Raw genomic sequence first — 133,686 nt, 5'->3', positions numbered from 1 at the left:
TTTTTTTTTTTGACTTGACAACACACGTCACCAAGATGGCCGTCACTACTGTCTTGTCAACAAAACGATTGACCAACCTCACTATCACCACAATGAAACACGTCCTGAAGAATGTCATGCAAAGCTACCTGCCTGCCTTCCTTTGATTCTCTCTGAACTGCCTGGTCGTTTTAATGTTTAATGTCAACCATTTGTGCAGATAGCATGAAGTAGAGAAGATCGTCGATGCTAGCGTTAGCGTTAGCATTTTTCCCCCGGGCTTAAATTGTGTATTATAGAATGATCAGACAGTACTCTTCAAAGGGTTCACGAAATATGACTACTATTGGGTAGTTTAATGTAAAGTAATGCAGTTGTCCTGTGTATATATGTATTGCTTTTGGCTCTATGTCTTCGTCCTATGTATGTGATTTTTTTGTGTGCTGAAAATCAATAAACATATTGATAACAAAAAAGAATAACCAAAACCTCCAAGACTATGATAGATTTATTATTTACAAACAAAGCTGACTAGTTGAATAGTTCAAACCTACAACTTCCTGACTGGTCTTTCTGACCATAATCTTGTTCTTTTTGCCAGGAAACTCACAAAAAAAAGGTTCATGGCCACACCTAAAACCCCTGCCTTGGGTTCTCGCTTCATCCCCAAAAACCTGCAACAACGTTTTATGGAAGCAGTGAAAATGATTAATTGGGGGGACACTCTGTCCTCTGAAGACATTGGTGAAAACAGTAATCTGTTTATACCTAAAATGAATGATGCAATGTCTTCCTTCTCAAGGAGAGGGTCAGTTAGGGACAGGAAGGAACGTCATCTTCCCTGGCTGAATCTATAGTGCAGGAATTTGATTAAATCCAGAGACCAACTATTAAAGCAGAGCTTAAAATCCGGACTATCCACTGATAGACAGAAATTCACTCAATTTGACAACTTTATTAATAGAGCAGATGAAAATATTTGTGGAAGGATAAATTCTTCAATGGCTCTCTAGATAAAGGGCGTTTTACTTGCTTGTATCCTCAGATAGTGGTTTGTTTAAAATAACTAGTGACATTTTAATAAATATTGAAGAAAAAGGCTCCAAAAAAGGCATATAACCTGGCCGGCTTAACCAGTCTGTATTTCTTCAAGCACCAAGATTCATAGTTTATAAAGTACAATTCTGGGCCATTGATTGTGTCATTTCTCCAAACACATACAGTAAAAATGCCTGTTTTGAAGCCTTAAAATGGTGCAGGAAAAGGACTTTACATTGTATTATACTTAAAGACAGGTCTATTCAGTTAAGAGAAGAGAAAAAAAGGAAAGCAAATAGTTATAATGGGTGATGTAACATTAATGACAGACATAATATGAGGTCCTTGGCACTCAGACTCTAGAGGGGTCATTTTGTGATCATGGGGCATCACCCTTACAGCATCAGGACAATATCATATGGAGTCAGACACTGGAAGTGTGCTGGAGGCTGATGCGTTGACTGGGACTGATGGAAGGATGAGGCTGATGAGAATGAAGAATCTGCGAGGAACGAACTAGCGGCAGAGAAATAATTATATATTAAAAGACAGCAACATCATAAGAGGCCAACCAGAGTGACAGAGTGTGTCACTTTGCTGAAGGATATTTGTGACCAGCTATTAATCCAGGCCAGTCTCTAAAGACTTTCCAAGGTGTAAAAATGCTGCTGCTGGAGTACTGACTGGAAGTATTGCTGATAATATGTCCACCATATCCTCTTAAAATACTCTGTCCAATAATATCAGTCTCAGGAAGAAAGTTTTTTTAATGCTTATTAAAAATAGCAGAAAAACATGCATTCTTGTTCTCAGGAGGGGACATTGACAGAGGATTACTGGAAAAGTACATATAGTAAAAGTACTTCATAGTACTTGTGGGAGTAGTTTCACTAGTACTGAGTCCAACAGTGTCAATCTCACGAAGAACTAATGGCAAAAATCATTTTTTCCCTCATCAAACTTAACAGAAGTGGCTTGATTTTGTTCTCAGGAGGGGACATTGACAGAGGATTTTTTTTAAAACAACACACTAGAAGTACTTCATTGTATTGTGGTAGTAGGTGTAAGACTACTGAGTCCAGCAGTATCAATATCATTAAGAACTAATGGTAAAATTGTCTTTTTATCATTCATCAAAGATAGCAGAAAACATGCATTATGTACTATGGAGGGGACTCTGACAGAGGATTATTCACTAAGTACACCGTAAAAGTACTTCATTTTATTTCTGGTAGCAGTCAAACTAGTCCAACAGTGTCAGTTTTATTAAGAACTTATGATAACAAATATTTGTACAAAACAAAAAATACAGGACAAAAAATGAAGAGCAGCTGAATTGAAAAAACAAACTTGAGAGACGGCTGAGGTGACCGCAGTGCAGAATCGCTGTAGTTTAAATCTCCTAACAATGTTGTCCATTTTAGACACAGGCTTATTATATTTACAGACCTTAATAACATTCATTTTCTGGGCTCATTATATGTCTTGGCCGTTTTCGTTGTGATCGCTAAATTCACCTCGTTTCCCCTTGTTTATAATATTATCACCGTTCCAAGCACACGAGTGCTTTTGTTTTGAAATCACTTCCGTGAGTTTCACCCCGCACCTCGCTCCAATGACCATTAGACCATTTAGTAAGGTAAAAAGCAAAAACGCCTCTCAGACGCTCTTCCGTTTACTTGTTTAATAAGGAAAAACAATTGGACGGTAGATACACGGATTCAGGGTCTGTGACAGTTTGTTTTCATCTGATTTCAAATAAACAAAGTCTTGGTTTTTAGAATTTTAAACTTGTTTCGCCAAATTCAGATGATAAATACAACTTTTAAGCTTGTAAAGGCATAATTACAAGCGGTAACTTAACGTCACAGCAGGCATAACAACAGCCTGTGTTTCTTGTGAGTGTTTCCCCGGGCCGCCATTTGCCCATCCCTGGTCTAAAAATCTGTGTATCTACCGTCCAATTGTTTTTCTTTATTAAACACGTAAACGGAAGAGCGTCTGAGAGGCGTTTTTGCTTTTTGCTTTTGACCTTACTAAAACGTCAAATGGTCCTTGGAGCGAGGGGCGGGGCGAAACTCATGGAAGTGATTTCAAAACAAAAGCACTCGTTTTCTTGGAACGGTGATAATATTATAAACAAGGGGGAACTAGGTGAATTTAGCGATCACAACGAAAACGGCCAAGACACATATTGAGCCCAGAAAATGAATGTTATTACGGGTTGTAAATATAATAAGCCTGTGTCTAAAATGGACAACTTTTACGGTGTACTTTGTGAGTAATCCTCTGTCAGAGTCCCCTCCATAATGCATGTTTTCTGCTATATTTGATGAGTGATGTGATAAAAAGACAATTTTACCATTAGTTCTTAATGATATTGATACTGCTGGACTCAGTAGTCTTACACCTACTACCACAATACAATGAAGTACTTCTAGTGTGTTGTTTAAAAAATCCTCTGTCAATGTCCCCTCCTGAGAACAAAATCAAGCCACTTCTGCTAAGTTTGATGAGGGAAAAAAATATGTTTGCCATTAGTTCTTCGTGAGATTGACACTGTTGGACTCAGTACTAGTGAAACTACTCCCACAAGTACTATGAAGTACTTTTACTGTGTACTTTTTGAGTAATCCTCTGTCAATGTCCCCTCCTGAGTACAAGAATGCATGTTTCTCTGCTATTTTTAATCAGCGTTAAAACACCTTTCTTCATGAGACTTATATTGTTGGACAGAGTATTTTAAGAGGATATGACATGATATCAGCAATACTTCCAGTCAGTACTCCGGCAGCAGCATTTTTACACCTTGGAAAGTCTTTAGAGACTGGCCTGGATAGCTGGTCACAAATATCCTTCAGCAAACACCCTTGTGACTCTTGTTGGCCTCTTATGAAGCTGCTGTCTTTTATATAGGACTATTTCTCTACTCCTAGTTCATTCCTCGCAGATTCTTCCATCAGTCCCAGTCATTGCATGTCAGTCAATAGAGTTTCGAAAAATGCCTCCAATTCAACAAAATGTTTTTTTGTGAGTGAAGGCCAGAGCTAAATTATAGATTGTTTGATTGTGTAATTACAAGGTGAGAGAAAATAAATCCACATCCTCCTATGAAACGTATTTTATTTCCTTTTCCATGTTATACTTATACTTACTTGCATTAGAACATTTGCATGTTGAACTACATGCTGATATATCTTCCCCAGCCTCAAGGACAATAAAATAAATGGATTCATAATTTTAAAAAATTTATCAAAATGTATAAATTAATAATGTTGTGTGCAAACATTTCAAATTTAAATATAAAATGAAAAAAAAGTTTACTTTTGAAATTATTTCTCACAAAAACCTTTCTAAATTATAGTAAATTATTAAAAAGGTTTCGTCAATATACGTTTTTCTGCCTAAAATAGTTGAAATTAAACGTAAACTATATCAAACACCACATCCATGGCAATTAACCCATTTTTGCCCGCTATTTAAATTGACTTTGGTTAGTTAATAAAAATATTGATATTATATATATAGCATATAATTGATGCAGTCTTTCTGAACACTTTTTAAAAAAAATACTGCAAATGAAGAATATTTTAAAGGGCCCATGTCATGGCCATTTCCACTGATCATAATTACATTGTTGAGGTATACTAAAATAGATTTATACTGTGCAATTTTCCAAACTCACATTGGTTTCGCATACAGCATCTCTGTCAAGCATGTGTATTCAGCAGTATTCACTTTCTCCACTAAACGACTCGTTGGAGCTCTTGCCCCCCCCCTCCCTGTGAGCCTAGTGTGCTCCGATTGGTCAGCTCGGCCACTCGTTCTGATTAGTCAACCACCAGAGAGGCTGCGCCCATGTCTAACAGTGCTTTTCCCGGCTGCTCTCAGCGTAACATCAGTCTTATCATGGCGTCAGCACAGCCGTATATTTTATATACATATATATTTTTAACTGTTGTTATAGAAGAGTGTGACGGCCCCAGGGCCTTTGTCTTACGATGGGGTGGAGCTGAAGAGGCTAATCAGCACGATCACGGACACCTCCGGACACTACGGCCCCAGTCTCTCTCCAAAGCGGCTGCAGGAAGACTAACTCTGCGATCCTCTCAACCACCTATCTGCATTTACCACAATAAATGTGCCGTGGTTTTGTAAACTCGTGTATGTCTCCTTGTCTTTGTGGCCTACAAGCCGCTCATAACAAAGAGTAAGTTATTTTTACCCGTTATAAACTACTACTGTTTGATGAGAAATCAAATCATGGTTTGCTATATATGAATTCAGGGAAGAAAGGATAGGCCTACTAAGTATTTCCATTAAACTTTATTTTTAGAAATGTACAAAATGAACATAAATATACATATATACACGGTATATCATCCATTCCTCCTCCTTGCATCTTGCCTGCGCACAGTCGGTGCGGTGCCTTTTAGCACGACGCCTCAGTAGTAGTAGAAGTGCCTTTTAGCACGTCATGGATTGTCCGCCAGGATCTGGCTGGACGAAATCAAATGCAAATCACAAAATATTAGAGAACCTTAGTTGTTTTACATTCGTTAGTAGTAGTTGTGTAATGAACAGCTTGCCTGCTAATATGCTAACCTAGCTTTGTTTACCTTGGTAGCTAACACGATATGAACGTTAGCTTGGAGGAAAGGCAACTATAATGCAGTGTAATAAAACTACTATGAACAAAAGCTAGTGGTTCATATTAGGCTAGCAATAACGTGTTTATAATTGCAATCGTATACGGGTATTCTGCTACCATACAATGTAACTTGCATGAATACATTGTTTTGCGCTAGCATACAGCTAGCCTCGTTAGCTACATGCAGTATATGTACGGTCACAATGTACGGTAAATCACAGTACAGTATACTGTATGAGTATTCCGTGTGTGTGAATGCAGACATTCTCCTGCTATGAGATACATGTATGCAAGGCCATCTGCTGATATTAGAGTTGATATATGGAAACTCTAGCAACTTAGTTAGCACAGTTAGCACTGTGTCAATGGCTTAGCAGTCCAACACAGTTTACACATTTAAACAGTCTTGTTTGATAAATACACAAATAACAATGCAAACTTACAGGTTGTATACCCAGATCTTCCCCTGCTCCAAACGGTCCAAACAAGCTGTGCATATCCGGCCTCAAACTGGGCAATGTTTTGGAAGCTTTCGTCTGTGAAATGCCGGTTCTTCGAACCTCTGGAGGAGGAACACGCCGCTGCTGGTGTGGCCATAGCTCTTCGGGATTGGTCCATTTCGTTCCGGGTACCGCATGACATCAGGCGGTACCCGGAACTAAATGGAAGACTCAAATGGGCAGTGACGTATCTCCAACGAGGCGTTTTGGGGAGGTATTTTCTGTGTTAGAGTTTTACTCGCTACAGGGTGTACTTTGAGGGTTTTGACTCTGCACACCGTTTACATGCATAAAAACCTTCATAACACACAAGGGGACGGGTAATAACCGGAAAAGCATGACATGGGAGCTTTAAATGTTCTGCACAGATAGTGCCTTAACTTAAATTTGAAAACACGTGGCAACTTTATTAATACAGCAGTTGAAAAGATTTGTGGAAGGATAAATTCTTCATGGGCTTCAATGGCTCTCTAGTAAAGGGTGTTTTATGGTTGCTTGTATAATCCTCAGATAGTGGTTTGTTTAAATAACTAGTGACATTTTAATAAATATTGCAAAAAAGGGCCCCAAAAAAGGCATATAACCTGGCCGGCTTAGCCAGTGTGTATTTCTTCAAGCACCACAAGATTCAGAGTTTATAAAGTACAATTCTTGGCCATGTTGTGTCATTTCTCCAAACACATACAGTAAAAATGCCTGTTTTGAAGCCTTAAAATGGTGCAGGAAAAGGACTTTACATTGTATTATACTTAAAGACAGGGCTATTCAGTTAAGAGAAGAGAAAAAAGGAAAGCAAATTGTTATAATGGGTGATGTAACATTAATGACATATATAATATGAGGTCCTTGGCACTCAGACTCTAGAGGGGTCATTTTGTGATCATGGGGCATCACCCTTGTATACATCATCAGGACAATATCATATGGAGTCAGACACTGGAAGTGTGCTGGAGGCTGATGCATTGACTGCAGGGGACTGATGGAAGGATGAGGCTGATGAGACTGAAGAATCTGCAAGGAACGAACTAGCGGCTGAGAAATAATCATATATTAAAAGACAGCAGCATCATAAGAGGCCAACCAGAGTGACAGTGTGTCAGTGTGCTGAAGGATACACTGTAAAAAAAGATCGTAATTTTACAGGAAATAACTGTAAATTTTTATAGTAATTATCATGTTTTTTTAAATAACTTGCAAAATCCTGTAAAATGACAGATATTAACTATAAATTAACAACCCAAAACATTATTTTAAGTATTTTGACAATAACAACAAATAACGATTATTTCATTTTTTTTTACAGTAAATTTACTATATAATATTTACAGTATTTTTGCACTTTCAGAAAATACATGCAGATGTACGTAAAATAAAAAGTATTATCTGTAATTAAATATGTAACTCGTAATATAAAAGTGTATTACTATTATAAGACTTTAAGATATTTCTTTGTAATTTTAAGGTAAACATAAAACTGTAAAAAAAAGCGTCAAACAAAAAAAATGTAAAGTAAAACATTTTTACATAAATAATTTTCTCAATATTCGATTGAATCCACCACAAACACAAAATATCCAATGTTGAAACAAAAGTAAATAAATATGTTTTCATTAAATTCCTAACTTACTATATTGTAAACATCTACAGTTGACAATATCATTAAAAAAAATAAAAATCTTAGAAAGTGGAGAAATCTCTGCAGGGAGGACCCAGGTTTAAAACACACACTGTTATTTACTCAACAATAAGTCACAGTTATCCTTGTTTTATTTATGTGTTCTGTTGCTGTGTTTTTTTTCCCATTGGTCAATATACAGTAATAAGCCTTAGTCTTTCATGCAGTATAATGTGCATGGTTTTCGGATTCTGGCCGACAGCCAGAGCTACGGCACTTGAATTGGAATTCAGCCATAACACGGCAGACAAGTCAGGCATGTTTGGAATGAGTCCACAACACTCCTGATTGGTTAATATAAACGTCATCGAAGAAACCTGCCAATGAGAACTGCCCGCGCCTGTTGTTCACATTTGAAACATTCACGTCAGTTAGAGCGGGTCTCCTCCTGCGGACGGAGCTACAGCTGTCTGCCCCTTTCACACCGGCGCTTTTCCAGCTCCAGCTCGGAGCTGCAGGAGTTTATGGATTAATGGATTAATATCGGGATCGTTTTACATCTACACGTTAAATATGAGCATCGGGACGTCAACAAAGAACAGAAGACTTGAGATCTGGTGAGTCCTGCAACTGTAATGGAGTTAAACATGTATTTAGATAATCCTTAGTTTGTGAATGTTTTATTTTTTATTTAAGGTTACGTTTCTTCTTCTAGTTAGCTGAGTTTGCATCATTAATAGGTTGTTAAATGTTAAGAAGCCCTGAGATGCTGTTTCTTGCAAGATGTTACGCCCAAACCTGGTTTAACAAGGTGGCTGCTAACGTTAGCTTACAGCTTACAGGGTTCCCGCGGGGTCTTAAAAAGTCTTAAAAAGTCTTAAATTTGATCATCTGAATTGAAGGCCTTAAAAAGGTCTTAAATATGACCAAAAAAATAAGAAAGGTCTTAAATATGATTTAGAAGGTCTTAAAAATGATGGGATTTGAAAGGTACTTCTGTGTTGCGATCGCGTCTAAAATGTGTTTTGGGGGAAATGTCCGGGCTGCGAAGTAACGGTAATAGCCTTTCAGTTCCCCCCAACAATTTGTATTGAAATAAATCAACATGGAACCAGTAATCACTAACTTTGTTTCCCCCGGCCCCTTAACGGAGAACACCCAGCTAGTAACCTAGCAACCAAGCTTCAGCTAGCGGCAGTCAGAAACTCATGTCTCTTCGAATCTACTTACAAATAAATATGGGGAAGTGTAAGTTCAACCGTATTTGGTTGGAAAACATCGAATTTAGTGCTTGGTTGAAACCAGTGGAGGGGAACGTGTTTGAAGCCTGCTGCACCCTTTGCAAAAGAAATTAGCGTTTGTTTGGCTAATGTAGCGTTAGCTAGTGCAGCGTTAGCTAGTCCAGCAGCTCCCGCAACAACACCGTTGGACCTCCGGGCGACGTTTGGGTCTACGTCAACCCTAAAAGCGGAGGTGCTGTAGTGTATACGCTAAATACCGTAGTTAAACACCAATCATACAACAGCAACGATGAAAGATTGTAGCCAAGGCAGCAGAGCTCTGAATATAGCTCTTGTTACTCACTCTCTCTCTCACACACTCACACACACACACACACACACACACACACACACACACACACACACACACACACACACACACACACACACACACACACACACTGCTCGATTATGGCAAAAATCATAATCACGATTATTTTGGTCAATAATTGATATCACGATTATTAAATAACATTATTCATTGACTTTGAAAACATCCATTTATTGAACTTTAAAACAAATAATAATTTGAACAGTATCTTTTTAACTGTTGATTACCCTGAACGTATAATTCAACTGAAAAACCAATACAAAAATTAATTAAATAAATGATATATTTAAATAAATAATATCAAAATAATAAATACCAATAAACAAGATCAACAAATATTTTGGAGCGCACTTCCACAAGCTACTAAACATATATAAATATGATAAATAAAAATAAATTAGACTAAAATTAATTAGATCAAATATGTCGTAGTGCACTGTCACAACCTAGCAAAGCTAAATAATAGTTTTTTTCGATTATGTTGTTTTTGTAATTGTGGCAGGCCAAAATCGTAATTGCGATTAAAATACGATTAATTGCACAGCCCTAACACACACACAAGCACACACAGAGACACATACACACTTTTTGGCTAACACAGTTCTGTACTGTTATGCTGTTATGTTCAGTCATTGTTCTTATGTTGAACATGAATACATTTGATTTGTAAGTAATTATGGGACGTATTTCTTCTTTCATAGCAATTTTCCTTCATACTTTCTTGCCGTGAAATAGGTCTTAAATTCTATTCGAAGTGGTCTTAAAAAGGTCTTAAAAAGTCTTAAATTTGAGTTGGCGAAACCTGCAGGAACCCTGGCTTATTGCAGTGCTGCCGCTCGTCTCCAACACGGGAGAATTACACATAAACATGCAGCGGGGTGTCACAGTGTTGTCGCCAAGTTTAATGTAAAGTTTCACAGCTTTCTTACAGCGGAATCCAGTTTGTTAATGTGCAGTAGCCAACAGCTAGCATAGCATAAACAGCTAACCGCTAACGTTCGGCTAACTTGCTAGTTAGCTCTGCTCTATATATTACAAGCTAACATGACTAGCTAATGTCACACTGTGTGAACTAAAATACTTGTTGTATTACTACATCATACATGCTTGGTCCAAATCACTGCTAAAATTAATTATTTTTGAAAATGTATAGTAAATAAACACTCAGCCATGCATGAAATAACATAGCAAAAGAATACGGGAAGTGTAGTGATACAAACATGATTTGTATTCAAAAAGTAAGAAAGTAAAAATTAGAATCAACCAAGCATATCTTCCCCCTCGAAATCCCAGTTGTACTTCGCTAACATGGACTAGGTCATGTTAGACAAGCAATCCAGTGGTTAGTTTTAGGGTAAGCTCCATTGTTTTTTTTGTTTTTTATTCACTTTAAGAGAAAGGGATTTCAGAAACAAGTATCACAAGTTTGGCTCGAGGTAAAATTAACAAAAGCTAACTGTTGTTAGACTATGTTCCCCCCTTCTAAACTTATGAAATAATCAATGCCCTTGGGATGCTCTCAATTGTGTGTGTGTGTGTGTGTGTGTGTGTGTGTGTGTGTGTGTGTGTGTGTGTGTGTGTGTGTGTGTGTGGGGGGGGTCCATCATACAAGATTTAGGGGATCTATTGGCAGCTGCTGATAATAACATCCATCATTATGGTTTACTAATAGTTATCACTTCACTTCCTCCTCCAGCACCTGGACACAGCAGGAACCTACGCCAGGATCCTGTTTGTGGACTTCAGCTCTGCCTTCAACACCATCATCCCAGCTCTGCTGCAGGACAAGCTCTCCCAGCTGCAGGTGGATCACAGACAGGAAGCAGCACGTGAGGCTGGGGAAACACGTCTCTGACCATCAGCACCGGTACCCCTCAAGGCTGCGTTCTTTCCCCTCTGCTCTTCTCCCTGTACACCAACAGCTGCACCTCCAGTCACCAGTCTGTCAAGCTCCTGAAGTTCAGACGACACCACGCTCATCGGACTCATCTCTGGTGGGGACGAGTCTGCCTACAGGTGGGAGATGGACCATCTGGTGACCTGGTGTGGGGAAAACCACCTGGAGCTCAACGCTCTCAAGACAGTGGAGATGGTTGTGGACTTTAGGAAGAACGCAGCCCCGCCCGCCCCCATCACTCTGTGTGGCTCACCATCACTCTGTGTGACTCCCCATCACTCTGTGTGACTCCCCATCACTCTGTATGACTCCCCATCACTCTGTGTGACTCCCCAGTCACTGCTGTGGAGTCTTTCCGCTTCCTGGGCACCATCATCGCCCAGGACCTCAAATGGGAGCAGAACAGCAGCTCCCTCATCAAAAAAGCCCAGCAGAGGATGTTCTTCCTGAGGCAGCTGAAGAAATTCAACCTGCCAAAGACGATGATGGTGAACTTCTACACCTCCATCATGGAGTCCATCCTCACCTCCTCCATCACCATCTGGTACGCTGCAGCCACAGCCAAGGATAAGGGCAGGCTGCAGCGTGTCATCCGCTCTGCAGAGAAGGTGATAGGCTGCAATCTGCCATCCCTCCACGACCTGCATGCCTCCAGGACCCTGAGGCGGGCAGGAAAGATAGTGGCCGATCCCTCCCACCCTGGACACAAACTGTTCACCCCCCTCCCCTCTGGCAGGAGGCTGCGCTCCATCAGGACCGAAACCTCTCTCCATCAGGACCAAAACCTCTCTCCATCAGGACCAGAACCTCTCTCCATCAGGACCAAAACCTCTCTCCATCAGGACCAGAACCTCTCTCCATCAGGACCAGAACCTCTCTCCATCAGGACCAGAACCTCTCTCCATCAGGACCAGAACCTCTCTCCATCAGGACCAGAACCTCTCTCCATCAGGACCAAAACCTCTCTCCATCAGGACCAGAACCTCTCTCCATCAGGACCAGAACCTCTCTCCATCAGGACCAGAACCTCTCTCCATCAGGACCAAAACCTCTCGCCACCAGGACCAAAACCTCTCGCCACCTCAACAAGGCCCCCCCCACTGACACTTTACCTCATCCACAACGCAGACTCTATGCATTACATAATGGAGATCACAGGATGGTAAATAATGCAATGTTTAAATATTGCTTAGTGCACATATTTTATATTCTATAATTTATTGCATTCTATTTCGATGTATATTACTGCTTTATTTTATTGCTATCTTACTATATTTTTATTACAGTGTTCTTAATATAGTTCGCTATCTGTGTACTTTTTTTTATTTAATTTTTTTAATTTATATGTGTATGTACGACACCTAGTCAAATTCCTCATACGTGTGAAAAACCTGTTTCTGATTCTGATCTTTTTGTCCTCTAGGTTGCACTGCCACGTCTACAGTAGCGCAGAATGGACAGAGGAAACATGATTGGGCCTCAAGGTTTTTGCAGCCAATATACATTCTACAAACTTGGGATAGGAGGGTGAGTGAACAAGTTATCCATTGGTTGGAACCTACATCCCCATTGTTAGACGTACTAAATCCTGCACACTGCTCCTTCAAATTGACAATGTGAACATATGTTGCCATTTTGTAATTTCTGTTATTTTCAGTTGAGAATGTTTCAAAGTACTCTTAAAAAAATTCAACTTACTTTTTGTTTCTACTGTTTATAACTATGATGTTTAAATATGAAATGCTGTATTCATTAGTTTTCATATTTTAAGTTTTCAGAGTAATTGTTTCCGACAGAACATTTTGTGATGTCTTTTCATTGAATGTCTTTGATTGGAAAATGTTAGAAAAAAGCTGTAAAATAACAGTATTCTACCTGTAGAACTTTAGGTTCTGTATTTATTTTAGTGTTTGATCATACAAATCTAATAAAAAAAAATGTAAAAAACAGTTTTTCTCATCCGAACTTTATTTAAGGTATTTGAATGTAACATTTTAAGACAATGGATTTAGAAAAGAGAGGAAAGTTTCCTGTAAAATCGTTAAGGACAATTTCTGTATATTAATTGCTTTTGCACTTTATTTGAGTTAAAGTATTTTTACTTTAATTTTATGGTTTTTGTTTGGCAGCCGCTGCTGCCAGTCATTTGACCGTTTTTTTACGTGTTTTTTGCCCGTAGAAGTTTTAGTGCTGTACTTTTATTAAAGGTTATTGACTGTAAAAAGAGAGGATAAATCTGTAAAATTAGAGTATTTGCACGTTAAAGTATTAGTAATGTACTTTTATTAAAGGTTATTGACTGTAAAAAGAGAGGATAAATCTGTAAAATTACAGTGTTTTCCTGTAAAATATTTAAGGACAATTCCCGTAAATTAATGGCTTATTCACTTTATTTCAGTTAAAGTATTTTACTTTAATTTAAGGGTTTTTGTTTGGCAGCCGCTGCTGCCAGTACTTTGACCGTTTTTTTACGAGTTTTTTTTTTACAGTATAGACCAGCTATCCAGGCCACACTCTAAAGACTTTCCCAGGTGTAAAATGCTGCTGCCGGAGTACTGACTGTAAGTATTGCTGATATCATGTCCACCATATCCTCTTAAAATACTCTGTCCAACAATATAAGTCTCATGAAGAAAGGTTTTTTAACGCTTATTCAAAATAGCAGAGAAACATGCATTCTTGTTCTCAGAAGGGGACATTGACAGAGGAGTACTGGAAAAGTACACGTGGGGGTAGTTTCACTAGTACTGAGTCCAACAAGATCAATCTCACGAAGAACTAATGGCAACAAAAAAGAATTCCCTCATCAAACTTAGCGGCTTGATTTTGTTCTCAGCAAGGGACTTTGACAGAGTATTTCTCAAAAAATACACAGTAAAAGTACTTCAATGTATTGTTAGTAGTAGGCTAACTAATACAAAGTCAAACAGTATCAATTTCATTAAGAACTAATGGTAAAATTATATTTTTTATCATTCATCAAAGACAGCAGAAAAACATGCATTATGGAGGGGACTTTGACAGAGGATTACTCACAAAGTACACAGTAAAAGTACTTCATTTTATTTCTGGTAGAAGTCAAACTAGAACCGAGTCCAACAGTGTCAGTTTCCTTAAGAATTTGTGGTAAAAAATATTTGTATCATTCATCAAATATAGCAGGAATAATGAAGAGCAGCTGATTTGAAAAAACAAACTCGAGAGGCGGCTGAGTTGACCGCAGTGCAGAATCGCTGTATAGTTTAAATCTCCTAACAATGTTGTACATTTTAGACATAGGCTTATTATATTTACAGCCCTTAATAACATCAATTTTCTGGGCTCAATATGTGTCTTCATTTAATTTCAAACCTTTATTTATCCAGGTGTATCCCATTGAGATCATTGATCTCTTTTTCAAGGGAGACCTGCTCAAGTAGGTTCCACATGAAACATTAAAACATAAACAGAACAACAAAAAGGACATCATGCATCATCTTGGCCGTTTTCGTTGTGATCGCTAAATTCCCCTTGTTTATAATAATCACCGTTCCTTCAGCAGGATACTATTGGAGTAAAGTGTGATTTTAGCAAACGAGTGCTTTTGTTTTGAAATCACTTCCGTGAGTTTCGCCCCGCCCCTCGCTCCAAGGACCATTTGGCCATAGAGTGGCGAAGTCACGCCCATCTACTTCCGCCCCATGGGACCTTATTTCGGAAAAATAATGTATTGAAGTCAATGGAGAGAGAAAACGTATCTTTCGATCCCGTTTGAATTGTGCCATGAATTACACATATGATGTTTGTCAATCTTAAAAAATAATTTCCATGTCAAAAAAGTCACAGTTTGTCGTAAAACTGTTGAAATATAAGACTATGAAAAATACGTAACTAGAAAGACTACAAATCCCAGAGTCGCGTAAGTGATGTCACAATTGTTTTCCTCCACTAAGAGATAGCTAAGATCAGCGCCATATAGATAGAATCTATCTATATGGCGCTGGCTAAGATAAGATAACTTTAACAAGATGCCTGTGTGCTTAGTACCAGGTTGTTATCATACCAGCAATGGGTCTTGCTCGTTCTTTTGCTTCCCGTCTGATGAAAGGACCAGGAGTGGCTTGATCAAGTTAGCTACCTAGCTAGTAGCTAGCACGTTAGTTAGCATTACAGCCTTGTCATTTGTATTAGCCTTAACATGAAGTAACATTAAGTAACCCAAAATGTTAAACAGTAAGAGTAGTAGTCATATTTTGTGAACCCTTTGAATAGTACTGTCACCAGTGTGATCATTCTATAATACACCATTTAATCCCGGGGGAGAAATGCTAACGCTAACGTTAGCATCGGCGATCTTCTCTACTTCATGCTGTCTGCACAAATGGTTGACATTAAACATTAAAACGACCAGGCAGTTCAGAGAGAATCAAAGGAAGGCAGGCAGGCAGCTTTGCATGACATTCTTCAGGACGTGTTTCATTGTGGTGATAGTGAGGGTAGTCAATCGTTGTGTTGACATCATAGACTGTATATATAAATGGACGTAGGGTCCGTGACGTCACCCATAGGATTCTGCAGAGTTGCCGAGAAGCCCTTAGTAGGCGGAGTCGGCCACTAACGGCTCGACAGTGGCGTCAGAGTTCCACTCCCGCCTGCTCCAAATAAGGGCAAAGAGGCGGAGCCGAGGCGGGACCTGCTGCCTCCGAGCTGGAAGTTCCAGAGCTAGCTGAAGCTACCAAGCTAAGCTAACATGCTCACCATCTGCACACTGCCGTCGCATTTTACGTTTCTAAGGTAAGCGGACATGAGACTATTCAGGAAAACTATAAATAATAATCTAAGTTGAGTTTTTAGCATAATACTTCCCTTAACGTTTGTATGCAATGTGCTAAATTAAACACTGGAATCAAGCAAATATTAATATGTTTGCATGACATTAGTTATTTATATTTTGCCATCACTTAATTATACGTTTAATACATTTAAGTTAAGCTAAGGTACATGTGATGATAGCTAGTTAGTGCTCTTACCTGTGAGGCCTCCTCCAAACAGCATTATAACCAGACTGTATCATTAAAACTACAAGTACCAGTTCTAGATCCTTGACTTTAGACAAACAATTCAAAAGACAAAATGTATTTAAAGACCAATCTTTATTTGAAGGTGCCTGAGATATTAGTTATACAGTAATAGTATTGACAATCTAAAAAAACTGAGCAACTCAAGTCAACTTTATATTTCTTATTGTCTAAAGCAGGGCTTCTCAAACTCCGGACCAAGGTCCGGATCCGGACCGAACTGCAAATCAATCCGGACCGAACCCTGTGTCCCATTATAAAAAAAAAAAAAAAAAAATTATTAAAAAAAAAAAAAAAAAATCTGACTCTGATAAATACATAATTGTGTACGCGCGTCTTGTGTCTGACGCGTGTCTGATTGTGAGAATGAACGTGCATATATATTTACTTGTGTGCGCGAGCGTGACACGCATTGCAGACCGCAAGTTAACCGCAAGTTTACCTTGACTTTCTAATGCTTCTAATGCCTTTTTTGCCGAGGTTCAAGGCGTTGACTACAGACAAACAGTGCCAGTTCTCCCACTAGTTCAAGCCACCATACTGTATGTATGTATTGAATGTGTGTGTGTATATTACAGGGGCGCCGTTTGCCGACAGGCAAGGCAGGCAAGTGCTTGGACCAGAAGGGGGGCCCCAAAGAAAGTAGATTAAGAAGGTCCACAGCAACGACAACATGAAACACCCTTTAATTTACTGCAACGACATGTCGGGATGCATAGAGCGCCGTAAGAAACATTTTCTTAATTTCAGTGTCGTTGCTCCGCTCCGGGTGGGGGTGACTTTACTGGCATTGATCCGGACCAGTGACCTTGTATAAAGTTCACAAGTGGACCTTTAATAAAAAAGTTTGAGTACCCCTGGTCTAAAGCATTTATTATTTTCATTTTTCCCCTCTCATATTCAGTGTGGACGGATTGAGACAGCGTGGTGTCCAGAGAGCTGCAGAGACTTCAGGGAGAAACCTCCGTGTGATGGACGTCCTGTCTGTTGGTTTGGCCGGAGAGGACTGAGGGTCTTTCCTCTGTGAGGAGGACCAGGCCTGATGGAGGAGCCCATGCATAGCTGATACCACCTGATCAGGCCTAGTCTGTCACTTTATTTGACTAAATGTGTTTACTTATACATTTAATAGGTTTACACCTTCTGTCCATATGTGCTTTTTATTTAAAACATGTTTGATTAACATTTGGTTCACATTTCAATAAATTGAATTTATATTTGCACTCCTTTTGTCCATTATTCTTACTGAAAATGTTAGATTACACATTCACATCCGACTGAAGATTGGCCCCATTTATTTGCGTTGCAAACTCTGCGGTACAAGGTACATGTTGTGAAGCTCATAAAGTGAGGCAAATAGAAATAATCAGCTGATGGAGTGTAGATGTGGAAATAGGTGCATTCGATCAGCTGACTGTGTTTTCACAATAAAAATAGTTTCTTAGTGAATGTCCTGTACTGGTCTTAACATCTCATAACATCAGCTTTTAATTTTCCTATTGGATGTTTTTCTTGACCCTCGGAGAAAGAGGAGATGCTGAGTCGTGTCTTTCAGGCATGTCCTTTCCTAACAAAAATTACAGGAAACATAAAACATATTATTGCAGAACAAGTGTGTTATTTATGAAAGAGGTGTGTTTGTGTTTAGGGGCTGTAGATATAATTATTTTGTAATTGTAATGTTTTTTTTTATTTCAACAGTGAGCTACAAAGACAATCAGATTATGAATGAACAGTATGAAATTCATCAACATTGAAATGTATTTTATTATCAAAATAATATTTAACTGTTATTAAAACAAGCTTGCTCTGTTGTCTCACTGAAAGAATAACTTTTACCACGTTTTTACAGACAATATTGAGAGATAAATAGCAGTTGTCACTATGCGTTAAATATCTTTGCCTTCAATACCTTAAATTAGAAAGCTGACAGTCATATTGCTTGTTAACATCTAAATGTAACCCTTTGCATGGAAAAAACCCTCAACTTCACTGATGTGTAGGTGATCTAGTATTTAGTATTGTTTAATGGAATGTATAGCAGTGTGTTAAAGTCAATACTTCATTTATTTAAACCAATATCTTTCTTGATTCTTTGTACAGTATGAAAAAAGAGTATTTGTACCTGTGCTGAAGTTCACTGCTGTGAGGAGTCCAGTTCTGTCTCTCACTCTCTGGTCCAGCCTGTCGAATCACCTGGACACTTTAAACAAACAGATATATATGTAAAGAACCATGTGTACAAACAATATAACTTATTATCTTCTGTTGAACATGTTGGATTGTGTATTGTCCGAGTCAGGGTCCTTTTTATTTTACTGTAACTTTGGAAGTTGTGTTACCAATGCTTACTGTTTATTTTATACTAATTTGGTAATGCAATTAATAAAAACAACAAGGTTTGGGTTCGTTCTTCAGATGACTGTGATGTTAACGTGTAAGCTCAATAATGAACTCCAGCTCAACCAACCATATTGTAATATCTAAGTAATCATCTTGAAATATGACATTAATAATTGTAATATACACACATCTTATTGTGAGGTTGATTTCACATACACTACTTCGACGTTAGCTTGTCTACATACTTGAGCATAGCCAATTTAAATTAACCTTAGCGATGCATACAGTTCCTACCTACATAATAAAATATCTCTCTAAGTTACAAGGATGACCTTATTTTATCAACCTCAAACAGAAGCCTTTTGTTCTACAGTATTATCCCACTTAACGCTTAACACTTGTCTATTTCGTTTTAACCTTTATATATACAGTCTATGGTTTTAAGTTAACTTGGAGGCTAAGATTAGCATCGTTAGCACCGATGTAGCTACCACTCGCTTACACGCTAACCCAAGCCTTAACATTCATTACGTAGCTGATTGAAATCATAAACACATAAATAAAGTACTCGAATTTCACTTACCGCAAAACGGCATTCATGCACCGTCTGTTTTAACCGCAGAGCGAGTCACAATAGTCCGATATATAAGCATGAAGAACAAACAAACACGGCCGGGGTCAAGTTGTGTTCCCTGGATGAACTGAGCAGGCAAAGTCCCTGTAGCTTCACGGAGACGGAGCAGCTAGCAGAGAGACAAGAAGCTAACAGCAGCAGTCACTTGACAGAGCTGTCACTCAATGTGACCACGCCCTAATTTATGCAAAAACTTTAAGACCTAATATAAATAAAAGGGTCATGTTAGAAAACAATTCACTCACAGATTCATAATCATGAAGGTGGAATCTAACTATATACATAATAATATTTATTGCAGCCAGGGCTAGAAACGTTTTTTTTCTGCTGTGAAATTGGGCATTTTAACATGGGGGTCTATGGAAATTGCTCCTTTCTGCAGTCATCGCCTATCGGCCAATATATGAACTGCAGGTTGTGGCACTTCCGTATTGGCGTCCCGGCTCTTCCCCAGAGTTTGCCGCTTGGTTGACATAGACAGTAGTGACGGCCATCTTGGTGACGTGTGTTGTTGACCAGAGATGTAGTTCATTGAGCGTTTCACACAAACAAATGTGTTACTTCACAGGTTTACCACACATTTTTTTTTTTTGACTTGCAAAATTATCTTTTAAATTGACAAACATCATATGTGTAATTCGTGGCACAATTCAAACGGGATCGAAAGATAATCTTTCTCTCTCCATTGACTTCAATGCATAATTTTTCCGAAATAAGGTCCCATGGAGGTCCACCGGAAGGGGAGGGACTTCGCCACTCTATTTAGTAAGGTAAAAAGCAAAAAGCAAAAACGCCTCTCAGACGCTCTTCCGTTTACGTGTTTAATAAAGAAAAACAATTGGACGGTAGATACACGGATTCTAAATGAACATTGTTTAATGGATATAATATTTTGATTAAATAAAAATTATGTTTTATGTTTGTAATAAAATGCACTATTTAAACATTCTAACAAACCGATTAAAACAAATTACATGCGATCACTCCGTTATAGTGGCTTTGCTACTGAGTCCCTCACCTAAAAAAATAGACGATCTCTAAGACTGCGTGTGTGTGTGCGTGTGTGTGTGTGTGTGTGTGTGTGTGTGCGTGCGTGTGTGCGTGCGTGCGTGCGTGTGTGTGTGTGTGTGATATATCAGACGTCACTGCCTGCCGTTGGTCCAGTTCACTTCAGTTTAGATGAGCCGTTGGTTCCATAGGAGGAAAACTGGACTACACCCGGACCTAAAGGCAGTTTATCCCGGGACATCCCACCTCACTCTGTACCAGGACACTTCTTATGTTTACTTCCCCGAAATAAGGAGCAGCACACCGGGGCGGAGGGACGTGAACGTGACGTCCTGACGCCGGCTCCGCTCCGGCGCCTCACCTCCACGCTGTGTCCGGAGGTCCTCACCGGGGTAACTGAGCCATCCAGCGATCCGATTGGAGCCTGATCGTGGGGTAGAAAGTGTGTGATGATGGAGAAGAAGAGGACGGAGTGTCCTGCGCTGCCGCCTGGCTGGAGGAAAGAAGAAGTGATCAGGAAGTCCGGGCTGAGCGCCGGGAAGAGCGACGTCTACTACTACAGGTACCGTCACACTGTCACTGTCCTGCTGTTAGGGTCAGATGCTGAGGTCAGGGGTCCTCGGGGGGTACTGTGACTCCCTGTCAGGTCTGAAGGGTTCAGGCTCCGATTATAAAAAGGGCATATTTAACATAAAAACATTTATAACCACGAGAATTTACACCAAATGTAAATATGCAAAATGTACTAAAAAGGTAAGTACAATGAATATATGACACACTGCTGTATATTATATTTTAAAGTCAGGGGTGGGAAGTAACTAAGTAGATTTATTCAAGTAGGCTACTGTACTTAAGTAAAATGTTGAGATACTTATACTTTACTTAAAGGTCCCATGTCATGGCCATTTCTACTGATCATAATTCCATTGTTGAGGTCTACTAAAATACATTTATATTGTGCAATTTTCCAAACTCACACTGGTTTCTCATACAGCATCTCTGTATAGTATGTGTATTCACTCTCTGTCCTAAACGGTTTGTTGGAGCTCCTGCCCCCCCCCTCCCTGTGAGCCCAGTGGCCGTCTGCGAGACAGCGAGACACAGCGAAACCTAGCCCGAAACACACACACACACCCACAGCCTGGCTGGGAGTTTGTGTGTGTGCCCAGGCTGAGTTCCGCGGTGTCTCGCTGTCTCGCCGACCCCACACCAGTGAGCCAGCTCACAGTGTCCCGCTCCTCGCAGCAGCGAGCCTCGCAACGTCCCTCGAGTGTGTGTGTGAGGAAGTCCGCGGATTGGTCCAAACGTAACGGCTCCGCGTACGTTACGTTACGTCACTATACCCGAAATACGTCACTATACCCAAGAAGTAAACTATGGAAAAAGATAAATCCCCAACGAGGCGTTCTGGGGCAGCATAGACAGGTATTTTCTGTGTTACCCCTAGATTCCACCGGGTCCGTCTGTGGCGCGTTACGGCCGCGTTACGGCTGCGCCGCGGCGCTCACAGCGATTGCGGCCACTCTAGTCAATGTGTGCTATTTCACCACACGCGGCGCGTTACGGCTCAGAAGCGTCCCAGAAGCGTCTCGGCGCAGGGCTCCTCTAAAATTAGGATGAATCCTATTTTTGACGCGACGCAGCTGTAACGTAATGTCGGGCAGGCAGGAAGTGGAACGTTCAGAGCATATATAGCATATATATATATATATATATATATACACACACACAATCATTTTGCAGACCCTATCCCTCCGTAGTCTTTCAAGTAGGAGGACAAATGCCAGCGTTCTCCTCCGGTTTACAGGCACTGTGTAAATTATATATATAGAATAATTATGATGATGAATGCATTTTTTTAGCACTAAAATACAGCAACACATCTTTGATTCATGTCGTTTATAACTGGAATATTACAGTTATTATTAACTTTGTCTGTACAAAGTAGCCTGTCCAGGAAATATGCCCAAATCAACAAAAACTGCGAGCCGGCAGGCAAGACGCTCCGCTTCTGAAATGCTTCTGAAACGCGCCTGGTAGGGTATGACACCGTCAGTAACCTTTAATTACTTTACAGATGTGGATTAATGATGTGAAATATAATCAAGTGTTAAATCAGACTTTAGTTCCACCTGGAGTAAATGCACAAGCTACCCTGCAGTATACAAAGTCATTCAAACTAGCTGCACCTTTACCAGCTTTGAGAACACTTTCATGATCAATCATTATAAAACATATCATATATATTATTCTGAAATGGACAATCTGACAATGACTACTTTTACTTTTGGTACTTTAACTATATTTTGATGCTAATACTTTTGTACTTTTACTGGAGTAACATTTTGAATGCAGGACTTACTTGTAACAGAGTATTCCTGCTCTTTGGTACTTCTACTTTTACTTGAGTACTTCTACCACCTCTGCAGATTTTCTGACACAAATAGATTCATAGAAAGGTTCAAATATATTCAGAGAGAAGAACATGAACATGGCTCACAGTATTAAAACAAAAGTCAATATGTTTTTTACATGATGTGCATGAATATAATTCATAATGTTTGTGGGGTGGGTCAGTGTCAGAGGGGGTCCTCTCACACAACCTCTGTGCTGTCACACTGACAGCGAAAAATCCTCAGTTTATTTACAACAAACCTACAATTCCTTACATTTAAATAATAATTCAGCTATAGCTATAAGGCAGTTGAAAACATGTTTACTGTCGCAGAATGCTCCCTTCTGGGTCATAGTCAGGATTTAAACTACTGAACACTACTTTACCAAAAAGTGTTTCGATTTTACACGTTTGATTCAATAGTTCATTCAGACTGTCCGTTAATTCTATTTTCCATTATGAAGCATTAATTTCTTTATTTCCTTCAAAATTATGTGTTGTACAATGATGTGAGCTTAACTGGTTTGTCACTGGTTTCAGTGGTATCTGTTGGTTCTTCGTATGAATTTGACTCTGTCTGTGTGTGTGTGTGTGTGTCTGTCTGTCTGTCTGTCTGTCTGTCTGTCTGTGTATCTGTGTGTCTGCCTGTCCCCCCTCCCCCACAGCTGTTCCATCACATCTCTGAAACACACTTTTGGTAATGACCTCTGTTAAGTGTACTGTACTGTTTTCCCCGGGTGTTTCTGACTGTGGGTTAATGTGACTGGTATGTGTGACACCACACCTATGTCACGTCAGGTGTATTACTCAGTATGTCAGCTGTTTGTATGACTGGTTCTTGAGAAAGCAGGCAGAGCAACACATTTTTTCTTATTTTATATGATCACTATCTACTGCTGCATAAGATTGCAGAGGAAATAGTTTCAGTCGTGGTGAAGCTGTGACGCCTCAGAGCTGTCGGCTGCTCACTTCCTGTTGATCAGCGGCGGAGGTATGACTGGATCAGATTAACAGCTCAGAAACACCCGGAAACTTCAACATGAAGGAGATCAGCAGGTCCGCTTTACTTTCAGTTTACAGTAATGTGACTCATCATTACCAAGAAACCAGTCAGTAGATTTACTTAATGGAAGAGCAGTGACACCCTGCCAGGCCTCAGCGCTCCATGTTACTAACTAATGCTGTTTATCAGGAACTCTATTCAGTCCAGCACTTTAGTTTCAGTTCTGTGTGACAACTACAACACTTAAACATTACATTTAAATGTCATTTACTCAGAGTAAGTACTTTATAGCTCCAGTTAAGAGCTGGAGAAATATAAACCCACACACTTCTTCAGAGTGCTGTTTGAGGCTAAAGGCATGTTATTTTAGGGTTTGGCTAGAATTAGACCTATGTTAATACATTATGTCAATGAGGGCCCTCACAAGTATTGAGTGTGTTTGAATTGAATGTGTGTGTGTAAGTGTGGAGCAGTGAATGAGGAAGTGTTTCACAGTTCCTGCTGGTGCCAGATGTGACGTCACAGCAGACTGATTCTGTGTTCTCAAAACAGTACGGCAAGTTTTAACATGTGTTCTTGGAAGTTCAAAGTTGGCAAGTGGAGTCATTTCTGGGTAGGGGTGAACTAAAAGGAATACTTTGGCACCAAGTTAATGCCAGAATTCGGAAAACATAATGATGCTTGTTTTTTTAACTATACCCAGGTACTGTAGGTACCTTAGGTATACAGTATAGCAGTGTTGTAGTCAAGTCACCAATTCATGAGTCCAAGTCACTCTCAAGTCCCCACTTTTCGACTCCAAGTCCGAGTCACCTAGGGACAGTTGGAGTCGAGTCCAAGTCTGAGTCACCCAAGGAGAGTCCGAGTCCGAGTCATCATTACCTGTGTTCGAGTCTGAGTCCAAGTCCGAGTCACCCAAGAAGAGTCCAAGTCAAGTCTGAGTCACAAGTCTTCATGTATTAATCTTAGTGGATATATTTGTTGAAATGTAGCTGCTCCTCTACATTGCTTTTATCCTGTCATTTTATACTAATGTGTCTATTGAACTGCTGTGAAGCGAGTTTGGCTAAAATTCTTGTAATAGGTGCTATACAAATATAAAGCTTATTACTAATATTATTAGGGCCCGAGCAGGGAGCGCTAGGACCCAACGGCGTCCTAGCACGAAGTGCGAGGAACCTATTGTTTTCCTATGTATTCCTATTATTTTTTTTCTGCTGGCGTTTCCTGTTTTTGAGGCCTTTAGGACGCTTACAAAGTTGTATCATTTTGCACGGACGCCAGGACTGGTGAAAACTACAATATTCTGGAGTCAATGGGTTAAATATTCCAACCTACTCACTAGCGCCACCTATCAAAATCCCATTTCGGAATAAATTTACAAAGTCGCACCGTAAATCTGAATGACCTGAAATGTTGCACACATATCCGGGTGGACCTGCTCTACAAATAATCCTCTTGGAACCCTAAACTCCGCCTACATTTTCTTTAATTTAAATTAGCATAACGTTCAAAACAGTTAAATATTCACTTACATTTCAATTTTCAGTTTTTCAACACCAAACTTCGTATACAGCATCGGTGGAGGGTCAGACACCTTACCGTAGAAAATGAGCATGTTAGGACGATAAATATTGCCGCTGTCAATCAAAACGTACTCGCAAAAAGGCGGGGCTTAGAAAGAAATGCTCATAACTCATCAACAATGTATCCATATATCACAGATTTTGGTGGATAGGTTCAGTCTGTCTTGGGGAATAGGCACACCAAAGCATTTTCATTTTGGACTATAGGGGGCGCCAAAAACACCACCAACTTATAACTCAAGAACGGATGGACGAATTATTATAATTTTTTTTTACACATACTCTGGGGGTGACTACAAACTCAGATCTAAAGTGTGGCAACAAATTCAGAATGTGGGCGTGGCCTATAATCTTTTTTTTAATTGCGATAGCATAAAATGAGCTTCGGACGCAAAACTTGGGACACACGTCAGAGCCCACGACCTTTTCGAGAATGTAAAAAAAAAACGTAATTTTTCCAAAAAAACGCTCACTAGCGTTTGTGTGGTAGTCGCATATAGTTTCTCAGAACTTCACGAATTTTGGCACAGACATTCCTCATGGAATTGCGGACATATTTGTAAATAGAATCCATTAGCCCCGCCCCCCAGGAAGTCGGCCATTTTGAAAAATGTGCGTGCATTTTAAGCACATTTTTGCTAAATCCTCATAGGGAAATGATCGGAAAAATTCCAGTCCAGGACAAGTTCAGCCCCTATCCAATATGATACTTAATTGCGGAGCACATTTTTGAAAAATCACTCGTGGAGGTCGTAAGCTAACAGCGAATACACCATTTTTGACGATTTACATGTCGCAAATTGCTCCAAACTACTCGCATATAGTTTTTCAGATATTCACGAAACGCTGTATCCACATTGCTATTATGATTGCACACATATTTCAAATTACTTCACATTAGCCCCGCCCCCCAGAAAGTCAGCCATTTTGAAAAATGTGCGTTTTTCATGCATTTTAAGCACATTTTTGCTAATTCAGCATAATTCCTGCCCGGCACACACACACACACACACACACACACACACACACACACACACACACACACACACACACACACACACACACACACACACACACACACACACACACACACACACACACACACACACACACACACACACACACACACACACACACACACACACACACACACACACACACACACACACACACACACACACACACACACACACACACACCTACTGTTTGTCCAACAACGCCCTTTGCTGGCGGCATATTCATTACAACAGACACCTATAAACTCCATAACCCTAACCCTAACCCTACTGTTTATTTGTAGATATCTCCTAAAGCCTACAAATAAAGTGTGAAATGTAGGCCTGTTACATATCTTATTGAGCGATATATATTATACACACTGTTCTGCTTTCTGCACTGACCTCAGCAGCTGTTCTCACTGTAAACATCGCGTCACAATGAAAGCAGTTGTATTAAACAAATAAATAGCCTAACATCCAGGGGAGATGTGATTAGTGAGTAAACAAACGGTAAAGGGCAGAAAGTCTGATGCACATTTGATCATCTTAAATAACTTATAATCACAACGGGAACAGTTTGCAGAGTTGTGCTTTGTTGACATAAGTCCAGCCATGCGTCACGCCTCTTTTAAACATCACTGTTGGCTGAAATCGACTCTGGAGAATACATCAGTGTACCCTCGGTTATAGCTCCTCCAGAGCCCGCTCATCACTGCGCGCACTTCTGCGACCGCAGTTTTAATTATTATTATTATTATTATTGTAAATTACCTTTAATATGTCTAACTCTATTTAAAATGTGTTACCCTTTAGAGAAGTGATTATATTTGTATGCCAATATTTTCCTATGGTAAAGTTTTCGTTTTGCACTTTTATTTTTATGGTAATAAGATCGGGACTCTTATTTTGAAGGAACTTTTACCGGAAGTTAATGGACAACGGAGCAGTGTAAACACTTGACACACATGTATAATGAAGGATAGATGACGAATAAATTAACATATACTAAATAGTTACATTGGGTTATTAGACAGCCAAGGGCGGGGCTCACACACAGCCCATGACACAGCCAGGTCAGGACACTCCGAGTGCCGCAGTGTAGCAGCCAAATTAATAATATAGAGACAAGCAGGAGACAACGTGTGACTTACTCGAGGGGAATTTGAAGTTAAATGGAAGTGGTTGCAAAACCTAATACCACATCTCCGGTGTGGGAATATTTTGGATTTAAGCCAAATCAACGAGGCGAACCATACGGACTTGAATGAGCCGGGCGGTGTGTCGCATTTGTTTTAAAAAGGTAGCAACAAAAGCTAGCAATACGACCAACCTTAAACTGCAACTGAAACACAACCACCCCATTCCTTTTTCCCAGCTGGGAGCAAACACGGCAGCTCGAGAGCCCCCACCTTCCCGACAGTTTCCAATCAAAGATGCATTTTCCCGACAATGCAAACATGTTGGTGTTCCTTGCTCGAAATCTTTGAAATACAGATTTGGATATGGCCTGTTGAGGCATCTGGGTCTTTGTATGGACAGTGGACTGTACACTTGACTGTTCTTTTAAGGGGGGTTGTTTTGCTTGTGAGACAATGTGTGCTCATATTTATTTACTTATATATATGAGAGAGAGAGAGAGAGCTCTGTTTTCCAGCCTGAGTCTATTTAATTGATTTGTTATAATTAAATGTATTTGTTTTATTTATTATATATAATTTATATATTTGAATATTATTTCACATTTCATTTGCAATGTTGAATGTTCAATGAAAAGTTCTGTTTGAAAGGATGTACTTGAATTATTATTATATATTATCATTATGTCAGTGGTCTAAAATGGTCTTACAACGGTGCCGACAATATTATCGTTTATCGCAATATATATAATACCAGCCCTCTGGAGGGACTGTTCCTCTGCAGGGACTGTTTCTCTGCAGGGACTGTTTCTCTGCATGGACTGTTCCTGTGCTGTTAGGTTCACTGTTTCGCCTGTTGGTCTGGGTCTGCTGCTGTGTGCTACTAGCAAAGCCACTCACTCAGGCCCAATTCCAAACAGACCCCTACACCCTCCCACTCCGTCTGTAGTCACACTCACAACTGAACAAGAATCCCTTCTTTCAGGTGGGGGGTGTATACAGCAGCAAGCTTTGGGACGAGCTTTCCCCCGGCAAAAACAGGAAGTGCCATCCAACGGTTTCAAATCAGCATCTAATAATAATAATAATACATTTTATTTGGGGGGCGCCTTTCATAGCACCCAAGGACACCTTACAGGGCATAGGGGCAATATAGGGAACAATTAAAACAGTGGATTTAGTGAAATATCAGCCGGGGTAAAACAAGACAAACAACAGGAAATGGACTACAGAAGGACACAAAAGGACACAGGGTACAGTTTATAAAGAAAATGCCAGTTTGAACAGGTGGGTTTTGAGTTGGGTTTTGAATGTTGTTATGGAATCAGACTGTCGGATGTGTAGTGGCAGGGAGTTCCAGAGTCTGGGAGCCGAGCAGCTGAAAGCTCGAGCACCCATGGTGCTGAGGCGAGAGCTTGGGACGGTGAGAAGTCCTACGGACGTAGAGCGGAGGGTGCGGGAGGGGGTGTACTCCTGAAGGAGGTCAGTGATGTAGATGGGGGCAAGGTTATGGAGAGCTTTATAAGTGAGTAGAAGATTTTTGTAGTCAATACGGTAGCGTACAGGAAGCCAGTGTAGCTGAGTGAGAATGGGGGTGATGTGGTCGGATGAGTTGGTGCGGGTGATGATCCGAGCAGCAGAGTTCTGGATTATTTGCAGTCTATTGAGGAGTTTGATCGGAAGGCCAGTCAGAAGTGCATTGCAGTAATCAATCCGGGATGTGACGAATGAGTGGACCAGGATTTCAGTGCTGGGTTGGGACAGAGATGAGCGGAGTCTGGAGATGTTCCAAAGATGGTAGAAGGCAGTGCGGGTGATGTTTTTAATGTGTGGTGCCGGAGAGGGAGCCGTCCAGAATGACACAGAGGCTTTTCACTTGGGCAGCGAATGGTATGGGGAAGCCGTCGATGATGATGTTTGGTGCTGGGGTGTTTTGTGACTTGGTGAGGGTGGATTTGGAGCCGATGAGCAGGGCCTCAGTTTTGCTACTGTTAAGCTTCAGGAAATTCCTGCTCATCCAGCTCCTGATGTCCTCAAGGCAGGTGGTGAGGAAGGTGGGGGACAGGGCAGTGGTGAGTTTGGAGGAAATGTAGACCTGTGTGTCGTCGGCGTAGCAGTGAAAATTAACCTCATGGTGACGGAGGATTGTGCCCAGGGGGAGGAGATATATGATGAATAGGAGTGGACCCAGTACTGATGCCAGCCAGGTGGTCCAGGAGTAGTGGGTGAGAGATGGTATCGAATGCAGCGCTGAGGTCAAAGAGGATGAGGATGGTGAGAAGTCCGGAGTCAGCTGCAAGGAGGAGGTCGTTGGTGATTTTAACCAGGGCTGTTTCAGTACTGTGTTTTTGGCGGAAACCAGATTGAAAGGGTTCATGGAGGTTGTTTGTGTCAAGATGGGACTGAAGCTGTGCGGCAACCACCCTCTCAAGGGTCTTGGAAATTAAGGGTAGGTTGGAGATGGGCCTGTAGTGGTTTAGATCGGCTGGGTCAGTACCGGGTTTTTTGAGGATGGGGGTGATTGCAGCCAGTTTGAGGGTGGTGGGTTCAATTCCAGAGGTGAGGGAGGAGTTAATTATGTCAGTGATCATGGGTGATATGGCTGGTAGGCAGGGTGGTGGGAAGAGGATCAAGCTGACAGGTGGTGGTTTTGGCTTTAAGGATGAGCTCTGAGATGGTGTATTCCGATGCTGGGGTGAAGATGGAGAGGGAGTGGTGGACCAGTGGTAACCATCCAGGGTGGATCACTTGCATGCTGAGGCCAGCTGTAGGTAAATGGTGTTAATTTTGGAGTGAAAGAATTTCAGAAAGTCAGTACATTGGTCAATGGAGATATCTGGAGGGAGGGTTTGAGGAGGCTGAAGTAGGTGACTGACTGTGGAGAAAAGAACTCTGTTGTTACCAGTCCTGATGAGGTTGGAGTAATAAGAGGATTTGGCATTGGAAAGCGCGTTCTTGTAGAGGTGAAGGTGATCCGAGTACATTTGTGTGTGAACTGAGAGTCCGGTGCTTTTGCACAGCCGCTCCAGTCGGCGGCCAGTTGTTTTGAGCTGACGTAGCTCAGAGGTGAACCAGGGGGCGGAGTGGGTAAATGACACGTTTTCAGGGGAGCCAGGGCAGTGAGGGAAGAGGAGAGACAGTTATTATAGTGATTCACCAGGTCAGCAGGTTGGGCAGATGTTGGAGGATTGGGGTAGGAATTAATCAGAGTGGTGAGATCTGTGGGGTTAATGTGTTTAATGTTTCTGAAGGTGATGGACCGTTGTTCTTTGGCTTTGGAAAGGGGGGCATGGATATCAAAAATTACAGCTTTATGGTCAGAAATGGGGAATTGAATGACAGCAAGGTTAGTGTGCAGGAGAGTAAGTCCAGTATGTGACCTTTGTTATGTGTTGGGATGTTGACATGTTATGTGATATCGAGGCAGTCCAGGAGTGAGATGAAATAATTTGCAAAAACATTGGATGGGTCGTCAATGTGGATGTTAAAGTCGCCTAAGAGGATAACAGTAGGGGACATTGCACATAAAAATGTTAGTAGTGATGACAATTCAGTGAGAAAAACCGCAGAGGGCTTCGGTGGTCTGTAGATGGAAATAATGATGATGGGTTTGGGGCCAGTGAGTTTTACAGCAAAGCATTCAAAAGAGGAGTGATGGGGGACAGTGACAGCAATGACTTTAATGTGTTCACGGTGCAACACAGCAAGCCCCCCCCCCCACCTCCCAGTGGCACAGGGTTTACTAATAAAAGCATAACCCGGAGGGACAGCTGCATTAAGCTGGGAGAAGTCATCACTGTTGCCGGGTCTCAGTGAGGCATAAAAAATCAAGCTTTTTGTCCATAAAGAAGTCAGAAATCAGCTGGGCCTTATTGGTGAGGGATCTTATGTTAAACAGACATAGTTTCAGACAGGTAAGTTGTGCGTATGTGGATGCTTTAGACAGGGGGGATAACACGCTGTGATTAACATCACGTGTTTTGTGTACTCAAAGTTCTGTCCAGATCCACGGTGAATGTATCTTGGTCGTTTGAGGATACTAGAGTGTTGGGCAAGCAGAGCTGGAGGGGTCCTGGATAGGGATGTCCCGATCACCTTTTTTTGCTCCCGATCCGATTCCGATCATTTGATTTTGACAATCTGCCGATACCGATTTTTCCCGATCCGATCTTTATGCAATGCATTAAGAGAAAAAAAAGGAGAAAAGCATTCAAGTTGTCCCTTAAACCCCACGTTCTCCACCACAGATAACAGCTGGTCATCCAACGCGATGAATTCAGCTATCTTGGCTGTTATTTTTTTGGCCTTTTCACTGTTCTGGGGCAGTTTCTCTTTCCTTTTAAAAGTCTCTGAAAGTGTTGGTTGTTTCAGTGCCGTTACCTGAATGGCCGCTGTGTACTACTGTGTTGTGTTGTTGTTGGTGTTTGTTTCTCAGGTGGCGTATTAGATTGGTCGTGTTGAATGTAGCTCTGTTCTTTCCACCACGCGGAACCTCCGCCTTGCAAACATTGCATCTGACTGTTACACTGCCTTCGCTTTCAATTTTATAATACTTCCAAACTCCTGACATTTTCTCTGTCCCGAGTCACCAGCTGAACGTAGCCTCTCGTTAGCTTACTGCTACTATTAGACACTGCGCCCTGCCCCCTCTGTTGCCAGATTTGAGAGAAATAAGCAACCAGGTCTATGAAAACAAGCCCAAAAGAAGCAACACATACATGATGTTGTGTAATTTTAAACCAAAACTAAGGCCTCAGGATGACTTTAAGACGTGAACATGGTCATTTTTGTTTTGTAACATTAAATAAAATAAGAAAAATATTTTATTAAAAAAAAAAAAAATTGAAATAAAAAATTCCGATCCCCGATTTTTTTCTCCCGATTCCGATCTATTGAAAATCACGTGATCGGCTCCGATCCCCGATCACGTGATCGGATCGGGACATCTCTAGTCCTGGAGTAAGACCGGAACTGCTACGTGCAGCTCCTTTGCAGAGTAACGCAGCGGTAGAGACGTGCTCGTTACCGTGAGATCAACCCACTCTCTTCAGTCTGCGTACAAATGACACGACTTTACACATTGGAAATGCGTGCAATAGATACGCAGAAGTCCGATTTTGCGTGCATATGATACGCTAACCATTCCCATTGAGCCGAGTTTTGCGTGCATTTGATACGCCACGTTAACCCACTCTCTTCAGTATCTCAAATACGTTTATTTTCTACATATCTTCTAGAAACATATTTTCTCCCACGTTACGTTTGTTATGAACGTATCTTAAATACGTTTATTTTCTACATATCTTTGCCATTTATTGTCTTGCTTATAATAATGATAATAGTCATTTATAAATATCATTTTAGAGCACACATTTGAAATCGAGAATCGGGCTCGATATATGGTTAAATTAAAATCAGTAGGCGAGGCTGTAATTTCGCCAGCTGTTACTCTCATGAGCGAGGCAGAAAATAATAGTTTTATCATGCCAAAAAGCTGCTGTGTCGTTTATTGCACCTCAAACATTAAAACCAATCCAGAGTTACGTGTTTCTGTAAGAAAGGACAGTAACAGAAGAGCTCTGTGGCTTCAGGCTTGATCGCCATTCAAATTACAGCGTTGGTTTCCCCAAAAATGGGCGGGGCCGTAAAGTGACGTAGATTTTACTCTCATCTATTATTCAAAACCATTCTATTTATTCTAACGTAAATTACATGCCAGTGTTTTATCTTTTTATTTAGCGATTTGTTTTTGCATGTTTAACTGGGAATGTTTTCATGTTGAACCGGAAGTACTCACTTCACTTTGTCTTCTTCGTCCCTTTTATGTTCCAGACAATGCATGGCTCAGCGTAACAGACAGAACAGCGACCCCAGGTGTGTCCACATTCGAATTGCATCTTAATTACTGAAGGAAAATACTTTACCCAGTGTTTGTTAACTGGGTTTTTAATGCAGTTGGCTTTTCTTAATGGTTACAATATTGCTATGAGTTATATCTGAAGCAAATTATGTTTCTGAAGATGTGTAGTCAATTCCACCCTTCAATGTAGCATAAATGTGAACTCTCATTACAGGAACAATACCGGAAACAGACGATGATAGAAAAGGACTTGTAGTTTTTAAAGATATTACTGATTTTCTTTGAATATAAGAATGTAAATACTGAGTTGAGAGAATAGTCAGGGGATTTGGGTGATGGGAGACACATGTATGGAATCAAAATTTCAATAGCTTACCATTAAAGGTAGGGTAGGTAAGTTTGAGAAACCGGCTCGAGATCGCTAGAATTTGAAAATACACAACCGGAGAAAATCTGCCACTTCCTTACAGAGCCCCTCCTCCAACACACACGAACGCACACATGACCAATGAGGACACGAGATAAGTTTGTGCACAGATGGAAGGCTGACAGGCAGGTAGGCCATCCAGTTATTTTAGCCGGGCCGGCTAAAATAATTGGTCGTACTTTTTACAGTATTACGGCTTCCACAGCTTTTGTCAAAGCACTTAAGATATTCATTGCCATCGGGATGTTAAGAGCATTCCATGGAATATAACAAAAAGTGTATCTCGAGCCGGTTTCTCAAACGTACCTACCCTACCTTTAAATGACGGATATACCTTTCTGTCTGTGATGTTTTACAAATCAGATATTAATGTGCAGAAGTAAAACATGAGAAATAGAATAGCAATATCCTGTAAAATTATGTAAAAACATGAATAAAACTACACATCTTCAGATGTTATACATACATAAGTGTCCTACACTAATAATACAAAGTTATTATTAGTATGCTGTGTGTACCTTGTGTGCACCGCCTAGTGGTTAAAGCACGTTATTGAATTATTTTTGTTGAATAATGTTATTTTTGTTGAATAATGTTATTTGATGAAAAAAATATTAAGAGTACATACTTTCATAGGAGGAAAGTAGAAGGTCAATGATAGAAATATAGAATATAAAAAATCAAGAAGATACTGTAAGTGATCTCTACAATAAAACAGTTTAGTACCGGATGTACAAAGATATTAATATGAGGATGTGCAAAACAGACAAACTAATTAACCTTTATTAAGACATTAAACAATACTTTAGGTTAAGGTCTTCTTTTAAATAAGAAAAAAGCTTTGGGGGTATTTACAGATAAATATTAAGCCTGACAAAGTACTTAACGTCTAATACATTGCTTTCCTGCAATGTTAACTATGTTGAAGCACTTATTTTAACTGATATTATACACATTAATTATACTCTTATGTATTATAAGAAATGTGCAGAATTTGACAGTTTAATGGTGGAGGTATACACACATATTGATAGATGTCTTGTAATGCACTGTTGAGGAACCTGTGACCCAAATTTTTCATTTATTGCATAACTACACCGTAGTTGTGTATATGATATGTCAATACACCTTAGAAAATCTTGAAATCTTGAAAGGGATGTGCAAAATAGCCATTATATAAAGTCTTTAATTAACTATTAGTAGAGAATAACGAGTAATGAATATACTTTATAGGGATCTGCAGATAAATGTTTAGTCTTCTCAAGCACCAACTATCAAATATCTCTCCTGATTGTTGGCACTTGACAATCACCTTCCCTGAATTTTACTCAGGTGTAACTAAAGTCTGATTTAAGGGTTGTTTATATTTCACCAGGTTAACCTCTGAATTGTAGTGGAGTAGAATTACAAAGTAACAATGAGCTGTCATGTGGGTATATATTAATGCTGCGCATTATGTACACAAGCGATTTTCACCCATTTATTAATTACATGTTTTAAATTTGTACACACCAATTTGTTTCCTATCGCCTAAACCTCCAGGGGTGTACACAGTTTAATACTGTCAACTTCTAATTTTGGGGAAAACAAAAACGTCTTTTAAAACTATAATTCCCAGTAGAGACGTGCCATAGAACATGTTGCGAAACACAATAGCCAGCATGTGTAGTTCTGGGGGGGCGTTCAAGTCCAGTTTTGGTTAGTCTGCCGTGGTTTCGTTCCATTTCAAATAGCTGTTTGACGCTCGGCGTAACCTTGGCGCACTGCCACTCCAACATCCAATCCCAGAGCTTGAAGATTAATCACAGGGTTTGTCAACGGGACTGTAGTCCCAAACGATAGCTGGGGATTATGGGTAGTGTAGTGTCTTCGGCCATCCTAAACTCTGAATTTTTTTTCCGGATATCATATCGCATTAACACCATATCCCAACATGCATTGTGGCTAAAACATCCCGAGCTTCAAGCTGAGGATCTTGGGTAATCAGTTTACCGTCTACGTCTGTTTCCGGTGACTTTATTTACGGCTAAAAAGCATGCTAAAAAGCCCAAGATTATAGAATTAAACGAATAAATAAAAACAAGGATAATTGTGTGTTATTGTTGAGTAAATAACAGTGTGTTATTTAGAAAAGAATAACAAATTAGAAGGAAAAAAAGATAAAAAAAAATACAGATTTCATTATTCTGAGGCTCTGAGCCACATTTCTTTTCCTCACAGACGGCAAAAAAAGTCCGACATTATACGATTTAAAATAAAAACAATAATCGTGGCTTGGTATTGAGTAAGAACATGTTTTTATGAACCACACAGCTTCTGGTCTACCAAGAGCCGACCGGACAAAAATAAGTGGTCCAGGCATGAAACGTCATATGCACGCAAAACTCGGCCTCAGATCTCAATGGGAATAGTTAGTGTATCATATGCACGCAAAATCAGACTTCTGCGTATCTATTGCACGCATTTCCAATGTGTAAAGTCGTGTCATTTGTACGCAGACTGAAGAGAGTGGGTTGGTGAGACACAGAGCGCTCCATATGAGCAGTTTAAAAATCCACATGATGAGAGTTAAAAACAAAAACAATGTAATCCAGTGGTTTGATGATCCAAATGGTTGAAGTGAAGCGACAAACCTGCACTGCTGAGGCGGAGGACTAGTCGTGTTGGTTGTAGCTGCAGGTTTCCTCTCGAGGCGGAGAAACCAGACGTATGGCGCTGGGGACGAGTGACAGGTTAGCCGGTAGTGGCTAACCTGTGTGGGGTGGCCTTCGTGTTGGCAGCAATCCACAGGCGGAGATTTGCACCCAGGAGAGCTGGCAGAATGGCAGCGGACAGATCCGAACAGGTGTGCTTTGCAGGGCGCACCAGATCTATCCGGTGAAAGAGAGCGCAGCCCAGTGACAGCACAGTAGCACTAGCGCGTGTACAGACTGTTAAACGGCTAAATTAATCGTAACAGTCTTAGATGGGACAGACGGGTTTGTAACAGACAGACATTAAAACATTAAAAGCAGCGGCAAAAAGAAAAGTCTTTAACCTCGATTTAAAAGTAGTAAGAGTTGCAGCGAACCTGCAGGTTTCTGGGAGTTTGTTCCAGATATTTGGAGCATAATAACTGAACGCTGCTTTACCATGTTTAGTTCTGACTCTGGGGACAGAAAGCTGACCAGTCCCTGAAGACCTGAGAGATCTGGATGGTTCATAATTTAGCAGCAAGTCAGAAATGTATTTTGGGCCTAAACCATTCAGTGCTTTATAAACCAGCAGCAGTATTTTGAAATATATTCTTTGACACACAGGAAGCCAGTGTAAGGACTTCAGAACAGGAGTGATGTGATCCACTTTCTTAGTGTTAGTGAGGACTCGAGCAGCGGCGTTCTGAATTAGCTGCAGCTTTCTAATAGATTTTTTAGTGAGACCTGCAAAGACACTATTACAGTAGTCCAGTCTACTGAAGATAAAAGCATGGACAAGTTTTTCCAAATCCTGCTGTGACATTAGTCTTTTAATCCTAGATATGTTCTTTAGGTGATAGTAGACTGATTCAGTAACTGTTTTAATGTGACTGTTGAAACTCAGGTCAGAGTCCATGACTACACCTAGATTTCTGGCTTTATCTATGGAGCTAATTTCCTGCCATAACTCCATAAACAAACTAAACAGGTTTTACAAATGCCTCATGATTCACTAACAAACACAATGTGGTTTGCAAATACAAAACACCATCTACAAACTAATGCATTTAGTTTTGCAAAGAAAAAACGTATCTATCAAACAAACACATACAATTTTTCTAATAAATCATGTTTCAGAGACAAATTCAGCATATGTTTTACATAGGGCTGTCAAGTTAACGCGTTAATAACGCGTTAACGCAAAAATAAATTAACGCCACTAATTATTTTAACGCGATTAACGCATGTGTATTTTTTGTCCTCGGCCGCCGTAGTTTCAGAGCGCATCGAGTTTAAAATACCATCGACAAGCTGATGCTGACAGCCCCGCTCCTACCGCCCGCTTGTGGCAGACCACACTTCCACGCTCACTGGCAGGCCCGGACTGGCCATCGGGAGGACCGGGAGGGAGTGTGTATGTGTGGTGCGACTCGCGCGAGCGAGGCACACCTTACGTGTTGTTGTTGTTAGCATCTGGTGCTAGCTAGCTGCGCTAACGGATATAAGGAGCTGTTTCAATGACATTTCGCCGAGCACTTGACTTTATGCAGGTAGCCAGACAGTGGGACATTGTACGAAAAGTCAGCACGGATAGTGCGCGCAACATGATTGCAGCATCCAGGCAGCTCCCGTTGGAGCATATATGCCTTGAGCTGCACATATCTCCTCCAACGATCCATCACAGTGTCTCCACACACACACGCACACGCACACGCACACGCACACACACACACACACACACACACACACTTATTGTATGAGAGAGGTTCCAGGTTGAATTGAAGCGAATATTTGTAATGTTCAGAGGTTGTTGTGTTTAATATTCATGAGAATATTTGTCATTGTTCAAATGATAATAAACAAACATATAAAGCATATTTGTCCACTCATATGTTGATAAGAGTATTAAAAACTTGAAAGATATCCCTCTAAGGTACATTTAGAACAGATAAAAAATGTGCGATTAATTTGCGATTAATCGCGATTAACTATGGACAATCATGCGATTAATCGCGATTAAATATTTTAATCGACTGACAGCCCTAGTTTTACAAGTACACAACTTTTTTTTACGAGTACAACACTTTTTTTTACAAGTACACTACTTTTTTTTACAAGTACAAAACTTTAAAAAAAAAAGTAATCCTAATATCCATTAGATTCCAGCCTCTCCACCATGTGCAAGACTAAAGAGCTGTCTAAGGACCTCAGAGACAAAACTGTAGACATGCACAAGGCTTGGCTACAAGACCATCAGAAAGCAGCTTGGGAGAAGATGATGTGGTCACATGAGACCAAAATCGAGATCTTTGGCGTCAACTCGACACGCCGTGTTTGGAGGAAGAGAAATACTGACTATAACCCCAGAACACCATCCCCCCCGTCAGGCATGGAGGTGGAAACATTATGCTTTGGGGGTGTTTCTCTGCTAAGGGGACAGGACGACTTCCCTGCATCGAGGACAGGATGTACGGGGCCATGCACCGTAAAATCTTGGCCGATAGCCTCCTTCCCTCAGCCAGGACACTGAAAATGGGTCATGGATGGGTCTTCCAGCAGGACAATGACCCTGAACATATGGCCAATCAATCAATCAATCAATCAATCAATCAATCAATGTTTATTTATATAGCCCAATATCACAAATGTTACATTTGTCTCAGTGGACTTCACAGTTTGTACAGAATATCAGTATGACAATACGACACCCTCTGTCCTTAGACCCTCACATCGTACAAGGAAAAACTTCCAGAGAAAAACCCCACAGTTTAAAGGGGAACATGGGAGAAACCTCAGGGAGAGCAACAGAGGAGGGATCCCTCTCCCAGGACGGACAGACGTGCAATAGATGCCGTGTGTAAATTAGAGATGTCCCGATCCGATCACGTGATCGGGGATCGGAGCCGATCACGTGATTTTCAAAAGATCGGAATCGGGAGAAAAAAATCGGGGATCGGGAATTTTTTTTTTTTTTTTTTTTTTTATAAAATATTTTTATTATTTTATTTAATGTTACAAAACAAAAATGACCATGTTCACGTCTTAAAGTCATCCTGAGGCCTTAGTTTTGGTTTAAAATTACACAACATCATGTATGTGTTGCTTCTTTTGGGCTTGTTTTCATAGACCTGGTTGCTTATTTCTCTCAAATCTGGCAACAGAGTGGGCAGGGCGCAGTGTCTAATAGTAGCAGTAAGCTAAGAAGAGGCTACGTTCAGCTGGTGACTCGGGAGTCGGGACAGAGAAAATGTCAGGAATTTTGAAGTATTATAAAATTGAAAGCGAAGGCAGTGTAACAGCCAGATGCAATGTTTGCAAGGCGGAGGTTCCGCGTGGTGGAAAGAACAGAGCTACGTTCAACACGACCAATCTAATACGCCACCTGAGAAACAAACACCAACAACAACACAACGAGTACACAGCGGCCACTCAGGTAACGGCACTGAAACAACTGACACTTTCAGAGACTTTTAAAAGGAAAGAGAAACTGCCCCAGAACAGTGAAAAGGCCAAAAAAATAACAGCCAAGATAGCTGAATTCATCGCGTTGGATGACCAGCCGTTATCTGTGGTGGAGAACCTGGGGTTTAAGGGACAACTTGAATGCTTTTCTCCTTTTTTTTCTCTTAATGCATTGCATAAAGATCGGATCGGGAAAAATCGGTATCGGCAAATTGTCAAAATCAAATGATCGGAATCGGATCGGGAGCAAAAAAAGGTGATCGGGACATCCCTAGTGTAAATCGAAGAGAGAATACATTTTACAGCATAGGGAGACCAAATGTTTGGAAATGCATGTGTCTATAATAAGAAGATGAATCCACAAGGATGTCAACAATCCTGTGGGAGCCATCAGGAAAGTAGTATGATGAGAGTCAGGCAGGACCGCAGAGACAGGTTCAGCCACAACCCGAAGTCCAGGACTTAATCCAGAACTCAGGATAGAGGATCCAGGACACAGGACCACAGCAACAGGATCAGCCTCGACTCAGGATCCCGGCGTAGATATAGACACAAAAAAGAAATTTGGGGGAAGCTGGGTTAATCGGAACATGAGAGTACACAGGTACAGACAGACAGAAGGAAGAAGTAAGGTGTCCCCCGACAGTCCAATCCTATAGCAGCTAAACTAACGTGTCTACGTACATGCACTCCCTTAGGATAGGTTGAGGGATAAGGGGTAGCAAGTAACAAGTAACGAACAGAGGTGGAGAGGCACAACGTGTCTACGTACATGCACTCCCTTAGGATAGGTTGAGAAGAAGTAAGGAACAGAGGTGGAGAGGCACAACGTGTCTACGTACATGCACTCCCTTAGGATAGGTTGAGGGAAAAGAGTAGCAAGTAAGAAGTAAGAAACAGAGGTGGAGAGGCACACGCAGGCAGAAAGGTCCCCACTGGAACCTTAATTGGAATTGGTGAGAGGTTAGGAAGTACGCTGTGAATACGGTCTAAACACTCCCCGGCCGGAATAGGCCTCTCTGCAACCTGTTACCCTCTAATAGAACCTCGAGAGGTCAGAGAGGGGAAAGGTTTGGATAAAGAGAAAATAGAATAAATAGATTACAGGAGTAGAGAGTATGAGAAGTAGAGAGAGAATAGATTTAGAAGAATGAGAAGTAGTAATAACCTTAGTTTTACATATAAGATCTAAGTTTTTAGGATTTAAGTGAAAGAGTAAGAACTAAAATGTAGGTGAAGAGGCACAACGTGTCTACGTCAGTGCACTCTTATTCGATTATTTTATCAACTATAAGCTTTATCAAAAAGGAAGGTCTTAAGCGTACTCTTAAAAACGGATAGGCTGTCTGCCGCCCGAACACAAACTGGAAGCTGATTCCACAAATGTGGAGCTTGATAAGAAAAGGCTCTGGCTCCCATTGTACTTTTAGAGACTCTAGGAACAACAAACAACCCTGCATTCTTGGAACGCAATGCCCTAGTAGGACAGTAGGCTATAATGAGTTCTTTAAGGTAAGATGGCGCCTGCCCATTAAGGGCTTTGTAGGCGAGAAGAAGAATTTTAAATTCTATCCTGTGTTCTATAGGGAGCCAGTGTAAAGCAGCCAGAACAGGAGTAATGTGGTCCCTTTTCCTAACTCTGGTTAGTACACGTGCTGCAGCATTTTGAATCAGCTGAAGCGACTTAACTGACTTCTTGGTACACCCTGATAATAAAGAGTTACAATAATCCAGCCTAGAAGTAACAAATGCATGGACTAGTTTCTCTGCATCGTTTTGAGGCAAGATATGCCTGATTTTTGCAATGTTACGTAGATGGAAGTAGGCGGTCCTTGAAATTGATTTCATGTGGGCGTCAAAAGATAAATCCTGATCAAATATAACACCAAGATTCCTTACAGTCTCACTGGAGGCCAAATTAATGCCATCCATAGTTAGTATATCTTTAGATCATTTGTTTCGTAGGTTCTTTGGGGCAATACAATAACTTCAGTTTTGGCCGTGTTTAACATCAAAAAGTTTAAGGTCATCCACGTTTTTAAGTCCTTGAGGCAGTCTTTAATTTAATTTTTTTTACTTATTGTTCCTTATAGCTTTGTGAAGCACCTTGAGATTACGTTGTTTTTAAAGTGTGCTATATAAATCAAATGTATTATTATTATTATTATTATTATTTAGATGATTCATTTCATCAGGCTTGATGGATAAATATAGTTGAGTATCATCCGCATAACAATGGAAATTTACAGAATGATTCCTTATAATATTGCCTAACGGAAGCATATATAATGTGAACAAAATAGGTCCAAGCACTGAGCCCTGTGGCACTCCATGGCTAACTTTGGTTTGCATGGAAGATTCATCGTTGACACACACAAACAGAGAGCGTTCAGATAGATAGGACCTAAACCAGCCTAAAGCAGTTCCCTGTATGCCAACTAAGTGCTCTAGTCTTTGCAATAGGACTTCATGGTCGATAGTATCAAATGCAGCACTGAGTCCTTTGTCTGAGGCTATTAGAAGGTCATTTGTGACTTTAACCAGAGCTGTTTCTGTGCTATGATGTGTTCTAAAGCCAGACTGAAAATCTTCAAATAAATCATTGTTTTTTAAGTAATCACACAACTGTTTTGCAACTGCTTTCTCAAGAATGTTTGAGAGGAACGGAAGATTAGAAATAGGTCTATAATTGGCTAAAACCTCTGGATCGAGGTTGTGCTTTTTAAGAAGAGGTTTTATCACTGCTACTTTAAATGATTGTGGAACATAGCCTGATAATAAAGATATATTCATAATATTTAATAAAGAAGTGCTAATTAATGGAAAAACTTCCTTTAACAGTTGGAATTGGGTCTAAGATACACGTTGATGGTTTAGAAGAGAGAATCATTGAATTCAATTGTTCAAGGTTTATGGCTGAAAAGCATTCTAGTTTACTATCTAGTGTAATATTAGAACTTACGTTTCCGGGAGCTGTTGATAACACTATACTAGTCAAAGGCAAAAGGTCATTAATTTTGTTTCTAAGAGTAACAATTTTATCATAAAAAAAGCACATAAAATCATTACTACTGAGTGCTATGGGAATAGAAGGCTCAATCGAGCTGTGGCTCTCTGTCAGCCTGGCTACAGTGCTGAAAAGAAATCTTGCATTATTCTTATTCTCATCTATTAATGAAGAGTAGTAAGCTGCTCTCGCTTTACGCAGTGCTTTCTTATATTCATTGAGAGTAATATGCCAAATTAAACGAGATTCTTCAAGTTTAGTGGAACGCCATATCCTTTCAAGTTGTCTCGACTTTTGCTTTATTTTGCGGGTTTCGGCATTATGCCATGGAGCTAGTCTATGTTGTTTTATTTTCTTCTTTTTCAAAGGAGCAACAGTCTAATTTTATTCGCAGGGCATCTATAGCACTATAAACAACATGATCAATTTGGGGTGGTGTACATTTTGTATAAGTTTCCTCCCTTACATGCAGACATGCTATCGAGTTAAGTATTGATGGAATCTCTTCCTTAAATTTGGCTTTAGCACTAACAGGTTTCTGCTGCAGGAGCTTTTGACTAATGGTTTGTAGTCTAGTAACAGTACTTCAAAAGTTACTAAGAAATGGTCGGATAAAGCAGGATTATGCGGTTCGACTAATAGTTGCTCAATTTCAATACCATAAGTCAGAACAAGGTCGAGAGTGTGATTATAGCAGTGGGTTGGTTTATTTACACTCTGACGGAAACCAATAGAATCTAATATAGAGTTAAATGCAACAGTAAGGCTATTTTTATCATCGTCAACATGAATATTAAAGTCACCTACGATAATTACTTTATTTGTTTTAAGTACCAAAGTTGATAAAAACTCAGAGAATTCTGAATAAGGACCTGGTGCACGGTACACTGTAACAAATAAGATTGGCTGCAAAGTTTTCCAGGTCGGATGCGTAAGACTAAAAACAAGGCTTTCAAAGGAGGTATATTTTAATTTTGGTTTAGTATTGATAAGTAAACTTGAGTCAAAGATTGCTGCAACTCCACCTCGTCGGCCTGTGCCTCGAGCAATATGAGTATTGATATGGCTGGGTGGAGTGGCTTCATTTATACTGACATATTCTTCATGTCTCAACCAAGTTTCAGTGAGACAGCATATATCAATATTATAATCTGATATTAAATCATTTACCAATATTGCTTTAGATGCTAGAGATCTTATGTTTAAGAGACCACATTTAATCTTCCTGTTTTGTTGCACTGTAGTAGTTGTTACATTTACTTTTATTAAGTTATTATGTATGACACCTCTATTAGGTTTTACTTTAAATTGTCCTTGGGCAGACACACACACCGTTAATATTGGGTATTTTATTGGAGAGAGCGCAGAGAAGCGTGTAAAACTGCGACTCCTCCTCCTGGTCTCAACTCCAGTTTGTCATGGATTAGGTCCACAAAGCTCTGAAATGTTTGCTGAAATTAGATCTGCCCCTTCCAGAGTTGGATGAATGCCGTCTCTCTTAATCAGATCAGGTTTTCCCCAGAACGCTGTCCAATTATTTACGAAGCCCACATCGTTTGCTGGGCACCACCAAGACAACCAGCGCTGAAATTATGACATGCAGCTATACATGTCGTCATTGATCAGATTGGGGAGGGGACCAGAGAAAATGACGGTGTCCGACATTGTTTTAGCATATCTACACACCGACGCCACATTAACTTTGGTGCATTCTGATTGGCGTAAACGAACATCATTACCACCAACGTGAATAACAATCCTATTGTATTTACGTTTATTCTTAGTCAGCAGTTTAAGATGCGCCTCAACGTCGCCCGCTCTGGCCCCCGGAATGCATGCGACTGTGGAGGCTTTGGTCTCTAAATTCACATAATAGAGCTACCAATAACCAGAGTTGGCTTCTCAGCGGGTGTTTCGTTGAGTTGGGAAAATCTGTTAGATAAGTGAACGGGTTGGTGGGGACCTGCGGGTCTCGCGCTATGCCCGTTCTTAACTATCACCAAGTCTCCCTGCTGCTCGGGAGTTGCCGGGGGACGGCTAGTAAGAGCTACCTCTTGCCGGTCTGCACCGACTAATATGGGTTTTACTGTAGCTGAGTTACTTTCTAAAATGCGGAGCCGGGCTTCTATGGCTATGATTCCCGCCTCCAACCTAGCAACTGTACTACATTTAACACATGTAGGCCTATCGGTACCAGTAAAGGAGGAAGGGAAATAACCAAACATAAGACAGATAGAGCAGGAAATAGCACCCGAGGGTGGGGAAGGAGCCATGGCTAGCTATCAAGCTAAAGTAGCTACCGTTAGCAAACCCGAAAGGAGTGTAAGCAACTGTGGAGTTACAGTCGCTATGAGAAGAAGAGTTGTGAGTGCTTAAGCTCTAGAAACGTGTGATTACAACGTCAGGTAGCTGCCGTGATCAAGAATTGTAAAACGATCGATTTAGTTTAAGATAATATAAGCTATCAGCAGCAGAACAGGCACACAGGATAGCCCGGAGGTGACTGACAACAACAACCGGAAGTGACAACACGCTTACCGCAATAGTGAGGGTCCGAACAGCACGAGACAACACAGGAGTGGCTAAAGAAGAAGCACATTTAGGTGAGGGAGGCGCCTAGCCAGTCTCCGGACCTTAATCCCGTAGAAAATCTGTGGAAGGAGCTGAAGCTTCCAGATGCCAAGCATGAGCCTCAAAACCTTCAGGATTTGGAGAGGATCTTCAGAGAGGAGTGGACCAAAATCCTTCCTGAGATGTGCACACACCTGGAGACCAGCTACAAGAAGCGTCTGACCTCTGTCTGTCGAACAAGGGTTTCTCCACCAAGTACTAACACATGTTCTGCAAGGGGATCAAATACTTATTTCCCACAGTTGAATGCAAATCAATTTTTATCTTTTATATAATGTCCATTTCTGGATTTTATTTTTGATATTCTTACTCTGTGTTCAAATAAACCTACCATACAAATGATAGACTGTTCATTTATTTGTAAGTGGGCAAACTTACAAAATCTACAAAGGATCAAATACTTATTTCCTCCACTGTGTATATATATATATATATATATATATAAGTAAAGAAACTGTAACCACACTTTCCATATGTGTCTGACTCCCTCCTCCTTCCGGCAGTCCTTCAGGGAAGAAGTTCAGAAGCAAGCCTCAGTTGTCTCGTTACCTTGGAAACACAGTGGATCTTGGGTGTTTCGACTTCCGGACGGGGAAGATGATGCCTGGAAAACTGCAGAAGAACAAACAGAGACTCCGGAATGACCCGCTCAGCCTGGCCAAGGTAACACTGATGGGGAGCGGGGGCTGCATAGGTGTTCAGTGTTATCACATTATCAGATTAACACTGTGCTTCCTGCAGCAGGGCAGATGACAACCAAACACAGCAGCATAATAATAAAACTGTACACAAACAGTGCAGTAAAAAGAGCAATTAAATAACTACAAGAAACATAGACGGTCACATAATTAATGTAAAATAAATAAATAAATAAAATGTAGTAGTGAAAAAAAACATAGTGGCAGATACGTAATTGCAAGTCATTATAGAACATTATTAATGACAATAATATTGCACATGTTATATTGCAGCGAGTGTTTTGTAATGATGGTAATGGTATTTATATTGCACATAGTGTTGGTGTGGAAGTTCTCAGTACCCTTTACTAAAGGGTGTTATATAGTTTGATGGCCACTGGGAGGAAAGTCCTCCCAGTGGCGCTCCGTGGTGGTCTTCGGTGGTCTCAGTCTACAGCTGAAAGTGCTCCGGTAGGAAACCAGTGTGGCATGCAGGGGGTGAGACTCGTTGTCCAGAATGTTGAGAAGTTTCCTCAGCATTCTCCTCTCCGACACCAATGACTCCTGCTCCACTCCCAGGACAGAACCTGCTCTCCTGATGAGCTTGTTGAGTCTGTTGGCATCAGCTGTCTTCACCCCGCTGCCCCTGCACACTACAGCAAAGAAGATCACACTTGCGGCTTTCACACCAGCGCTTTTCCCTTTCTAGCTCCGAGCTAGAGCTTTTCTGGTTCAGCTCCGGTTTCCCTTTTCTGTTCCCGCTTTGTTCACACCACTCAGAGCCGGGATGGTGCTGCCGCTGCTGCGCCATGACGTCACCGTTTACATCGCTGATTTGCTCCCCAACAGCGCTCACAACAACAACAACAACGGGGGACTGCGTCGGGTCGATGATCGTGTTGCTTTTAATCATACGAAGCCAGATTAAATAAAATAACGACTTCTCCAACCTTATACTTTTCTCCAGAGTGCCGTGGTTCATTGTTTATTAATGTGTTTCAGCGGCATTTACCGACCGCTGCAGTGCTGGCTGCTCTTCCACGGGAGTCTATTCTCCCGTTAGCTCCGGGTTAGCTCACACGGCTCTAAAGTATTCACTGTCTGACTGTCACACAAGCAGCTGATACATATCCCCAGTTCCCCTTAAGTGAATGTGTGTCAGTCTGAATTGACGCTGTTTGGCATCACAACGCTGTTATGAAAGTTTCTCTGGTATAACATGGGTGATGTTAGCATAGCAACCGAAGCTAAACTGACTACTTGCTAAGCCGTTTTCTACAGGCACATTTTACCGGCGTATTTTTCATTATGATTCTACTTGTGATAGTCGGACATGACAACCTGTGCAGCCCATGTATTGATTCCATCCGATAGCTGCTATAATACAAAACAAAACCTCTGCCTGCTCTCCACAATGATCAATAACAGCGAACAGATGGTCAAAGTAAGGTACAAATAAACAGAATCACACGAAGCCTGGTTAGTGTTGCCTGACTTTATAAAGTGTGTTTTTTTTTATAAGTGTGTGGTTGCCTTCTAGTCACTTTGCTCAGCGCTACTGCTTGTAGGCAGGCATGACGAGACTCTTCAGTCGACCCATGTTCAGGGGAGGTGGGTTTAGTTTCCTGCATGCCTCAACGTAAGAGAGACGTAAGCGACGCCGCCTCTTAGCTCCGGAGTCTTGCTTCTAGACCGACAATGTTTTGGAGCTGGAAACGAACTGGATTCCGGAGCTAAGAGGCAGCGCCGCTGCAGTGTGAACAGGAAAAAACTGTACTTTTCAGGCTCTAGCTCCGAGCCGGCGCTGAAAACGCGTTGGTGTGAAAGGGGCAACTGGAGACAACAGAGTAATAAAACATCTGCAACATAGTGCTGCAGACGACCCCGGCCTTTCATGTAAAGGGTGTTTTTATTCCAGTCCAGTTTATTGTCTATGTGGACACCCAGAAATGCGTAATTGTCCACAATGTCCACCTCCATGCCCACAATGGTAATTGGGTTTGGGGCGGTACTCTGCCTCCTGAATCCCACCACTAGCTCCTTCATTTTAGTGACGTTGAGCTGCAGGTGGTTCCGACTGCACCACTCCACAAAACTGTCCAACACACTCCTGTGCTCAGCTTCCTGATCTCTGCTGATACAGCCCACAATGACAGAGTCATCTGATAATTTCTGAAGATTGCAGGACTGTGAGCAGTGTCTGAAGTCTGATGTGTAGATTTTGAACAGAAAGGGAGTAGGGATGCCAGCGATTATTCGATTTTTCGAATATTTGTTACAGTCTCCATAATCGAAAATTATTTTTAAAATTCGATTTTATTTATATATTTTTGTATTATTATTTATGTTTTTCTTTTTTTTCCTGGCTTAGTTTCAACCAAAATATAGACTAATGCTAATAATAGTAATAGTATTAATAATTGTAAATGGCCATTGGTGACACCACCAGTTTGTTTTACTGTAAACTTGGAGGAAGCCAGCAGCGCAGGCTGCGCAGAGTACAGACTGCTGCTGCCTGCTGCAGCCTGCTACACACCGACCCCCCCCCCCCCCCCCCTTCTCCGTCACACGTGCGATTGATTTATTGGCGATATACAGAACAGTGAGAACAACACAACTAAAGATGAACAAAGCGGCACGTTCAAAGAAGAGTTCCTCGTGGAACTACTTCGAACTGACAAGTGCAAATGAAGTAAAATGCAAGCTCTGCGAAAATACTTTTTGTTTTTTCTCATCCCGCGGGGGGGGGGGGGGGCGAATAATCTATTAATATTCGCCAGGGCTGTCCGATTTTCGAATTTGATCATGGTCAGTTTCTGGCATCCCTAGAAGGGAGAGAGGACCGTGCCCTGAGGAGCGCCCGTGCTGCTCAATATAGTGTCAGAGGTGTTGTTCTGCAGCCTCACGTACTGTGGCCGAGCTGTGATGTAGTTTGTTATCCAGCTCACCAGTGGAGCATTCACCTGCATGTCCTTTAACCTGTTAAGCCTGATTGACAGCTATCAGACAATATTGACAATTTTTACCTAACCGAAACGAGGGGTTACATATGGTAACCCTTGTTATATAAGCACAGGCGGAGCCCTCTACTGGACTCTATGGGTACTAGCCCTTGATCATATCATGCAAGCATTCATCCACTGAGACTTCTATAAACGTAGCCGGCCCCGGGGCGGGCCTACCTGAATGCGCGCGCATCTCACCGTATAAAAGGAGGCCTCGCCTCCTGACTGTCATCCTACACCTCTCTTCAGCGAGCGGCATAGGACAGACAGTGTCCCGAGTAGAGGGTTCTGCCTCTACCCCCCCGAGTAGAGGGCTCCGCCTGTGCTTATATAACAAGGGTAACCCCTCGTTATATCTCGTAATATCTCTCACAGAGCCCCGATGTATACACGCGCTGTCGTCAAACAACACCGTTCCATCCCACTGCCCCTGACCGGCTTTCTGGTTAGCAGCCGCTGCACCGCACCCTCCTTTACCTCGGTTGTGACCGTGGAGAAGTCTGGGCCGCGGCTGACAGAGCACACTCCGACGCGCTACCTCGAAAAGTGTGCTCGGAAAACAGTGCTGAGGGCTCTCCCCCCACGCCTATAGGCAGACGGAGAGAGTCCCCAGCCCCGTATGGGCTCACTGTGCACCACCTCTCCCGAGTCCCTAAGGAGCACGGGGAGAGCGCAAGTGCCCCATGTCCCCCACACTCAGATACTGACCCTGTGCAGAGTGTGTGTGTACTATAGTGTGGAGGGCTCTCCCCTCCTGCCCAAACGTTATCTCTGGGGCTACTTCGCTGCCAGCTGTAGCCCCCCGGGACCCGGAAGTGGCGTAGCCGAAGTACTTCAACATCAGTGTATGTGCTCGATATTGGCTGTATCGAACAAATAAACACAAACTAACTGTATCACTATAACATGATGGTGATAAAGAATGCACCTAACGTATAGCTGTTCATTATAGTAATACAAAAATGGCGCAATAACCCTCTTGAGTCTTTTTTAGATGTCTCCTTAAATCAACTTTTAAATGTACTTGTTATACATGGCACCCCGTGTGTTACATATCAAAATGTTCAGGACAGTCTCTGTTCTAGGTATAAAGTCACTCACCTTAGAGCACTGTGTGATGAGATAATTAGCTCTAAAGCTGAACTTAGGTTCACAAAAGTAGTGTAATATATGACTAACACTGTATATGCATTTGTAATTCATGTCTAAAATGTGTAAATTCCGAATTTTGAGTAAAATGTTTGTATATCAATCTACTTTCCCCACAGCAGGGACTGAGATACATCAGGACTGAATAATGACTTCATATGACATACCCAGGTTGTGTGATGTGTACAAATACAAATTCAGCATTAGAACTCTTTTTCAACCAACAATTTATTATAAATATTTTCTTTTCAACCAACTATTCTTAAACATATAAGAAACTACAAAATCGTACTATTTACAATATCAGAACTTATTCAACCAACTATTCATTATAAATGTAAAGACAGGGGAAGCAGTGGCAGGGTCTGAGTCCGTCTTCCAAGACAGTGGGACTGGCTGTGTGGGGGGTACGTGTGTTCTAAGAGACCTCCTTGCTGAGTTGATGCTGTTGGCTGTGGTGGAGGCCTTTGTGCCGTGGTGTATCTTGACCTGGTGGCAGGCACAGATGGAGGTGGAGGCAGCTGTAGGGATGCTGGTCTGCTGGTCCTTGGTAGTGATGGCAGTGGTGAAGGCCCTTGAGCCACAGTGTATCTTGACGTGGTGGCAGGCACAGATGGAGGTTCTGGCTCCTGGATATACGCCGCCTGTGGGCCGCTAGGCCCAGGCAGATGTGAAACCTCTCTGTAAAACAAATTAAAATGTAGGACAATAATTACTACTAAGTTCATTGAAATAAAGTTCAAACTTGTGGCATATTTCTTAAGCACAAATAACGATGCACAACTAAAAAGAAAGTTTGGGAGGTGGGGCACACACACACACACACACACACACACACACACACACACACACACACACACACACACACACACACACACACACACACACACACACACACACACACACACACACACTTTAGTGTATTTCCAGTTACTTTGCATTCAGTATAAAATCACACACATATAAATAAATCTATAACAAAGTCCCCTCTGTACAAAACAGTATGATAAAATACATGTCTATAGCCACTGTAAATGTCTCCGTTGTGGGACGAATAAAGGATTGTTTTTTCATCTACACATGTAACCTCACTTTTACACATCAAAATAACTTTTACACATAAAAAACTTTTACACAGTAAAAGTTGACTATTTGAGAGTCTGTTTTGTCCGAAGAAAAAGTTCAATAAACCTATTATTCATTTTCGCGGTATTCCACACAAATTGAAAGTACACTATTACTGTAATATTTACACTTACCCCCATGTCCAAATGGATCCTTGTTGTCCCTGTATTCTTCTTCTTCAGAAGAGTCGAAGCCTCCTGGTTCTGATGCTCCATTTTCACGAGTGCTAGCGAAAATAATCTCTAGCGCGTCCGTAACTGTTATGTTTTTTTTTTGCCATTTTCTCAGTCTCTCTCTTGTTTCCTCACATACGTTAACTGATGGGAGACACGTGGTTTATGTTTTTTTCTTGGTCGGTAGGTCCTTAGTGATTTCTTGAGTGTCCATTTGTCATTTCAGACCAACATAGCTGCAGCTGCCCCGTCCGAGATTTACTTGACTGACATACGATACAACCAAATCCCACACAGTGTAACGCAAAGTCAAGCTGCTTTGAGCGGCCTTATTGGCTGCTGTGAGTCGGGTAAAGTCTCACAATAGGTACCGCTGGAAAGCTAAAGTTCCAGCGATTCGGTGGTTATCTGCATGATATTTGTACTCCTTATAATCGAAAAGATCTGATTAAATACGTAGAATATGCACACTTCGACATGGCGCTGCGAGCGTCGACTCCAGAGGGAAGCCATCATGCTCTTACATTTGTCGATGGTGTTTTACATTTACAAACCACATATTGCCACACAATTATTTTTATGTTCACACAAATATTTATGAGACAAATCTAAGCCCTTACTCCTCCCACACAGCAGTGTTTTGAAGAAATTATATTTTTAACAAAACACACATACTCACCGTACAGACATATGAACACTGACACACAACCCCCAGAGGTATGAGGGAGGTTTAACCATCAGGTATAGCTTCTTTTTATAGACACTTATATGACCCCCCCTATGACCTTGTATCCTGGAGAGCCAGTAGCAAGTCCTGATAGTGACTCTTATGTTCATTACAAGCCCAATATTAAAATCTTATGTTTTAAAAATGCATTGTTTGTTGGTGCTGGTGCTAAAGGAAAGGTCCCGGGGGCGTTAACATCCGAAGGGTTCATCCTCAGGGAGCAGGACGGGGGTCAGCACTGTGTGAGCGCCTCCAGGTGGGAAATCAGTCATCAGAGGCCAAGCTTCAGAGTGATGCTTTTAGCAGGAAGCAGAATTTATGAACATGGATAAACCTTAATATGATTCCTGCTTGTGCTGAAATGTATAGCACACTTAAAAAGTTAGGGTTGGAGGCGAGTGATGAGGATGGAGTGGTAAACATCACTGTTTTAACCACAAGGCTCTGCGCCCTAACTTGGGATGAGCAAAGAGCAAATTGCGTATCATGTGCAGGAAGCTTTCAAGCAAAAACTGAGCATTAGTGTTTGGAATGATTACAACATATTTTATTGTATTAATGAAAAATTATATATATATATATAATATAGATTTTTTTATTCATTTAAAAAATGTGATGCAAATATACAGTGTTGTTTTGCAAGTAAATGTGGTCATTGAATGTATTTTGTGTGAAAGCAATGACAAGTTATTTACAGTTTGATCCCTGAGCGACTTCAGTTTGACCAATGCATGTTATCAATTTAAAACAATTTAAAGGTCCGATGTCATTTTTATTTTTCATTTAATCGTTTATTTGAAGAGGGACAATGCATATTGATGAACATTTAAGACAAATAATGCTTTAAAACGTAAACATGCTGGATTTGAGCTTTGAGCTAATTTCCATCCGTAGTCCATCACATACAACATTTATAAACATAGCAAAAATAAATACATGATATGCAGAAAGAGCATGAGCAGCATACACAAGCATTAACCACATGGCAGTACAATGTAGCAGCAACGACATATAAAGTGCAAGAGAAGATACAAGAGCTACATGGTCATTTCTACTGATCATATTTCCATTGTTGAGGTCTACTAAAATAGATTTATATTGTGCAATTTTCCAAAATCGCATTGGTTTCTCATACAGCATCTCTGTATAGTATGTGTATTCACTCTCTGTCCTAAACGGCTTGTTGGAGCTCCTGCCCCCCCTCCCTATGAGCCCAGTGGCCGTCTGCGAGACACAGCGAAACCCAGCCCGAACACACACACACCCGCAGCCTGGCTGGGAGTTTGTGTGTGTGCTCACACACCGACTGCAGCTGAGAAAAGATTGAGTGTGTGTGTGTGAGGAAGTCCACGGATTGGTAAATTTGGACCAATCCACGGACTTAACGTAACGGCTGCACGGATTGGTCCATTTGGGTATGGGCACGTCACTGTACCCAGGAAGAAAAAGTTAAATGTCCAACGAGGCGTTCTGGGGCAGCATAGACAGGTATTTTCTGTGTTAGAGTTTTACTCGCTACAGGGTGTACTTTGAGGGTTTGTGACTTTGCAGACCGTTTACATGCAGAAAAAGCTACATAACACACAAGGGGACGGGTAATAACCGGAAAAGCATGACATGGGACCTTTAAACCAAATAATGAAACTTTTGAAAAAGAAATAACAGTGTCTGTGCGTCTTTGTCACTGTTTATAACGTTCTACAGCTTTTCTTCACACATCATAACTTTAGAGTTAAGAGACACACACACACACACACACACACACACACACACACACACACACACACACACACACACACACACACACACACACACACACACACACACACACACACACTTCCTGTTGTTGTCTGAGAAACCTCAACTTGGAGTTAATCCTCAAGCTCAAATGCGACACTTATCGGTACTCACACAGAACACCATCATCACTCGCTGTGTTACATTTTGAAAGCAAAACCAGACCAGGAAGGAGAAAAGGATAAAGGGAAAGAACAATGGGGGCAAAGAGTAGGGAAATTAGGAAAGGAAAGAAGGGTGGGAGGCAGGAAACTGAAAATAATGCATTAAGTAGAGGAGAAAGGAAAGGAGACATGTGACCAACACAGACTCTGTCTCATGCAGGGAGGTAAAGTGGACCTGAACACAGCGCTGCCAATCAGACAGACAGCGCCCATCTTTAAACAGCCTGTTACCAAGGTAACAAGTCACCCCAGCAACAAGGTGAAGACAGACCTGCAGAGATCTAGTGAGCAGCCCCGACAGGTGAGACACACACACACACACACACACACACACACACACACACACACACACACACACACACACACACACACACACACACACACACACACTTTAGTGTCACCATGGTGATGCTTAAAGGCAAGTTAAAGCTGTTTCACAGGGGACGCAGGGGTCAACCAGGTTGTTATGGTGACGGGGGCCACTAGAGGGTGCTGAGGCATCATGGGAAAGGCAGCATGACAGTGTGTTTTGCAGAGGGAATGTAGGATGGTGTGATGATAGGAAATTGCAGAAAATGGGAGATGAACATTTATTAATAGACAAAAGAGGATTTTTATTTAATTATACAGTAGTAGGGATGTCACAGAAATATAGGATGGAAAACAATACGAGATAAATACCATGGTTCTTAAAAACGACATGTTCTTACACTCCTTTATTACTGTATGCATACGGTTTTCTGTTCAACAGGTCATAATTCCCTCTCTAATATCTATTTAATAAACATCTCATCAAACAACTGTGTTTATTGTTGCTACTCCAGTAAATAGGTCAAACTTTAGATAGGACTTTTCTGGGGAAATATTTATAATCCATTTAATAAAGCCCTTGTTAAGGCCCTGACACACCAAGCAGTCACCAGAGAACTCGCCGACGCCGACGCGGACTGTTGCGTCGCCGTGTTCTCCTGCGTCTTGGCCATGTGTCGCACTGGAACACACCGCAAAGACTTCAGCTTAGCACGTACGAACTGCGCATGCGTGAGTGGCAATCACTCTCCTTACCAGCAGGCGGCGGTAGTGTGTATTCGTCATTCAAAAGAGGCAACAACCGGAAGACAGGAGGAACCTTGGAGCGAGCTTTCTTGACATGACATGGATCGGTAAGTCTCTTGTGGATAGCCACACCCTCTGCCCCGTTCTGTAGGTAGGAGCTGCCCGCCGCCGTCGATCAGCCACCGTTTTCATCCGGAGTGAACTCTTCAGGAGGACCCGATGAGCTGCAGCCCAGATATGGTGACATCTCTTTACGAGAGCGTGAGCCGACGGCACCAACACTTCCTTCTCGGACTCTGGAAACAAGGGTGGTTGATAGCCACAGTGACAGTGAAACGGAGAAAAACCGGTAGCAGAGGTAGGCAAGGCATTGTGTGCATATTCAACCCATGTCAAGTGCTCACTCCAGGTTGCGGGGTTCTGCGAAACCAGGCACCGCAGGCAGGTCTCCAGCTCCTGATTCATCCGCTCCGTCTGCCCGTTGGACTGAGGATGGTATCCAAAGGTAAGGCTGACGGACGCTCCCAGGAGGCTGCAGAATTCTTTCCAGAACCTGGAGGTGAACTGTGGGCCCCGGTCCGACACAATGTCTTTGGGTATTCCATGAATGCGAACAACATGTTTGAGCAGAACTTGAGCCGTCTCCTTAGCAGATGGCAATTTGTGCAGAGCAATGAAATGTACCATTTTAGAAAATCTGTCGACCACCGTGAGGACAGTGGTGTTACCTTTCGATGAGGGCAAACCTGTGACGAAGTCCAAGGATATGTCGGACCAGGGTCTGCTGGGGATGGGCAAAGGCTGTAAAAGACCCATTTGTTGATTAGATTAAGTCTTATTTCTGGCACATACTGTACATGCAGCCACGTACTCTGCCACGTTGCTTTGGATAAAAGCGTCAGCTAAATGAAATGTAATGTAATGACCTGTGACCGCATAGATATAGGTACGAACAACCTATTGGCTGGACAGCCACTGGGTTTCGGGCTCTCACCACTGGCACGCTTTACCTGAGCTACTATAGGCCAAGTCACCGCTCCAACCACATGGTTAGGTGGAAGGATTGGGTACAGTTCCTGTAACTCTTTTTCATGGAGAAATGACAACATCTCCAGAGCAGTTTTTGGTAGTGGCAGCTTTGGGAGGTTGATGATCTCCTGGACCATCTCTGCACCATCAATATCAGACTCTCCTGCTGCAGTCAGTGTCTTCTCTACCTTGCTGCAGTGTTTCTGCAAGTCACCCCTGGGCATTCCTTGAAGCTGAAGGGCTCATCTGCAGTTTCATACCCAAACTGCCTTTTTGTACTCCTCAGCCTCTTCACCTTAAGTTCTGGCTCTATGTTGAGGATCTCACAGATTTCCTTGGCAGTTGACTGAGCATCAGTAAACCCGGACTGTCTGTACGCTGCAAGAGAGGATTTTGCAGTTTCAATGAGTCTGACAGCAATGTCAAGTTGCATTGAACTGAACTGCAGCAGCTTATTCACCTGGTTTATGGTGGTGAGAATGTCAAACCATACCACTGTGCATATCAAAAACCTGTATGAAGCCACTTCTTCTGCCAGAGCCTGAGACAGACAATAAATCCATCATTCAAGCAGACTTAACCTGTTAAGCACCAAGCCTGTTTTTCATGTTTCAGGCTCGAAAATGACATGCCCAAAACAAATGACTACAACTTAAAGGTGGGGTAGGTAATTTTGAGAAACCGGCTCGAGATACACTTTTTGTTATATTCCATGGAATGCTCTTAACAGCCCGATAGCAATGAATATCTTAAGTGCTTTGACAAAAAATCCATAAAAAAATGTCATCTGTGGAAGCCGTAATACTGTAAAAAGTACGACCAATCATTTTAGGAGGGGCTCTATAAGGAAGTGGCAGATTTTCTCCGGTTGTGTATTTTCAAATTCTAGCGATCTCGAGCCGGTTTCTCAAACTTACCTACCCCACCTTTAACTTCTAAAAGGGTTATATGAATAATTTCTTTTATCAAAGCAAGGTTACATCTGTGAGTTGGATGTAGAAGTGTCAGAATCAATATAGATTTTACTCAGTCACAGTGGCGAGCCGTGAGCTTTATACCTAGGCCCTCTGACCCCCACCCCTTCCCTCGAAAAAAAGACGTTATTACGTCACAGCGTATACTTCAGCGGAATATCAAAACAACGGCCCAGGGTGCAAAACGCATCAATGACAGCGACCCTCTACCACACAAAACAACACCTGTGAACCCAATTTGTGTTCTTTGACATTGAAAATGATATTGCATTGTGTTTGTTACTTTCATTGCAGTTGTATGTCTTAAGTGTAATTTGGCATGCTTTTATTTTGAAGGCGAGTTCACGCTGTTGACAGGAAGTTGTTGTTGCTATGGAAACAAGAACAGTTTCACAGCGGGCGGAACTCGTCATAAAGTCCGCGATAATAAAACCCACCCATTTAGAGGGAAGATATGATTGGTCAATTGTACTGTCATTTGACATTACTCTCTCGTTCAGTTACTATAGCGGGCCCTCTGTGAATCGCAGAGAGGCCCGCTATAGTAACTGACATTCAAACAGAGACTGAACAGGCAGATTCGAAGGATTTATTTCTTTGGAAATGTTATTTTATTAAATCAAGTTTTTTTTCGGTAAAACTAATGAAAAATATAACAAAAATAATATTAAAAAAAATATATATTTTAAAAAAATATATTTTTTTTTAATGTTTTTAAATATTATTTTTTGGAATATCTTAGGCCCTCACAGAGGGCCTAGAGGGCCCTGACGGCTCGCCACTGCTCAGTCAGAATAAATTCAGATGGAACATGGTAAAAAAAGGTAAATTCTTACCTCCGCCTAAAAGAAACCCATTACTTATAGTGAAAACCACCCTTGAATGATGGGATGGTAGACTAAAAGCTTTAGGAATCCAAAGTACAACATATAATAAGTACCCTGTATCGAGATTGATGGAAAACAAGTGACATTTGACCTTTTTAGCCAGGTTTAGAAAAAAAAACCCACCTCTGGGGTGATTTGGGTGTAAATGGGCGTTTTTACAGTTTCTCTGGAACCCATTGGTCGATTTTGGTGATTGTAATCTCTTCCTGACCGTCAGAGCCAATAGAATCGATAGACACATAGACACCAACATTAACACAAAAAGGTGGGGGCTTTGCGCATGCAGGCTTGCATCAGAGTGAAGCGATCTCTCGCTCTGACATCTGGAAACGGAAAAGAAGTTTTATTGCTTATGGATTATCAGAAATCATTTCAAAGAGGACACAGACACATTGGATTAACCTATGGATTAACTGCAGCATCGTTTTTTATCGTTTTAATGCCATTGAAGACCAGTTTTGACCAGACTAAGACCAAGGTAAGCCATGTTAGCGTTTGTAGCTACCTAGCGCCAAATGTTTTGATGTACGTTTTCATTTATAGAGTCGCAAATTTGTATCACTGAATGTTGAGGTGGGCACCCATCGATTCTGTGTCTCCAGACGATGCTAATCGATGGGTTGACTGTGCATCTAGGATAAGTAATAAGGGAGTTATGAGTGAGTTTCGGTGCAGTGATAGGTTAGCATTTTTTCGCTCGTGGCTAATTCAGAGGCTGAGTGTTAGCATTGTGTTTTTCTTTTTGATTTAAAAAAAAAAAAAGATCAGTGAGCTGAGTTTCTTCCCGTTACATGGATATAAAACATTCATAGTTTATTAAATATTAAGATTCCTTAGACGTTGTTTCCTGCAAATGACGCGTTTATCCGCCCGGTACCGGGGGGGCGGTGCGTAACAGGTTAAGATATGTTTTGATCTTAATAGTGCACTACAGAATGAATATAGTGAAAATACTAGCCTCAAAAAGATTAAAATATAATTAATGCAAATAAACTACTTCTACTAATAATAATAATCATAATCAATTCAATAATATAAATACTATATTATTATAATATTGTTTTAATATAGTCAAGACAAAACATGCTTATTACATGCTCAAAAACTGATATTTCTTAAATCTGTATTCAAATGTAGTTCCCTCTGAGTTGTTGATCAATGTATCAACAACTACACACACATTTCTATCAGTATTTATCTGTGTTGTGGTTGACATGATGATGACTGTTAGGAATTAAGGGGAGAGGCTGAGCATCACCATGAAATGTGCAAATTGACATAAAAATGAAATAAAAGGGGAAAAAATGCTCCATGTTTTTTAGGCTGTAAACTTTTAACTGTTATGTAAGCCAACTAGACAGACAGTTTATCACTCTTCCTCCTGTACATTAGCAGATAAAAGGCATCAAATACTTGAATGAATGGTAAATAAATAATGCTGGAAATAACTGCATCTCCATTAGCCTATTAGCTATGCAGAGACTGCCTTCTTCATGTCGTGAATTGCAGCTGATGTGTTTAATATGGCAAAAGTTTGAAATTTGACTTATAATACAACATTCGCAAGTTTTACATTTGAAGGCCGCTACACACCCACCTGAGACCAAAGAACGCGTACCGAAGGCGTTCCGACTTTTACGCCAGCTACGTCGGCTACGCCGCCCGCTACGCCGCCCGCTACGCCGCCCACTACGCCGCCCGCCTACGAACACACCGCAAATACTTAAGTCGACGAGTGGCAATAACTGTCCTTACCAGCAGGCAGCGGTAGTGTGAACAGCCAATCAGAGTGATTGCTTGGGCCGACTTTCTCTGACCTCTCGCGGCCGATTCAACTGCCTCTGACGGCCTCTGACTCCCAAAATCGGGTTGGTGTGTAGCCAGCTTGACTCATACAAATAACCCACCTTCGAGTGATGCTCTAGTTTCTTCATGTTTAGTTTTTTTTTTTCTCTTGCTTTTCTTGTCTTTTCGCCGACATCTCTTCACCTGCAATAGTGACCGTATCAAAGCAGTGATGATGTCGATTCATTGCAACGGTGTCGGGTTACAGACAGGCTCCCGATGATCAATTTTGATAGCTAATGCTATCATAGAGTCTAGGTCTGCGGGAAGGTCTAGAGCAGGGGTATTCAACTAAAATTCAACGAGGTCCAGTTAGAGAAAATCTCCCCATGCAAAGGTCCGGAACATCAAAATGTCTAAGTTGCTTTATGAATTAGTGTGATATATATTGAAGTAGCCTGTAGCTTTATCAACGTCTGCATGTCATCAACAACTGACTGCCAATCAAATAAAGAAAGTACAATTCAAAAACAACAATATTTATTGTCAATTAACATTGAACTATACAGATATACAGTAAATACTGTGGATATGTGTAATGTTCCTCTCGGGCTGCATTTAAAAATAAAATAGAGAAATAAATAAAATAGCTTTGTTAACCGTTTCACATCATGACTTAACAGTTTCAGACGAGTATAGAACATATCAGTCTTTACACATCATAACAATTGAACAGTTTTAAAGTTTCTCTTTCTTTCCCTCTTATATTGCAGTCCTTCACTCACTTTGTTTTGTATTCAGTGCGAGAATTGAGCTTGAGCTTGTCCTGCCAGGAGTTTAAATCTGGGCTGAAATGGTGTCAGGGCCATTCTCATACACACATGCAGGTGCTCTTTGGTTAGCCTCGGTTAGCCTGCCCTGGAACGATATTTAGTTTTAATTTTGATCCTGGTGGACTGATCATATTGGGCTCTGAGACTGCTTATTTTTTGTGACCTTAGTTCTGACTTGAGAGGGAATGTTTGGTCAAACACTTTGTGTTTTGTCTCATAGTGGCGTTTTGGCACTTTTAATCAGGGTTGAGAGGGTTACTTTGTAAATGTAATCGGTTACTGAATACATGGCTCTGAAAGTAATCCGAATACAGTTAGAGTTACGTGTCTTAAAAAAGTAACGTATTCAGATTACTTTTAGAATACTTTTGGAATACTTTATTTTTCCATAACAGATGGGTATGTTTTGGTGAACAGGAGACACTTATTTTACTGTTTTCATGGCTTATCAAGAGCACAACTCAAACACAACATCTTGGTGTCATTCTGGACAGCTCCCTCTCATCTGCACCCCACATAAAAAACATCACCCGGACTGCATTATTTGTACTCTCTTAAACCTTTCCTTAGAATATGTTATGAATTGTCAGGTGTCCTTGGGTGCTTTGAAAGGCGCCCCTAAATAGAATGAATTACCATTATTATTTATTATCTGAAACGACGTAATAACTTTTAAAACTGTTTCCAGTCACTTGCCCCATGCATTCAGCAGCAGCAGGCCATTCACTTTGATTTGATCCCGTTATGAAATGTCATCATTTCGACAATAAAGAAATGCTACATAAACGTTATCTTGCACATTTTATCGAACCATCTCCGTTTCTATATATTTTAAAAGAGATCTCTCTCTCTGATCTGCGTGCGGGGGCGGGGCCTCACAGACATGCTGCAGCGCTGTGCAGTGTGCACACAGTTCTGCTGGTAATGAATATTACATTTTATGAGGAAACCTTTCCACCAATAATTCCAAAAAGTATTCCAAAATGTATTCACATTCACCGCTTCTCTCCCTGTATCGCTAATTATTCTCTTCACTCACTTTCCTCTTCTCTCTGCCACTCTCTCATCTCTTCTTCTGTGTTTCTCTCCGTGTATCGCTCACTCGTCTCTTTCGCCCCCTGTCGGCGGCAGATAAAATAGAATCGCCCCGTCAAAATTGAAATCCCCTATTAATGTATTGATTATAGGTCCGGGTCCGTATAGGTCGGCGTCTGGGTCCGGATCCGGACCGCGGTCCGCCTGTTGCCGACCCCTGGTCTAGAGGCATCAGCTGGTCTTTGATCGTTTCTGACAATCCATTCCTGAATGTGTCCGTGAGCAATCAATTGCCATTGTTCTGAATTCAATGGCGTAATCTGCTACTTTACGCTTACGTTGTTTGATCCTCCCTAGCATCTGGGCTGCTTCCCTAGCTGGGGTGACCTGGTCAAACACTCTTTTAAATGCTTGAATAAACAGTGATAAAGACTGACATGTTAAAGAGTTCCTTTCCCATTCAGCAGTAGCCCATGTGGCCGCTCGGCCCGACAGGTGAGAAATAATAAATGCTACCCTGGCATAGTCTGTGTTGTAAACATACGGTAGCAGCTTGAAATGTACAAATGTAGAAATGAAAGGTTCTACAGTCACCAGAGTCTCCAGAAAACTTTTCCGGAGAGGCCAGACGAGGCATAGATCCCACATGAGATCCCTGAGCTGTGGTTGTGGAGCCGCTGGCTGAGGAAGAGAAACTGCAGGCACAGACGCAGACTGTGAGGATCCAGCTTCCAGGTATGCGAGCACACGCTGTAATGTATCTGCTACCTGGCCGACTTGGGAGTTGGTAGACACCTGGAAACCCTGCTATTGATCTGTGATTCCTCTCAAAGCCTGCTGCATGGCTGAAAACTGCTCCTCATGGTTGTGCAGACGCGCACCCTGTGCGCGTAACGCTGCATTCACTGGGTCTGACTCGGCTGGGTCCATGCTTTTTGGCCAGATTGTACTGTCACGAGTGTACACGGAGTGGACCCAAAAGCACGAATGCAGACACAGGATTCAAGTATCAAAAAGAGTCTTTACTTGCAAAGTAGTATAGTACAAAAATATAATGAATACAAAAAACACAGGATCGGCAGATCCAGAAAAATACATACAAAGATAAATCTACACTAACGCTTACCTAACAAAATACCTAGAAAATTACTATTACCTAATCTTACCTGACTACAGGGGCAGCTGCCCCCCCACTGTAGAGCCTTGCCCCCCCAGCTGCCCCCCTAACTTTTGTGTCCCTAAAACTGTACTTGTAGAAACAAACCTACACTATGTCCACAAGCTTCTCAAGCAACGAAACAAGCAGTACATTAATTAAATTGAATCATTTTAAATATCATTTTAGGCCCGTTAAAAACGCAGCTACGGCCCTGCATTAAACTGCGGAACGGCGTTCACAGACCGCGGCTCACACCGCTGCAGAGAGGGAGTGAGCTGTCCCAGCACCTGGAGGTGGACCAGCACCTGGAGGTGGATCAGCTTCCCCTGGGAGCATCTCCCCTTCTACTAGTTTTGTTTTTACTAAGGACGAGAGCTTGAAACTAAATATTAATAAAACGCTCCTTTTTGAATCGATAGCGTTTAACAGACGGTCGCTGTTTGGGACGTTACATTCCAAATGCTACACAGACAGTGGTAGCTGGGAGATCGATCACTTTTATTTGCTAAACTATGCAGTAGGCCTACTATTAAATCCACGTAATTACACATCACAGCAATGAGGCCAGATAAATTAAACCAGGATACATCCTTTGCCGTCAAACACAGCTGCCTGTGTGCGTTTGATAAATAATTTCTTATTTTATATTTATTATATGCTACTTATTAGCTACATGGCCCTAACGTGTAAAGTTATACAAGCATTTGTATCAGTGCTTTTCACAAGTAGACTCTTGCAGGCCAGAGTAGCTGGAGTGAGTCAACAACAACAAAAAGACATATCTGAGAAGTGATCAGGAAGAACAGAAAGAGGAAGAGGAAAAGACAGTACACTGAAGAGACCAGGAGGGTCAGAGCAGGAGGAAGAGGAGGAGATGAATACATTAGTGAAGATGAAGAAATGTATGTGAGGAATAAAGATGAAGTGTCAGAAAGAGGGACAGAGGCAGTGATCATGAGGCAGATGAAATTCCAGCTGGACCACATGGTATGTTTTTATTCTCCTTGCATACATATTCCAATACAGCAGCACAATCTAGCGGCTCTTAGTATTGACAAATATTTATTGAAATGTGTTGCTGCACAGGTCACCTTTGGCTCTCTTAAGAGATGGGTGATGTCATTTGTGTACTTAATTATAACTAAGAACCTTTACTGTACTTACAGTAAACAGAATTCTAGGGTATCATGAGTACTTTTTGCTGTTTTATACTGTATTTATAAGGCGTGTGGTGCGTGTGGTGCAGTGGGTTGTGCGTTGGTGTTCGGATCAGGGGGTCAAAACCCACTGCAGTCAGCATGTCGTTGTGTCCCTGGGCAAGACACTTCACCCCAAATTGCTCCTGTGGGGATTGCCCACAGTATTGAGTATGTAAGTCGCTTTGGATAAAAGCGTCTAACAAGTAACATGTAATGTAATGTAATGTAATATTTTAGTTTGTTTGTCTGAACACCTTGTTTCTCTTGTGCATTAAGAACACTTGTGTTAGGGCATGATTTAACAATAAATAGGTTATACAGTATAAAATACCACGTACTGTCCACCATCCCATGCCACCCTGGGATGACCTCTTGCCCCCCCTTTGCCACCCCATGTAAAATGTTCTTGAACCGCCACTGCCTGACTATAACTATATATGTGAACAATGACCGTAACGATAACTAGAATAATTTGGATAACGCTGGAGAGTTTGGTAAAAGACACAAGACAATCTGGCAACAAACAAAGGGAGACAGGACACTATATACAAGAGGTAAGTGGACACAGGTGGAAACAATCAGGGGCGGGGCAGACACTGACGATGGTGGGAAAATAAACAAGACAGGAAGAAAAGGGACCAGAAACGAGACAGGAAGTGAAACATAAATATCTAAACTAACAAAAAACATTTAACACAGTTGCCGACGCACAGAGAGTCCTCTCACATAATCGACTCCACATGTAGTGTACATGATCAGCTCTTATTGTTCTCCATTATATCACCTACAGTATGAGGGCCACTCACATACTGATGGACCCAGGCATCTAGGTAACTTGTACTTTGTCCTCTCTTCCCACCAAACTCCTCAACAAGTTCAAGATGATACAGATCTGCTGCTACAGATCACCCCATCCTCTGCACTGCACTGGCTCCCTGTTCAATACCGGAACCGGAATTCCACCAAACCGGTTCCAGGGCCGGGCTAGAGCCCGATTAAGCTCTGGTTCTTCCTGTTTCCACCGCAGTGCTTTAAGCTCCGAAAACCGGATCTTAGCTGGCCCCACTCGGCTGCCCGGCAAGAACCAAGAACCAATACGCCACGCTTACGTCGGAGGGGGGCGGGATTAACCTAATCAATAACAGCGCAACGCAGTCCCCCATCACTGTACCCTGTATGCCAAGGCAGGTCTGCCTTCACTTACTGGTCGGAGGCTCAGTCATTGGTACATGTTCATCTACAAAGCCATGCTGGGTAAACTACCGACTTATATCTGCTCTCTGATCTCACGGAGAGTGGCAAGTAGCTATTGCCTGAGATCACAGGATGTGTTTTTATTACATGTGCCAAGTGCTAGGACTGTTTTAGGTGCTAAAGCTTTTATGTGCGCTGCTCCTCTAGCTTGGAACACCATGCAAAAAATATTGAAACTGAGCATTTTGATTCCCTTGCATCGTTTTAAAGCACGGCTGGATGAAATATTATTGGATACCTGTAAATGTAAATAGGTTGCTAATGTATACCCCTGTAATTATGTTGTGATGTCCTTTTGTTTTCTGTTTGTTTTTATATGTGTAACTAAATGTGCCGCAGGTCTCCCTTGTAAAAGAGATCGTTGATCTCAATGGGATTTTTTAACCTGGATAAATAAAGGCTACAAACAATTGTTGTTGTTGTGAGTGGCATTCGGGAGAAAATCAGCGACATAAGCGGTGATGTCATGACGCAGCACCAGTTGGGCTCTGGGCGGTGGAAACACAACTGGGGCTACAGAGAAGAACCAGTTAAGCACCAGAAAAGCACAAACACAGAGCTTGAACTGGAACTGGTTTGGTGGAAAAGGGGCATTACTCAACTACAATGGGTGCTAAGTCTTCCACTGCCCCCAGACTCTGGAGGTTCATTCAGTCATACAGAGTGTCGATTGCTGCAGTGGGATGGTTTGCTAGATGTGTTTTGCCTTAACAGGAAAGACCACTGAGGGTCTTTTCTGAGTCCTGCTGTCTGCAGGAGCAAAACCCACAGCCCCGTCTCAACATCACAGATCCTGTTGTTCCCAGGCAGAATCCTAATAGTTGCCTTGACATGTGGTAACATATTTGAGGAGGCATGTTGGCCTACAGAGTAATTTCTAAGTTGTTCTCATACAGATGTAGCAGCTTATTTCAGACTCCAGCATACAGCTTCCTGCCTGCTACCTGCCTGCTACCTGCCAAAGACCAGTATCTGGGAATGTTAAGCCCTCCCACTATTTTCCAAGAGGGCGTTGCCAGATTTTCAATTTCAGGATTTAACCAGGAGATGGCGCTTCATTCACAAAAACAGGAAGACAACTTTTCATGGACTTTCAGTTTTGTTTAGAAGAGCATTTGAACACATCAATATTTTAGATCAAATAAAGTATATCTAATCTTGTAATTCAATAATATATAGTCTTTATATATTAAATAACTATGGCCAAACTAAGACTTAGTTTTTCAAAAGAGAAAATGCAGATATTATATAAAAAACTAAAGTTAAAATCTTGTTTTTAATGCCCCAAGAGCAATAAAAACACTTGGTAAAAAAAATACAAGCTGTAAAAATACTTATATGTATTTAATACTAATAACATAATGATTAATTTCAGATGATAATACTTTTTAGTGTCTGTCTCATGCAGCAGCTGACCCGGCCGACAGTAAAAATAAACATTTATAACTAGTTTAGGTTGTTTGAGAGGTAATTAAAATAGCTAAGGGTGATGATCTGACTTGAAGTGTGTGTTTTGCTCCTAATTAAATGTTTTGATAAGTGCATGCAGATCACAGTACAAGATGTGAAGTCAACAGGTATTCACTCAGAGGGGGGTAGCTACTATTTCTTTTCAAATGCATATAGGCTCAGTCAAGAATTTGAATGGGATGGGGAGACGTGTGTGATTAAAAATGAGTGTCCAATCTATGGCCAAACTAAGACTTAGTTTTTCAAAAGAGAAAATGCAGATATTATATAAAAAACTAAAGTTAAAATCGTGTTTTTAATGCCCCAAGAGCAATAAAAACACTTGGTAAAAAAATCCTGAGTGAGGCTTTCATAAATTGCATTTAGCTGACGCTTTTATCCAAAGCGACTTACTATTTAATAAATGATAAATGATTATTCATAACAAATATGACTGATGTGTGATTATTATTCATACTATATACCAGAGGTGGGGACTCGAGTCACATGACTTGACTCGAGTCAGACTCGAGTCGCATATTTTTTTACTTGAGACTTGCTTGACTAACATTGATAAAAGACTTGACTTGACTTTGACTTGGTATTCATGACTTGAGACTTGACTTAAGCTTGAGACAGATGACTTGAAAGGACTTGTCTGTTTAAAATTAAATATTTGCGTTTGTTTTTGTAGTGAGATATTGCATTTAGTTTTTTCTAAAAACGTCATTGGGTGATTATAGCGCCATGCGCGCAAACCTGGCAACCCACTAGACGGCAGGACCGTCAGTTAACATGGCAGCGGCTAGCGTTACTCCACAAATAGTGAAGATGGATTCAAGGATTATGTTGTCGATAACGCTAATAAGAAGAGAACAGCGGTCTGCAGGGTCTGCAGCATAAAGATCAGTGACACGACCACCACAACATCCAACTTCATTCGTCACTACAAAAAAACCCACAGAGAAAGGTGCGTGAATGTGTTGTGTTAGCTAGAAAGCTAACGTTAAGTTTAAGCTACGTTAGACTTGGTTTCAAATCGATTAAGCATTACAAAGAGAAGACAAAACGGTAAATGAACACTAGAACCGCCAAGGGATTCATTTGTACTAACCCTGATACTGACGGGCTGTCAGGAGAGGGAGAGAGAGAGAGAGGAAAAGAGATGCCTCGTTTATTTCCCCTGTGTTATTATCAGAAGTTACTGTAAACTGTTGAATAATGTAGTTCATCTACTTTTAGTAGTTTGTTTAAATGTTTTAATTATGTTGTTTTTGTTTGTTGAAGTGCATAATTCCTTGATTTATTGTAAAATGAATCTGAACTTTTTGATCTGTTATGATGATAAACTGAAGCAATTTCAAAATTAACCCAATGAACTGAGTTTTAAATCCTAGCTATATTGTCTGCAGTTCTAGGGTTAATATTCATCTAATATGATTGTCATCGGTCTAAATTAGATTTCAAATGATTAACTGTGTATGTAATGAAGATCATAGTGTGGGTTAAATCCATTTTCATAACCATAATATAACCATAAACTGAAGCAATTTCTAAATTAACCCAATTAAGTGAGTTTTAAATCGTCCTACTTAGTTTATAAGGAAATTATGAAGAGGAACAAATTAAATGATTTGAAAATTATATCTATGTAGGTGCTGATGCTGTTGGCGGTTCTAGTGTTAACAGAAATTTAAATTAAATATGTGTAATGGCAAATGCCATATATGATTTTCTTACCTGGAATTCTGCCTTTTTTAACAGACTTTTTGATTGAGTCCTAGCTATATTGAGTCCTAGCTATATTGTCTGCAGTTCTAGGGTTAATATGAATCTAATATGATTGTCATCGGTCTAAATTAGATTTCAAATGATTAACTGTGTATGTAATGAAGATCATAGTGTGGGTTAAATCCATTTTCATAACCACTGTCTTTTAACTGATTTAAATGCGGAAACTGGGCTTATTCATCAGAATTTCGTATGACTTGACTTGACTTGACCTGAGCAATGACTTGACTTGACTTGCTTGACTCTCACCACAGTGACTTGGGACTTGCTTGATACTTGTAGGTCAAGACTTGAGACTTGCTCATGACTTGCACATGTAGGACTTACTCCCACCTCTGCTATATACTGATATAGGGCTAAGTAAGCAATCAATCCTGCAAATTAACCCTTAGTTGTTCAATATATTTATTCAGACAATGTGAGTAGAAATACAGAAATTCTGCTCCCACCTAAGGCCAACGTTGCAATATTACAACATTTCCCTAAAAACTTACCAAAACGTAAACATTTTTAAAACTCTTTCATTTCTGCTCCAGAGGCTATACAACAACATCTGAAAGGTCAAAAAAACAATTTCAATTTCACTTTCCACTATGTACAGGTATCTTGGGTCAGTCTTGTCTTCCAAAAATCAGGAAGTAAAGTCAAGATGTGAACTCAACACGTAGTCACTCAGAGGGGGGTACTAATTATTTTCAAATGCATATAGGCAATGCTATCCATTTACATGTACTGTAGGCTCTTTCAGTCAAGAATTTGAATTTGAATGGGATGGGGAGACGCTCTGCCAACAGTGACCCAATCTTCTGCTCCTTACAACCCACTCACTGCCTGTGTTTTAACATGTTTTAACATGTTCTTTTGTTTTGTTTTAATGTTCTGTATTTTAAATTGTTTTATTTAAGTATCCCAGTAATGTATGTTGCATGTTTTAAATGTATTGTATTTACTTGTTTAAAATGAAATGTGTTTTAGATTGACTTTTAAAATCTAACTAACTACAGATGAAAAATAGCCTCTTGGCTAACTCTGGCACATTTACAGAAATGTTCATTAATGTGCACTGTCCCTGTTAAATAAATGAATAAATAAATAAAAACACCATTGCCACCGGTCATTCCAGTGCCAGTGGCCACTCCAGGGTTGGCGGCCACACCTGATGAACCCACCAGGGCAGTTTCCTCAGAGCGAGAGGAACATTTTTATCAGGACAGCTTTTGTAAGGGACAGCATCGCCCTGAGATCTATGCTGCTAATATTTTCATAACGCCATTTGTGACATATGGGAGAATGGTGAAAAGAACCAACTGGACTGGGACCAATGGGAAAATGCCTCTTCCCCTCAATGTGAAGCGATCTAACTAAGTTCTATTCATATTCTTGACGGGAAGAGCAGTGTAAATAGTGGCCTATATGCATTTGAAAAGCAATATAAATCACACAGTTAGTATACAATAGGCTTTAAAAGCACCATCGATAACCATTGCCCTTCTCCAATTCAAACCAAAAGAGAAAATGCAGATATTACACTCTGAAAAGAAAGGGTAGACATATCTGTACTCTTAGTGCCAAGTAGCTAAGCTATTCATTCGCAGAAATGTAAAGTGATCTAACTAAGTTCTATTCATATTCTTGACGGGAAGAGCAGTGTAAATGGGGGGCCTATATGCATTTGAAAAGCAATATAAATCACACAGTTAGTATACAATAGGCTTTAAAAGCACCATCAATAACCATTGCCCTTCTCCAATTCAAACCAAGGTATCTTGGGTCAGTCTTGTCTTCCAAAAAGTTTGTGACAAGATGTGAAGTCAACAGGTAACTCAGAGGGGGGTAGGTACTAAATGCCACCCATTTACATGTAGGCAAACAAAGTCAAAAATCAACATACAGTAGGGGGGTGGGGGATGGTGAACGGTATGGTCAATGTTTGTAAACACAATCCCCAGGATGTGTCCGAATCAAACCAAAATAGAAAATGCAGATATTACACTCATAAAAGAAATGGTAGACATATCAGTACTCTTATCAGACAATCTGCATTTCCTAATGTGGGACAGTTCTGTGCAAAATGTGGGACACTGAAAAGTCTATGTTAAAAAGCCTCAGTCACCTTAATTCATGTAATAAAAACATCTCGGTCAGTAACACTCAAAGCTAAATGTGCAATACCATGTTCAGCTATGTTACTATTTATAATGTTATTGTTGTTACAACAGAAGATGTTTTTCTTTATATTGAAGTTAAATGCATCAATCTGGTGCACTTTGAGGGCAAAATTAAGAGATTTATGGATACCGCTGGAAAAAGCTGCAGTACATATGCCGAGCCTGTACGTAGCGCTGTAACTTCCTCCACAAAAGCAGCCTTCTGTTTATTCAACGTGGTGGGGGCCGAGGGAACCGGGCAGAGTTTTTCGCCGGTCAACGTGTGTTAAAGTTGAAATCTTCCTTATTGAGCTTTAAAACAAATGAATAACGACTATATATAATAATAAAATACACGGAGCCTGGCCTCTCTTTGTCCTCCCTCTCTTCTGACAGCATCAATGTCTGTCTCATGCAGCAGCTGATCCAGTAATGAGTGACACATTTTGAGTTGTATACACTGTTGGAAAGAGGAGATTCCTAGCTTTCTAATGATATCAGGATTGTTTTTGTCCTCCAAATATTAAGCAAAATATGTCACATTATATAATGACTGTCACCGAGTCATCATTTTGAGAAAAAGGCCTTCAAAGTTTCCTCTTCTCTGGAATCCATCGATCTGATTGATTATTAGCGGAGCAAATGATCAAAATAGTCCGGAGGGAAAATATTTCCGTTTGGATTACTGGTCTGGGGGAAGCTCGCGAGTGTATGTGTGTGTGTGTGTTTGTGTATTTTTGCGTAAGTGTATATTGTGTTTGTTTCCCGGGGAACACTGTTGTTATGCCTGCTGTAACGTTAAATTACTCCGTTCTCAGATTGCGAGTGAGAGGTGCCTGTCATCTTCCCTTTACAAGCTTCACAAATGTATTTATCGTGTGATTTTGGAAATAAAAGTTTCATATTCTGAAAGCCAAGACTTTGTTTATTTAAAATCAAATAAAGCACCCGAACCCCGAAAAAATAGTTTTTTACGCAAATCCACGTTTATTTTTAAATGAGCCGTTGCGACTTCCGACTGATTTTGATAGAGCGGGTCACATATATTATATAGTGTATTGTATTATTAAGTAATATCATGCATTAACCCCATTATAGCAGATGCCACATTGAATGGATGAACACATGTATGCATCAATAATTACAACAGAGTATTTCTAAATACAAGCTGTAAAAATACTTATATGTATTTAATACTAATAACATAATGATTAATTTCAGATGATAATACTTTTCAGTGTCTGTCTCATGCAGCAGCTGGACCTGTAATTTACAGGAAAGGAGTGCGCGCTACTAAAGAGCATAGACTCTATATATAAAGAGACGCGTTACCATGGAAACCAAACAATGGTGTAGCTGTATTGAAGTCCGAGTGGAAACAGTAGCATTTGGAGCGTTATGTTTGAATGAAACAGCCAGGTCGTGACTCACACAAAAAAAGTGTTACTTCACTAACTGTAAGCTTGTCACTCAGAGTAACCTACAGTTACTGTGCCCTCTTTGAAATTATTTCTGATAATCCATAAGCAATAAAACTGCTTTTTTGTTTCCAAATGCCAGAGCTAGAATGTAGCTCCACTCTGCTTTACATTTACATGCGCGCAGCCCCCACCTTTTCTCTTCACAATGAGTGTGTGTGTGGGCCTCCCCCTTCGATTTTATTGGCTCTAACGGTCAGAAAGAGGTGTCAACCATCAAAATCGAGCAAGGGGGGCCAGAGATATAGAAAAAAAACCATTTTCACCCAAATCACCTCAGAGGTGGGGTGGTTTTGGCTAAACCTCTCTAAAAAGGTCAAATGTCACTTGTTTTGCATCAATCTGGATACAGGGTACTTATTATATGTTGTACTTTGGATTCGTAAAGCTTTTAGTCTACTAACCCATCATCCAAGGGTAGTTTTCACTATCTGTAAAAAATTATTTTTGGACGGACACTATAATTTACAGTTTTTTACTATGTAAAATCTGAATTTTCTTTAAAATAAAAAACATATTGATTCTGACATCTTCTACATCCAACTCACAGATGTAACCTTGCTTTGATAAAAGAAATTATTCATATAACCTTTTTAGAAGTTAAGTTGTAGTCATTTGTTTTGGGCATGTCATTTTCGAGCCTGAAACATGAAAAACAGGCTTGGTGCTTAACAGGTTAATGAAGTTGAATACAGAATATTCATATTTGTCAGTGATTTCATGTCAATTCGGCGAACATAAACACAAATGATCGTGGTGAAGATGATGATTAAATTAGGATTAAAAATCGAGAGCCGGCTGCATTTCCTCTTGTTCGTTTTTTTCGACTAAACAACATTATTTTGTTAAATAACAACATGGTGATGTTTTGTAAATGATTACATGTCTTATTTAGCACAGACTATGATCCTATCCGTGACATATGGATCTTAACAAAGATCCGCTATACAGTAGTACCAGACATACTGTACATCCAGCTTACTGTATCGAAGTTGATTTCACATGAGCTCCAGATTGGAACCCCACTGCACCCCCTGGTGGATCAATGATCCATTGCAGCTGGCTTCACAATAATTAAATGTATTTATCACGGGGGCGGTCTCAAGTCAGACTGGTGGCAGGCTCTTCATCACTGGCCTTTCACGGGCCGTTCACGGGCCGACCACGACCCTCGCGTTTCAAACTGTCCTAAATAAGCTGCTACATCTGTATCTGTGTTAGTGTTGTGTATTGTTGGGATAACTTTGTGACTTGTTTTCTGTAAGCAGGATCAGCAGTTAGGTTATGGTCGTACTTCACTGTTCATCCTCACAACACTTCCTGTACCAGTGTTAAAAGTACTCAGATTCTTAACTGTAGTGAAAGTAGAAATACTATGATCTTCAATCACTCCACAACAAGTAAAAGTCGTGATTTTAAAATCTAACTTAAGTAAAAGTACAAAAGTATTCGCATCTTAATATACTGTAAGTACAGAAAATAAAAGTGCTAATTCTGCACAATGATCAATTTCAGAACTAAATAAAGTGTCATCAGCTAAATGTACTTTGAGTATCAACAGTGAAAGTATTAGTTATGCAGAACTGACCTTTTCACACTATTATATTATCCTGTTATTATACATGTGACAGCATTTTCATATTGTAGTTTGTCAATGTGGAGCGACTGAAGTACTGTGGTGATCAGTAGTACAGTACTGCATTATACCATATGTGACCCGCTCTATCGAAATCAGTCGGAAGTCGCAACGGCTCATTTCAAAATAAACGTGGATTTGCGTAAAAAAATAGTTTTTCGGGGTTCGGGTGTTTTGTTTGATTTTAAATAAACAAAGTATTGGCTTTCAGAATATGAAACTTTTATTTCCAAAATCACACGATAAATACATTTTTGAAGCTTGTAATGGGAAGATGACAGCTCTCACTCGCCACTCTGCTGTTCCGCAACGCCGCCCCCCCTCCCTCCGGCTGAAATTATGAATGTAAGGCGTATAGTAATCATAGATAACACGGCAGGGTCCGTTACAGTTTGTTTTAATCTGATTTCAATTAAACAACGTCTTGGCTTTCAGAATATTAAACTTGTTTCGGCAAATTCAGATGATAAATACAACTTTGAAGCTTGTAACGGCATAATTACAAGCGGAGAACCGAGTAACTTGACGTCACAGCAGGCATAACAACAGCCGGTGTTTCTCGTGAGTGTTTTCCCCGGGAAACAAACACAATACACACAAACGCAAAAATACACAAACATACACACACACACAATCGCAAGCTTCCCCCAGACCAGTAATCCAAACGAAAATATCTTCCCTCCGTAGTATTTTGATAATTTGCTCTGCTAATAATCAATCAGATCGATGGATTCCAGAGAAGAGGAAACTTTAAAGGCCTTTTTCTCAAATTGATGACTCGGTAACAATCATTATATAATGTGACATATTTTGCTTAATATTTGGAGTACAAAACAATCCTGATATCATTAGAAAGCTAGGAATCTCCTCTTTCCAACAGTGTATACAACTCAAAATGTGTCTTCGGGTCAATATGACTGATTTCGATGGAGCAGGTCACATATCAGTATATCATGTGGTTTTATATGTACCGTACAAAGTAACTAGTAACTATCACTTGGAATGAAGTAGGGATGCCAGCGATTATTCGATTATTCGTTACAGTCTCCATAATCGAAGATTATTTTTAAAATTCGATTTTATTAATATATTTTTTAATTAATATTTATGTTTTTCTTTTTTTTCCTGGTTTGGTTTCAACCAAAATATAGACTAATGCTAATAATAGTAATAGTATTAATAATTGTAAATTACCATTGATCACACCACCAGTTTGTTTTACTGTAAACTTGGAGGAAGCCAGCAGCGCAGAGTGCAGACTGCTGCTGCAGCCTGCTACACACCGACCCCGCCCCTCCCCCCTCCGTCACACGTGCGATTGATTTATTGGCGACAGAACAGTGAGAACACAACTAAAGATGAACAGAGCGGCACGTCCAAAGAAGAGTTCCTCGTGGAACTACTTCGAACTGACAAGTGCCAATGAAGTCAAATGCAAGCTCTGCGAAAAGACGTTGGTCTACCACGGCTCAACGTCAACAATGCGTTCGCATTTAAGTGCGAAGCATGCCAAAGAAGTGCCTACAGACACAGACGCAGCACAGCCGGCCATTACCAACTTCATTTCAAGGCCACGTCGTTGTGATGACAGGCGTGCAGGTGACATAACTGCACTTATCACCAATATGATAGTGAAGGACATGCTGCCAATAAGTTTCGTGGAAGGAGGCGGTTTCCTTGAGCTTATGGCAAGCGTGGAACCAGATTACAGGGTCCCGGGCCGTACTACAATGACCAAACGAATTGAAAAGCTGTACAAAGATAAGGCAGAAGATCTGCGCAGAAGCTTATCAACTGTCTCAAAGGTGTCGATAACCACCGACGGGTGGACGGCACTCACAACTGAATCCTATGTTACCATAACCTGCCATTATATCGATAGTGAATGGGAGATGAAGAGTGCGGTTCTACAGACCCGTGCAACGCCCGAACGGCACACGGCAAAGAATTTAGCTGAGGGGCTCCGCAGTGCTACCGAGTCCTGGGGGATACTGGAGAAAGTGACTGCGTGTGTGCATGACAACGCGAGCAATGTTACTCTCGCCAACAATGAGTACTTGGATTGGGATTCAAGTCCATGTTATGCCCATACACTCCAACTCCAACCTGGCCGATGACAGCTGGATCGTGATGGAAGAGATGCTGCCGGTGTTGCGCTCCCTGAAATGCGCTACTACTGCCCTGTGTGGAGAGTCAGGGGTTTCCAGCTCTATGATTTATCCTGTCACAGCAACTTTGCTGACCAAACACCTGCCTGTTGCTCCAGAAGAGTCTAAAAAGGTTGCGGAGTACAAGCAAACCGTGTCTGTGTCACTGAAACGGCGACTGAAACCCGACGAAGTGGAGAGTGCCAAGAAAGTTCCGTTCATCGCATCGTTTCTTGACCCGCGGCATAAACATCTAAAGTTTGCTAACGATGCGCTCAGGGATGCTGTCAAGGCCAGAGTCAAGGAGCTGCTTTCAGCCTTAGCTGTGGGAGCAGACGCCAAACCAGAGATCACCGAGGAGGACTGCTCTGAGTCTGAATCAGCGGGGGGGTCTTCAGCGGCCAAGAGACCACGATACGACAACAAGTCTGCAATGCTAACATTGTTTGGCGAAGAATACCACGTGGAGACACCTGTAACGCCTGCAATGGAATTAAGCCACTACTGTGATGAAAAGTGCATCGCTCCCCATTTGGATCCCCTCGATTGGTGGAGAGTAAATGAGACGAAGTACGAAAGGTTGGCACAACTTGCGAGGTCATATTTGTGTGTGCCAGCCACGTCTGTGCCCTCGGAAAGGGTTTTTTCGGCGGCAGGACTAATCCTTAACCGGCTGCGTTCTCGCCTACACCCTGACCACGTCGACCAGCTCATCTTTTTGAACAAGAACTAAATAGTAAGACGTTTTGTTGTTGCAAGTGAAGCTGATTTAATTTGTATTTGGAGCCTAATTTTCAATCTATAGCCTAAAAGACTCACTCGCTACTGTTTGTTAGAATGTTCAATACAATAGGCCTACTGTTATTTATAGACTATAATGCAATTTTGATTTATTATTTTGATGCATAAGCAAGTGATGCTATTGTTTTTGTTAACTGATTACTGCAGTATTATTTTATTCTTGATTGTTTACTAGGCTATGAAGGTGAAATTGTACGGCCTATTGTTCTAAAGTGCCTGCCATAGCCTTTAGTTGAAGATGCGCGATGCACACACACACATAAAGTAGGCTATTTATTTAATTTATTTCAATTATGCTATTATTAATACTGTTCTACCTGAAGAGCCCTTTTGTACCATGTACACGTTCCAGTAAAAGAAAACAACGGAATACCATTTGTCTGTGTTTTTTTTTCTTCCTCCCCCGGGGGGGTGTGGCGAATAATCGATTAATATTCGCCAGGGCTGTTCGATTTTGATCATGGTCAGTTTCTGGCATCCCTAGAATGAAGTGGAATACTAAGTGCAACTAGAGAATGCAATTCCTGAAGAAATTGCTAGTGGGAATGCTTTATGCTGAAAATCTGACGCTAAACTACTATGCTGAAATGTAATGTGTAAGAATTAAGTGAAGAATTTAGATTGAAATGATACATGAACACTGGGGGCTTGAATGTGTGATGAGAGAAGAAAAGAAAGTAAAAAGGCTTGGAAAAGCAGCAGAATATTTTAACTGCAAACTTTTGAACTAACTTGATGGTGAATGATCTGTCGCCATGCCAACGGCATTTGATGACATCCCATAATACGCTTAGATGTGTGGATGGCTGCATCGTTACCAAACCTGTGAAGTTTTGGGCTGTTTGGAGCATTTTCACTGAAGTTATGAGAAAACCGTGTTTCATGGCGAGCCTTGTGTTACCATGGCAACGGCATTTGAAGAAACCCCATAATTGACGTAGAGCTGTTGAGGGCTGTACCGGTGATATACAAGCGAAGTTTGGAGGACGATCGGACCGTGTCCATTGGACTTACAGCGACATCGTGCTTCATGGCGAGTGGTCTGTCGCCATGGCAACGGCATTTGATGACACCCCATAATACGGTTAGATGCGTTGATGGCTGCATCGTTACCAAACCTGTGAAGTTGTGGGCCGTTTGAAGCATTTTCACTGAAGTTATAAGAAAACCGTGTTTCATGGCGAGCATTGTGTTGCCATGGCAACGGCATTTGAAGAAATATCAAAACTATGTCGTAGATGTCTTCACGGCTGGACTGTTAGCACACATGCGAATTTTGAGCACTTTTTGAACATTTTCATAGGAGTTAACCTGTTAAGCACCAAGCCTGTTTTTCATGTTTCAGGCTCGAAAATGACATGCCCAAAACAAATGACTACAACTTAACTTCTAAAAGGGTTATATGAATAATTTCTTTTATCAAAGCAAGGTTACATCTGTGAGTTGGATGTAGAAGTGTCAGAATCAATATAGATTTTTCTCAGTCAGAATAAATTCAGATGGAACATGGTAAAAAAAGGTAAATTCTTACCTCCGCCTAAAATAAACCCATTACTTATAGTGAAAACCACCCTTGAATGATGGGATGGTAGACTAAAAGCTTTAGGAATCCAAAGTTCAACATATAATAAGTACCCTGTATCGAGATTGATGCAAAACAAGTGACATTTGACCTTTTTAGCCAGGTTTAGAAAAAAAAACCCACCTCTGGAGTGATTTGGGTGTAAATGGACGTTTTTACAGTTTCTCTGGAACCCATTGGTCGATTTTGGTGATTGTAATCTCTTCCTGACCGTTAGAGCCAATAGAATCGAAGGGGGGTCTTCACATAGACACCAACATTAACACGAAAAGGTGGGGGCTTTGCGCATGCAGGCTTGCATCAGAGTGAAGCGATCTCTCGCTCTGACATCTGGAAACGGAAAATAAGTTTTATTGCTTATGGATTATCAGAAATCATTTCAAAGAGGACACAGACACATTGGATTAACCTATGGATTAACTGCAGCATCGTTTTTGATCGTTTTAATGCCATTGAAGACTAGTTTTGACCAGAGAAAGACCAAGGTAAGCCATGTTAGCGTTTGTAGCTACCTAGCGCCAAATGTTTTGATGTACGTTTTTGTTTATAGAGTCGCGAATATGTATCACTGAGTGTTGAGGTGGGCACCCATCGATTCTGTGTCTCCAGACGATGCTAACCGATGGGTTGGCTGTGCATCTAGGATAAGTAATAAGGGAGTTATGAGTGAGTTTCGGTGCAGTGATAGGTTAGCATCTTTTCGCTCGTGGCTAATTCAGAGGCTGAGTGTTAGCATTGTGGTTTTTCTTTGGAAAAAAAGATTAAAAAGGTCAGTTAGCTGAGTTTCTTCCCGTTACATGGATATAACACATTCATAGTTGATTAAATATTAAGATTCCTTAGGTTCAAGGTTCTTTATTGTCAATCTGACATAGCTACATAGTAATTATGTAGTTGAAAATCTTATGTCACAGGCTTCTCCAACAATGCAACATAATAACATAATAACAATAAGAGCAAGAGCAATACAAAAAGAATAATAGTTATAAAATAAAATAAAGTTATGATGTGGAATAGTGCAGTACGAGTCTATATACAAGTTATTGGAATGATATATATATATATTAGGTATTAGATACATACTACTGAGTAGCAGATGAATGTTTGAAGTTGTTTCAACAGTTCAATTTTTTAACAGTCTCACTGCCCGCGGGAAGAAACTGTCTCCGAATCTTCTTGTCCTTGCCAGGATGCTGCGGTAACGTCTGCCAGACGGCAACAGAAAGAACAGTTTGTGGCTGGGGTGATGGGGGTCTTTGATAATCCGTAGTGATTTCTTCCTGAGCCGCTGGGAGTAAAGGTCCTCCATGGATGGCAGCTCCGTCCTGGTGATGTGCTGTGCAGTTTTCACCACCCTCTGTAAAGCCTTACGATCGAGGTCGGTGCAGCTGCCGTACCAGGCCGTCATGCTGCCAGTCAGGATACTCTCTATCGTGCACCTGTAGAAGTTGCAGAGTATCCTGGAATCCATTTTGAACCTCCTCAACCTGCGGAGGAAGAAGAGCCGCTGTCGAGCTTTCTTGGTGATGGTGGTGGTGTGAAGAGACCATGTCAGGTCCTCAGTGATGTGGACCCCAAGGAACCTGAAGCTTTTGACTCTCTCCACCGTAGTCCCATTGATGGCGATGGGGGCGTGTCCCTCTCCCTGCTGCTTCCTGTAATCCACAATCAGCTCCTTTGTTTTGCTGATGTTGAGATGGAGGTTGTTATCCTGGCACCAAGATGTCAGGTTTTCGACCTCCTCTCTGTACGCCGTCTCGTCATCGTCTGTGATCTGGCCGATGACGGTCGTGTCATCAGCAAACTTCACGATGGTGTTGGAGCTGTGTGTGGCCACGCAGTCATGGGTGAACAGGGAGTAGAGGAGAAGGCTGAGCACGCAGCCTTGAGGGGCACCGGTGTTTAGAATCAGGGTGGAGGATGTGATGTTTCCCACCCGCACTGCCTGGGGTCTGCCCGTCAGGAAGTTCAGGATCCAGTCACAGAGGGCGCTGTTGAGCCCGAGGTCTCTGAGCTTGATGGCCAGCTTGGAGGGCACAATGGTATTGAATGCTGAACTGTAGTCAATGAACAGCATTCTCACATATGTGTTCCTGTTCTTCGGGTCCAGGTGTGAGAGGGCAGTGTGGAGGGTGAGGGCTATGGCGTCGTCTGTGGACCTGTTTGCTCTGTAGGCAAACTGCAGGGGGTCCAGAGATTCAGGGAGGGAGGAGGTGATGAATGATTTGACTAACCGCTCAAAGCACTTCATTATGGTGGAGGTGAGTGCTACTGGGCGGTAGTCGTTGGGGCAGGTGATGATTGTCTTTTTCGGGACAGGAACGATAGTGGAATGTTTGAAGCATGTGGGGACTACAGACTGCAGCAGGGACCTGTTGAAGATGTCTGTGAACACCTCTGCCAGCTGAACTGCACACACCCTGAGAACACGGCCAGGGATGCCATCAGGTCCAGGAGCCTTGTGTGGGTTAACCCTTTTAAAGGATTTACACACATCTGCCCTATTTAAAACAAAAGGGCAGTGTAGCTCCTGGTCCCTCTGTACCTCCACAGCCTGGCTGCTCTCAAAGCGTGCAAAAAAACTGTTCAGCTCATCTGGGAGAGATGTGCACGCAGACACTCCCGCAGCACCCCCCGCTGCTCCTTTGTAGTCAGTCATTGTCCTTAGTCCCGCCCACATATTCCTAGTGTTACAGCCTTTGAAGTCAGATTCCACCTTCTCTTTGTACTGTCTCTTTGCATTTTTAATTGCTCTCCGGAGATCATACCTAGACTTCCTGTACTCCTCCAAATCCCCCGCTCTGTGCGCGATAGTGCGCGCTTTCAGCTTGCCGCGCACATCGGAGTTTATCCAGGGCTTTTGATTTGGGAATGTCCGTACAGAAACCTTCGGTACCACGTCATCGATGCATTTCCCAATGTAGCAGATGACAGTGTCTGTGTGTGTGTTGATGTTATTGTCCTCAAACACACTCCAATCCGTAGATGCAAAGCAATCCTGCAGTGCTGAATCTGACTCCTCGCTCCATCGCTGTACTGTCTTTGTTATCGGTCTGTCCCTTTTAAGTTTCTGCTTGTACGCAGGCAACAACAGTAGTGAGATATGGTCTGATTTGCCGAAGGGAGGGCGAGGGAGAGCCTTATATCCATTCCGGAAAGGGGAATAAACATGGTCCAATATGTTTCCCCCGCGCGTCGGGCAGTTGATGTGTTGGTAATATTTTGGCAAAACCTTCTTCATGTTGGCGGTGTTGAAATCTCCGGCCACAACGAACGCCGCAGCTGGCCGCGAAGTCTCGGTTTTATCAATAATCCCAAACAGCTGATCGAGTGCCATGTTGTTGTCGGCGAGTGGCTGCGGGGGGACATACACTGCTGTTATCACAACAGATGTGAATTCCCTCGGCAGATGGAAGGCCCGACATGAGATCATGAGGTGCTCTAGATGTGCGGAACAGTCCGATGAAATAATCTTCACATCTGAGCACCAGTTGTTGTTAGTCATTACACACACACCGCCTCCCTTACTTTTCCCCGAGTTAGCAGTCCGGTCCTGACGAAAAATAGAGAATCCATCAGGGACAATGGCTGGAGTCCGGGATTAGCGGGGTTGAGCCAAGTCTCAGTGAGAATTAACACGTTACAGTTCTTAATGTCCCGTTGAAAAGCAATCCGGCTTCTGAGTTCATCTAGCTTATTTTCAATGGATTGAACATTAGCCAGAAGAATACTCGGAAGAGGGGGTCGATTCTCTCGTTTCCTCAGTCTGACCAGCAGCCCGGCCCGGCACCCGCGTTTTGTTTTCTTCTTGCGTCTCTCAGGTAGAACAGCAACAGGTAGCCATGGTGAATCTCTATTGTCTGTCGGAGGGTTATTTTTGTCCACGAAGTTTCGCAATTGAAGAAGTTCCTCTCTGCTATATTGTATGGCAGAGTAGGTGCGGTCGGCTAGCATGTTGCGAACCATGTTAAAAGTAAAACGGCAAAAGTAAAATAAATATGTACAAAATACGAAAATGGGCAAAGTTGGAGAGGAGCACAAAGACGATGCGGCCATCTTCACCGGCGCATCTCATCACTTTTCCTTAGACGTTGTTTCCTGCAAATTACGCGTTTATCTGCCTGGTACCGGGGGGGGGCGGTGCGTAAGAGGTTAAAGGGACATCGTGTTTTATGGCGAGGGATGCGTTTCCATGGAAACGGCATATGGTGAGATTTCAGATTTGGCGTAGAGCTATTGAGGCATGGACCGGTGATATACAAGTGAAGATTGGGGGACGATTGGACCGTGTCCATTGGACTTACAGCGACATCGTGTTTCATGGCGAGTAGTCTGTCGCCATGGCAACGGCATTTGATTTCATAATACGCTTAGATGCGTTGATGGCTGCATCGTTACCAAACCTGTGAAGTTTTGGGCCGTTTGGAACATTGTGTGTGAGAGAGAGAGAGAGAGTGTGTGTGTCTGTGTGTGGCAGAGAGAGAGAGAGAGAGAGAGAGAGAGAGAGAGAGAGAGAGAGAGAGAGAGAGAGGAGAGAGAGAGAGAGAGAGAGAGAGAGAGAGAGAGAGAGAGAGAGAGAGAGAGAGAGAGAGAGAGAGAGAGAGAGAGAGGAAAAGGAAGATAGAGGTATAGAGGAAGAGGAAGATATTGAGGAAGAGGAAGATATTGAGGAAGAGGAAGATGGAGAGAGGAAGATATTGAGGAAGAGGAAGATGGAGAGAGCAAGATATTGAGGAAGAGGAAGATGGAGAGAGGAAGATATTGAGGAAGAGGAGAAGATGGAGAGAGGAAGATATTGAGGAAGATGGAGAGGAAGATATTGAGGAAGAGGAAGATGGAGAGAGGAAGATATTGAGGAAGAGGAAGATAGAGGAAGATATTGAGGAAGAGGAAGATAGAGAGAGAGAGAGAGAGAGAGAGAGAGAATGAAATGAACAGTTAGAACTGACTCTTGATCGCCCTCTCTCTCTTCTCTTGAACGGCATATGATGACACCCCATAATTGACCTAGAGCTGTTGAGGGCACGACCATTAACCATTATCTGAAGTCTGCTGCTCTGAGCATGTCAGTTGGAGTGATGACATCGTGTTCCATTACACAGGTGTTTATAGTTGAGCTAACGAGCTCTGTAGAGATCAAAGGTTTGCATTGTTCTGAATGAGAGATAAACCTCTTACTGTACATGTGAACGTTTTGTGGAAGAACCATAACAGATATCTGTGAAATCTCAAAACGTGAAGCATGTCAAGGAAGTTGAGTATCTGAAGTGTAATTTTTGTGTACTTTCGGGTTAATAATGTGGCCTTTTTGGCAGTTTAACTAAAGGTGTGCGGCTGCTGCTGTGAGGAAATATCAGCCTGAAATTACAATGGGTTTTAATGGAGACATGTTGAACGTTTTTGTCACTTCATGCCCTCAAGAGGCATTTTGTTTAATTATTTTTTGCTTAATTATTTGTCATTTTTCAAGCTACGATATGTTTTCCTACGTTTGTCATGAAAAATGATGTCTCAGGAATGTAGGGTTTGGGAATTATGGCAGTTTAAAAAATATATATGAATTCAAGATTTGCTACCCTATAGCTGTGACATCACGCACTCTCGTTAATGTTAAAATCTGAAGAAAACCTCTTTAACAAGGTCTGAACAATGTTTAATATCTCTAAAAGTAAGAATCAGATTTAAAAGTTGTGTTACACGAATAATGTCAGAAAGATGTGTAACATTTTAAAGTTGGAATGAGGTTTCTGAGTGAAAGTATGAATGAACAGTTAGCAGTTGAAGTCGCATGAAGATTGTTCAAGTCTGAAGATTTTCTCCATTGACTTCAATGGTTAAAAATGGGATGAATTATGGGATGTATCTCTGGAATTATGAAAGTTATGAATGATAAAAGTAATAGCCTACGATTCCCGACCGAGCTGAACGTTTTGATGTTTGAACGGAGTTTCTGCGATGTTGAATGTGGGAGGAGAAGAGGGCCAAAATAAGTCGGCGGAATAATAGAAATGTTGTCCGTAGCGTAACATATAGTTGGAATGCTGTATCAGCATTCCCACTAAATTATTGTAGAGGAGTTGAAGTATAAAGTAGCAATAGATAGAATTACTTAAGTAAAGTACACATTTGTCAAAAAAGTACTTAAGTACAATACTTGAGTAATTGAGTTAAATGTACTTAGTTACTTTCCACAACTGGCTGCTTCACAGTAAAAGCAATGCAGTGCTTGCCGTAGCAGTAGCAGGAAGCATTTGGTTGACAGTTAGAGCATCTTCACACAGCAGCAGACTGTAGTTTGTGCAAAGAGCTGGTCAGAAAACATGAGGCTGAAATGAAGGAAAATAAAGTGAAATCACGAGATGCTCCAGTCCACAGCAGATATTCAACTATGCTGTCTGTCTGTCTGCAGCTGTTCTGGGAGAGGAGGTTGAAAGGTCTGAGGTCATCAGACATCACAGAGGAAGTACTGCAGACCCTGGACCTGCCCAAAGGCCTGCAAAGTAAGTCTCCATGGTGACGCTGAGCTCACACCTTGCTCCTGCCCTCTCTTGCGGTGACATGTGACCTCTCTCTGTGCAGGTGTTGGACCAGACTCCAGTGATGACACGCTGCTTTCAGCCATCGCCAGCGCTCTGCACATGAGCTCTGCTCCAATCACGGGCCAGATGTCTGTGGCTGCGGAGAAGAGCCCGGTCGTCTGGCTGAACACGAGCCAGCCGCTCTGCAGGGCCTTCAACGTCACCGACCAGCACATCCGGTTAGAGACACTCTGCATTCCTTTAACTGTCCAAAATATGCCTTACTGGGTAGAATCACCAATCGCAGGAGCTGTAAAAATAGTGAGAACAATGATGATCAGTCATTTAACGGTTAGATATTGCAATTCTGATTCCATAAATGTGTCTCCCATCGCCTAAAACCCCTGACTATACTATCAACTCAGTATTTACATTCTTTAATCAAAAGAAAATCAATAATATCTTCAAAAACTACCACTCCCATTATATCAGCTTTGTACGGTGATGCAAAACGACACCATATTTGTAGTTTATTTTTGGTATGCAAAGAGGTGTTGTGATAAGGGTTTTTAAAAGCCTATCTACTGATTTGATCAAATATGAAAGTCAGCTGAATTAGTGTTGATACTGCAAGGAGATGTATTGTGTGAAGAGAAATTAAAGATGTTGTTTAATTGCTGATATGTTTGTTATCCACATCATGCATGCAGTTTCGTTGTCAGAGTTCTTCCAGTTTGTCCAAAAGTCTTCTGATCAGGGCTCTGTAAATAAAGAACTACGGCAGATATGTCATATTTGATGCAGCCGAACAGTTTATTACAATGCATTTATGTGATGACTTTCAAAGAGAAAAGCAAGCACACGCGGATTTAAATATTATTTTCTTTTTAAAATATGTTTTTGTATTTCCTATCTGATAAACACCATATCCCAACGTGCATTGCGGCTAAAACATCCGAGAGCTTCAACGATAGTTGAGGATTATGGGTGGTGTAATGTTTTAAAACCAATGAATGTTGTGTAATTAACAAGGACACACTGGTGTTTTTTATTTGATGAGTACTGCATATATCACTGTAAAATCAATCGACAGTCTTGGGAGTCGGGGGGCTGATAATTTATTCCGGCAAATTACTCAGACTTTCTTATTGACCGAACAGAAGTTATTGAGTCTATGTAAGTTTACTGCTTCGCTCAGATCCACCAACGTCAGCAAGATCTCACCTCTATTAAGATCTCACCTCTATTAACTCTTCCGACAGAATCCAGAGGAATCTCCTCACGGATCGAAGGTGCTAACATTCAAACCTATAGCCTGACAACATTCAGAGGCAGTTCCTCATAAATGATCAGTAAGAATTCCGACTGAATCCAGAGGAATCTCCTCACAGATCGAAGGTGCTAACATTCACACCTACAGATGTAGCACTTAATTTCAGACGCCTACCCATGTGGGTCCGTGATCTGCACGGGGCGGGCGCCTGCTGAAAAGGAAAACCCCCCGCAGGACTTGATACGCCCCCTTGATAAATAAATGTAATTATAATTAAACCAGCTGCAATGGATCATGGATCCACCAGGGGTGCTGCCACAGTGGAACTCATGTGAAATAAGAAATAAACAGCTGATCGATCTACAGTAGAGGTATCTGATACAGCGGATATTTGTTAAGATCCATATGTCACGGATAGGATCATATTCTGTGCTAAATAAGAGACATGTAATCATTTACAAAACATCACCATGTTTTTATTTAACAAAATAATGTTGTTTAATCCACGTTGGTGTAAGTACAAAACCATCGCTATGTTTTTTTGTCAGGAAATGCAGACCGGCTCATACAAACGATTTGTAATCATCATCCTCACGATCATTTAATGTATCATATGTTCGCCGCATTGACATGAATGCACTAATACATGTAGTTTAATCCACGTGAGTTTACAACTACAAAAATAATCGGTTTGTTTTTATATCACATCCGACCGGAGGAAAATGCATTTTATCTCTCATCAAAGATGGCAGAAAACATGCATTATTGTACTCTGGAGGGGAGTTTGACAGGGTATTACTCAAAAAGTACACGATAAAAGTACTTGATTGTACTTGTGGTAGTAGTCCAAGTAGTACTGAGTCCAACAGTACCACTTTAACTGAGAACTTATGGCAACAAATCATTTTATCTCTCATCAAAGATGGCAGAAAACATGCATTATTGTACTCTGGAGGGGAGTTTGACAGAGTATTACTAAAAAAGTACACAGTAAAAGTACTTGATTGTACTTGTGGTAGTAGTCTAACAAGTACTGAGTCCAACAGTATCCTTTTTATTAACCTGCTAAGCCCTGAGCCTGTTTTTCAGGTCTCAGGCTCGAAAATGACATTCCCAGAACAAATGACCATATCTTCCCTTCTAAAAGGGTTAAATTAATAATCTTTTTTCTTAAAGTAATGATAAACCTGTGAGTTGGATGTAGATAAGTCAGAATCAATATAGATGTTTTTATTTTAAAGAAAATTCAGATTTTACATAGTAAAAAACTGTAAATTATAGTGTCCGTCCAAAAATTCTTTTTTACTTCTAGTGAAAACTACCCTTGGATGATGGTAAGGTAGACTAAAAGCTTTAGGAGCTTTAAGTACAACATATAAGTACCCTGTATCAAGATTGATGCAAAACAAGTGACATTTGACCTTTTTAGAGAGATTTAGTCCACCTCTGAGGTGATTTGGGTGAAAATGTTTTTTTTCTTCATATCTCTGGAACCCATTGGTCGATTTTGATGGTTGACACCTCTTTCTGACCGTTAGAGCCAATAGAATCGAAGGGGGAGTCCCCCACACACACTCATTGTGAAACAAAAAGGTGGGGGCTTTGCGCATGTAATTTTGCATTAGAGTGAAGCTACAGTCTAGCTCTGACATCTAGAAACGTAAAAGCATGGATTATCCGTTTTATTGCTCATGGATTATCAAAAATCATTTCAAAGGGACACAGACACATTGGATTAACCTATGGATTAACTTCAGCAGCGTTTTTATCGTTTTAATGCCATTGAAGACCACTTTGGAGAGACTACAGAGCCAAGGTAAAAATGTTAGCATTTTTAGCTACCTGTTTTGATGTCTGTTTTTGTTTATAACGTCGCAAATTCGTATAATTCAGTGATAATGTGGGTACCCATCGATTCTGTGTCACCTCACGATGTGAATCGATGTCATGGATGTGGAGAAAAGATAAATAATAAGGTTTTGTGAGTGATTTTCGGTGCAGTAATCTGTTAGCATTTTTCGTTCGTTGCTAATTCAGAGGCTCAGTGTTAGCATTGTGGGTTTTCTTTTGAAAAAAAAATAAAAAAATGATCAGTTAGATGAGTTTCTTCCCGTTACATGGATATAAAACATTCATAGTTTATTAAATGAACATGCCCTCAGACACTGTTTCCTGCAAGATGTTGCGGCAGTGCCCCGGTACCGGGGTCTCTCGGGCTTAACAATGTATGGCTAAAAATCATTTTATCTCATCAAATATAGCAGAAGTGGCATGATTTTGTTCTCAGGAGGGGAATTTGAGAGTATTACCCAGAAAAAAGACAGTAAAAGTATTTCATTTTATTGTTGGTAGCAGTCAAACTACGGCGCTCACAACAACAACAACAACGGGGGACTGCGTCAGGTCGATGATCGTGTTGCTTTTAATCATACGAAGCCAGATTAAATAAAATAACGACTTCTCCAACCTTATACTTTTCTCCAGAGTGCCGGTTCATTGTTTATTAATGTGTTTCAGCGGCATTTACCGACCGCTGCAGTGCTGGCTGCTCTTCCACGGGAGTCTATTCTCCCGTTAGCTCCGGGTTAGCTCACACGGCTCTAAAGTATTCACTGTCTGACTGTCACACAAGCAGCTGATACATATCCCCAGTTCCCCTTAAGTGAATGTGTGTCAGTCTGAATTGACGCTGTTTGGCATCACAACGCTGTTATGAAAGTGTCTCTGGTATAACATGGGTGATGTTAGCATAGCAACCTAAGCTAAATTGACTACTTGCTAAGCCATTTTCTACAGGCACATTTTACCGGCGTATTTTTCATTATGATTCTACTTGTGATAGTCGGACATGACAACCTGTGCAGCCCATGTATTGATTCCATCCGATAGCTGCTATAATAAAAAACAAAACCTCTGCCTGCTCTCCACAATGATCAATAACAGCGAACGGATGGTCAAAGTAAGGTACAAATAAACAGAATCACACGAAGCCTGGTTAGTGTTGCCTGACTATAAAGTGTTTTTTTTTTTTATAAGTGTGTGGTTGCCTTCTAGTCACTTTGCTCAGCGCTACTGCTTGTAGGCAGGCATGACGAGACTCTTCAGTCGACCCATGTTCAGGGGAGGTGGGTTTAGTTTCCTGCACGCCTCAACGTAAGAGAGACGTAAGCGACGCCGCCTCTTAGCTCCGAAGCTCTTGCTTCTAGACCGACAATTTTTTGGAGCTGGAAGTGAACCGGATTCCGGAGCTAAGAGGCGGCGCCGCTGCGGTGTGAACAGGAAAAACCGGTACTTTTCAGGCTCTAGCTCCGAGCCGGCGCTGAAAACGCGTTGGTGTGAAAGGGGCATGAGTGACAAGCTTACAGTTCGTGAAGTAACACTTTTTTTTTGTGAGTCACGACCTGGCTGTTTCATTCTAACATAACGCTGCAAATGTTATTCTTTCCACTCGGACTTCAATACAGCTACACCATTGTTTGGTTTCCATGGTAACGCGTCTCTTTAGTACAACTCTACCCTCTGCTCACTCCTTTCCTGTAAATTAAACTATACAGGTCCAGCCCACACATATGACAGCGCAGTTGCTCCATCATTCCATCTCTTTTTTTTTCCTGCTCAATACGCTCCTTGGCCCGGGACACACATATTTATTTCGATATGTTTTAAACAAGTTTAAATAAAATATGCATAGTAATTTAATAAATCCTTCCAACACACATTGTAAGAACAGTTCTGTTTCATATGAGTGTTGAGAGCTGTATCCATACATCTCTTAATTTTGCCCTCAAAGTGCACCAGATTGATGCATTTAACTTCAATTTAAAGAAAAACATCTTCTGTTGTAACAACAATAACATTATAAATAGTAACATAGCTGAACATGGTATTGCACATTTAGCTTTGAGTGTTACTGACCTGAGATGTTTTTATTACATGAATTAAGGTGACTGAGGCTTTTTAACAGACTTTTCAGTGTCCCACATTTTGCACAGAACTGTCCCACATTAGGAAATGCAGATTGTTTGAGACAACATGGCACTAAGAGTACTGATATGTCTACCATTTCTTTTATGAGTGTAATATCTGCATTTTCTCTTTTGGTTTGATTAGGACACATCCTGGGGATTGTGTTTACAAACATTGACCATACCGTTCACCAGCCCCCATCCCCCTATGTTGCCTACTGTATGTTGATTTTTGACTTTGTTTAAAGCAGTGAATTCTCTTCCTCTCTGCAGCAGAGAGCTAAGCGCTGTCAGACCGGACCTAACCCTAACCCTGAAAAGTATTATCATCTGAAATTAATCATTATGTTATTAGTATTAAATACATATAAGTATTTTTACAACTTGTATTTAGAAATACTCTGTTGTAATTATTGATGCATAAATGTGTTCATCCATTCAATGTGGCATCTGCTATAATGGGGTTAATGTATGATATTACTTAATAATACAATACATTATATAATATATGATATGATAATTACATTTTAATTGTATTCATTTCTTATTTCATAGTTTCTCATTATTATTATTTTTATCGCTGATCTTATTTTTGATTTTATTAATCTGTGTGAATCTGTGCTGTCCTGTTTTTCACTCTCACCCTGTTGCTGTTTGAACTACTGAATTTCTCCACGGGGATTAATAAAGGTCCATCTTATCTTATATTATCTTAATGTATAAGTTGATTTACTTCGATCTACTGTACTGTGTAAAAACACCACAACAATATTACAAAAAAATATACTGCATAAAGCAAACTATTGTAAAGGTAAAAGTATGAGCATAAAAAATAAAGAAGTGTAAACATTTACATTATGATTATTTAATATATAAAGACTATATATTATTGAATTACAATTAAGATAAGATTAGATATACTTTATTTGATCTAAAATATTGATGTTTTTTCGTTATAGCAGCCTGTGAAAACCATAACAAATAAGTGATTAAATGCTACAGTATTCAGCAACACAACTGCAGAGCTGCAACATTGCAAACAGACTAAGTTCTACAACACCAAGTTGTCTGTGTGTATTTGTGAATGAAGCGCCATCTCATGGTTAAATCCTGTAATTGAACAAATGGGGAAATTTGGCAACGCCCTCTAGCAATTTGGCAACGCCCCCAGCCACTGGGATCCGCTGGGTTTTTGGTTGGGACACACCCATTGGAGTCCTATCTGGAGTGCTACATCTGTATAGCCTGACAACATTCAGAGGCAATTCCTCATAAATGATCAGTAAGAATTCCGGCAGAATCCAGAGGAATCTCCTCACGGATCGAAGGTGCTAACATTCAAACCTATAGCCTGACAACATTCAGAGGCAGTTCCTCATAAATGTTCAGTAGGATCTAACAGTTTCAAACTTTCATCCAACAATTCACTCAACATTCAATATAAAGAAATGTAAGCAATATTTACCAAGTTTGAGAGAACCTTACAGAGGGAAAACCCAGCTCTCCAGGGAGAGAGCTTTACCGGGAGAGAGCATACCAGGGGAACCCCCCCCCCCCCCCCCCCCCCCCCTCTCTCGAGTTTGCTCCCTCTCTGCCAGTGCCTTTATCCTCAAAAACAGGACAGAAAAACCTAAAGACACGTCCTCCATACCCATATTTGTGGAAACTGGGCATGGCCTCTGATGTACAGGACTGGACATGACCAGACATATTCTATGGCTATGGCACACACACCTTTTTGGGGCCTCAGTCTTTCTCCAAAAAGTCAGGAGCCCCCCTCCCTGTGTACTGCTGTGAGGGAAGAGGGAAGAAACTGTCTCTCCTCTCTTATCAGTGACACCTCATAAACCATAATAGGTCTTACACTCAACTTAACAAACCACTTTGTTTCTACTGTAAATATAGAAAATCATAAAATATGAAGCATTTTCATTTTGGGTTAAACAACAATATAATTGATTATATTTGATTATAACTAACTTTCATTTGAATTATTCAGCCTAATATGGAAATCTCAACAACAGTGAGGAGATTACTCATTTCCGGGTGTATGCAGCGAGAGCTGCGTCCCTAGCAACCACGTTACTATGAAAACGCGGACACCGGAAATACTGTTTTCACGCCGAGAGATGACGATAACTTGACACATGATGATTGATACATTGACACTGGCCAATCTAAAACCTCTTTAGTAACATACTTAGTATATATAGAATTCCCTGGTGAGACCTGAACAAATCTTCTCCACAAAAAGTATTATAGTGAACCAAAAGTCGTGATAGAGGCTTGCTTGTCAACTTCCGGGTATTTCTCCACTGGTCGGCTATGTTAACAATCCCGTGTAACTGTGACGTTTTGAGGGGGGGTGAAATCGTGTCATCCTGACGTCTCCCAGTGTGGACCAACGTGAAACGGGTTGTATAAAACACATACAGTTACTGCAACCTGTCAGGAGAGGGCACTGTGTGTGTGTGTGTGTGTGTGTGTGTGTGTGTGTGTGTGTGTGTGTGTGTGTGTGTGTGTGTGTGTGTGTGTGTGTGTGTGACTTATCATCCTTTCGAATGTTCTTATCCTATTCAGGCATTCCTCTCCTATCCCCTTCCTGTCTGTTTCCTTTTCTCCCTTAATTTCCTTCCTTTCCACCTTCCTTTCATATTCCTTTATCCTTAAGTCCTTCCGTTTCTTCCATACTCTTCGTCACTGTGTCTCCTCCCTCCCACCAGCCTCCCTCCTTCCTCTCCCCCTTGTTTTTTTATTATCTCTCCCGTCCATTAATTGTCAGTTCCTCCCCTCTTCCCTCCTCTCTCTCTCTCTCCTAAATTGCCCCTCACACATCCTCCTCCCTTTTTAGTCCAAGAATCTTTCATTTTGTTTATTTTATTAGCTTTTTTATTTTGTAGTTATATCTCATAGTATTCCTACAATATTTCAAGTTTTACTGTGTTTGTTTTTTGTTACCTTTTAGGTATTTCAATACAAAGTAAAACAAGTACAGTGCGTATACTGCCTTCCTCTTTCCTCTGACTCCTGCCTGATGTCAGGCTGATCAGGGGCCTCATTTATAAAGCTTTGCGTAGGATTCACGTGGGAAGGTGGCGTACGCACGTCCTACGCCGGTTTCCCTTTATAAATCACAATCAACTCGAAATGCGGCGCAGCTTTTGCGGGCTTCACGTAACGCCCATATTTGCCTATAAATAGTCAAAGAAACGCCCCGTATTAATATTCATTCAGACTGACTGCAGGAAGAAGATCGCAGGAAATGCCGACAGAACAGCAAAAAAAGACATTTCACACCGAGTCAGATTTTGGTTCTTTTGGAGAGGTGGAGACAAGTAAATCATATTGTTTGGTGGATGCAGTTTGTACCAGAGTAGCAGCATGAAGGTCGGATCGTCACCAAAATAAATAAATAAGTGGTCCGATGTTCAATAACATATCCGTATTTATTTATTTCTCCAAGTTATGTTGTTGTGTGCACTGAGGAGTCTCAAACAATGTTTTGCAAATTAATTCTTCATATATGACATATATGACATGAGAGGTAACATTATATTTATGGTATTATTTTCACGTTTCTCTCCATTCTTCCTTCTGCCAACGGTGTCACAGTTTTTCATCTCTCCTGTTTTAGTGCGTACGGATGGGTCAGAGTGTCCGTGGAGGACCGCACATTTTCCCGTCAAGTTTGTTTTTTATAAATCGAAAGATTGCTTAGAAACTGGCGTACGCCATCTTTTGAGAGTACGCCACGTTTATAAATGAGGCCCCTTGTCCGAGCTCTTTTCCACTCTCAGCTTTCCCTCCAGTGTTCAACTCTCATAGAGTGTTTCTTTAAAGTGGACCTATCATGCTATATTTTAATAATATATTGTAGGGCCATACCTATATAAGGTATATTTATACGTTTTATTTTTCAAAATACCAAACATCATGCATTTTAGCCATGCCTCATTTCGCTCTATTTTGCTCTCCTCCACCCCTGTCTTTGCATGCGCTGCAGCTGACCACGCCCCCCTGCAAAGGAGGGGGCAGAGTTACGAGCGTCATGTTACCATGCTGTTACCATGCTGTTACCATGCCACGGCAACCTCTCATTCCCCTGATAGGTGGAGAGTTGGCCATATAGGCGGAGCTCCTCCGTCCTGACATCAGAGAAATGTTCAAATCTGTATCAGTCTGTATCAGATCCGTTGCAGCCCCGTTTTTAGAGATTTGGGTATGGAGGAAAAGAGAGAGGGTTGTGTTTTCTGACACTTGGTGAGTTCCCTGGAACACCGGGGACACATATTCATGTATAAAAGACGTACAAAAGTGCATTTTGCATGATATGTCCCCTTTAAGTGATTTAACATAATTCTCCTTCTCCATATTCGCTATCTAGTTTTGTTTACTTCATAAAATCAAATAACTCATATTACACAAAATAAAAGGTACATTTACAATAAACAAAAACTGCGAGAAAATAAATGTTTATCTATTAAATAATATGAATTCATATATAGCTCGAATAGCAGCTGTATGAAGGGGAACAGGAGAAAGTTAGGTAACAGTAGAGATGAAATTAACCAACTGTTTTCACTGCAAGACTCGTGCCTTACTAGCGTCTGGTGAGCAAAGAGAAAATGGTGTATCATGTGATGCAGCTCAACACAGCCCTTCTCCTGTGTGCAGGGAGCAGGAGCTCAAAGTGCACCAGGCCAGGAGGAGTCTGGAGGAGGCGCTGATGGCTGACGGCTTGGCTCGGGCCACCGAAAACACCCGGGAGCTGCTGGAGGGGAACAAGGCCTGAAGACAGACGGGTAAATGAACTGAATTATTAACCTGTTAACCTGTTATTCTTTTTTTTCACAAAACTGTGGCTCAGGGCTTCTTAACATTTAATAAACTATGAATGTGTCATACCCACCTAACGGGAAGAAACTCAGCTAACTGACGATATGAACCATTTTTACCGAAACAAAACACAAGTCTCACAAGAAGCGTCTAAATGAGCCCTGAACGAAAAATGCTAACGCACAGAACTCACGGTATAAATACTTTATTACTTATCGGATCTGCACAAACAAGATATCATCAAGCAAGATGAGATTCCACAGATTCTAGAAATATAAGTATCATCACTGTGCGATCAAAACTCGCGGCACGGGAAACAAACCCAGACAACACACAACGTAGCTTTAAGGAGCAAAAATGGCAAATATGTCTTACCTTTTGCTGTTTCTGATCAAAAGTTGTGTTCAATGGCATTAAAACGAGAAAAACGCTGCTAAAGGTTAATCCAATGTGTCTGTTTGACTTTGAAATGATTACTGATAATCCATCATTTCATTTTTGTCAAAAACTGAGATTTCATATTAGCTGCTATTAGCTGCTATTAGAGCTACAACTCAAAGAGACTAAAAAGAGATGTCAATCATCAAAATCGACCAAGGGGGGCCAGAGATAGGTCAAATTCACCCAAATGACCCCAGAAGTGTTTTATTTGTGCTAAATCTCTCTATAAAGGTCAAATTTAACTTGTTTTGCATCAATCTTGATACAGGGTACTTATTATATGTTATAGTTTGGATTCCTAAAGCTTTTAGTCTACTATCCCATCATTCAAGGGTAGTTTTCACCAGAAGTAATGTTTTTTTTTTGGACGAACACAATAATTTAAATGTTTTTACTATGTTCAATCTGAATTTACTTTAAAATAAAAAAAATGTATATTGATTCTGACTCTTCTACATCCAACTCACAGGTTTATCATTGCCTTGAGAAAAAAGATTATTAATTTTCCCCTTTTAGAAGTGAAGTTATGGTCATTTGTTCTGGCAATGTCATTTTCGAGCGTGAGACCTGGAAAACAGGCTCGGTGCCGACAGGTTAAGTACGTCGTCTGCCTTAACGCTTTGGAGTCGACCGTCACGCCGGCGTGATCAGATCACATGACCTGTTCAAGCCAGTGCCGCATAAAAACAACAGTCCGGACGACAACATTGCCGTGTGTTTCTGTCGAAAGTACTGGCTTGAAACTATATGCCAGTCTTTGTTTCATGCAAAAAGACCCAGTAAACACGGAGATACAATGACATGAAGTTAATACAAATATATTTCAAAAGTATGAAAAATGGAAGCACATATTTTAATATCTTCGCCGTATTTTATCATTTTACGAAACGGAAAATACTGGAAACTGTAGATCCTGCTCAACAGGATGTATTTACCAGGGAGGGGGTGAGGTAATCATGTAAACGGAGTGATACGTAACGAGACGAAAAGCGACGAAGAGGGACGGCGGGAACCGAAGAGAGACGGCAGGAAATGGAGAGAGACGAAGATATACGAAGACAGGCGGCGGGCGGCGGGAGACGAAGAGAGACGGCGGGAGATGAAGAGAGACGGCAGGAGACGAAGAGAGACGGCGATTGAAGTAAAGTGACAGACAAACATTGAGAATTTAGATATAGTTAGATAGATTTAGAGTTTTGAAGATTCAACGATGATGAAGAGAACTCTGAACGTGAGTCAAGCTATAAGCTTGTTTTTTGACATGGAGGAGGAGGAGCCTGTGATGTTGCCCTCTGTGTCGTAGTTGACAGAAACTGCTTTGAAGCGTGGCACAGATAAAGACAGAAAAAACTGATTTTTTTACATAATGTGTATATATATTTGTATTATATTTATAATAACACTTTTGCATTATCAGAATGAAATCCAATGTACATTATTTAAGCTTTTAAATGTTTTGTTGTGCCTACTGTGTCACTGTTGACAGAACTTGAGAAATGAGGAAAAAACGCCTATGGATACACCTGTTATTTGCTCATAAAATGTGTATATAGGTTCTTGCTACCTCAATCAAACTTTCACATTATCATAGTGACATCCCATGTATATATTTCCAGCTTTCAAATTGTTTCCGTTGTGCATGTTTGTGTTACCTATATAAAAAATAATATCATTTTCAAAATCCGTTTTTACATTTTTTTGTGATTTTGGATCCAAAATGTTCATATAGTATCTCAAAATGGAAAAAATAACTATCAGGTTATATAGGTGAGGTTGTCCTTAAAAATAAAATACCAAACATTGACATGCCAAACATTTCTTAATGGGGTTTAGTAAGACAAATCAAAAGTATGCGAAAACGGCCAAATTAGCCCAGGACTCCAAAGGGTTAAAACAGCAGTTAATTGAACCTGGTTCTACAGGAGTTAGTAGAGGTAAGACCTTGCCGATCATGGTGGATCCGAGCCTGGCAATAAAGTCGCATAGACTCAATAGCTTCTGATAGGTCAATTAGTAGGTCTGAATTAATAGTCAGAAAAAAATGTATACAGACCCGCCAACCTCAACATAAACTATTAGCCTCTTAAGGACGACGGTCCCCCCAGTGGACCCCCCCCCACCGTTTTTTTTCGAGACTGTCTCAGGGCTTCTTAACATTTATGAAACTATTAATGTGTAGCACCAGATTAACGGGAAGAATCTCAGCTAACTGAAGATATGAACCATTTTTACCAAAACAAAACACAAGGGTAATACCAAGCCTCTGAATTAGCACTAAGCGAAAAAATGCTAACGCACTTTAGCACACAACTAAAGATACCCTTATTACTTATCGTAGCTGCACATACAATATATCCAATTAAAGCTGAGACTCCACAGATTATATAGTTATAGTATCATCACTGAGCGATCCGAACTTGCGACAGGGGAAGCAAACAGACATCACAACACGTACCTTTACGGAGCTTTTACGGGAGATCGTCTCACTGTAGCTGTCAATCTGATCAAAAGACGTGTTCAATGGCATTAAAACCAAAAATAACGCGCCTACAACTGTTGATCCATAGGTTAATAATGTATCTGTGCCTTTGAAAAAATTATTTATAATCCATAATTCCATTTTTATGTAAAAATCGGAGAGAGAAAGTTAGCTGCTAATGGTAGCCACCAGAGTGTATGCAGCTTCCGGTTTTGGTAACGCGTCACTCTCACTCCTTATTTGTTAACGTGTTGGTGTGTATAGAACTTTCCCTCGATTCCATTGGCTCTAGCGGTTATAAAGATATTTCATTCATCAAAATCGACCAAGGGGGGCCAGAGATAGATCAAATCCACCCAAATGACCTCAGAGGTGGGTTTTTTTGGCTAAATCTCTCTTAAAATGTCAAATTTCACTTGTTTTGCATCAATCTTGATACAGGGTACTTATTATATGTTGTACTTTGGATTCCTAAAGCTTTTAGTCTACTAACCCATCATCCAAGGGTAGTTTTCACTATAAGTAAGTTTTTTTTTTTTACTATGTTCAATCTGAATTTTCTTTACAATAAAAAACATCTATATTGATTCTGACTTTTCTACATCCAACTCACAGGTTTATCATTACTTTGAGAACAAAGATTATTAATTTAACCCTTTTAGAAAGGAAGATATGGTCATTTGTTCTGGGAATGTCATTTTCCTCCCCCCACCGCCACTTCCGATCTGCCAATACTCTCCAGCATTCAAAAAACAACTCAAAACTCACCTCTTCACTTTTGCCTTCAACTCCTAATCCACTAACCCCTAGCTCAGGTTTCACCCACATATAAATCCAAATTGGAATGTATATGTAGCATTGTGAGAGGCATAAAAAGGCCTCATCTCGTCATTTTGACTTTTAAATTAAGGGAATTTTTTGCACTTCACATATGCCGTTCTTGAACCTCATGAAACCTCGTTCTACAGATTTAATCCGATCAACTTGAAATTTAGTCTGTACCACCTGAAGATTTCTTATTGCAATATCAAGGGATTTAAATTACTGTTACACCCCTAACACTTCATATACAGTATATATACAATATATATATATATATATATATTAGGGCTGGCAAAAAAATTATCGCCACTAATTATTTTGTGTATTTTTTGTCCTCGGCCACCCCGTAGTTTCAGAGTGCATCGAGTTTAAAATACCATCTACAAACTGATGCTAACAGCCCCGCTCCTGCCGCCCGCTTGTGGCAGACCACACTTCCACGCTCACCGGCAGGCCCGGACTGGCCATCGGGAGGACCGGGAGGGTGTGTGTATGTGTGGCGCGAGCGAGGCACACCTTACGTGTTGTTGTTGTTGTTGTTGTTAGCATCTGGTGCTAGCTAGCTGCGCTAACCGATATAAGGAGCTGTTTCAATGAAAACAGAGGAGCGACATTTCGCCGACAACTGCGCCGAGCACTTGACTTTATGCAGGTAGCCAGACAGTGGGACAATGTACGAAAAGTCAGCACACTCAGCACGGATAGTACGCGCAACATGATTGCAGCGTCCAGGCAGCTCCCGTTCGAGCATATATGCCTTGAGCTGCACATAGCTCCAACGATCCATCACAGTGTCTCCACATTCACACACACACACACACACACACACACACACACACACACACACACACACACACACACACACACACACACACACACACACACACACACACACACACACACACACTTTGTATTGTATTATTGTATGAGAGAGGTTCCAGGTTGAATTGAGGCGAATATTTGTAATGTTCAGAGGTTGTTGTGTTTAATATTCATGAGAATATTTGTCATTGTTCAAATGATAATAAACAAACATATAAAGCATATTTGTCCACTCATATGTTGATAAGAGTATTAAAAACATGAAAAATATCCCTCTAAGGTACAATTAGAACAGATACAAAATTTGCGATTAATCGCGATTAACTATGGACAATCATGCGATTAAATATTTTAATCGACTGACAGCCCTAATATATATATATATATATACTATAAAGAATGACTGAATTAATATGAAATAGTGAGGGTTTGATCCAGCTTAAATTCTGATGAGATACTCGGCGTCTGATCGAAGCTCAGCCATGCAGCAGACTAGCAGCCTTTGTGCATGTGTGTGTGATGAGTGATTGATGGGCTTTGGGCTTGTTGTTTGAGTGTGTGTTAATAGTTAATCGGATATGTGTGTGTTTTATATGATTGTTTACTGGTTATATTTTACTCTGCATAGCCTGTAAACAACCCCAATAAAAATAACCATTTGCTTTCAGAAGTTCACACATCCATCCATCATACCTCTGTTCCCACTTCCTCATGCCGATTAGGGTGGCCGTGGCAGACCATTGAGATCTGGGGGTTTTACAGAATAAAAACAGTTATAATATCTATAGATTTCTTTCCTTTTCATGATTGCTGAACCTTTAAATGAATTACCCGTACTATTTATTATAGGGCTTAAAGTTACGCATAATAATGACACTGTTCAAAATTCAAGGCACACTTAACCAGCATGGCTACCACAGCATTCTGCAGCGCCATGCCATCCCATCTGGTTTGAGCTTACTGGGACCATCATTTTTCTTTTAACAACACAATGACCCCAAACACACCTCCAGGCTATGTGAGGGCTATTTGACTAAAGTGATGGAGTGCTGCGTCACAGTGTTAATTTCGTCAACGAAAACTATGACGAAAAATGTTCGTCAACGACCTTTTTTACATGACTAAGACGAGACGATGACGAGCTAAAAATAGATTCTTGATAACGAAAATTTGACGAAATGTATATTTAGTTTTCGTTGACGAGACGAGACGGGACTAAGGTGTTAATGGTGGACTATCGGACATTCAAAATGCAGGGTATTTCCCCCCAAGTGTCCGTCTTGTCTGTCAAAATGCATCTTACATTTCTAACTTGCAATATCATTATTTCCGCTCTCTTCACTCCAGAAGAGCGATCTCCCTCTCTCTCTGTGTGCGGGGGCCGGGCCTAACAGACACGCTGCAGCGGCACACAGAGATCTGCCGGGGACGGAGCGTTCAGAGAGTATAGAGACACTCTCCAAGACTCGATGTGGACAAAGCTCGTTTGCCATGTTTTCGCGTTAGCGCGTTGACACGAGTAGAGTAGTCTGTCCAAACAGCCGGCCAAAAGGCGTCATATTCAGTCGGAGAAATGCACAATTTTCGACTTCCTTAACTCGTAGCTCTGTTGCCCCAATTACGAGTAACGTTATCACATCAGGTGTGCAGAGGTGGGAGAAGTACTCAGATCTTGTAGCTAAGTAAAAAAATACCATAGTGTAGGAAGAGTTCCTCAAGTCAAAGTATGATCATCAAAATATATTTAAAGTAGCAACAGTAAAAGTAGTCATTGTGCAGATTGGTCCATTTCAGAATAATATATATGATATGTTTTATAATGATTGATCATTAAAGTGTTCTCAAAGCTAGTAAAGGTGCAGCTAGTTTGAAGGACTTTGTATACTGCAGGGTAGCTTGTGAATTTACTAATGTCTGAGTTAACACTTGATTATATTTCACATCATTCATCCACATCTGTAAAGTAACTAAAGGTATTAAATACATGTAGTGGAGTAGAAGTACACAGTAGCAAAACATTTAAATACTCCAGTAAAGTACAAGTACCTCAACATTTTACTCAAGTACAGTACAATATTTTAACATAATTATATATATATTTAATTTATTTCACATTTAAATAAAGCAATTAATTCGGTTAACAATGTGTTAGTTTTTTCCTTTAAAAAATAACAAAAAGTAAATACAAGAATACCGTTAAAGTACCGGATCGATAAGCAGTATTGATAAGACTAGTAGTACCATAGAAAACCTTAACGATACCCATCCCTAGATATTACACAAGTAAAGTGTTAAGAAAGTGAAATGTTGCTTTACGAATTTCAACACTTGATGCTGTCACCTTGATTACAATGTCAGATACCTGTATTTGCCTAACTGAATTGGTTTAAAGAGAAAACATTTTGACTAAAAGTTGACTAAAATGTAATTTTTCATCGACTAAAAGTAGACTAAAACGTTTTGAGTTTTCGTCGACTAAAACTAGACTAAAACTTTTGAGTTTTCGTCGACTAAAACTAGACTAAAACGTTTTGAGTTTTCGTCGACTAAAACTAGACTAAAACTATGAAGGATAGAAATGACTAAAATGTGACTAAAACTAATAACCATTTTCGTCTAAAGACTAAGACTAAGACTAAATCAAAAACAGCTGCCAAAATTAACACTGCTGCGTCAGAGGACCTGGCCTCCACAATCACCGACCTCAACCCAATTTAGATGGTTTGGGATCAGTTGGACCGCAGAGTGAAGGAAAAGCAGCCAACAAGTGCTCAGCACCTGTGGGAAGTCCTTCAAGACTGTTGGAAAACCATTCCAGGTGACGACCTCATGAAGCTGACTGAGAGAAGCCAAGAGTGTGCAAAGCTGCCATCAAGGCAAAAGGGGGTTACTCTGAAGAATCTAAAATATATATCATATTCTGGTTTGTTTAACAGTTTTTTGTTTACTAGATAATTCCATATTTGTTCTTTTAAAATTACAAAGTAGCAAATAATTGAAATACTTGAGTAAAGTCCAAGTATCTCAAAATTGTACTTAAAGGTCCCCTATTATACCCTTTTTCAACAATATATTATAGGTCTCAGATATATACAGAACATGTCTTTGAAGTGTTTGGCTGAAACCCCAAACAGATCATTGCAGCATCCCGTAAAAACCCCTCTGTTTCAGCCCTGTTCCAAATGTGCCATTTCTGTGTCTGTAGCTTTAAATGCTAATGAGCTGCTGCTGGCCACGCCCCTCTGAGAAGTGATTGGTTAAAAAAACACAATGGTGCTATAGGAGGAGATCCAGGTGATAAGGTGGGCGGGGGTTACCTTGGTTGGTTATGGGCTAATGGTAGCCCAACCCAAAAAAACATTGTGACATCACAAAGTGGCCAAATCTGATCAGCTCATTTTCAGAAACTTTCCGAATCTCTTTACAAATATTTATGTATAAAAGACATGAACAAGTGGATTTTGCATTATAGGTGATCTTTAAGTATAGTACTTGATTAAATCTATTTAGCTACATCGCACCTCTGCACACACACTCAGCCGACAGCCACTCCAACACGACCCATTCACTGCATCATCCACACTGATCACATGACCAGCAGCAGTACCCCCTCCTGCCTCTATTCCCTCACTTTAATCTGGCTCAAACTGATCAGTTGCTGCTAAAGAAGTGTGTAGGAGATAAGCTGCAATTGTGTGTTTGTGTGTTTTGAGATGGATGGTGTGTGTGTCCCTGCTCTCTGATGTTTCCTCTAAAAACCCACAGATAAGGAGGCATTTTTTGTTTTCTGTGGAGGGAAAATTGGCCATTAATGCAGATTTATGCAGATTGGCTGGATGGAAGTCGTTTGGGCGAAAAGAGACGCTGAGAGTCAAGGAGTGATTACTAATGGGTTTTTGTAGCTGGACCTGAGAGAGAGGGCAGAGGCCAGTGTGTGTGTGTGTGTGTGTGTGTGTGTGTGTGTGTGTGTGTGTGTGTGTGTGTGTGTGTGTGTGTGTGTGTGTGTGTGTGTGTGTGTGTGTGTGTGTGTGTGTGTGTGTGTGTGTGTGTGTGTGTGTGTGTGTGTGTGTGTGTGTGTGTGTGTGTGTGTAAGACAGTACGTGCGTGTCTGCATGCGTGCGTGTAACTGTTGAAACAACCATTCAAAGTGTTTGCAGAGAGCTCAGACTGCTCGGTTTGTTTCCGGCTGCTGTGACTGGTGTTGCTGCTTCTTGCTAATTGATTTATATTGGTTTAATGGGTGAGTCTGTTCTCTGTTTACTCTGTAACTCTACATGTTCTGCTTTTTATTGGAACATGGTATAGTAGGCAGCGGCCACACAACAATACTGTCTCTACAATGCAGAAACAAAACAAGAAGGGGAAACAAATCCAACACCATTGTTCTCAAAATGTGTTTCCATCAGTTTCAAGGTTCAAGGTTCTTTATTGTCAATCTGACATAGCTACAGAGTAATTATGTAGTTGAAAATCTTATGTCACAGGCTTCTCCAACAATGCAACATAATAACATAATAACAATAAGAGCAAGAGCAATACAAAAAGAAAAATAGTTATAAAATAAAGTGATGATGTGGAATAGTGCAGTACGAGTCTATATACAAGTTATTGGAATGATATATATATATTAGGTATTAGATACATACTACTGAGTAGCAGATGAATGTTTTGAAGTTGTTTCAGCAGTTCAATTCTTTAACAGTCTCACTGCCCGCGGGAAGCAACTGTCTCCGAATCTTCTTGTCCTTGCCAGGATGCTGCGGTAACGTCTGCCAGACGGCAACAGAAAGAACAGTTTGTGGCTGGGGTGATGGGGGTCTTTGATAATCCGTAGTGTTTTCTTCCTGAGCCGCTGGGAGTAAAGGTCCTCCATGGATGGCAGCTCCGTCCTGGTGATGTGCTGTGCAGTTTTCACCACCCTCTGTAAAGCCTTACGATCGAGGTCGGTGCAGCTGCCGTACCAGGCCGTCATGCTGCCAGTCAATGGAATCCATTTTGAACCTCCTCAACCTGCGGAGGAAGAAGAGCCGCTGTCGAGCTTTCTTGGTGATGGTGGTGGTGTGAAGAGACCATGTCAGGTCCTCAGTGATGTGGACCCCAAGGAACCTGAAGCTGCTGACTCTATACACCAGGGGTACTCAAACTTTTTTATTAAAGGTCCAGTTGTGAACTTTATACAAGGTCACTGGTCCGGATCAATGCCAGTAAAGTCCCCCCCCCCCCGAGCGGAGAAACGAAACTGAAATTAAGAAGCAGTTTCTTGGCGCTCCATGCCCGACCATAGACTGTATATATATTAGGGCTGTCAGTCGATTAAAATATTTAATCGCGATTAATCGCATGATTGTCCATAGTTAATCGCGATTAATCGCAAATTAATCACACATTTTTTATCTGTTCTAAATGTACCTTAGAGGGATATTTTTCAAGTTTTTAATACTCTTATCAACATATGAGTGGACAACTATGCTTTATATGTTTGTTTATTATCATTTGAACAATGACAAATATTCTCATGAATATTAAACACAACAACCTCTGAACATTACAAATATTCGCCTCAATTCAACCTAGAACCTCTCTCATACAATAGTGTGTGTGTGTGTGTGTGTGTGTGTGTGTGTGTGTGTGTGTGTGTGTGTGTGTGTGTGTGTGTGTGAGAATGTGGAGGATCGTTGGAGCTATGTGCAGCTCAAGGCATATATGCCTGTGTGTATGAGCTGTGTTGCGGCACTATCCGTGCTGAGTGTGCTGTCTGGCTACCTGCGTAAAGTCAAGTGCTCGGCGCAGTTGTCGGCGAAATGTCGCTCCTCTGTTTTCATTGAAACAGCTCCTTATATCCGTTAGCTCAGCTAGCTAGCACCAGATGCTAACAACAACACGTAAGGTGTGCTTCGCTCGCGCCACACATACACACACCCTCCCGGTCCTCCCGATGGCCAGTCCGGGCCTGCCGGTGAGCGTGGAAGTGTGGTCTGCCACAAGCGGGCAACAGGAGCGGGGCTGTCAGCATCAGCTTGTAGATGGTATTTTAAACTCGATGCGCTCTGAAACTACGGCGGCCGAGGACAAAAAATACACATGCGTTAATCGCGTTAAAATAATTAGTGGCGTTCATTTTTTTTTGCGTTAACGCGTTATTAACGCGTTAACTTGACAGCCCTAATATATATATATATATATATATATATATATATGGCCCGACATGTCATTGCAGTACATTAAAGGGTGTTTCATGTTGTCGTTGCTGTGGACCTTCTTAATCTACCTTCTTTGGGGGACCCCTTCTGGTCCAAGCACTTGCCTGCCTTGCCTGCCTTGCCTGTCGGTAAACGGCGCCCCTGTATACACACACACATTCAATACATACATACAGTATGGTGGCTTGAACTAGTGGGAGAAATGGCACTGTTTGTCTGTAGTCAATGCTTTGAACCTCGGCAAAAAAGGCATTAAAAGCATTAGAAAGTCAAGGTAAACTTGCGGTTAACTTGCGGTCTGCTATGCGTGTCACGCTCGCACACACAAGTAACTATATATGCACGTTCATTCTCACAACGCGTCAGACACAAGACGCGCGTACATGATGATGTACATTAATTTATCAGAATCATAATTTTTTTTTTTTTTTAATAATTTTTTTTTTTTTTTTTATAATGGGACACAGGGTTCGGTCCGGATTGATTTGCAGTTCGGTCCGGATCCGGACCTTGGTCCGGAGTTTGAGAAGCCCTGCTATACACCGTAGTCCCATTGATGGCGATGGGGGCATGTCCCTCTCCCTGCTGCTTCCTGTAATCCACAATCAGCTCCTTGGTTTTGCTGACGTTGAGATGGAGGTTGTTATCCTGGCACCAAGATGTCAGGTTTTCGACCTCCTCTCTGTACGCCGTCTCGTCATCGTCTGTGATCTGGCCGATGACGGTCGTGTCATCAGCAAACTTCACGATGGTTTGGAGCTGTGTGTGGCCACGCAGTCGTGGGTGAACAGGGAGTAGAGGAGAGGGCTGAGCACGCAGCCTTGAGGGGCACCGGTGTTGAGAATCACGGTGGAGGATGTGATGTTTCCCACCCGCACTGCCTGGGGTCTGCCCGTCAAGAAGTTCAGGATCCAGTCACAGAGGGCGCTATTGAGCCCGAGGTCTCTGAGCTTGATGGCCAGCTTGGAGGGCACAATGGTATTGAATGCTGAACTGTAGTCAATGAACAGCATTCTCACATATGTGTTCCTGTTCTTCGGGTCCAGGTGTGAGAGGGCAGTGTGGAGGGTGAGGGCTATGGCGTCGTCTGTGGACCTGTTTGCTCTGTAGGCAAACTGCAGGGGGTCCAGAGAGTCAGTTTCAGTAGTACAAGAGTTCAGATACTAGCCACGTGAATCGCCATATTGTTTACGTGTCTTTTATTTAGCAGGATGTCATGTCAGCCAGTAACTAGTTAGGTTTGACAGTTAGACATGAGTGAGAATTGGATGGTTAATGTTGCCATGATTTTAATGGCACACAATACCTTACTCCAGTGGTTCCCAAACTTTTTCAGTCAGGCCCCCCTTGGGTAATTGGAAATATTTTCGAGCCCCCCCGACCCGGTTCCCACCGAGATTGGTAGGATTAATTGTATATAGTTGAACAAACATTACATTTTCTCTACTAATAATAACAAGACCCATAGATCCATAGATCAAACTATAATTTATCATTTATCATCTCCCCGTCCACTGAAGTCCGTAACCTGGGAGTCATCCTGGACACCACCCTCTCTTTCCAGAGTCAAATCTGTTACCAAATCCGCCTTCTACCATCTCAAAAACATTGCCAGACTTCAGCCTTCACTCTCTGACTCTGTGCCAGAAACACTTGTACACGCCTTCATCACATCCCGTCTGGACTACTGCAATGGAGTCCTGTCCGGGGTTCCCAGCAAAACCCTGGACAGGCTCCAATATGTCCAGAATTCTGGGCTCTCACCCAGCCATGGCAACATATCACCCCCACCCTAATGCTGCCTCCCCGGACATCTTAAAATCATCATTAAAAACACACCTGTTCACCCTGGCCTTCGGGCCCTAGCCCTTTCCTGGTCCCCCGGCTTCCTTTATTTTTTGTTTGCCCTTTGATTGTCTGTTTGTCCACCATGTACAGCGACCTTGGGTCCCTTGAAAGGCGCTATATAAATATAATTTATTATTATTATGTTTTTATGGATTGAACATGAACAAATAATAATAATAGATTTATTTTGTAAGCGCTTTTACAGGTGCTCAAAGTCGCTTTACAGAGATAGTGAAAAGAAAAGAACGACAAATAAATATAGTTGAAGTCAAATAAAAATTAAAACAACAAAGCATAGAAAACATTAGAACAAAAGTGCTTGCATTTGCAGATGATCCTGTGCACTGTGAAATAAATAGGCCTAATTGAAACCAGTAGGCCTACTTATTCAATGAAAATATATGAATCAACATTAACTACTAATCACATCACTATTCCATTCCTATTCCACACATAGCCTACCTATCAATGACTTGTGTGTAGGGATGGGTAAACAGAATTAACATTGCTTTATTTAAAGTGGACCTATCATGCTATATTTGAATAATATAGTGTAGGACCATACCTATAAGGCATATTTATACTTTTTTTTTTCAAAATACCAAACAGATCATGCATTTTAGCCATGCCTCATTTTGCTCAATTTGAAAAAAAATTGCTCTGTTTTTGCAAGGGCAGATTCTGTGAGAACAGCACCATCTACAGGCCTGGCATATGTACTACAGCGTCTCCAGCGCTTTCGAACGGCAATGGCCGTGGCTGTCTCCTCCTGATTGGTGGAGTTGGCCCAATAGCCGTAGCGCCACTGTCCTGACGTCAGGACAGTGTTCAAATCTGGATCAGTTTTTATCAGATCCGTTGCAGCCCCTTTTTTTAGAGATTTGGGTATGGAGGAAAATAGAGAGGGTTGTGTTTTCTGACACTTGGTGAGTTTCCTGGAACACCGGGGACACATATTCATGTATAAAAGACGTACAAAAGTGCATTTTGCATGATAGGTCCCCTTTAATGTATAGTGTGGATCAGGGTAGGAATTTCACGGCGGCCATGATGGCCATTAAATCAAATCAAATCAAATCAAGGTTTATTTATAAAGCACATTTAAAAGCGATTTTTGGTCGGGCCAAAGTGCTGTACATGTAATAACTACAATCACATAAAAACACATTTCTATAATCACAATAAAAGACAATAAATTACAACAGATATTTAAAAAAAAACACAGGGAAAAGTCAGGAGTCGTGCTCCGCTCTGACTAAAAGGCCAGGGAGAAGAAGTGTGTCTTAAGAGTAGATTTAAAAACCCCTAGGGTCTGGGCCGACCTCACATGGAGGGGCAGAGTGTTCCAGAGCCTCGGGCCAGCTGCTGCGAAGGCTCGGTGCCCTCGGGTTTTGAGCCTGGTCTTGGGCACTATCAGCAACAGCTGGTCAGCAGACCTTAAAGCTCTTGTTGGGGTGTAGCGCTGGAGGAGTTCAGCTATATAGGCCGGAGCCAGCCCATTTAGTGCTTTAAAAACAAATAAAAGGAGTTTAAAATAAATTCGGAACCGAATTGGAAGCCAGTGCAGTGAGGCCAGAATTGGGGTGATGTGGTCACGCTTTTTGTGGCCAGTGAGTAGACGTGCAGCTGCGTTCTGGACTAGCTGCAGGCGTTTAATTGACGCCTGGTCCATACCCACGTACAGAGCGTTGCAGTAGTCCAACCTCGAGGTAACAAAGGCATTAATAACCCTTTCCAGGTCCTCAAACGATAAAAACGACTTGGTCTTGGCCAATAGTCGTATTTAAAAAAAGCAGGTTTTGACTACGCTGCTGACCTGCTTATCGAATTTAAAAGCGCTATTGAAGGTCACTCCAAGGTTCGTGACAGAGGGGAGGATATTATTTTTGAGGGCCATGGCCGTCATTGCCTCTCGGTCTGGCCGTGATGCCCTGAAATAAATTGTACGTCCTACGGCCACCATGGCCTTTGTGCCCCTCACACTGTTGACATCTCGAAGTTGCTTTAAAGGCGTCAGAGCAGTGGTCTGGTCTCTGAACTGCATTATGCTGCGTTCACACCGGACGCGATGCGAATATTCTCATCGCTCTAATCGCTCGAGTTTCACCGCTGTGTTTACTCCTGTCATTCAAACAGGACGCGCTGGAGAGGGGGCGGGGCTTATATCCATGTAAATACTGTGGTAGAAACCAACTACAACAAAATGAACATATTTTACCGTGATTTAATTGTAATACACGTTTCAAAATAATGCCAAAGTAACAACATACTGATAACGGTTAGTAAAAACCATGAATTAATGCTTTGACAAGTGTGCAAACTAGACGGCACGCGAAACACCTTTTAAAATGCGTGTTTTTCTGAATGGAGATCGGATCGATCAGGCTAAGCTAACGTTGTATCTGCTCCGTCCGGACTCACAACATGATACAGACACAGATACAACAGCGACTGTATTCGCCATGCCATAGACAGTCGGTGTTTTGTTCATGTTTAACTTTTGTCCAGTTTCTGAACAGATATGAGGAGCTGTGAGCTCTGTGTGCAAACAGCTAACAGTTGATTTTTTGGTTTTCTGATTCAACGTCAGTGACAGCAGGCTGAGATCCTCACCGCAGATTGGCTACCGCGAGAACGCGTCATGCCAATTTGACGCTCGAGTGAAAACATGTATTAACCTGTTCCACCCTGAGCCTATTTTTCAGGTCTCAGGCTCGAAAATGACATTCCCAGAACAAATGACCATATCTTAATGACCATAATTAATAATCTTTGTTCTCAAAGTAATGATAAACCTGTGAGTTGGATGTAGAAAAGTCAGAATCAATATAGATCTTTTTTATTTTAAAGAAAATTCAGATTGAACATAGTAAAAAACTATAAATTATAGTGTCCGTCCAAAAATTCTTTTTTACTTATAGTGAAAACTACCCTTGGATGATGGGTTAGTAGACTAAAAGCTTTAGGAATCCAAAGTACAACATATAATAAGTACCCTGTATCAAGATTGATGCAAAACAAGTGACATTTGACCTTTTTAGAGAGATTTAGCCAAAAAACCCCACTTCTGGGGTCATTTGGGTGGATTTTCCATATCTCTGGCCCCCCTTGGTCGATTTTGATGAATGAAATCTCTTTATAACCGCGAGAGCCAATGGAATCGAGGGAAAGTTCTACACACACCAACACATTAACAAATAAGGAGTGAGAGTGACGCGTTACCAAAACCGGAAGCTGCATACACTCTGTTGGCTACCATGTTGGAGACCCAACATGAAGTCTTTCCTCCACACTGTGCAGAAGAATCAGCTGCTCATGATGAGCAGCTAACTTTTTCTCTCCGACTTTTACATAAAAATGGAATTATGGATTATAAATAATTTTTTCAAAGCTACAGATACATTATTAACCTATGGATCAACCGATTCAGCCGCGTTTTTTCTCGTTTTAATGCCATTGAACACGTCTTTTGATCAGATTGACAGCTACGGTGAGACGATCTCCCGTAAAAGCTCCGTAAAGGTACGTGTTGTGATGTCTGTGTTTGCTTCCCCTGTCGCGAGTTCGGATCGCTCAGTGATGATACTATACCTATATAATCTGTGGAGTCTCAGCTTTAATCGGATATATAGTATGTGCAGTAACGATAAGTAATAAGGGTATCTTTATCTTGAGTTCTGTGCTAAAGTGCTTTAGAATTTTTTCGCTTAGTGCTAATTCAGAGGCTTGGTATTACCCTTGTGTTATGTTTTGGTAAAAATGGTTCATATCTTCAGTTAGCTGAGATTCTTCCCGTTAATCTGGTGCTACACATTAATAGTTTCATAAATGTTAAGAAGCCCTGAGACACAGTCTCGGAAAAAAACGGTGGGGGGGGGGGTCCACTGGGGGGACCGTCGTCCTTAAGAGGTTAAAGAGACTCACACACACACACACACACACACACACACACACACACACACACACACACACACACACACACACACACACACACACACACACACACACACACACACACACACACACACACACACACACACACACACACACACACACACACACACACACACACAGACTTCTGTATTTCAAAGTATTGCTTGTTCGTACAGTTGAATGTTGCCCAGAACTGTGCACTGCTGAATGATTTATGTGCAGAGTTTGACCCTTGAAGGCTGTTTCTTCTGCTCGGAAATTGAATATGTTTGTTACATATTACAAGAATTTTAGATTTTTTGATGTGATTTCGGATTTGTGAATGGGAGAAGTTTTAGATAGAAAACATACCAAACACTAATTATTCCATGTAGAGTATTTCATTTTATATATGGTAATACTAAGGAGGCATAGGCCTGTATGATGATATAATGTTTGACATTATTGATATTAAAAAAGTATTTCCATGTAATTCATGTGTTTTTCTTATCAGAAAGTGTAGTTATTTATTTGAAAGCTCCAAATCCTAATTTTTCCCTCAATGGCCTTTGTGCCCTGGCATGTGGCTTTTGTGCACCAAAAAATATTGTGACACCAAAGGCCAAATGGCCTTGCCCCTAAAATGACAAAATTCCAAGCCTGCTGTGGATTCTGGGCTGCTAGCACACAAAACATACCTGCAGTAATTAACTAAGTAGATTTACTCAAGTACTGTACTTAAGTACAAGGTTGTTCTTCTTCTTTACTTGAGTATTTCAAGTTTTGCTTCTTTTTACTTCTACTCCACTACAATTCAGAAGTAAATGGTGTACTCTTACTCCACTACATGTATTGAATACCTTTAGGTACTTTTACAGATCTGAATTAATGATGTGAAATATAATCAGGGTTGGGAGGGTTACTTTGTAAATGTAATCAGTTACTGATTACTGATTACATGGCTCTGAAAGTAATCCGAATACAGTTACAGTTACGTGTCTTAAAAAAGTAACGTAATCAGATTACTTTTAGATTACTTTTGGATTACTGTCTTTTTCCATCACAGATGGGTATGTTTTGGTGAACAGGAGACACAAAAAGCAAAAGGAAACTGAACGTGTTTCTACTGTTTTGATGGCTTATCAAGAGCACAACTGAAACATAACATCTGAAACGATGTAACAACATAATACACTTTTTGGGGATGCAGCTTGGGATGTGAGGAGTGAGGGACACGGCTTAGAACGGGCGTGTCGCCTTCTGTCCTGCCAGTGTTGGCAGGACATTAATTAAAATGTCGAACTCGGACTTCATTTTAAGGACATTTCGGCCAGGGGTGTAGAGCTATATTTGTTTAAGCACCGGATTGGCAAAACAGCAGAGTGTGTGCACCAGTCTGCCTTGATCTATGAATTCATGTCCGTGACTCTCACAGTATCTGCTGCCCACAGCTGTTTTATAGAAGGAAAACCTCCTTCACTTCATGAAATCTGCCTTTCACGCACCGCCTTTCACGCACCGCCTTCACTGTGCTTACCTTCAGAAAGAATCATTAGAAAGGCTAAAGAGCGACCGCAGGCTGATGTGTTTTAACCACACACACCTCTACACACACACACACACGATTTAAACGCAGACTTTTGGTCCTCCATGTTTCATTGTTATTGTTTCACTGAGCGGACCCGCACATTATTTTCAAACGCACATTTTTTGGTCCATCTGCCGCGGTAATAGGTTTTGTGCGCTGTGATGATTCGGCTGTACCTTTAGTAATGAATATTAAATGTTGTGAGGAAATCTTTCCACCAATAATTCCAATAAGTAATCCAAAATGTATTCACTTCAGGTTTACGAAAGTAACTGTAATCAGATTACTCGTTTTTCAAATGTAACGCGAGCTGAATACAGTTACTTGATTTTTGTATTCTGATTACGTAACGCCGTTACATGTATTCCGTTACAACCCAACCATGAATATAATCAAGTCTTAAATCAGACTTTAGTTCCACCTGGAGTAAATTCACAAGCTACCCTGCAGTATACAAAGTCATTACAACTAGCTGCACCTTTACCAGCTTTGATAACACTTTAATGATCAATAATTATTAAACATATCTTATATATTATTCTGAAATGGACCAATCTGCACAATGACTACTTTTGGTACTTTACCCATATTTTGATGCTAATACTTTTCTACTTTTACTTGAGTAACATTTTGAATGCAGTACTTTTACTGTAACAGAGTATTCCTACAATCTGGTACTTTTTTACTTAACTACAAGATCTGAGTACTTCTCCCACTTCTGCGCACCTGATGTGATAACGTTACATGTAATTGGAGCAACAGAGCTACGAGGTAAGGAAGTCGAACATTTTGCATTTCTCCGACTGAATATGATGCCTTTTGACCGGCTGTTTGGACAGACTGCTTGTGTCAACGCGCTTACGCGAAAACACTAATGGCAAACGAGCTTTGTCCACATTGAGCCTTGTAGAGTGTCACTATACTTTTGAACGCTCCGTCCCCTGCAGATCTCTGTGTGCCGCTGCAGCGTCTCTGTTAGGCCCCGCCCCCCGACGAGACACAGGGAGATCGCTCTTCTGGAGTGAAGAGAGCGGAAATAATGATATTGCAAGTTAGAAACGTAAGATGCATTTTGACAGACAAGATGGACAATTGGGGGAAAATATCCTGCATTTTGAATGTCCGATAGTCCACCATTAACACCTTAGTCCCGTCTCGTCTCGTCAACGAAGACAAAATATACATTTCGTCATCGTTTTTCAAGAATCTATTCTTGGCACGTCTCGTCTTAGTCATGTAAAAAAGGACGTTGATGAAAAATGTTCGTCATAGAGAGGCGAAATCCCACTCATCTACTTCCGACCCATGGGACCTTATTTCGGAAAAATGATGCATTGAAGTCAATGGGGAGAGAAAGCTTATCTTTCGATCCCGTTTGAATTGTGCCACGAATTACACATATGATGTTTGTCAATCTTCAATAATAATTTCCATGTCAAAAGAGTCACAGTTTGTTGTAAAACTGTTGAAATATAAGACTATGAAAAATACGCAACTAGAAAGACTACAAATCCCAGAATCCCGGTCCCGTATGCTGGCTCTTACGGAACCGACTAACTCCCCTGTTGTGTATGTACAGCTCTCAACATGCCCAGACTTGTAGTGATTTTCACCTCTTTTAATACTTTTCGCCTCATTCTGAAAGAAAGAAGTGAAATGTGCTAACGTGACAGCCGTCTTGGTGTGTGGTGCGAGGCGGGAGATGTAGTTCATTGAGCGTTTCACACAAAAAAATGTGTTACTTGTGTGACGCTATAAACGAAAGCGTACATCTTAACATGTGGAGCTGGGTAGCTAGAAACGCTAACATGGCTTACCTTGGTCAAAACTGGTCTTCAATGGCATTAAAACGATAAAAAAACGATGCTGCAGTTAATCCATAGGTTCATCCAATGTATCTGTGCCCTCTTTGAAATTATATCTGATAATCCATAAGCAATAAAACTGCTTTTTCGTTTCCAAATGCCAGAGCTAGAGATTGCTTCACTCTGCTGCACATTTACATGCGCGCAGCACCCACCTTCTCTCTTCACAACGTGTGTGTGTGGGGGCCTCCCCCTTCGATTCTATTGGCTCTAACGGTCAGAAAGAGGTGTCAACCATCCAAATCGACCAAGGGGGGCCAGAGATATGGAAAAAAAAACATTTTCACCCAAATCACCTCAGAGGTGGGGTGGTTTTGGCTAAACCTCTCTAAAAAGGTCAAATGTCACTTGTTTTGCATCAATCTTGATACAGGGTACTTATATGTTGTACTTTGGATTCCTAAAGCTTTTAGTCTACTAACCCATCATCCAAGGGTAGTTTTCACTATCTGTAAAAAATAATATTTGGACGGACACTATAATTTACAGTTTTTTACTATGTAAAATCTGAATTTTCTTTAAAATAAAAAACATTTATATTGATTCTGACACTTCTACATCCAACTCACAGATGTAACCTTGCTTTGATAAAATAAATTATTCATATAACCCTTTTAGAAGTTAAGTTGTAGTCATTTGTTTTGGGCATGTCATTTTCGAGCCTGAAACATGAAAAACAGGCTTGGTGCTTAACAGGTTAATGAGTGAGACACACCGGAGTTGAGGATCTGTGGGGTTTGTATGTCGATCTATGGGAAACACTGTTATTTGTATTACTATTATTAATAATAACGTGTGCATAGACCTTTTTCAGGGGCAGACTGGCCATCTGTAGAATGTCTTCCCCCCCCGTTGACAATTCACGTGGCGGGGGGTCGCCAGTCTCTGGCACAGTTATTTTGGGGGTCGCGGGCTGAAAGGTTTGGGAGCCCCTGCTCTATCCTACACCCCAGCCACCCACCCACCCCATCGCCCATCCCCCCCCCCTCCTCCACCAACCACCAGGGCAACAATATCCCCTCAGGGATAGCATTCTTATTTGGTCAGGAGCTCCTTTAAGTTAGATATCAGATCTGTCCACATTAAAATTGTATCAGGTTTTGCATCGTACCCAGCAACACATTCTGACTGAAATATGATTGGATAAAAGCTCCAACATAAACAACCATTACTGGACGCTGCGCAACCGAGCGCAACGCAGATAATACAATGAAGAGAATAGATTTTTTAGTACAGGCCGGAGACACAACATGGACATAACAATAACATATAACATTCCCGTCTCAATACAATAAGTGTGATAGACAAAAATAGAAGAACAAAAAAGAAAGAACCGTCAATAGGATCGCTCATAAACTAAGTTGACAGCCCAATACAACCAAAAACACACACATAACATGCCTAGCATATTTATTGTTCCTTATAATCCCACTCTTCGTTTGAGCTGATCTTCTATAGTGTTTGAAAAATGTGATCCATGGAAACATGACACAAGCACACACACATGCACGCACACACACACACAGTTTTGTTTCTGTCTGCCCAATTAACCAATACTGCTACAGAATGAGTTTAGGACCTCTAACCTAATTGACACAGATAAACAGAATAAATCAATAAACATAGTGTTGTAGCAAACACTGTGGATGGTGGCTTACAGCCCCCCTCCGCTACGCGCCGTTCGTTAGATGAGGCTGGTTATATTTAATAAAGAAGGAATTCAAAAACACCGGAATAAAGGTTATAACAATAATCTGATTTTACTGGTAAGAAACAAAACACGTATACAAGTTTACAGAGTACTCCGGACTTTCAATTTCCACTGCTGTGCGATACAGGTATCGGGACCAGCCAGTCAGAAAACAGGAAGCATTTTACATGCAAAAACAACAGTATTCATATTCATATTTTGGGGCGGAGATGTGTTGACTTCTTCCTTCCCATTTTACTCCGAAGCGAATCAGAGAGTCCGTGGGGAGGAGCTGTGTGAGCTGCTTACTCCCCCAGGTGTTTTTACTGGTTGGATTCACTTCTGGTCGGGTCCAATACAGCGAATCAGAGTTCTGAGAAAAAGTATGTTTTCTTCTGAGCAGAGCGTGAGATTCGGAAGTTCACAAGGACAGAGTCAATCTTATCTCTGCACCGATATTCACTCCTTTACTTTCCCAAGGAATATTTCACACAAACTATTCTTTCCCAGACAACCAAACATTGTACACAGATATATTGATGCCCGGAAAGAACCTTGAAAAGAATATGTGTGTGTGCTGGTGGGAGGAGGTGTATGTGTGTGTAACAGGATCTCTGGGTCAGTGAGTTGTAAGTGAGAAGACAATATCTATATATGGGATTACTTAAAACAGTTCAAACAATACATGTTCACTAAAATACAATTCAAAATAATACATGTTTACTTCAATACAGTTTAGAACCATATCTGTTTACTTTAATCCCTCTTTTGATCTCACCTCACGAGATCAACATATACACAGCATTTGAAACATAACCACTGTCATTCTTTTCTACTGTGTCTGTCCCAACATTTATATAAATCCATCAGAAGCTGGGATTTAGAGCACTTTAAACCTTTAGGAACAGTCCACCATAACAACTTCTTATGACAGTGGAAGGAGACCAAAATATGTTTAAAAAAATTCGTCCTTGTCGGCTGAGTCATCGTACTCTTCCCCCTCCGACGCATAAGCCAACAAGGGCATTTGGTACGAAGGGGAAGGGGCAGCTTTTCCCTCAATGGTGGAACTGATGAGTCTAACACACAATGAGCGGATACAAGGCACACAACAACAACCACATGTCACTAAAATGGCAATAAAAGTAGCCACAGAAATTTGAAGACTGTTGGGGTGAGGCAGACATATTTAGCGAGACCTGAGTATGATTTGTCAGAGTTGGAACATGGAGCGATTGCGCACAGATCTATGTCCACTATTCCGTCGCTACCTTCTTGGAGAGTGAAGGTTCTTTTTGGGGACATAAGGCTCGCTACTCTAGTCCCTCTTTTGGTCCTTACTATCTCTTCCTCTGGGGCGGAAGTTGGAGAAAGCACATCATTAGTTTTACAGACAATGAAAATTATCGTTAAGTAGGAGGCCCAGGCCCGCTACCATTCTCCAGTGGCCGTACATAATTATGCTGTTAGCTCCAATTCTTCTGGTATCTTTAAACCGTATATTACCAATGGTCAATGCGATCGTACCTTGGTTCCCCAGAATACAAAACGTGCCCCCCTGAGGGAGATTGAGACCCAGATATGCCAAAACCCTCTTGAGTACGAGGAGTATTTAAATAGACATCGACCCTCGTCCAGATGTTGAGTAATGATAAAAGGGCCTATTTGGAAAGTAAAACAGGAGTTACTCCCAACTTGGTTAGTGATTGATTTTAAGCGATAGGTTTTAAATGGTAAATGCGGGTCCCCACATATATCAGTAGTCTTCCACCAACTGATCCAAGTTAGCAGGGGTGAGGGAGATACCCGGGTTTTATTACCTATCTCACGGAGGTTTTCTAAGCGCCTCTGAAAGGTACTCGTGTTGCTCGGAGTCTGAAGAGAGATTCCTGTGTCTGCCCCAAAAGAACCCTTCAACATTTCCTGGAACCTTTAACACATAGTTCTGTAGAATACAAATAAACAAATCCCTTAAACAATGGGCAAAAAATATACAAATCCCTTAAATTATGGGATAATAAAGCAAAGTCCAAAGTTCCTCAAAAAATGGATTGTTAAAGGGCCCATGTCATGGCCATTTCCACTGATCATAATTACATTGTTGAGGTATACTAAAATAGATTTATACTGTGCAATTTTCCAAACTCACATTGGTTTCGCATACAGCATCTCTGTCAAGCATGTGTATTCAGCAGTATTCACTTTCTCCACTAAACGACTCGTTGGAGCTCTTGCCCCCCCCTCCCTGTGAGCCTAGTGTGCTCCGATTGGTCAGCTCGGCCACTCGTTCTGATTAGTCAACCACCAGAGAGGCTGCGCCCATGTCTAACAGTGCTTTTCCCGGCTGCTCTCAGCGTAACATCAGTCTTATCATGGCGTCGGCACAGCCGTATATTTTATATACATATATATTTTTAACTGTTGTTATAGAAGAGTGTGACGGCCCCAGGGCCTTTGTCTTACGATGGGGTGGAGCTGAAGAGGCTAATCAGCACGATCACGGACACCTCCGGACACTACGGCCCCAGTCTCTCCAAAGCGGCTGCAGGAAGACTAACTCTGCGATCCTCTCAACCACCTATCTCTGCATTTACCACAATAAATGTGCCGTGGTTTTGTAAACTCGTGTATGTCTCCTTGTCTTTGTGGCCTACGAGCCGCTCATAACAAAGAGTAAGTTATTTTTACCCGTTATAAACTACTACTGTTTGATGAGAAATCAAATCATGGTTTGCTATATATGAATTCAGGGAAGAAAGGATAGGCCTACTAAGTATTTCCATTAAACTTTATTTTTAGAAATGTACAAAATGAACATAAATATACATATATACACGGTATATCATCCATTCCTCCTCCTCGCATCTTGCCTGCGCACAGTCGGTGCGGTGCCTTTTAGCACGACGCCTCGGTAGTAGTAGAAGTGCCTTTTAGCACGTCATGGATTGTCCGCCAGGATCTGGCTGGACGAAATCAAATGCAAATCACAAAATATTAGAGAAACTTAGTTGTTTTAGATTCGTTAGTAGTAGTTGTGTAATGAACAGCTTGCCTGCTAATATGCTAACCTAGCTTTGTTTACCTTGGTAGCTAACACGATATGAACGTTAGCTTGGAGGAAAGGCAACTATAATGCAGTGTAATAAAACTACTATGAACAAAAGCTAGTGGTTCATATTAGGCTAGCAATAACGTGTTTATAATTGCAATCGTATACGGGTATTCTGCTACCATACAATGTAACTTGCATGAATACATTGTTTTGCGCTAGCATACAGCTAGCCTCGTTAGCTACATGCAGTATATGTACGGTCACAATGTACGGTAAATCACAGTACAGTATACTGTATGAGTATTCCGTGTGTGTGAATGCAGACATTCTCCTGCTATGAGATACATGTATGCAAGGCCATCTGCTGATATTAGAGTTGATATATGGAAACTCTAGCAACTTAGTTAGCACAGTTAGCACTGTGTCAATGGCTTAGCAGTCCAACACAGTTTACACATTTAAACAGTCTTGTTTGATAAATACACAAATAACAATGCAAACTTACAGGTTGTATACCCAGATCTTCCCCTGCTCCAAACGGTTCAAACAAGCTGTGCATATCCGGCCTCAAACTGGGCAATGTTTTGGAAGCTTTCGTCTGTGAAATGCCGGTTCTTCGAACCTCTGGAGGAGGAACACGCCGCTGCTGGTGTGGCCATAGCTCTTCGGGATTGGTCCATTTCGTTCCGGGTACCGCATGACATCAGGCGGTACCCGGAAGAATCAAATGGGCAGTGACGTATCTCCAACGAGGCGTTTTGGGGAGGTATTTTCTGTGTTAGAGTTTTACTCGCTACAGGGTGTACTTTGAGGGTTTTGACTCTGCACACCGTTTACATGCATAAAAACCTTCATAACACACAAGGGGACGGGTAATAACCGGAAAAGCATGACATGGGAGCTTTAAAACAAAGTTCCACACCGGCTATATCAACCTGTTTCAGCGGGAAGTGGAGTTCCCTGTGCCGTCTTGGTTTGCCGTGTCTTTGTCCCCCCAGCCCGCTGACTGGGCTGCCTGCTAGAGAGATGTCTTCTGGATTCTCCTCCTCCGGCCCGCTGATGGCGGCTTCCGGGTCGATGCTGGAGAGATGTCTTCCCGATCCTCCTCCTCCGGCCCGCTGATGGCGGCTTCCGGGTTGATGCTGGAGAGATGTCTTCCCGATCCTCCTCCTCTGGTCCGCTGATGGCGCCTCCTGGGTCGACTGCTGGAGAGATGTCCTCCCGATCCTCCTCCTCCGGTCCGCTGATGGCGCCTCCTGGGTCGACTTCCTTGACGAGGGCCAGATCTGTCCTGATGTCGTCTAGGGTCCTCGCAGGTGTTTTCCCGACCGCACACTGGCTCCAGTGGTACCAGTTGTCTCCCTTTCCTTCTAGGCGGACGGCATGGGAGGTCCTTTGGGTCACTCGGTAGGGGCCGGAAAACCTGGGGTTGAGCCACTTAGGCCTGATGACTTTCAGCCAGACGAACTCTGCTGTGTTGGCCTCGTGTTTCTCGGGTCCCCCTTTGGCGTCAGCAACCTGTGTGGAGAAGTCTCATACCAAGCCCTTAAGTTGCTGGAAATATGGTTTTGAACTCATCTCTTCTACTTCTTTAGTGTTTATTGGCGGTTGGCAAACCAACTTGTAGGTGCATAACCGCCACCAACTGGACTGGAGTGAGGACAAGAGACTATGCAGAAAACAATAAACAAAAAATAAAACAAAACCAAACAAAAAACAAACAAACAAAACAAAACAAAAAAGAACCAAAACTAGATTATTTTAAATGTATCAATTTCTCTTAAAAACGTAATAATCTCACATACATATTGCCTGATCTACATCCCCCCTTTTTCTGAAATAGAATGCCGTTAACGGTGTTCTCATTTTCAGAAATATCGAGCCTTATATATCAGTTATTAAATATCAGTTATATATTATTATTACTTATATATCAGTCATTAAATATCAGCCTTCTTCCGGTCCCCCAGTTTGATCCCACTAACGATCAATCTCTCTGTCTGCCCCCACTGTTCTTCTCGTTCAAATTCTAAATATAATATAATATACAATATGTCCAGCAGATGGAGCCAAACCTTAATTTACCATTAGTCTCTGTTTGTTTTGTGCCACACCCTGTTGGCCACCAGATGGTAGCACCTGACCAGGAATGAGCTTCACTTCAGCCACAAATACTTCTTTTTTTTTTTTTTTATTCCACTGAAAATCAATCTCTCAGTCTGTTCCCATTGCTCGCGGAAGCTTCCGGAAATTGGAACGCCTATATCACTCTTTTCAAACTCTCCTTCCATGATTGACCTCGTTTCTATTATCTGACTATGCTGATATGTGTTCGCTTGTATTTATTTAATATACTGGACAATTCTTGTCTTTACTCTTAACGTCCTTATTGTATTTATTGGAATGCCCTGTCCGAAATTTAAAGTTGTCCAGCGTGAAACAGTGCAGAATATTGTTACACACCCTGTTCGCCACCAGAGGGCAGCAGCTGACCACGAATGAGCTTCCCCTGCTTGGTGCAGAGTTTGCCTCCACACAACTCTAGTTCTGCTATTTTCTCTCAATTATTACACAGATTTGACGTAAAAAATCACACAGAGTTTATTCCCTTATACAGACTTCGTACTATCTGAATTCTATCTCCGTGTACTACTTCTTTTCTAAGTATGTACTGTGTACAGAGTGGTGTTCTTAAATTATGTTCGCAGTTTTACATATATTTATCCCCATACAGTCAGGCAGATTTTTATTGTGCGATGTATATTTCAACAGATAGCGTGACTTCCTGAAGCAAGCTTCTACAACCCCCTTACGGCGGCTGTGGCTTCAGGCAAGGAGTCGGAACCCAGTCAACAAAATCTCTTTATCGTCACGTTTAATGAGCCTGATTAACCCCACAGCAAGAGTTGTGATGAGATTCGGTCGTTCCAAATGGTTAGTTGGAAGTCGCGTATCCCTCCTCTCGTATCACCCACATATAACAAATCTAGCAATTTTCAAAGAGGGATTGCCCACTCGATTGTTATTCAATAGGCAGTTCTTTATAACAACCTCTTACCTACGAGACAACCGTATAATATTTACTTGATTTACGGGGACTTTAACCCATCTGTTTTTTACGTCCTCGCAGTTCTATACATTTAAAGCACTACCAAGGCAACCGTATAATCTTTACTTGATTTACGGGGATTTTAACCCATCTGTTTTTTACGCCCTCGCAGTCTTCATTAAAGCACTAACAAGACAACCGTATAATCTTTACTTGATTTACGGGGATTTTAACCCATCTGTTTTTTACGTACTTGCAGTCTTTCTTTAGTGAGTTAAGGCACAGGACTTAGCTACCCGCCTCTTACAAACACTTTGTGCCTTAGGTACAGGAATGCTCTACCTGACTCTAAGCACTTTCCCAACTAGAATATGTATTGTATTTCCTACCGTGACTAAGAACACTGAGAACGCCGCTGACAACTCTAAAATGTTGTAGTATAATCAATCACAGATTTTTGGTAGTCAAAACAGGTGTCTGCTTACCTTTTGTATATGGCCATGGTTTTGTTGTCAACGGTGTTGAGGTGTCCTCACCTGGACTGAATTCCGTCCGCTGGCTGTCGGTGTTCCTTTCTAGAGATCAGCACTCATCACGTCGCAGGTCACCATAATTGTTGTAGCAAATACTTTGGATGGTGGCTTAAAGCCCCCCTCCGCTACGCGCCGTTCGTTAGATGAGGCTGGTTATATTTAATAAAGAAAGGAATTCAAAACACCGGAATAAAGGTTATAACAATAATCTGATTTTACTGGTAAGAAACAAAACACGTATACAAGTTTACAGAGTACTCCGGACTTGCAATTTCCACTGCTGTGCGATACAGGTATCGGGACCAGCCAGTCAGAAAACAGGAAGCATTTTACATGCAAAAACAACAGTATTCATATTCATATTTTGGGGCGGAGATGTGTTGACTTCTTCCTTCCCATTTTACTCCGAAGCGAATCAGAGAGTCCGTGGGGAGGAGCTGTGTGAGCTGCTTACTCCCCCAGGTGTTTTTACTGGTTGGATTCACTTCTGGTCGGGTCCAATACAGCGAATCAGAGTTCTGAGAAAAAGTATGTTTTCTTCTGAGCAGAGCGTGAGATTCGGAAGTTCACAAGGACAGAGTCAATCTTATCTCTGCACCGATATTCACTCCTTTACTTTCCCAAGGAATATTTCACACAAACTATTCTTTCCCAGACAACCAAACATTGTACACAGATATATTGATGCCCGGAAAGAACCTTGAAAAGAATATGTGTGTGTGCTGGTGGGAGGAGGTGTATGTGTGTGTAACAGGATCTCTGGGTCAGTGAGTTGTAAGTGAGAAGACAATATCTATATATGGGATTACTTAAAACAGTTCAAACAATACATGTTCACTAAAATACAATTCAAAATAATACATGTTTACTTCAATACAGTTTAGAACCATATCTGTTTACTTTAATAGTTGTACAAAAATAAGAAATTAATCACATTTAAATAAAGTTGTTTTTTTACAAATAAAAGTTATGATCTATGCATTTTGTCACAATCTGATGAAGGACCAAAAAGCAGCACTCGAAAAACCAAGGAGTATTGGTAATAAACTGTATTTGCAATACTAGAGCAGAGGGAGATACCCAGCAGAGCAGTAACAGCCAGATGATGGTCCAGGCAAACGAACAAGAGGACTGCAGGCAGAAGGTGAGTCGGCGCCGGGCAGAGGGTCAGGGAGCAGGCGAGGCAGGCAACGCAGGTACAGGCAGGGTCAAACAGCAGGCAAGGCAGAATAGTCCAAGGACAGGCATGATCAGGTAGCAGGCAGGGAAAGACTTGCATGAAGGCGAAGTACGATCTGGCAACGGGTGTGTGTCTGGTGAGGGTTTAAATACTGGCAGTGTGACTAATGGGTGCAGTAGAGAAAGTGAGTGAGCAAATAAGTGTATGTGGTTAACAGGTGAGTCAGGTGAATGGAAAACTACTGGTGAATGACAGGTGAGTAAAGGAGCAGACTGTGACATATTTGAGTGTTTGCAAGTGCATATTGGTATTGAATATCTGCACCAGCTGAAGAGCTCCAGCTGTCACAGAACTCTCCTAAAAATATTAACAAACACAACCATTTATTACTTGTTTATTATAATGACTATAACATATAAATATAGGGTTCATGTTGAAATTGTGCAGCCATTTATCATTATGAACAATAAAGAAATGATCAACATAGACATTTCCCTCTGCCTCAGCACCACAGGACACACTTCAGACGTGTGGTGAAATGTAAACACTGATGTCTGTAAAGGCCGCTACACACCCACCTGAGACCAAAGAACGCGTACCGAAGGCGTCCCGACTTTTCCGTCAGCTACGTCGCCTGCGTCGGCTACGCCGCCCGCCTACGCCACCCGCCTACGAACACACCGCAAATACTTCAGTCGACGAGTGGCAATAACTGTCCTTACCAGCAGGCAGCGGTTGTGTGAACAGCCAATCAGAGTGATTGCTTGTCCCGACTTTCTCTGACCTCCCGCGGCTGATTCAACATGTTGAAGGCGTCGGGAGGTTTGAAAAGGTGCCGTAAAGAGACGACGGTGCGGGACACACAAACCTGAGTAGGGCGCCGCGAATGCCCGACTGCCTCTGACTCCCAAAATCGGGCTGGTGTGTCCGGGCCTTAACTCCAAACTGACTCATCTGAAGTACCTAAGTACATTTGTGTTCTGTATTATTCTCCATATACGTTATTGTTGTTAAGACAGCCGCTGGTTTCCTTCTAAGGCTGAATACGAGTGTGGTTCATCCACCTTTCCCCAACACTTTTTTTTTTTATTAGGTTAGGTCCCAGACAAAGTTAATGAATCCGTCTTCTCATCTCAATCTGAGTGGATGACAAGGAAGGATTTCACAAAATGTGTCATTGTTCCTTTAACTGTGCAGACTGGGGTTGTATCTGATCGAGACTAATGATTCATACTGCTCTGTGTGTGTGTGTGTGTGTGTGTGTGTGTGTGTGTGTGTGTGTGTGTGTGTGTGTGTGAGATTATTAGCTGTTTATCTTGTAATTTGCAGAGGAGCTGATTCAGACTCCTGCAGCATTTTTTTTCAGCTGCTGGTAATTAGTGGATGTTGAGACACAGAGAATGATCTGCTTCAAAGTCATTCTTAAGGCTGATAAGGTGGTGTGTGTGTGTGTGTGTGTGTGTGTGTGTGTGTGTGTGTGTGTGTGTGTGTGTGTGTGTGTGTGTGTGTGTGTGTGTGTGTGTGTGTGCTATCAGTCAGCTCGATTGCCACGATTAAGCTGCAGATTATCAGGGTTTTCTAATTATTAGGAAATAATTAAGACTGTACTGAGGATTAATCAGACTGAAACATAAAATACTGAAACACTGAAATAATTATTCAGAAACATTAATAGGCTGAACAGTGAAACAATGAAACATCAGACACAGAGCTAATCATATTAAATAGTGTATAATGAAGTCTGTCTGGTTGTTTTAACAACACCTGAATTCTCCTTGTTGAAGACGGAGGAGTTAACCTGTTAAGCCCTGAGCCTGTTTTTCAGGTCTCAGGCTCGAAAATGACATTCCCAGAACAAATGACCATATATTCCCTTCTAAAAGGGTTAAATTAATAATCTTTTTTCTCAAAGTAATGATAAACCTGTGAGTTGGATGTAGAAAAGTCAGAATCAATATAGATGTTTTTTATTTTAAAGAAAATTCAGATTGAACATAGTAAAAAACTGTAAATTATAGTGTCCGTCCAAAAATTCTTTTTTACTTATAGTGAAAACCACCCTTGGATGATGGGTTAGTAGACTAAAAGCTTTAGGAATCCAAAGTACAACATATAAGTACCCTGTATCGAGATTGATGCAAAACAAGTGACATTTGACCTTTTTAGAGAGGTTTAGCCAAAAACACTCCACCTCTGAGGTGATTTGGGTGAAAATTGTTTTTGTTTCATATCTCTGGAACCCATTGGTCGATTTTGATGGTTGACACCTCTTTCTGACCGTTAGAGCCAATAGAATCGAAGGGGGAGTCCCCCACACACACTCATTGTGAAACAAAAAGGTGGGGGCTTTGCGCATGTAACTTTGCATTAGAGTGAAGCTACAGTCTAGCTCTGACATCTAGAAACGTAAAAGCATGGATTATCCGTTTTATTGCTCATGGATTATCAGAAATCATTTCAAAGGGACATAGACACATTGGATTAACCTATGGATTAACTTCAGCAGCGTTTTTATCGTTTTAATGCCATTGAAGACCACTTTGGAGAGACTACAGAGCCAAGGTAAAAATGTTAGCATTTTTAGCTACCTAGCGTCACCTGTTTTGATGTCTATTTTTGTTTATAATGTCGCGATTTCGTATAATTCAGTGATAATGAGGGTACCCATCGATTCTGTGTCACCTCACGATGTGAATCGATGTCATGGATGTGGAGAAAAGATAAATAATAAGGTTTTGTGAGTGATTTTCGGTGCAGTAATCTGTTAGCATTTTTCGCTCGTTGCTAATTCAGAGGCTCAGTGTTAGCATTGTGGGTTTTCTTTTGAAAAAAAAAAAAAAATATCAGTTAGATGAGTTTCTTCCCGTTACATGGATATAAAACATTCATAGTTTATTAAATGAACATGCCCTCAGACACTGTTTCCTGCAAGATGTTGCGGCAGTGCCCCGGTACCGGGGTCTCTCGGGCTTAACATGTTAAGAACATCCGCTGGTGCGTCATAAATACATCGGATAGTGTCAGTGCAGTCAGATTCTCCTGAAGCCTGGTCGTATCTTCCTAAATCCTTTTGAATTCTCCTAACCACTATTCCTTAATCCCGTGACGTTTCACACAGAGGACTAGTGCATAGGAAAAGACAATAGGAGCTGATTTTTGGACAATTCGACCGAAACCAAAGCGTCGGGCGTCAGAGAAATCACCATAAAGGGAGACAGGAAGTAAACACTAACATGAACAGCAGAAGAAGAAAGAGGGTGGGTGTTTCTCAATATTGAGGACGCTTCCTTGGTAGGACATGTCTTCAGAGTCTCTTCCTTCAGCAGCGAGGCAAGAATCCTTCCTAGCCTCGGAAAACTAAGAATGGTGGAACAGGCTATCAGGTGTGCGTCATATGTGAGGCCCCGCCTTAAATGAAGCGCGATTTCCGCCAAATATTTTGGAAATTGGTCCGTGCGCAAAGCATTGTGGGGATTTTAAGACCGCGGAGGATACACATGTGCAGCCTCGAAATTTCCCGCAACGAAGGACACCGGCCTCGGTAGAATTCCAAGGAGCCTGGACATTGGAACAGTCCTTCGGCGGGACTCGATGACGTAGCATCCTTGAAATAGTGGCTCTGGAGGAGCCTTCCTCGAAATTGAGAAACACCCAGACAGAAAGAAAACACTAACATGAACAGCAGAAGAAGACATACAGGAAGTAAACACTAACAGGAACACAGTATGGGCTCTGCAGTGTTTAAGGACATGTTAGTGGAACAGAAACTATGAACAGACTTGGACAGTCACAGAATACCTCGAACAGTGCTGTCGTCATTTTAAGTTACGCTTTGTGGCGAACAAAGGTATAGAGGTCTTGGTGAATTTTCCAAAAAGGTCAAAAACAGTTGTATTTGGATGGAATTAATACCTATAATGATATTTCAATTAAATAAAATGTGGTACCTGAGAAAGGTCAAATGGCACTGATGGTAACCAAATGTACCCAAAGGTGAGCCTGGACCTACCTGTGCCAACATATTCTAAAAAATGTCAAGTTTTACAAAATGTGCTTCTATCCTGACACAGGGTACTTATGATATATGTGGTTTGGATCCCTATAGTTTCTACTATTCCATCATTCAAGGGTGGTTTTCACTATAAATAATGTGGTTTTTTTAGGCGGAGATTAGAATTTTCTATGTTCAATCTGAATTGACTCTGACACAGCAACATCTATATTGATTCTGACATTTCGACAGCCAACTCACAGGTGTATCATTGCTTTGATAACAAGATTATTCATATACCCTTTTTAGTTGTGAAGATATACTCATTCATTCTGGGCATGTCATTTTCGAGCCTGAGGCCTGACAAATAGGCCCAGTGCTTAAGAGGTTAGAGTATAAACTGACACTGAGGATTTCACAATCCTCGCTTAAAGGTTGGCACAATTGGTCTAGAGGAAATACATTTTATCATGGCGGCACTGAATATGGGAGTGACAGTATATGCTGTACAGCTAAGCGAGGCAGACATGCTGATCTCTGATATCACTCCTGCTCTCCTGCTGTGTGCTCTCTCCATGCTCCTGTTTCATGTATAATTAAAATGTGTGTGCAGGCAAAAGGCGTCCGCAGACAAGTGGTCCTAATTGTAGCCCCGCCCCCCTCATTAATGCAGCAGCAGGGAGGAGGTGTCAAGGGGTTAATGGAGAAGCTAATGATGAGCATGGAGGCTCTCCACATTAATTGGACTCTTTGTGTCCACAGGCTTACGTTTACTGTGCTGCAGGAGAGAAGAAAGGAGACAGAGAGACAGTTAGTTCTGTACATGGTTTTATCAAGACAAGGCAATATGGGTTTAATAGAGAGAGGGACAGAGTTTTGTTCTCCTAATTATATTCACACTTAATCTTTTAGTAGAAAAACATCAGGATAGACATAAATGCTCACACACACTCTTGTGTTGGTACTTCTATACTTGTGAGGGCCCTCTCTCACATAATTCATCCCCTACCCTTTCATTGTACAACACAGGGTCCCTTAATGCTACAGTAACAGTACATTTTTTATGTTGAATTGTGAATGATGAAAATCTATCAAGTCAATCCATTTAAAAAATATCTCCTTAAATGGAAGTTAGTTTCCATGTTTTAATGTTATTTACATAGTGTGTGCTCAGAAATGTTATGAATGAAAAACAGCAAACAAACAGAGCCTAACATTCACTGTATTATAGTGTGTATAAAATAGTTTTTATTTTCCTGTGGCGCAAACAGGCTTCCATACTATACAGAGATGTTGTATGAGAAACCAATGTGATTTTGGAACATTGAACAATCTAAATCTATTCTAGTAGACCTCAACAATGGAATTATGATCAGTAGAAATGGCCATGTCATGGGACCTTTAAAGTCAATAGAGTGGTGCTGTGACGAGTCCTAAAACCCGGAAGTGAGTTAGCATTTTAACACTACCGGTTCCCTCGTCTCAGAGTCAATGGGATTTCTCCATAGGATTTTGGAAAATAGCTGGCAATAAGGTCTGTGGTTGACACAAATTTAAGAGATGGATCACCTTTTGTTCTACGACATTAAATACATCAGCAGTGACCCCACTGGTGATTTTTGAAGAGTTTACGTGTCTGAAAAACGATGGTTGTCGAGGACGTCGAGGACGTTGTATGTCATTACGTCGAACACGTAAACACTCCCGCTAAGTTTGTTTGCCCCTGTTCTGCTTGAAAGCAAGAACATGCGCGCTTGCAAACTGTTAAAACAAACGCTTCAACTTGTACAATTTTGAATCTGTATTTTTGAATATCGATCTTAAATTGGCGTGACGTTGAAGTCGTGCGACCCTGCTGTAGATCGTTTATAGCATAACGTTATTTCGAGCTATTTTCCAAAATCCTATGGTGAAATCCCATTGCTTTTTTGTCGAAGGGAACCCATGCACAGCTTACTTCCGGGTAAATACATAATCCCTGCACCACTCTATGTGGTGTATGTTTTTGACGTGCCTTTAAAAACGGTGGCGGTCTTTAGGTGCTCCTCCAGCACAGTGTGCAGGGAGGAAACAAAATCCACCAATCCCCTGAAAATGCCAGGGTTGACTGAAGAGTCAGTCTCGTCATGCCCACGCAAAGCCAACTCAAAAGCCCCACACAACTTCATTATTTTGGATAAAATATGCCTGTTTTTATCCACCTCCTCATTGTGTTTCCTCACCGCAATCCTGTGGCCGTCTCTTCCAGTTGCGTAGCAGTTGCTTACTTGGGGCCATAAAATAATCGCCCCTCCGGTAGTAGTTTTGAGGACGCTGATTGGCTACATTTTATGACACACGTTCATATCTTGAATCAGCAATTGGCTAACCACACATCTCTAAAAACGGGGGTACAACGGAGCTGATCCAGACTGCTATTACACCCACACACACACCTCTACACACACTGCCCAATTATACATTTTATGAAGGAGATGTCAGGTCACCAGGGCACATGATGTGTGTCTATTTCTGCTCTGCTTAGATGAGCTCTGTGTGTGTTATTTTTTTTATTTTCATGTCCGTTTAGGGGCTCTGTAGGTTTGTTGTGAAACTCAATTTTTTTTCTTAAACGACCTAAAACGTAACCGGTTTGAATAAACCTCTGAGTTTTCATTATGGCACTAACTCTTTCTCTCTGTCTCTCTCTCTCTCTCTCCAGAAATCATGCTCTGATGGTTAATCCTGACAAACCAAAAGCAGAGCACACACAGACTCTGCTGCTTCAGTGGGAGTTTGCTCAACCCTCCAGTTCAGGAAACCATTCTCAGGATGACATCACACCAGATATCTTTCAGCATGTGAAATTAGAGCCATTTTGTAGAGCAACAGAAGCAACAATGGGACACCAACCACAGCCATAATGGCACCAGCAATATTAGCCATGACAAACGCCAGCTGCACAACTTCCAGTGCAACACCGCACAGCAGCAGCTATACGTTGATGTCTACCAGCTCAGAGCATCCAAAGCCTTGAATCCTCTCTGTGCATACTATACAACAACGCTTACCTTCTCTACTTTTTCAATTCAGATATTACACTTCTTTCTTTTTAAAATAAAGCTGATTAAAATGATATATAAGAAAAGAACACAGAGACAAATTCCAAACTGCTGGACGGCTTGTGCTAACTTACTAACTCTAACTGTGCTCTTCCATGATTTGGGGTGATTGTGGTTAGTTTTAAGGAAGTCTTCAAGGGTTTTAATTAAATTATGATAATGTACATACATATGAAATAGAACAATTGCTTATTTAAGACACATTTTATATCTTGAAAGAACAGACATTTACATGTCTTGGACTAAAGTAAATAAATGATTATATTCACAATTATTTGTGTTTCCTTAAAATCTCCTGATTTATGACTGTGTTTGTGATGATTTTGACAATGATAATTATATATTATTATTATATTCTACAACGCAAAAAGCTCGACCTTAGCAGGGAAACTGAACAGCTAGCCTGGCTCAAAAAGTTAAATAATACACGTACCGAGACCTCTACAGTTCTCTAAAATTCTTTATATATAATTTGCAGCGACGTGCAGTCAGTGGAGGCAGGGGAGGCAGAGCCTCACCTGTCATACTCCAATGTAACGGAAAAACAATTAAAGAAAAACTAAATAATAATAATAATAAAATGTCTCCACTGATCTTGTGTAAATGTGATTTCTGTATGATTCCAATCGCATTTTATAGTCAAAATCAGCAAATTTGCCGAGCTCCGCTATGGGAGCAATGAGAAGTGAGGCAAGCACGAGCAGTGCCTCACGTAAGCTCACAGTAACTTGCTGGAGCGCGGGCACTAATTTAGCGCGGCCACTTATTTTGTGAGCGCGCTCAAGCCATTTACTGTGGGGTGACGTATTCTGAGGTGAGGCACAGATGAGCCCTGCCTCAATTCAGAATGCGTCACCCCACAGAAACTGGCTGGAAAGCGGGCCCTAAGCGCATGCCTGTCACCATCTCACTGTATGTCACCAATGTAATGTTTGTAGATCCCTTTATTACATTTATCCTCGCCATCCATAGTCTCTAAATAACTTATTTCATGTATATATGATATTTAGGCTCGCTGGTCTCTCGTACAACGGCAATGAAAAAATCACCAGGGGAGGCAGCCATAACCTCTGCCGCACTGAAGGGGGCGCACGTGAGCCCACAGGTTCTTGTTGCTACTGTTATTCTACCGCAAACAACAAAGAAACTAGACTTTTGAAACTACAGGAAGATAAGGAGGACTTTTACAAAACAGTAATAGAGATTGTTGTCCAGAAGGATAGCATGGACTTATATTCATCTTCAAGTCAAGGTAAGACCACAACTGTAATGAAAATGGGATCTTACTTAGAAAGAACAATCCAATATTTAGATTTTGGGTATCCTTTTGTTGTTTGTTGTTTAAAATTAATCATAGCATCAGACTAAAAAAGCTTTTGAAAATAACAGAATATTTCGATTAAGGTCAAAATAGGCTATAATATTTGTAAATCTGACTCTGAAAGAGTCAGTGCCTCACCAGCCATGAACCTCACCGCACGTCACTGATAATTTGTTTAATCTGTTCATACACAAACCATGGTTTTTAAAAACAAACAATATATCTGTTGCTTTATGGGAGTTACTTGCTGCAACTGGTTTAGTTAATGAGATTTAACCTGTTCGGGGGGGCTCCCGCAACATCTTGCAAGAAACAGCATCTGAGGGCTTCTTAACATTTAACAAACTATGAATGTGTTATACCCACTTAACGGGAAGAAACTCAGCTAACTGACGATATGAACCATTTTTACCGAAACGAAACACAACTCTAACGCCAAGCGTCTGAATTAGCACTAAGCGAAAGAGTGCTAACTCACTTAGCACATAACTCACGGTAGAAATATTGTATACTTCATCGGTATCACATGAAAGCTGAGATTCCACAGATTCCAATGGTATAAGTATCATCACTGTGCGACCAAAACTCAGGGCAGCGAAGGCAAGCAAAGACAACACACAACTTCACT

General features: G+C 41.2%; 1 protein-coding gene across 6 annotated transcripts; it reads left to right on the top strand.

The window, feature by feature from the left end:
- Window positions 1–20,430: 20,430 nt before the first annotated feature.
- On the top strand, window positions 20,431–132,011 carry mbd2 (methyl-CpG binding domain protein 2). 6 transcript variants are annotated; one of them, XM_034120249.1, is made up of 8 exons: window positions 20,442–20,895; window positions 33,284–33,325; window positions 46,017–46,176; window positions 54,491–54,631; window positions 84,982–85,072; window positions 85,152–85,329; window positions 95,003–95,130; window positions 131,338–132,011. In XM_034120249.1, the coding sequence occupies exons 1-7, from the start codon at window positions 20,783–20,785 to the stop codon at window positions 95,118–95,120; spliced, it is 843 nt and encodes a 280-aa protein (XP_033976140.1). In that variant the 5' UTR covers window positions 20,442–20,782; the 3' UTR covers window positions 95,121–95,130; window positions 131,338–132,011. The 6 variants fall into 6 exon arrangements, with proteins under 6 accessions (XP_033976144.1, XP_033976139.1, XP_033976143.1 ...); XM_034120251.1 differs by lacking the exon at window positions 33,284–33,325 and having other exon boundaries at window positions 20,445–20,895; XM_034120248.1 differs by lacking the exons at window positions 95,003–95,130; window positions 131,338–132,011 and having other exon boundaries at window positions 20,440–20,895; window positions 85,152–85,884.
- The last annotated feature ends 1,675 nt before the right edge of the window (window positions 132,012–133,686 follow it).

The sequence above is a fragment of the Trematomus bernacchii genome, unplaced genomic scaffold (assembly GCF_902827165.1).
Source record: "Trematomus bernacchii unplaced genomic scaffold, fTreBer1.1, whole genome shotgun sequence".
NCBI lineage: Eukaryota > Metazoa > Chordata > Actinopteri > Perciformes > Nototheniidae > Trematomus > Trematomus bernacchii.
This window is presented reverse-complemented; position numbering and strand designations above follow the sequence as displayed.

Coding starts and splice junctions, on each gene's coding strand:
- mbd2 (XM_034120248.1), top strand. CDS start 20,783: ATGATGGAGAAGAAGAGGACGGAGTGTCCTGCGCTGCCGCCTGGCTGG. Junction 46,177..54,490: donor ACCCGCTCAGCCTGGCCAAG/GTAACACTGATG, acceptor TGTCTCATGCAG/GGAGGTAAAGTGGACCTGAA. Junction 54,632..84,981: donor CTAGTGAGCAGCCCCGACAG/GTGAGACACACA, acceptor GTCTGTCTGCAG/CTGTTCTGGGAGAGGAGGTT.